Here is a 144,179-nt window from a genome sequence, read left to right as displayed (position 1 = left end):
ACATAACTATAACTGTGGTTTTGCTGTTCCACGGGTCAAATCTCTGTATTATCCTGTTTTTGGCATTTTTTGCCGTAAAAAAAAAACAGTAATAGTGTCTCCCTGACTGGTCAGACACTAATATATCTGTTTCAAAGAGTCTGGTGTACGCCAGAAAAATATAACTGTGGTTTTGCAGTTCCACGGGTCAAATCTCTGTATTATCCTGTTTTTGACATTTTTTGCCTTAAAAAAAACAGTAATAGTGTCTCCCTGACTGGTCAGACACCAGTATATCTGTTTAAAATAGTCTGGTGTACGCCACATAACTATAACTGTGGTTTTGCAGTTCCACTGGTCAAATCTCTATATTAGCCTGTTTTTGGCATTTTTTGCCATAAAAAACTGTAATAGTGTCTCCCTGACTGGTCAGACACCAAAATATCTGTTTAAAAGAGTCAAGTGTATGCCACATAACTATAACTGTGGTTTTGCAGTTCCACGGGTCAAATCTCTGTATTATCCTGTTTTTGTCATTTTTTGCCTTAGAAAAAACAGTAATAGTGTCTCCCTGACTGATCAGACACCAGTTTATCTGTTTAAAATAGTCTGGTGTACGCCACATAACTATAACTGTGGTTTTGCAGTTCCACGGGTCAAATCTCTGTATTATCCAGTTTTTGGCATTTTTTGCCTTAAAAAAAACAGTAATAGTGTCTCCCTGACTGGTCAGACACCAATATATCTGTTTAAAAGAGTCTGATGTAGGCCAGAAAAATATAACTGTGGTTTTGCAGTTCCACGAGTTAAATCTCTGTATTTTCCTGTTTTTGGCATTTTTTGCCGTAAAAAGAACAGTAATAGTGTCTCCCTGACTGGCCAGACACCAAAATATCTGTTTAAAAGTGTCTGGTATACGCCACATAACTATAACTGTGGTTTGGCAGTTCCATGGGTCAAATCTCTGTATTATCCTGTTTTTGGCATTTTTTGCCATAAAAAAAACTGTAATAGTGTCTCCCTGACTGGTCAGACACCAATATATCTGTTTAAAAGAGTCTTGTGTACGCAACACATATACAGTAATAGTGTCTCCCTGACTGGTCAGACACCAATATATCTGTTTCAAAGAGTCTGGTGTACGCCAGAAAAATATAACTGTGGTTTTGCAGTTCCACGGGTCAAATCTCTGCATTATCCTGTTTTGGCATTTTTTGCCATAAAAAAACAGTAATAGTGTCTCCCTGACTGGTCAGACACCAATATATGTGTTTTATAGAGTCTGGTGTAGGCCAGAAAAATATAACTGTGGTTTTTCAGTTCCACGGGTCGAATCTCAGTATTACCATGTTTTTGGCATTTTTTGCCGTAAAAAAACAGTATTAGTGTCTCCCTGACTGGTCACACAACAATATATCTGTTTAAAAGAATCTCGTGAAGGCCAGAAAAATATAACTGTGGTTTTGCAGTTCCACAGGTCAAATCTCTGTATTATCCTGTTTTTGGCATATTTTACAGTAAATAAAACAGTCATAGTGTCTCCCTGACTGGTCAGACACCAAAATAGCTATTTAAAAGAGCCTGGTGTACGACATCTAACTATTACTGTGGTATTGCAGTTCCACGGGTCAAATCTCTGTATTATCCATTTTTTGCCTTTTTTTGCCTTAAAAAAAAACAGAAATAGTGTCTCCCTGACTGGTCAGACAACAATATATCTGTTTAAAAGAGTCTGGTGTAGGCCAGAAAAATATAACTGTGGTTTTGCAGTTCCACGGGTCAAATCTCTATATTAGCCTGTTTTTGGCATTTTTTGCCATAAAAAACTGTAATAGTGTCTCCCTGACTGGTCAGACACCAAAATATCGGTTTAAAAGAGTCAAGTGTATGCCACATAACTATAACTGTGGTTTTGCAGTTCCACGGGTCAAATCTCTGTATTATCCTGTTTTTGTCATTTTTTGCCTTAGAAAAAACAGTAATAGTGTCTCCCTGACTGATCAGACACCAGTTTATCTGTTTAAAATAGTCTGGTGTACGCCACATAACTATAACTGTGGTTTTGCAGTTCCACGGGTCAAATCTCTGTATTATCCAGTTTTTGGCATTTTTTGCCTTAAAAAAAAACAGTAATAGTGTCTCCCTGACTGGTCAGACACCAATATATCTGTTTAAAAGAGTCTGGTGTAGGCCAGAAAAATATAACTGTGGTTTTGCAGTTCCACGAGTTAAATCTCTGTATTATCCTGTTTTTGGCATTTTTTGCCGTAAAAAGAACAGTAATAGTGTCTCCCTGACTGGCCAGACACCAAAATATCTGTTTAAAAGTGTCTGGTATACGCCACATAACTATAACTGTGGTTTGGCAGTTCCATGGGTCAAATCTCTGTATTATCCTGTTTTTGGCATTTTTTGCCATAAAAAAAACTGTAATAGTGTCTCCCTGACTGGTCAGACACCAATATATCTGTTTAATAGAGTCTTGTGTACGTCACATAACTATAACTGTGGTTTTGCAGTTCCCCGGGTCAAATCTCTGTTTTATCTTGTTTTTGGCATTTTTTGCCGTAAAAAATAATGTAGTAGTGTCTCCCTGACTGGTCAGACACCAATATATCTGTTTAAAAGAGTCTTGTGTACGCAACACATAACTATAACTGTGGTTTTGCTGTTCCACGGGTCAAATCTCTGTATTATCCTGTTTTTGGCATTTTTTGCCATAAAAAAAAGTGTAATAGTGTCTCCCTGACTGGTCAGACACCAATATATCTGTTTAAAAGAGTCTAGTGTACGCCACATAACTATAACTGTGGGTTTGCAGTTCCACGGGTCAAATCTCTGTATTATCTTGTTTTTGGCATTTTTTGCCGTAAAAAAATACTGTAATAGTGTCTCCCCGACTGGTCAGACACCAATATATCTGTTTAAAAGAGTCTTTTGTACGCCACATGACTATAACTGTGGTTTTGCAGTTCCACTGGTCAAATCTCTGTATTATCCTGTTTTTGGCATTTTTTGCCGTTAAAAAAACAGTAATAGTGTCTCCCTGTCTGGTCAGACACGAATATATCTGTTTCAAAGAGTCTGGTGTACGCCAGAAAATTATAACTGTGGTTTTGCAGTTCCACAGGTCAAATCTCTGCATTATCCTGTTTTTGGCATTTTTTGCCATAAAAAAACAGTAATAATATCTCTCTGACTGGTCAGACACCATAATATCTGTTTAAAAGAGTCAAGTGTAAGCCACATAACTATAACTGTGGTTTTGCAGTTCCACGGGTCAAATCTCTGTATTATCCTGTTTTTGGCATTTTTTGCCTTAAAAAAAACAGTAATAGTGTCTCCTGACTGGTCAGACACCAGTATATCTGTTTAAAATAGTCTGGTGTACGCCACATAACTATAACTGTGGTTTTGCAGTTCCACAGGTCAAATCTCTCTATTAGCCTGTTTTTGGCATTTTTTCCCATAAAAAACTGTAATAGTGTCTCCCTGACTGGTCAGACACCAAAATATCTGTTTAAAAGAGTCAAGTGTATGCCACATAACTATAACTGTGGTTTTGCAGTTCCATGGGTCAAATCTCTGTATTATCCTGTTTTTGTCATTTTTTGCCTTAAAAAAAACAGTAATAGTGTCTCCCACACTGTTCAGACACCAGTATATCTGTTTAAAATAGTCTGGTGTACGCCACATAACTATAACTGTGGTTTTGCAGTTCCACAGGTCAAATCTCTGTATTATCCAGTTTTTGGCATTTTTTGCCTTAAAAAAAAACAGTAATAGTGTCTCCCTGACTGGTCAGACAACAATATATCTGTTTAAAAGAGTCTGGTGTAGGCCAGAAAAATATAACTGTGGTTTTGCAGTACCACGGGTCAAATCTCTGTATTATCCATTTTTTGCCTTTTTTGCCTTAAAAAAAAACAGCAATAGTGTCTCCCTGACTGGTCAGACACCAAAATATCTGTTTAAAAGTGTCTGGTATACGGCACATAACTATAACTGTGGTTTTGCAGTTCCATGGGTCAAATCTCTGTATTATCCTGTTTTTGGCATTTTTTGCCATAAAAAAAACTGTAATAGTGTCTCCCTGACTGGTCAGACACCAATATATCTGTTTAAAAGAGTCTTGTGTACGCAACACATATACAGTAATAGTGTCTCCCTGACTGGTCAGACACCAATATATCTGTTTCAAAGAGTCTGGTGTACGCCAGAAAAATATAACTGTGGTTTTGCAGTTCCACAGGTCAAATCTCTGCATTATCCTGTTTTGGCATTTTTTGCCATAAAAAAACAGTAATAGTGTCTCCCTGACTGGTCAGACACCAATATATCTGTTTAAAAGAGTCTTGTGTACGCAACACATATACAGTAATAGTGTCTCCCTGACTGGTCACACAACAATATATCTGTTTAAAAGAATCTCGTGAAGGCCAGAAAAATATAACTGTGGTTTTGCAGTTCCACAGGTCAAATCTCTGTATTATCCTGTTTTTGGCATATTTTACAGTAAATAAAACAGTCATAGTGTCTCCCTGACTGGTCAGACACCAAAATAGCTATTTAAAAGAGCCTGGTGTACGACATCTAACTATTACTGTGGTATTGCAGTTCCACGGGTCAAATCTCTGTATTATCCTGTTTTTGGCATTTTTTACCGTAAAAAAAAAACAGTAATAGTGTCTCCTTGACTGGTCAGACACCAATATATATGTTTAAAAGAGTCTGGTGTAGGCCAGAAAAATAAAACTGTGGTTTTGCAGTTCCACGAGTTAAATCTCTGTATTATCCTGTTTTTTGGCATTTTTTGCCGTAAAAAAAAACAGTAATAGTGTCTCCCAGACTGGTCAGACACCAGTATATCTGTTTAAAATAGTCTGGTGTACGCCACATAACTATAACTGTGGTTTTGCAGTTCCACAGGTCAAATCTCTGTATTATCCAGTTTTTGGCATTTTTTGTCTTAAAAAAAAACAGTAATAGTGTCTCCCTGACTGGTCAGACACCAATATATCTGTTTAAAAGTGTCTGGTGTAGGCCAGAAAAATATAACTGTGGTTTCGCAGTTCCACGGGTCAAATCTCTGTATTATCCATTTTTTGCCTTTTTTTGCCTTAAAAAAAAACAGAAATAGTGTCTCCCTGACTGGTCAGACAACAATATATCTGTTTAAAAGAGTCTGGTGTAGGCCAGAAAAATATAACTGTGGTTTTGCAGTTCCACGGGTCAAATCTCTATATTAGCCTGTTTTTGGCATTTTTTGCCATAAAAAACTGTAATAGTGTCTCCCTGACTGGTCAGACACCAAAATATCTGTTTAAAAGAGTCAAGTGTATGCCACATAACTATAACTGTGGTTTTGCAGTTCCACGGGTCAAATCTCTGTATTATCCTGTTTTTGTCATTTTTTGCCTTAGAAAAAACAGTAATAGTGTCTCCCTGACTGATCAGACACCAGTTTATCTGTTTAAAATAGTCTGGTGTACGCCACATAACTATAACTGTGGTTTTGCAGTTCCACGGGTCAAATCTCTGTATTATCCAGTTTTTGGCATTTTTTGCCTTAAAAAAAAACAGTAATAGTGTCTCCCTGACTGGTCAGACACCAATATATCTGTTTAAAAGAGTCTGGTGTAGGCCAGAAAAATATAACTGTGGTTTTGCAGTTCCACGAGTTAAATCTCTGTATTATCCTGTTTTTGGCATTTTTTGCCGTAAAAAGAACAGTAATAGTGTCTCCCTGACTGGCCAGACACCAAAATATCTGTTTAAAAGTGTCTGGTATACGCCACATAACTATAACTGTGGTTTGGCAGTTCCATGGGTCAAATTTCTGTATTATCCTGTTTTTGGCATTTTTTGCCATAAAAAAAACTGTAATAGTGTCTCCCTGACTGGTCAGACACCAATATATCTGTTTAATAGAGTCTTGTGTACGTCACATAACTATAACTGTGGTTTTGCAGTTCCCCGGGTCAAATCTCTGTTTTATCTTGTTTTTGGCATTTTTTGCCGTAAAAAATAATGTAGTAGTGTCTCCCTGACTGGTCAGACACCAATATATCTGTTTAAAAGAGTCTTGTGTACGCAACACATAACTATAACTGTGGTTTTGCTGTTCCACGGGTCAAATCTCTGTATTATCCTGTTTTTGGCATTTTTTGCCATAAAAAAAAGTGTAATAGTGTCTCCCTGACTGGTCAGACACCAATATATCTGTAAAGAGTCTAGTGTACGCCACATAACTATAACTGTGGGTTTGCAGTTCCACGGGTCAAATCTCTGTATTATCTTGTTTTTGGCATTTTTTGCCGTAAAAAAATACTGTAATAGTGTCCTCTCCGACTGGTCAGACACCAATATATCTGTTTAAAAGAGTCTTTTGTACGCCACATGACTATAACTGTGGTTTTGCAGTTCCACTGGTCAAATCTCTGCATTATCCTGTTTTTGGCATTTTTTGCCGTAAAAAAACAGTAATAGTATCTCTCTGACTGGTCAGACACCAAAATATCTGTTTAAAAGAGTCAAGTGTAAGCCACATAACTATAACTGTGGTTTTGCAGTTCCACGGGTCAAATCTCTGTATTATCCTGTTTTTGGCATTTTTTGCCTTAAAAAAAACAGTAATAGTGTCTCCTGACTGGTCAGACACCAGTATATCTGTTTAAAATAGTCTGGTGTACGCCACATAACTATAACTGTGGTTTTGCAGTTCCACAGGTCAAATCTCTCTATTAGCCTGTTTTTGGCATTTTTTCCCATAAAAAACTGTAATAGTGTCTCCCTGACTGGTCAGACACCAAAATATCTGTTTAAAAGAGTCAAGTGTATGCCACATAACTATAACTGTGGTTTTGCAGTTCCACGGGTCAAATCTCTGTATTATCCTGTTTTTGTCATTTTTTGCCTTAAAAAAAACAGTAATAGTGTCTCCCACACTGTTCAGACACCAGTATATCTGTTTAAAATAGTCTGGTGTACGCCACATAACTATAACTGTGGTTTTGCAGTTCCACAGGTCAAATCTCTGTATTATCCAGTTTTTGGCATTTTTTGCCTTAAAAAAAAACAGTAATAGTGTCTCCCTGACTGGTCAGACAACAATATATCTGTTTAAAAGAGTCTGGTGTAGGCCAGAAAAATATAACTGTGGTTTTGCAGTACCACGGGTCAAATCTCTGTATTATCCATTTTTTGCCTTTTTTTGCCTTAAAAAAAAACAGTAATAGTGTCTCCCTGACTGGTCAGACACCAAAATATCTGTTTAAAAGTGTCTGGTATACGGCACATAACTATAACTGTGGTTTTGCAGTTCCATGGGTCAAATCTCTGTATTATCCTGTTTTTGGCATTTTTTGCCATAAAAATACTGTAATAGTGTCTACCTGACTGGTCAGACACCAATATATCTGTTTAAAAGAGTCTAATGTACGACACATAGCTATAGCTGTGGTTTTGCAGTTCCACGGGTCAAATCTCTGTATTATCCTGTTTTTGGCATTTTTGCCATAAAAAACTGTAATAGTGTCTCCCTGATTGGTCAGACACCAATATATCTGTTTAATAGAGTCTTGTGTACGCCACATAACTATGACTGTGGTTTTGCAGTTCCATGGGTCAAATCTCTGTATTATCCTGTTTTTGGCATTTTTTTGCTGTAAAAAAACAGTAATAGTGTATCCCTGACTGGTCAGACACCAATATATGTGTTTTAAAGAGTCTGGTGTACGCCAGAAAAATATAACTGTGGTTTTGCAGTTCCTCAGGTCAAATCTCTGCATTATCCTGTTTTGGCATTTTTTGCCGTAAAAAAACAGTAATAGTGTCTCCCCGACTGGTCAGACACCAATATATGTGTTTTAAAGAGTCTGGTGTAGGCCAGAAAAATATAACTGTGGTTTTTCAGTTCCACGGGTCAAATCTCAGTATTATCATGTTTTTGGCATTTTTTGCCATAAAAAATATAACAGTATTAGTGTCTCCCTGACTGGTCACACAACAATATATCTGCTTAAAAGAGTCTGGTGTAGGCCAGAAAAATATAACTGTGGTTTTGCAGTTCCCTAGGTCAAATCTCTGTATTATCCTGTTTTGGGCATTTTTGGCAGCAAAAAAAACAGTAATGGTGTCTCCCTCACAGGTCAGACACCAAAATATCTTTTTAAAAGAGTCTGGTATACGCCACATAACTATAACTGTGGTTTTGCAGTTCCACGGGTCAAATCACTGCATTATCCTGTTTTTGGCATGTTTTTGCCATAAAAAAACAGTAATAGTGTCTCCCTGATTGGTCAGACACCAATATATCTGTTTAAAAGAGTCTGGTGTAGGCCAGAAAAATATAACTGTGATTTTGAAGTTCCACGGGTCAAATCTCTGCATTATCCTGTTTTTGGCATGTTTTGCCGTAAAAAAAACAGTAATAGTGTCTCCCTGACTGGTCAGACACCAATATAACTGTTTAAAAGAATCTCGTGAAGGCCAGAAAAATATAACTGTGGTTTTGCAGTTCCACAGGTCAAATCTCTGTATTATCCTGTTTTTGGCATATTTTACAGTAAACAAAACAGTCATAGTGTCTCCCTGACTGGTCAGACACCAAAATGGCTATTTAAAAGAGCCTGTTGTACGACACCTAATCATAACTGTGGTATTGCAGTTCCACGGGTCAAATCTCTGTATTATAGTGTTTTTGGCATTTTTTGCCTTAAAAAAAACAGTAATAGTGTCTCCCAGACTGGTCAGACACCAGTGTATCTGTTTAAAATAGTCTGGTGTACGCCACATAACTATAACTGTGGTTTTGCAGTACCATGGGTCAAATCTCTGTATTATCCAGTTTTTGGCATTTTTTGCCTTAAAAAAAACAGTAATAGTGTCTCCCTGACTGGTCAGACACCAATATGTCTGTTTAAAAGAGTCTGGTGTAGGCCAGAAAAATATAACTGTGGTTTTGCAGTTCCACGGATCAAATCTCTGTATTATCCTGTTTTTGGCATTTTTTGCCGTAAAAAGAACAGTAATAGTGTCTCCATGACTGGTCAGACACCAAAATATCTGTTTAAAAGTGTCTGGTATATGCCACATAACTATAACTGTGGTTTTGCAGTTCCATGGGTCAAATCTCTGTATTGTCCTATTTTTGGTATTTTTTGCCATAAAAAAAACTGTAATAGTGTCTACCTGACTGGTCAGACACCAATATATCTGTTTAAAAGAGTCTAGTGTACGACACATAGCTATAACTGTGGTTTTGCAGTTTCACAGGTCAAATCTCTGTATTATCCTGTTTTTGGCATTTTTGCCATAAAAAACTGTAATAGTGTCTCCCTGACTGGTCAGACACCAATATATCTGTTTAATAGAGTCTTGTGTACGCCACATAACTATAACTGTGGTTTTGCAGTTCCACGGGTCAAATCTCTGTTTTATCTTGTTTTTGGCATTTTTTGCCATAAAAAATAATGTAATAGTGTCTCACTGACTGGTCAGACACCAATATATCTGTTTAAAAGAGTCTAGTGTATGCCAGAAAAATATAACTGTGGTTTTGCAGTTCCACAGCTCAAATCTCTGCATTATCCTGTTTTGGCATTTTTTGCCGTAAAAAAACAGTAATAGTGTCTCCCTGACTGGTCAGACACCAATATATGTGTTTAAAAGAGTCTGGTGTAGGCCAGAAAAATATAACTGTGGTTTTTCAGTTTCACGGGTCAAATCTCAGTATTATCATGTTTTTGGCATTTTTTGCCGTAAAAAATAAAACAGTATTAGAGTCTCCCTGACTGGTCACATAACAATATATCTGTTTAAAAGAGTCTGTGTAGGCCAGAAAAATATGACTGTGGTTTTGCAGTTCCACGGGTCAAATCTCTGTATTATCCTGTTTTTGGCATTTTTTACAGTAAAAAAAAAACTGTAATAGTGTCTCCCTGACTGGTCAGACACCAATATATCTGTTTTAAAGAGTATGGTGTAGGCCAGAAAAATATAACTGTGGTTTTGCAGTTCCTTAGGTCAAATCTCTGTATTATCCTGTTTCGGGTATTTTTGGCAGCAAACAAAAAACAGTAATAGTGTCTCCCTGACTGGTCAGACACCAAAATATCTGTTTAAAAGAGTCTGGTATACGCCACATAACTATAACTGTGGTTTTGCAGTTCCACAGGTCAAATCTCTGTATTATCCTGTTTTTGGCATTTTTTGCCTTAAAAAAAACAGTAATAGTGTCTCCCTGACTGGTCAGACACCAATATATCTGTTTAAACGAGTCTGGAGTAGGCCAGAAAAATATAACTGTGGTTTTGCAGTTCCTCGGGTCAAATCACTGCATTATCCTGTTTTTGGCATGTTTTGCCATAAAAAAAACAGAAATAGTGTCTCCCTGATGGGTCAGACACCATTATATCTGTTTAAAGAGTCTGGTGTAGGCCAGAAAAATATAACTGTGGTTTTACAGTTCCACGGGTCAAATCTCTGTATTATCCTGTTTTTGTCATTTTTACAGTAAAAAAAACAGTAATAGTGTCTCCCTGACTGGTCAGACACCAAAATATCTGTTTAAAAGAATCTGGTGTAGGCCAGAAAAATATAACTGTGGTTTTACAGTTCCACGGGTCAAATCTCTGTATAATCCTGTTTTTGGCATATTTTACAGTAAAAAAAACAGTAATAGTGTCTCCCTGACTGGTCAGACACCAAAATAGCTATTTAAAACAGTCTGGTGTACGACACATAACTATAACTGTGGTTTTGCAGTTCCACGGGTCAAATCTCTGTATTATCCTGTTTTTGGCATTTTTTGCCATAAAAAACAGTAATAGTGTCTCCCTGACTGGTCAGACACCAATATATCTGTTTAAAAGAATCTCGTGAAGGCCAGAAAAATATAACTGTGGTTTTGCAGTTCCACGGGTCAAATCTCTGTACTATCCTGTTATTTACATTTTATACAGTAAAAAAAACTGTAATAGTGTCTCCCTGACTGGTCAGACACCAATATATCTGTTTAAAAGAGTCTGGTGTAAGCCAGAAAAATATAACTATGGTTTTGCAGATCCACGGGTCAAATCTCTGTATTATCCTGTTTTTGGCATTTTTTACAGTAAAAGAAACAGTAATAGTGTCTCCCTGACTTGTCAGACACCAAAATATCTGTTTCAAAGAGTCTGGTGTACGACACATAACTATAACTATGGTTTTGTACTTCCACGGGTCAAATCTCTGTATTATCCTGTTTTTGGCATTTTTTGCCGTAAAAAAAAAACAATAATAGTGTCTCCCTGACTTGTCAGACACCAATATATCTGTTTAAAAGAGTCTGGTGTAGGCCAGATTAATATAACTGTGGTTTTGCAGTTCCACGGGTCAAATCTCTGTATTATCCTGTATTGGACATATTTTGCCTTAAAAAAAAGCTGTAATAGTGTCTCCCTGACTGGTTAGACACCAATATATCTGTTTAAAAGAGTCTGGTGTAGGCCAGAAAATTATAACTCTGGTTTTGCAGTTCCACGGGTCAAATCCCTGTATTATCCAGCTTTTTGGTATTTTTTCCGTTAAGAAAAACAGTAATAGTGTCTCCCTGACTGGTCAGATACTAATATATCTGTTTAAAAGAGTCTGGTGTACGCCACATAACTATAACTGTGGTTTTGCAGTTCCACAGATCAAATCTTTGTATTATCCTGTTTTTGGCATATTTTGCCGTTAAAAAAAAGCAGTAATAGTGTCTCCCTGTCTGGTCAGACTCCCATATATCTGTTTAAAAGAGTCTGGCAGAGGCCAGAAAAATATAACTGTGGTTTTGCAGTTCCATGGGTCAAATCTCTGTATTATTCAGCTTTTGGTATTTTTACCTTAAAGAAAAACAGCAATAGTGTCTCCCTGATTGTTCAGACACAAATATATCTGTTTAAAAGATTCTGGTGTATGCCACATAACTATAACTGTGGTTTTGCAGTTCCACGGTTCAAATCTCTGTTTTATGCACTTTTGGGCCATTTTTACATAAAAAAAAACAGTTTGAGTGTGTCGCTAACTGTTCAGCCCCAAATATATCTATTTAAAAAAGTCTGGTATACACCAGTAAAGTAGAACTGTGGTTTTGCAGTTCCACGGTTCAAATCTCTTTATTATCCACTTTTGGGCATTTTTTGCCATAAAAAAAAACTGTAATAGTGTCTCCCTGGCTGGTCAGACACCAATATATCTGTTTAAAAGAGTCTGGTGTAGGCCAGAAAAATATAACTATGGTTTTGCAGTTCCACGGGTCAAATCTCTGTATTATCCTGTTTTTGGCATTTTTTTGCCGTAAAATAAACAGTAATAGTGTCTCCCTGACTGGTCAGACACCAATATATCTGTTTAAAAGAGTCTAGTCTACGACACATAACTATAACTGTGGTTTTGCAGTTCCACGGGTCAAATCTCTGTATTATCCTGTTTTTGGCATTTTTTGCCGTAAAAAGCTGTAATAGTGTCTCCCTGACTGGTCAGACAGCAGTATATCTGTTTACAAGAGACTGGTGTACACCACATAACTATAACTGTGGTTTTGCAATTCCACGGGTCAAGTCTCTGTATTATCCTGTTTTTGGCATTTTTTGCCTTAAAAAAAAAAGTAATAGTGTCTCCCTGACTGGCCAGACACCAATATATCTGTTTAAAAGAGTCTGGTGTAGGCCAGAAGAATATAACTGTGGTTTTGCAGTTCCACGGGTCAAATCTCTGTATTATCCTGTTTTTGGCATTTTTTACAGTAAAAGAAACAGTAATAGTGTCTCCCTGACTTGTCAGACACCAAAATATCTGTTTCAAAGAGTCTGGTGTACGACACATAACTATAACTATGGTTTTGTACTTCCACGGGTCAAATCTCTGTATTATCCTGTTTTTGGCATTTTTTGCCGTAAAAAAAAAACAATAATAGTGTCTCCCTGACTTGTCAGACACCAATATATCTGTTTAAAAGAGTCTGGTGTAGGCCAGATTAATATAACTGTGGTTTTGCAGTTCCACGGGTCAAATCTCTGTATTATCCTGTATTGGACATATTTTGCCTTAAAAAAAAGCTGTAATAGTGTCTCCCTGACTGGTTAGACACCAATATATCTGTTTAAAAGAGTCTGGTGTAGGCCAGAAAATTATAACTCTGGTTTTGCAGTTCCACGGGTCAAATCCCTGTATTATCCAGCTTTTTGGTATTTTTTCCGTTTAGAAAAACAGTAATAGTGTCTCCCTGACTGGTCAGATACTAATATATCTGTTTAAAAGAGTCTGGTGTACGCCACATAACTATAACTGTGGTTTTGCAGTTCCACAGATCAAATCTTTGTATTATCCTGTTTTTGGCATATTTTTCCGTTAAAAAAAAGCAGTAATAGTGTCTCCCTGTCTGGTCAGACTCCCATATATCTGTTTAAAAGAGTCTGGCAGAGGCCAGAAAAATATAACTGTGGTTTTGCAGTTCCATGGGTCAAATCTCTGTATTATTCAGCTTTTGGTATTTTTACCTTAAAGAAAAACAGCAATAGTGTCTCCCTGATTGTTCAGACACAAATATATCTGTTTAAAAGATTCTGGTGTATGCCACATAACTATAACTGTGGTTTTGCAGTTCCACGGTTCAAATCTCTGTTTTATGCACTTTTGGGCCATTTTTACATAAAAAAAAACAGTTTGAGTGTGTCGCTAACTGTTCAGCCCCAAATATATCTATTTAAAAAAGTCTGGTATACACCAGTAAAGTAGAACTGTGGTTTTGCAGTTCCACGGTTCAAATCTCTTTATTATCCACTTTTGGGCATTTTTTTGCCATAAAAAAAAACTGTAATAGTGTCTCCCTGGCTGGTCAGACACCAATATATCTGTTTAAAAGAGTCTGGTGTAGGCCAGAAAAATATAACTATGGTTTTGCAGTTCCACGGGTCAAATCTCTGTATTATCCTGTTTTTGGCATTTTTTTGCCGTAAAATAAACAGTAATAGTGTCTCCCTGACTGGTCAGACACCAATATATCTGTTTAAAAGAGTCTAGTCTACGACACATAACTATAACTGTGGTTTTGCAGTTCCACGGGTCAAATCTCTGTATTATCCTGTTTTTGGCATTTTTTGCCGTAAAAAGCTGTAATAGTGTCTCCCTGACTGGTCAGACAGCAGTATATCTGTTTACAAGAGACTGGTGTACACCACATAACTATAACTGTGGTTTTGCAATTCCACGGGTCAAGTCTCTGTATTATCCTGTTTTTGGCATTTTTTGCCTTAAAAAAAAAAGTAATTGTGTCTCCCTGACTGGCCAGACACCAATATATCTGTTTAAAAGAGTCTGGTGTAGGCCAGAAGAATATAACTGTGGTTTTGCAGTTCCACGGGTCAAATCTCTGTATTATCCTGTTTTTGGCATTTTTTACAGTAAAAGAAACAGTAATAGTGTCTCCCTGACTTGTCAGACACCAAAATATCTGTTTCAAAGAGTCTGGTGTACGACACATAACTATAACTATGGTTTTGTACTTCCACGGGTCAAATCTCTGTATTATCCTGTTTTTGGCATTTTTTGCCGTAAAAAAAAAACAATAATAGTGTCTCCCTGACTTGTCAGACACCAATATATCTGTTTAAAAGAGTCTGGTGTAGGCCAGATTAATATAACTGTGGTTTTGCAGTTCCACGGGTCAAATCTCTGTATTATCCTGTATTGGACATATTTTGCCTTAAAAAAAAGCTGTAATAGTGTCTCCCTGACTGGTTAGACACCAATATATCTGTTTAAAAGAGTCTGGTGTAGGCCAGAAAATTATAACTCTGGTTTTGCAGTTCCACGGGTCAAATCCCTGTATTATCCAGCTTTTTGGTATTTTTTCCGTTAAGAAAAACAGTAATAGTGTCTCCCTGACTGGTCAGATACTAATATATCTGTTTAAAAGAGTCTGGTGTACGCCACATAACTATAACTGTGGTTTTGCAGTTCCACAGATCAAATCTTTGTATTATCCTGTTTTTGGCATATTTTTCCGTTAAAAAAAAGCAGTAATAGTGTCTCCCTGTCTGGTCAGACTCCCATATATCTGTTTAAAAGAGTCTGGCAGAGGCCAGAAAAATATAACTGTGGTTTTGCAGTTCCATGGGTCAAATCTCTGTATTATTCAGCTTTTGGTATTTTTACCTTAAAGAAAAACAGCAATAGTGTCTCCCTGATTGTTCAGACACAAATATATCTGTTTAAAAGATTCTGGTGTACGCCACATAACTATAACTGTGGTTTTGCAGTTCCACGGTTCAAATCTCTGTTTTATGCACTTTTGGGCCATTTTTACATAAAAAAAAACAGTTTGAGTGTGTCGCTAACTGTTCAGCCCCAAATATATCTATTTAAAAAAGTCTGGTATACACCAGTAAAGTAGAACTGTGGTTTTGCAGTTCCACGGTTCAAATCTCTTTATTATCCACTTTTGGGCATTTTTTGCCATAAAAAAAAACTGTAATAGTGTCTCCCTGGCTGGTCAGACACCAATATATCTGTTTAAAAGAGTCTGGTGTAGGCCAGAAAAATATAACTATGGTTTTGCAGTTCCACGGGTCAAATCTCTGTATTATCCTGTTTTTGGCATTTTTTTGCCGTAAAATAAACAGTAATAGTGTCTCCCTGACTGGTCAGACACCAATATATCTGTTTAAAAGAGTCTAGTCTACGACACATAACTATAACTGTGGTTTTGCAGTTCCACGGGTCAAATCTCTGTATTATCCTGTTTTTGGCATTTTTTGCCGTAAAAAGCTGTAATAGTGTCTCCCTGACTGGTCAGACAGCAGTATATCTGTTTACAAGAGACTGGTGTACACCACATAACTATAACAGTGGTTTTGCAATTCCACGGGTCAAGTCTCTGTATTATCCTGTTTTTGGCATTTTTTGCCTTAAAAAAAAAAGTAATAGTGTCTCCCTGACTGGCCAGACACCAATATATCTGTTTAAAAGAGTCTGGTGTAGGCCAGAAGAATATAACTGTGGTTTTGCAGTTCCACGGGTCAAATCTCTGTATTATCCTGTTTTTGGCATGTTTTTCCGTAAAAAAAACAGTAATAGTGTTTCCCTGACTGGTCAGACACCAATATATGTCTTTAAAAGTGTCTTGTGTAGGCCAGAAAAATATAACTGTGGTTTCGCAGTTCCACGGGTCAAATCTCTGTATTATCCTGTTTTTGGCATTTTTTGCCGTAAAAAAAAAACAGTAATAGAGTCTCCCTGACTGGTCAGACACCAATATATCTGTTTAAAAGAGTCTGGTGTAGGCCAGAAAAATATAACTGTGGTTTTGCAGCTCCACAGGTGAAATCTCTGTATTATCCTGTTTTTGGCATTTTTTACAGTAAAAAAAACAGTAATAGTGTTTCCCTGACTGGTCAGACACCAATATATCTCTTTAAAAGTGTCTTGTGTAGGCCAGAAAAATATAACTGTGGTTTTGCAGTTCCACGGGTCAAATCTCTGTATTTTCGTGTTTTTGGCATTTTTTGGCCGTAAAAAAAACCTGCAATAGTGTCTCCCTGACTGGTCAGACACCAATATATCTGTTTAAAAGAGTCTGGCGTAGGCCTGAAAAATCTAACTGTGGTTTTGCAGTTCCCCGTGTAAAATCTCTGTTTTATCCTGTTTTGGGCATTTATTGCAGTAAAAAAAACTGTAATAGTGTCTCCCTGACTGGTCAGACACCAATATATCTGTTTAAAAGAGTATAATGTATGACACATAATTATAATTGTGGTTTTGCAGTTCCATGGGTCAAATCTCTGTATTATCCTGATTTTGGCATTTTTTGCCATAAAAACTGTAATAATGTCTCCCTGACTGGTCAGACACCAATATATCTGTTTAAAAGAGTCTGGTGTACACCACATAACTATAACTGTGGTTTTGCAGTTCCATGGGTCAAATCTCTGTATTATCCTGTTTTTGGCATTTTTTGCCTTAAAAAAACATTAATATTGTTTCCCTGACTTATCAGACACCAATATATCTGTTTAAAAGAATCTGGTGTAGGCCAGAAAAATATAACTGTGGTTTTGCAGTTCCACGGGTCAAATCTCTGCATTATCCTGTTTTTGGCATGTTTTGCCATAGAAAAAACAGTAATAGTGTCTCCCTGACTGGTCAGACACCAATATATCTGTTTAAAAGAGTCTGGTGTAGGCCAGAAAAATATAACTGTGGTTTTGCAGTTCCACGGGTCAAATCTCTGTTCTTTCCTGTTTTTACATTTTATACAGTAAAAAAAACTGTAAAATAGTGTCTCCCTGACTGGTCAGACACCAATATATCTGTTTAAAAGAGTCTGGTGTAAGCCAGAAAAATATAACTATGGTTTTGCAGTTCCACGGGTCAAATCTCTGTATTATCCTGTTTTTGGCATTTTTTACAGTAAAAAAAACAGTAATAGTGTCTCCCTGACTGGTCAGACACCAATATATCTGTTTAAAAGAGTCTGGTGTAGGCCAGAAAAATATAACTGTGGTTTTGCAGTTCCTCGGGTCAAATCTCTGTATTTTCGTGTTTTTGGCATTTTTTGGCCGTAAAAAAAACCTGCAATAGTGTCTCCCTGACTGGTCAGACACCAATATATCTGTTTAAAAGAGTCTGGCGTAGGCCTGAAAAATCTAACTGTGGTTTTGCAGTTCCCCGTGTAAAATCTCTGTTTTATCCTGTTTTGGGCATTTTTTGCAATAAAAAACTGTAATAGTGTCTCCCTGACTGGTCAGACACCAATATATCTGTTTAAAAGAGTCTACTGTACAACACATAACTATAACTGTGGTTTTGCAGTTCCACGGGCCAAATCTGTGTATTATCCTGTTTTTGGCATTTTTTGCCGTAAAAAAACAATAATAGTGTCTCCCTGACTGGTCAGACACCAAAATATCTGTTTAAAAGAGTCTGGTATATGCCACATAACTATAACTGTCGTTTTGCAGTTCCACGGGTCAAATCTCGGTATTATCCTGTTTTTTACATTTTATACAGTAAAAAAAACTGTAATAGTGTCTCCCTGACTGGTCAGACACCAATATATCTGTGTAAAAGAGTCTGGCGTAGGCCAGAAAAATCTAACTGTGGTTTTGCAGTTCCCTGGGTCAAATCTCTGTATTATACTGTTTTTGGCATTTATTGCAGTAAAAAAAACTGTAATAGTGTCTCCCTGACTGGTCAGACACCAATATATCTGTTTAAAAGAGTATAATGTATGACACATAATTATAATTGTGGTTTTGCAGTTCCATGGGTCAAATCTCTGTATTATCCTGATTTTGGCATTTTTTGCCATAAAAACTGTAATAATGTCTCCCTGACTGGTCAGACACCAATATATCTGTTTAAAAGAGTCTGGTGTACACCACATAACTATAACTGTGGTTTTGCAGTTCCATGGGTCAAATCTCTGTATTATCCTGTTTTTGGCATTTTTTGCCTTAAAAAAACATTAATATTGTTTCCCTGACTTGTCAGACACCAATATATCTGTTTAAAAGAATCTGGTGTAGGCCAGAAAAATATAACTGTGGTTTTGCAGTTCCACGGGTCAAATCTCTGCATTATCCTGTTTTTGGCATGTTTTGCCATAGAAAAAACAGTAATAGTGTCTCCCTGACTGGTCAGACACCAATATATCTGTTTAAAAGAGTCTGGTGTAGGCCAGAAAAATATAACTGTGGTTTTGCAGTTCCACGGGTCAAATCTCTGTTCTTTCCTGTTTTTACATTTTATACAGTAAAAAAAACTGTAAAATAGTGTCTCCCTGACTGGTCAGACACCAATATATCTGTTTAAAAGAGTCTGGTGTAAGCCAGAAAAATATAACTATGGTTTTGCAGTTCCACGGGTCAAATCTCTGTATTATCCTGTTTTTGGCATTTTTTACAGTAAAAAAAAACAGTAATAGTGTCTCCCTGACTGGTCAGACACCAATATATCTGTTTAAAAGAGTCTGGTGTAGGCCAGAAAAATATAACTGTGGTTTTGCAGTTCCACGGGTCAAATCTCTGTATTATCCTGTTTTTTGCATTTTTTGCCGTAAAAAAAAAACAGTAATAGAGTCTCCCTGACTGGTCAGACACCAATATATCTGTTTAAAAGAGTCTGGTGTAGGCCAGAAAAATATAACTGTGGTTTTGCAGTTCCACAGGTGAAATCTCTGTATTATCCTGTTTTTGGCATTTTTTACAGTAAAAAAAACAGTAATAGTGTTTCCCTGACTGGTCAGACAACAATATATCTCTTTAAAAGTGTCTTGTGTAGGCCAGAAAAATATAACTGTGGTTTTGCAGTTCCACGGGTCAAATCTCTTTATTATCCTGTTTTTGGCATTTTTTGCCGTAAAAAAAAAACAGTAATAAAGTCTCCCTGACTGGTCAGACACCAATATATCTGTTTAAAAGAGTCTGGTGTAGGCCAAAAAAATATAACTGTGGTTTTGCAGTTCCACAGGTGAAATCTCTGTTTTATCCTGTTTTTGGCATTTTTAACAGTAAAAAAAACAGTAATAGTGTTTCCCTGACTGGTCAGACACCAATATATCTCTTTAAAACTGTCTTATGTAGGCCAGAAAAATATAACTGTGGTTTGGCAGTTCCACGGGTCAAATCTCTGTATTATCCTGTTTTTGGCATTTTTTGCCGTAAAAAAAAACAGTAATAGAGTCTCCCTGACTGGTCAGACACCAATATATCTGTTTAGAAGAGTCTGGTGTAGGCCAGAAAAATATAACTGTGGTTTTGCAGTTCCACAGGTGAAATCTCTGTATTATCCTGTTTTTGGCATTTTTTACAGTAAAAAAAACTGTAGTAGTGTCTCCCTGACTGGTCAGACACCAATATATCTGTTTAAAAGAGTCTGGTGTAGGCCAGAAAAATATAACTGTGTTTTTGCAATTCCACGGGTCAAATCTCTGTATTTTCGTGTTTTTGGCATTTTTTGGCCGTAAAAAAAACCTGCAATAGTGTCTCCCTGACTGGTCAGACACCAATATATCTGTTTAAAAGAGTCTGGCGTAGGCCTGAAAAATCTAACTGTGGTTTTGCAGTTCCCCGTGTAAAATCTCTGTTTTATCCTGTTTTGGGCATTTTTGCCGTAAAAAAAACAGTAATAGTGTCTCCCTGACTGGTCTGATACCAATATATTTGTTTAAAAGAGTCTAGTGTACAACACATAACTATAACTGTGGTTTTGCAGTTCCACGGGTCAAATCTCTGTATTATCCTGTTTTTGGCATTTTTTGCAATAAAAAACTGTAATAGTGTCTCCCTGACTGGTCAGACACCAATATATCTGTTTAAAAGAGTCTACTGTACAACACATAACTATAACTGTGGTTTTGCAGTTCCACGGGTCAAATCTGTGTATTATCCTGTTTTTGGCATTTTTTGCCGTAAAAAAACAATAATAGTGTCTCCCTGACTGGTCAGACACCAAAATATCTGTTTAAAAGAGTCTAGTATATGCCACATAACTATAACTGTCGTTTTGCAGTTCCACGGGTCAAATCTCGGTATTATCCTGTTTTTTACATTTTATACAGTAAAAAAAACTGTAATAGTGTCTCCCTGACTGGTCAGACACCAATATATCTGTTTACAAGAGTCTGGTGTAGGCCAGAAAAAGCTAACAGTGGTTTTGCAGTTCCCTGGGTCAAATCTCTGTATTATCCTGTTTTTGGCATTTATTGCATTAAAAAAAACATATTGGTGTCTGACCAGTCAGGGAGACACTATTACAGTTTTTTTTACTGCAATAAATGCCAAAAACAGGATAATACAGAGATTTGACCCAGGGAACTGCAAAACCACAGTTAGATTTTTCTGGCCTACACCAGACTCTTTTAAACAGATATATTGGTGTCTGACCAGTCAGGGAGACACTATTACAGTTTTTTTTACTGTATAAAATGTAAAAAACAGGATAATACCGAGATTTGACCCGTGGAACTGCAAAACGACAGTTATAGTTATGTGGCATATACCAGACTCTTTTAAACAGATATTTTGGTGTCTGACCAGTCAGGGAGACACTATTATTGTTTTTTTACGGCAAAAAATGCCAAAAACAGGATAATACACAGATTTGACCCGTGGAACTGCAAAACCACAGTTATAGTTATGTGTTGTACAGTAGACTCTTTTAAACAGATATATTGGTGTCTGACCAGTCAGGGAGACATTATTACAATCTGTTTAAAAGAGTATAGTGTATGACACATAATTATAATTGTGGTTTTGCAGTTCCATGGGTCAAATCTCTGTATTATCCTGATTTTGGCATTTTTTGCCATAAAAACTGTAATAATGTCTCCCTGACTGGTCAGACACCAATATATCTGTTTAAAAGAGTCTGGTGTACGCCACATAACTATAACTGTGGTTTTGCAGTTCCACAGGTCATATCTCTGTATTATCCTTTTTTTGGCATTTTTTGCCTTAAAAAAAACATTAATATTGTTTCCCTGACTTGTCAGACACCAATATATCTGTTTAAAAGAATCTGGTGTAGTCCAGAAAAATATAACTGTGGTTTTGCAGTTCCACGGGTCAAATCTCTGCATTATCCTGTTTTTGGCATGTTTTGCCATAGAAAAAACAGTAATAGTGTCTCCCTGACTGGTCAGACACCAATATATCTGTTTAAAAGAGTCTGGTGTAGGCCAGAAAAATATAACTGTGGTTCTGCAGTTCCACGGGTCAAATCTCTGTACTCTCCTGTTTTTACATTTTATACAGTAAAAAAAACTGTAAAATAGTGTCTCCCTGACTGGTCAGACACCAATATATCTGTTTAAAAGAGTGTGGTGTAAGCCAGAAAAATATAACTATGGTTTTGCAGTTCCACGGGTCAAATCTCTGTATTATCCTGTTTTTGGCATTTTTTACAGTAAAAAAAACAGTAATAGTGTCTCCCTGACTGGTCAGACACCAATATATCTGTTTAAAAGAGTCTGGTGTAGGCCAGAAAAATATAACTGTGGTTTTGCAGTTCCACGGGTCAAATTTCTGTATTAACCTGTTTTGGACATTTTTTGCCTTAAAAAAAAAAGCTGTAATAGTGTCTCCCTGACTGGTCAGACACCAATATATCTGTTTAAAAGAGTCTGGTGTAGGCCAGAAAATTATAACTGTGGTTTTGCAGTTCCACGGGTCAAATCTCTGTATTATCCAGCTTTTTGGTATTTTTTCCGTAAAGAAAACAGTAATAGTGTCTCCCTGACTGGTCAGATACCAATATATCTGGTTAAAAGAGTCTGGTGTACGCCACATAACTATAACTGTGGTTTTGCAGTTCCACAGGTGAAATCTCAGTATTATCCTGTTTTTGGCATATTTTGCCGTTAAAAAAAGCAGTAATAGTGTCTCCCTGTATGGTCAGACTCCAATATATCTGTTTAAAAGAGTCTGGCAGAGGCCAGAAAAATATAACTGTGGTTTTGCAGTTCCACGGGTCAAATCTCTTTATTATTCAGCTTTTGGTATTTTTTCCGTAAAGAAAAACAGCAATAGTGTCTCCCTGATTGTTCAGACACAAATATAACTGTTTAAAAGATTTTGGTGTACTCCACATAACTATAACTGTGGTTTTGCAGTTCCACGGGTCAAATCTCTGTATTATGCACTTTTGGGCCATTTTTACATAAAAAAAAACAGTTTGAGTGTGTCGCTAACTGTTCAGCCCCAAATCTATCTATTTAAAAAAGTCTGGTATACACCAGTAAATTAGAACTGTGGTTTTGCAGTTCCACGGTTCAAATCTCTGTATTATCCACTTTTGGGCCTTTTTTACATTAAAAAAAACAGTTTGAGTGTGTTGCTAACTGTAAAGCCCCAAATATATCTATTTTAAAAAGTCTGGTATACGCCAGTAAATTAGAACTGTGGTTTTGCTGTTCCACAGTTCAAATCTCTGTATTATCCAGTTTTTGTCCTATTTTGCTTAAAAAAAAATAAATAGCGTCTCCCGGTCTGTTCAATCACAAATATATCTGTTTATAAGATTCTGGTGTAGGCCAGAGAAATAGAATTGTCGGTTAACTCTTCCACGGTTCTAATCTGCTTTTTATTACCTTTTTTTCATTGATAGTGCGAGTGTAAGCTATTTTACTTCCTTTACAATGGGCAAGGCGCGTGGCAAGGGACGTGGAACTGGACGTTCTAGTGATGGTGCGTGCAGAGGACGGGGCCGTGCCCAAGGTGAAAATGTGCCACAACCAACAGCCACATCTTCTCAATCCCACTTCTTGACCAAATTACTAGGGAAGCACACTACAAGACCAGTATTGCGAACTGATCAGTGTGAACAGGTTATTAATTGGATAGCAGATAATGCTTCCAGTTACCTGGGCACCACCACCTAGGGGCTGTCTTCCACACGGTCAAGTTTTAGTAGCCGTGAGTCTCGACCGCATACTCCTCCTCACCCTGATGCTCCTTCCTCCCACCATGCCGAGTGTTGTCAGACAGCAACTGATCCCACACTTGGACACTCTGAAGAGCTGTTCACTGGTCCATTTCCATATTTGTGCCCCTTGCCTGCTCCTCTTGAAGTGGTGGAAGAGGAGATCCCATGTAGTGATGCCCAAATATTTGAACAGCCACGGCCAGAGGAAGTCGACGCTGGCAATTTGTCACAAGAGGTGGACGATGACGAGACACAATTGCCAGGAAGTGAGGAGGAGGATCGTTGTGAGCAAGTGGAAGAGGAGGAGGTGGTGGATGATCTAGTAACTGACCCAACATGGCAGGAGGACACGCAGAGCGAGGCCAGCAGCAGACAAGGGGAGGGAGGCAGAGTACCCCAACAGGCAGGAAGAAGCAGTGTGGTGGCCGCACACAGTAGTCGGGCAGCAGTTCCCCGTAACACCAACATGAGGGACGTTGCCAGTACAACCGGTAGGTCTTCCAGAGTCTGGAATTTTTTTAATGACTCTGCTGATAACCCCAAAAAGGCCATTTGTACCACCTGCCATGCCAGCATCAGCAGGGGTGACAAAACTACCAGCCTGACTGCCACCAGCATGATGAGGCACATGGCAGCAAAGCACCAGACTTTGTGGGGCGAACCCCAGGGTCCACGACCAGTGTCAGCGGGTGTCACCACTGCTTCTTCCGCTGTTGTGCGTGTGATAGAACCCCCTGTTGTGCGTGTAAGGCAATCCCCTGTCCATACTGCATGCAAATATGCCCCCTCCTCTCAGTCTTCACTTGTTATGGCAGTTTCTCAAGAAACAGCATCAACGTCCACGTCCACTTCCCACCGCAGCGTTCAATTGTCCATATCCCAGAGCATGGAACGAAAGCGCAAATTCGCAGCCAATGCCCCACAGGCCACTGTCCTAAATTCGCACACTTCATGACTGCTTGCGTTGGAAATGCTGCCTTATAGGCTGGTGGAGACGGAATCCTTCCGCAACGTTATGGCGGTGGCCATCCATCGGGACTCTGTCCCCAGCCGACACTATTTTGCCCGGTGTGCCATCCCCGCACTACACAACCACATGTCCCAAAACATCTGCCATGCCCTCAATAACGCAGTCACTGGGAGAGTCCACCTGACAAGGGACACGTGGACAAGTGCTTGTGGCCAGGGACGGTACATCTCCCTGATGGCACACTGGGTAAAAATAGTGGAAGCCGGGACCCAGTCAGACCTTGGGACGGAACACATCCTCCCCACACTGAGGATTGCGGGCCCTATGTCAGTCAGAGTTGCCCCCACAGTGTACAGCTCCTGCGCATCATCCTCCTCCTCCTCATGTTCAGCCTCCATCTCAGATATCACCACATCAGTTACAAGCTGGAAGCACTGCAGTACTGCCTCAGCCAAGCGGCAACAGGCTGTGCTGAAACTCATAGGCTTAGGTGAGAAACCTCACACTCCTTGTGAGTTGTGCACAGCTGTAAAAGAGCAGGCAGATCTGTGGCTGAGACCGCTGAACCTACATCCAGGCATGGTCGTGTGTGACAATGGTTGTAACCTGGTGGCGGATCTGAGGCGAGGCGAGATCACACACGTACCATGCCTGGCTCATGTGTAGTGTTGAGCCACCCCCGTAGTGTTCGGGTTCGGTTCGTCGAACACCGGTATGTTCGTGGAACTGTTCGTCGAACACCTTAGAACACCGTCGAACACCATTAAAACCAATGGCAGGCAAACAAAATCACATAGAAACACATAGAAAACATCTTCAAAGGTGTTCAAAAGCTGACAAACTGCTCAGAAGACATTCTCTTTAAAAAAGCCAGCCGGCAATTCAGCAGCGGCATACACCGGTACCCGACAATTTAGACAAGAAGGAATAGAGCATCACACATAGATTAGATAGATAGAAACATGTCAGTCACATATATAAGAAGTACAGTGACAGTGTTGCTTACTGTACTTGTCATTTAGTGTTAAAGGATTTATTAAAAAAAATAATAGTGTTTTCATGCACCGTCTCTTTTAAAAAGCCTGCCGGCAATTCAGCATCGGTACCTGACAATTTATAACAGAAAGAATAGAGCATCACACATAGATTAGATAGATAGAAACATGTCAGTCACATACAGTACAGACCAAAAGTTTGGACACACCTTCTCATTTAAAGATTTTTCTATATTTTCATGACTTTGAAAATTGTACATTCACACTAATGGCATCAAAACTATGAATTAACACATGTGGAATTATATAATTAACAAAAAAGTGTGAAACAACTGAAAATATGTCTTATATTCTAGGTTCTTCAAAGTAGCCACCTTTTGCTTAGATGACTGCTTTGCACACTCTTGGCATTCTCTTGATGAGCTTCAAGAGGTAGTCACTGGAAATGGTCTTCCAACAATCTTGAAGGAGTTCCCAGAAATGCTTAGCACTTGTTGGCTCTTTTGCCTTCACTCAGCGGTCCAGCTCACCTCAAACGATCTCGCTTGGGTTCAGGTCTGGTGACTCTGGAGGCCAGGTCATCTGGCGTAGCACCCCATCACTCTCCTTCTTGGTGAAATAGCCCTTACTCAGCCTGGAGGTGTGTTTGGGGTCATTGTCCTGTTGAAAAATAAATGATGGTCCAACTAAACGCAAACCGGATGAAATAGCATGCCGCTGCAAGATGCTGTGGTAGCCATGCTGGTTCAGTGTGCCTTCAATTTTGAATAAATCCCCAACAGTGTCACCAGCAAAGCACCCCCACACCATCACACCTCCTCCATGCTTCACAGTGGGAACCAGGCATGTAGAGTCCATCCGTTCACCTTTTCTGCGTCGCACAAAGACACGGTGGTTGGAACTAAAGATCTCAAATTTGGACTCATCAGACCAAAGCACAGATTTCCACTGGTCTGATGTCCATTTCTTGTGTTCTTTAGCCCAAGCAAGTCTCTTCTGCTTGTTGTCTGTCCTTTGCTATGGTTTCCTAGCAGCTATTTTACCATGAAGGCCTGCTGCACAAAGTCTCCTCTTAACAGTTGTTGAAGAGATGTGTCTGCTGCTAGAACTCTGTGTGGCATTGACCTGGTCTCTAATCTGAGCTGCTGTTAACCTGCGATTTCTGAGGCTGGTGACTCGGATAAACTTATCCTCAGAAGCAGAAGTGACTCTTGGTCTTCCTTTCCCCATGTGAGCCAGTTTCTTTGTAGCGCTTGATGGTTTTTCCAACTGCACTTGGGGACACTTTCAAAGTTTTCCCAATTTTTCTCACTGACTGACCTTCATTTCTTAAAGTAATGATGGTCACTCGTTTTTCTTTACTTAGCTGCTTTTTTCCTGCCATAATAAAAATTCTAACAGTCTGTTCAGTAGGACTATCAGCTGTGTATGCACCAGACTTCTGCACAACACAACTGATGGTCCCAACCCCATTTATAAGGCAAGAAATACCACTTATTAAACCTGACAGGGCACACCTGTGAAGTGAAAACCATTTCCAGTGACTACCTCTTGAAGCTCATCAAGAGAAAGCCAAGAGTGTGCAAAGCAGTCATCAAAGCAAAAGGTGGCTACTTTGAAGAACTTAAAATATAAGACATATTTTCAGTTGTTTCACACTTTTTTGTTAAGTATATAATTCCACATGTGTTAATTCATAGTTCTGATGCCTTCAGTATGAATGTACAATTTTCATAGTCATGAAACTACAGAAAAATCTTTAAATGAGAAGGTGTGTCCAAACTTTTGGTCTGTACTGTATATAAGAAGTACAGTGATAGTGTTGATTACTGTACTTGTCATTTAGTGTTAAAATAAAGGATTTATTAAAAAAAAAATTGGCATGGGGTTCCCCGTAATTTTATTCTCTAGTGGAGGTTAAGCAGCCCCCAGCTGAATACCTAGCCTTTACTAGCTATTAAAAAGGGGGGTTCCCAAAAAAATGACGTGGGGTCCCCCCTATTTTAATAGCTAGCAAAGGCTAGGCAGACAGCTGGGGGCTGATATTAATAGCCCAGGAAGGGTGTCATGAATATTGGCCCCCTCCCAGGCTAGAAACACCAGCCATCAGCCGCCCCAGAAATGGCGCATCCATAGGATGCGCCAATTCCGGCACTTAGCCTCGCTCTTCCCACTGCCCTGTAGCTGCGGCAGTGGGGTAATAGGGCTGGGGTTGATGTCAGCTTATAATGCCAGCTAACATCAAGCCCAGGTTAGTAATGGAGAGGCGTCTATAAGACACCCCCATTACTAACCCCATAGTCAAAGTAAAAAAAAAGCACAAATACCAAGAATGAAGTCCTTTAATTGAAATAAACACACAATTCTTTATTGTTCTAAATTAAACCATACTTACCATCACGCCCATTCCAGCTGAAGCCAATGTCTTCTGCAATAAAAGTAAAATAATAAAGCAGCATCATCCTTACCTTTCCATGGTTCCCACGACAGCTTCAGCTCTGCTACATTCACATGACAGGCTGGACCGCAGCATAACGCTGCCATCCAGCTTGCCATGCCGCAGAGACCAAGAGGCGCAGGCATGCTTGCGCTCCTCAGTGTCTCGCTGTGTCGGCATAAAGATGAGCCGAGGTCATGTCCAATGAACTCAGCTCACCTCATGCACGTCACTGACAGCGTGGGAAAATTCTCCTGCACATGCAGTGAGTGCAGGAGTATTTTCACACGCTGTCAGTGACGTGCATGAGGTGAGCTCACGTCCTATGAACTCAGCTCACCTCATGCATGACACTGACAGCGTGGGAAAATTCCCAGCACTCAGCGCTTCAGCAGGAGAATTCTCCCACGCTGCGATGGCATTGAGATGACAGGCTGGATCACAGCTGAGCACTGCCATCCAGCTTGTCATCCTTCAGAGACACTGCAGAGCGCAATCAGTATCTATTATGGGTATTACCCCCTTCCCAGGCTTCAAACATCTGCCCCAGCCATCTGCTTATCCTCCGCTAGAGACTAAAATTATGGGGAACCCCACGCCAATTTTTTTATTAATAAATCCTTTATTTTAATACTAAATGACAAGTACAGTAATCAACACTGTGACTGTACTTCTTATATATGTGACTGACATGTTTCTATCTATCTATCTATGTGTGATGCTCTATTCTTTCTGTTATAAATTGTTTGGTACCGATGCTGAATTGCCGGCCAGATTTTTTAAAGAGACGGTGCATGAAAACACTAATATTTTTTTTAATAAATCCTTTAACACTAAATGACAAGTACAGTAACCAACACTGTCATTGTACTTCTTATATATGTGACAGACATGTTTCTATCTATCTAATCAGTAGTAGTAAGAGCACCCACCTCTCGTCAACACGCCCACTTCCGGTTTTTGACAGGTATCCCGCCCCTTTTTGGCACCTGTCCCGCCTCCACTTCCGGTCTAAACCCCTCCCCTCTCCTCCCCATTCTCCGCCCACTCTCCGCTCCTATGTGTGTCAATACCTGTTACTTCAGTTCCGTCCCTGCCCCCGGAAGCCAACCCTTACCGCCCCTATGTGTGTCCAATATCTGTTATGTCAGTTCCGTCCCCGCCCCAGAAGCAGCCCATGTTCAGCCTCTGTTACGTGCCCCATGACCGCCCACATGCCCTTCACCCAAGGTTGTAGGTTAATGTGTAAGCACCTTATGTAAGAAAAACATGTCAAGACATGTTTTCGTGAGAAAAGGCAGCCCCAGGATCCCTAGGGTTAGCATTCTGTAGTGTTCATAATAATGATGTAATAAAAGTGTTTAAAAAAATATACATTTATTGCAGATTGACTTAGAGGTATACACAAATGAAGAAATGTAAAAAGGTGTAAATAGATTTCAAAATACAACATTATACAAGCAAATCTATAGGTTACAATACATTTCAATGCTAATATTTACAAAGATAACCATGCTCGTCGATAGCGTCTCTGTAAGGTTGTAGGATAATGTGTAAACTTGGCACATTACGCATAAACAACGGCTCGATTCTCTGTAAGGTAATAGGTAATGTGTAAGCTAGGCACATTCCCCATTAGCTTTGTCTAAACCGAATATTCTCCGCTTCCCGATACGAAAAATTCCAGGGGTGCGTTATCGGCTAGAGCGGCGATGGGTTGCACCTCGACAAAAAACGATTTTTCGACGCTAGTTTACGTGGGAGGCATGGTAAAGATATCCAGTTCGCTTTTAGCGCACTCTATCGATGCATCGTGAATAAACGCCATGACCTGTTATTAGAAGATGTCACTCATGAGGCGTCTTGCGGACTTCTGACGCGAAGTCGATTTACGTTGAGCGGTGTTATTCATGAGGCGCGGCCGGAATCGCGGTGAGCGGGGTCTTTTTGCTCGTGGTAAAGAGTTTTTTTCTCTTTTTATTTTACGCGATTTTGTGGTTACGTAGATTAGTCCGTCGCCCTCTTGATTGTTTTTAGAGGTGCGATTCAATCTGTCCACTACGGCCGTAGACATACTCGTGATAGCGTCTTTAGCAATGTTTCTTACGGCTGTTTTTACATGCGGTTTGACTAGTTCTAGGCCTTTTCAGAAAAGCGGTACTGCTCTTCTAAATAGACTTCTAAACAGACTACCGAGACCGGCGCCGTACATGTATTCATCACCGCGGAACCCCTCTAAGCCATGCCCTGCTTGAGCTACATAGTACCGGGCGTACAAGGCGTGATCGCCGTAAACTCTTTGAGACATCATTTTTACCGTGGCGTAGTCTTGCAAGGCCTAAAATGTAATCGCACTATACACTTTCCGTATCTGAATTTAACCGGCGTACCCTGGTCAGACATGACAGTAACAGTTACGGAGTCAAAGTGTTGTTTGCACAGCGGTATGTAATCTGGCCGCGAGTAGCGCACTGTGACAATATCGTTATCATTGCCGCTAACATCTATGGTCCGTAACAGTTGAACGTAGCTGTCGCCCACAAGCTGATGTTGAATTATATCAGTGTATACAAAAAGCGAATAAAAACCCGCCTTTGAATCGGGGTAAAAGCGGCGCTTCCACGGCATTAAAGCTGCAGGTGAATCATCGACGGTCTGTAGTCCGAAAATAAATTTAAGCTTAGTACCCAGAGCAAACTGTATAGGGGATGGGTCGGGTAGGATTACCTCTCGACGTAGATCATCATAACGTATCCTATAGGCAGGCGTGGATAAAGTCAGCGATTTTATTCGCGCATTGACTGTACCGACCAGCTTTTGAATGTTCGGGGAAAATCCTGATTTTACATGATAAACCTCTAATGGTTCGTTGTGTTTAGCAGCGTAGACGTTCCCTTCAAAAGCGTCGAACGTGTTCCACGTATGGGGGTACTGTATTTCCGTTAACGCCACTTCATAAGCTCCTGAACGGCCTTTGCTAGCTTGGTGGTGTAACTCGAAATAGTATTTTCGGGGTAGATTTTGGATGATGAATTGCTAGGTAGTGTAACATAAAACGAATCGTCTTCCATGCTTTATACGGTCGTTAATTGATTTTCTTCTATCCAACTATTGAATTTATCGGGATATCCGAGCCACTTCACAAAATAATGAGTTGCACTGCGACGCCTGCGTTTTTTCAACACTTTTTCAACTTTGTAGATCCTATTAGCGTCTTGCGGCACCTTTTGTAGTTCGTCTTCATAAAAAGACCCTTCTACGTTTTCACCGCTCAAATGGTTTAATGCGTAGAGAGGTTTTCTGAATCGTGTATTTACAGATGAGACCACGAAAATTTCACGCGTGTAGGTTTGCTCGTAGCCTTTTGAAAAGATATGCTTATGCCGTACAATCCGGACGTTATTCCCCGGTTTTAATAGAGGTTTAAATCTTTTCGCTGGAGAGACGTCTTGATAAGCGCTGCGCCATACGGTCATGGAGTTAGCTTTCGTGACAGAGGCAGGACTGCATCTTATAGTGCGATGATAAGCATTATTGTAAGAGTGAACTAAATCAGGTAATACGTCTATATATCTCAATGTGTTATGAGCCGTTAAATAGCGCCACATACGAGCTTTCAACGTGCGATTAAATCTTTCCACGACCGCAGCTTTCACCGTATTATTCGTAAAGAACTGATGTACATTATACTCTTTACAAAGCGTAGCGACGGGCTTATTCATAAATTCTTTCCCGCGATCCGTTTGTAGTTTTTGCGGGATACGTCGTTCGCTTTTAAAAATCATCTCAAAAGCTTTTGCAAGCTCCTTGCCGGTCTTGGTCCACAGGCCGATGACCCAGACCTATTTGGATAGAACATCTATGACCGTTAAAATATATTTTAAACCGTCGTTATCGTTAGCGTAGTCATTCATGCAGACGAGATCCGCCTGCCAGAGACTATCCACATCGCTAACTATGATCCGATTTCTGATAAACCGTCTTCTTACGGATTTGTGTAGAGAATACGCTTCTTGATCGCTAAGCCACTCTGCGACAGTCTTTCTACGTACGCCATATTTCTTAACGGCATTATAGAGCAGCTGTGACCCTCCGTAGAAACCGGGACTCTTTGCTGTATAATAATGCTTGTGTAACAGAGTTTCGACGTTAGGCATTTTGAAAACAAAATGGTGCCGGATTTAGATTCAATCCTTAATTAACTAGTTATTATAGTTATACAGGGTAAAACTGGTATGGATTGATTTTCCCATTCTAGGTAACATTTTTAGTATGACGCAGCAAAAAGAAAAACTATTCCCAGGCTATGAAGTAACATTAACTAGCCATATCAATCAATACAATAATGTTAATGATTATTGGTTTCTGACAAGATAATTAAGGGCAGTCCTTAATTAACTAGCTAATATAGTTTTAAATGGTAAAACTGGTATGGATTGATTTTTCCCAACCTACGGAACATTTTTTTAGTATACCGCAGCAAAAAACTGCTCACGTGACGTAGTCAACCGTGTATATATATCCGTGCGAATTGTTCATTCAGATTATCAGAACACTGAGTCTGAAGAGGTGACAAGATATTGAATACCGTCAATGTAAGTAATTATCTTTTAGCATATCATGGGTCTGTATAATGTTTATTTAATACTGAATGCCTGATTGTCACCATTATTATGTCTTGTATATTAATTTTTCATTGTAATTGTTGTAAGTATTTTATAGTTTATGCGCTTATTTTGTCGCTATATATTGTATGACGTTATGCGCTTGTTACAGATGAACCGTAATTTTAACGATCACGGCGCCGGCGAGGAGCAACTCACGGACAGCCAACTAAGTAAGTAAAGTTTTAGAGAGAATGTGTGAAAATGAAGTTATAGGATGGGGGATACCTACCACGCTTTTATTTTATTTTAAAAGCTAGATTCCTAGATGCCGATATGGAAGAGGAATGCCACGCAGCAACACAGTGTCTGATGGCTGAAGCGCAACGTGAAACGGTCTCTGGGGGCCGTCATGTTAATTTCGATCTAGCGGAAGATCCTCAATACCCAGACTCACAGGAACTACTGACCGAATCGCAGCAATTGGACGCTGAAGTAATGGCCGAGTGGTCCCAGGATAACTCCAGGACCTTGGATATACAAAGCCTACCTAGGTATGGTAAGTCCGGTAGCAAAAAGCTCTTAGACGTCGAATTACAACAAAACTTCACAAGATAATGTAGAGTACAATTTATTTCAGAGAGTTTCATAGATTGTACAGTCTCTGACGATGACCGTCCGTCTGCCAACACCAGCGACGATGAAGCTTGTACGCAGCAACCTGTATATTCAGTCACAGGCCATGATATATGGAGCCCTACGTACCCGTCAACATCTACGGAAGGTATTGTCAACTACAAATGTCGCCGTGCTCTACAATAGAACGGCCAGCTGTGTGGTAAATTACCGGTTATTTATTTCAGAGACCATCATCGATTTAACCGGATCAGACGATGAAACAGAAGACAAAAAAAATGCTTCACTACTCGGTACGGGTACAAGAACCGAAGAAAATTATACACACCCGTCAACGTCTTATTCATCCCCCACCCAACCGCTCTGGAGACCTATCAACCTGACGTGTAAGTTTTTTAAACCGTACTAATCCGTTACAACAATGTTTACTCTCATTTTCCTATTTTGCTAAGATGCGCCATAGATTAATTACGAGCTCTCCATTTTCTTACGCAGACGCGCCTAGAAAGACAGCACGTAGACAAGCCTTCAGAACTATTTTTGAGAAAAAAGAATTTGAACGCAGGTCGCCGCTGGAACATCTGTGGAATCAACCCACTCAACTTAAAGAAGTAAACCCTCCGTACCCTTCAGAGCAAAAAGCCACAAGTAACTCATTTCATCCAAGCCCTAAAACCAGATCTGTCAACAAAAGCAGCAATCTAAATGCAGGAACCTCGATATCCCATGATTCTGAAACAATCTCTGCAAGACCCTCACAGGTAGGTCAATAAGTATTGAACCAAATGTATTACGGGTTTGTGACACTATAGCTACACCACAGAAGCCTAAAGTTCAGAAACGGCTGCGTAACACCACAATACGGCCAATAAAACCTAAAAAACAGAAAACTCGAGACAGTATATCATCGTACAAACAATGGCCCCTAGATGTAAAAAGAGTATTTAACAACCTATACAGTCATACCATGACGCTTATCAACGCACACAATCATTTAGCTTACCTGTTGGATCGTTGTACAGAACTGTCAGCACAATGTCCGGATAGAGCCAGCATTTCAGAAATAATGGCTTTAGAACCGCTGTCCACAGAGGCTGTTGAAGCCGTTAAAAACCTACCGAGGGCTCGTACATTATGACTAGGCATGATGGGTCACGGTGTGAAACGCAGACCCCCGCGTAAAGGTTTTTTCAATAAACCACGTGTCATAAAACGTTGTATTAAAAAAGCAACAAACGCTACACGCGTGTTAAAGAGGCGAAAAAAACTAAAGAATAGGGTAAAGCGCACTGCTATTGACTCACCACACGTGACGCAAAGACGACCCCCACAGAACACTACAACACTTCAGCTTTCGCCGGCAGAACGCGAATCCTCGATAGATTCTCAATTCCTAGACACACCGCAGAATTCCGCGTCGGATACACCTACAGTCTCCGGCGTTGAAATCTCGAACGATGATCGACAAGATGCAGCGCCACAGTTTTCACCTCCTCATACACCGGCCATAAGCGAACATTCACGCTTTTTGGAACACTTATTTCATGTTCGTAGGGAGATGAGTAACCTCAACGCCTATCAGTATATCGATCATTTTAGATTTGTGAATTTAGACCGTATACACTTCTTTGAAGAAAGTTTGGAGATCATACACGGTTCTATTCAAACGTTACTGAATAGGATCGTGAGGGATATCGAGCCGGGCGACTTTATACAATTAAGATTAGAAGGGGACGGAAGACTAAATCCAGTCTATGGTTTTAAACAATGTAGAGAACAATTTGACGCGACTGCTTTCCTAAATGCCGTGGGCAACGCGTTGCAAAGCAACGCCGAGTGCATAGCCGGCGACTGCTTGAAATTGATAGTAAGCGTCGTTAGGAATAGACGGGGAAGTATAAAACGCAGACGACTGAGATCTATAGTTTATACACGAATTATTCATCAGAAACGTCAAATTTTGTTTGATTTTAACAATTACGGCTCTAATCAGTGTTTGGCCGCGTCTCTCTACGCCTTACTGGCTGAAGACGACCCGCCTGACGATGATATAATGAAACGTGCGGCGGAGCTGCACAGAAATTTGAAACTACCCGACGATCAACTAGTGAGCTTAAGCGACATTAGAGCGTTTGAGACGTATTTGAACGTTACTATTAAAGTTCTATACTTTAGTCAGGGAGACTGGCGCTATTTTCACATGGATAAAGAACCCACAGACAAAATATTATATATTCTACATCATGATAATCATTATTACGGTATAAAAAATATAAAAGGATTCATAGGAGCTAAATTCTTTTGTGAAAAGTGCAGTTCTGCATTTCATCACAAAAATAATCACTCTTGTCAATACTTTTGCTCCGCGTGTCAGAGGTCGGATTGCTCTGATACAGCTGCAGAGCATCTGCAATGCCCACGCTGCTGTGTATTTTGTCGTTCAGCGAGCTGCTTAGAACTCCACAGAAGTCTCGCTGAGACTGACTGGTCATTTTGTAAACTTAAATTTTTCTGCGAGCGATGCTATCGCTATGTGCCCCAAATCGTAGATGATGAACACCGATGCGTCGGTGTACGATGCTCCATTTGCGGTGTTCCGGTGAGCAGATTCGATAATCATCTATGTTACATGCAGCGCTATACAACGAAGAAATCTACGGAACAATACATCTTTTACGATTTTGAATGTACGCAAGAGACGGGAACGCACCATCCCAATTACGTTTTTGCCACAGATTTGCACGGGATATCTAGCTGGGAGTTTGTGGGTAAAACATGTACTACCGACTTTGTACATTTTTTTACAAAGGGTGGGTATGTAGGTTACACTTTTATAGCTCACAATGCTGCTCAATACGATTCCTACTTTATCGTTAAAGAGCTGATCCGTGAGAAGCTGCGCGTCAACATGATAGCACAAGGCGGTCATTATCATTATTATTATCATTACCCGATTTAGACATGAGATTCATCGACTCTTTAAATTTCATTCCCATGAAGCTCAGTAAGTTGCCGCAAGCTATGGGATTTTCAGGCGCTAAGGGTCACTTTCCACATTTTTTTAACACTGATGAAAATCAGTCCTATGTAAGGCCTATGCCAGATGCTAACTATTATGGCGTAGAGTACATGACGCATAGTGAGAAAAAGGAATTCACAACATGGTACGAATCGGTGAAAAACAATACGTTTGATTTGCAAGCAGAACTCAAAGCATACTGTCAACAGGATGTAGAAGTCTTGAGACGCGCCTGCGTAGTGTATCGCGAGCGCGTCGTAGAAATGACAGCCAAAAAACAAATACAGTTCTGTAAGTGCAAAAATTAATTTACTGAAAATCTCATCAGTATAGATCCATTTCAGCTCACGACACTAGCATCTGTTTGTCTGGCCATGTACCGCTTTAAATTTCTCCCCGAAGACAAAATAGAAATTTTGCCTGGGGATAATTATCACAAAAAGCACAAACGTTACTCGTCCCCGGCTATTCAATGGCTAATGTACGTAGCGCATACAGAGAACCTAGATCTGCAGCACGCTTTGAAAGGTGGTGAGAAAAGAGTAGGAAACTTTTTTCTAGATGGCTTTGTGAGAGTCAGCGGTCGCCCTACGGCTTTTGAATTTCAGGGGTGTTTTTACCACGGGTGTCCCGTTTGCTATAACGATAATGACATGAACAAACTCACAAAGACCACTTACGGGCAATTGTATCGAATGTTTGAGGTGAAGAAACGTTTCTTGCTTCAACAGGGGTTCGACGTCCGGTTGAAAAAAGCTCTGACCTACAAGCGTTTCTGCGCCACATGCAGTTCCCTGAGCCTTTAGAGCCTCGTGACGCTCTGTACGGTGGTCGTACTAACGCTATCAAACTCTATCACAAACAAGAACCCGGTGAAACTATAGAGTGCTATGATTTCACCAGTTTATACCCGTACGTCAATAAAACAAAAGTGTACCCCGTAGGACATCCTAAAATAATCTATGACCACTTTGGTTATATCAAGCAGTACTTTGGCATCGCCAAAGTGAAAGTCTACCCGCCCAGGGATTTGTTTTTCCCTGTGCTCCCTGTTAAAATGAACAAAAAATTGATCTTCCCCCTCTGTCACACATGCGCGTTGCAGTCAGAAGCGGATCCAGATACAGATGTATCCGAGGAACTCGCGTTTCTTCTTAGAAGCTTTCGAAGACGCTACACGAGAGCCTTACGGATTCTTGCTCGTAGATTTGAGAGGTGATACGCCCGAGGAATATCGCTTAAGAACTGGTTTGTTTCCACCAGCTTTACCAGCAGTGTACGTTCAAAAAGGTAAAACTCGTTCTAAAAAGTGAATTTTTTACACTGCTGTGATTATTCATACCTGTAACCTTCATTCTGTCAACATGTCTGAGAGAGTGAGGCGTAACTGGGCTGTCTTGAAAAAGCTGGTGAAAGCAAATGCGTCGGAGAGAAAGCTTATTCTGAAGACCGCCGGCAGAGATTTAATCGCTGCCATCGCGGAAATAGCTCTCAATATTCTGAAAGGGCGGCTTCCTCTCAAAGAGCGCCAAAGAAAAATATTACAAAAATGGCGTAGAGCTATAAGAAATCTGAGTGACAAAAAAGTGTCCATTCGGAGAAAACAGTATCTATTGAATCAGTCTGGAGGCTTCATAGGGCCGCTTCTAGCTAATGCTATACCGCTAATAACGAGTTTAATAACCGGTAGATGATGGAACGTGCTGAGAAAATGTACTTGGTTCCGGCGCATGAGATTAACAGACTAAAAAACGACGGTCTGACGGTGCCTACCGTGCGTCAGACGACACTCCAAAGGTTAGATGTAGAAATCGGCGACATTCTACGCCGCACTGATTTGCCTGTCGACGTAAAGATTAAAAGATACACCGAAATACTACAGAGAAGTTTGTTGCATGCTAAGCGCGAAGGTTCTGAACTTACACGTTTAAACCTTGTGATCCCTCCTGACGGTGAACAAGCACCATCACCAGCGGGTGAAATAGAGATACGCCCCTCTGCCCCTCAGTTTGTAGATCACCTCAACCCCCGTTTCTGAAAAAATGCAGATATACTACTCAATAGTTTCTTGAAACACAAAGACATTGCTACATGGACTGAGAAAGGTGAATTTGTCTACAAAGGGACCGTCATTCCCGGCACCCATATGTTGGACCTTGTACGGAGCACTCTGCAAAGTCACGGATAGTGCTGAGCCACCCCCGTAGTGTTCGAGTTCGGTTCGGTTCGTCGAACACCCGTGTGTTCGCCAAACTGTTCGTCGAACTGTTCGTCGAATATCTTCGAACACCGTTAAAACCAATGGCAGGCAAACAGAAACACATAGAAACACATAGAAAACACCTTCAAAGGTGTCCAAAAGCTGACAAACTGCTCAGTAGACACAACTAACACATGGAAAAGTGACAAGTACATATAGTCATGCGAAAAGAAAAGAGGTGGAGGAGTAAAAGGAGGGGGAGACACAGATATAGGCATGTCATGCCCTTCTAAAATCCAAAAAGAGAGAAGCCGACACGGCCAGTCCGCTCCTGCCCGTGCCACCTCCGCCGGGTTTGTGCCAGAGCCGTGGTGAACCCTGACGGCGAGCCCCCCTCTCCCAATACTGGTGCCTGTCCGCTGGTGGGTCGAGCGAGCCCCCCTGTGGTGGAGGCAGCTCTAAGCTTTATAATTTAAATTGTCTCTCTAATTTGAATGAATACACTTTAAATCCATTTACAAGGATCTATTGGAGGGCAAGTCTCATGCCAGCAGCCGCGTAATTCCAGCTCCAGTAGCGTCCACTAAAGCTGCTGCAGTTAAAAAGCTTTTATAAGGATCGAGCTCGGCTGTCCACCGCAAGGCATCCTACTGCCTGTCCCAGCCCCTATGCCTTGGGGTGCCTCCTGATGCTCTTCACTGAGTATCCCGTGGTCCCGAAGCATTTCCTTTGAAAAAATTAAGTGTCCAAACTACAGGTGGTGTAGCTTGCTTAACAGCCGGGATAATCCGCTGACTAGCAGACACTGCTACTAGGCACAAAGTATTTCCTGGGCTAGATGCAGTTAAAAATTTGTAATTATATACTCTCGTTGGATGCTGAGAAAGCATTCCATAGAGTCTCCTGGCACGCCATATATGATTCTCTTAAAAAGCTTGGGGTAGGGGTCTAGGGGACCCTTTTATAGCCAAAATCACGGCCCTGTATCGCAATACGTCACCTAGGCTGAAGATAAATGGAACTGGAGCACCCTGAGGGCTCGGTTGCTACAGAGGTATTGCACCTCACCCAGAGGTGTGATATCTCACTCTCAGGTAAGGATGGAGTGTGGATCAGGACCCGACACCTGCATGCATTACACCACATTGCCGTGGGGCAGGGCGACCAATATGCCCCTGAGATGGGCACGACTGTCCCTGACCCTGGCTGGATTGGGGGGAGGGAACACTGAGGAAGGGGAACCCTGTAGTGCAGGAGCAGGGAGGAAGCAGTTCCTGGGTGCATTGAGAAGGGAGTATAAAAGGTGGGCACCATCTTAGTTCAGTGCAGAAAAGTCTGAGCAGAAGTGACAGGGAGCAGGGGCTCTGCATGAGCTCTGCTCCGGAGGCGGGCCTAGTAACAGATGCCCAGGCCTGGAAGAGGGAGAAGGAAGGAAGAGGAGCAGAGAAGGCTCCAGGAATGAGGAATGAAGGCATCCCAGGGGTGCGGACGGGCGAGTCGCCACCGCACGCCGAATCCACCTGCGTGGAGGGGTCAGGCCAAAGGGGGAGTCCGGTCCCCGAAACTAGTGGAGGCAGGAAATGACCCTCAGCTAGAAACCGGAGGCTGTGGAATTTTATGTGGCGCAGCCCTTCGCTACACCCGCTAGGAAGCCACCACATAGGGTCAGGGAAACTGGCGCCAAGTTTACCAAGAGGAGGCCCGAGGCAGCCGGACAGAAGGGTTGGTAAGAAAGGCCAGACAAAAGACACACAAAGGGGGTCCTGTGAAGCGCTCCAAAGTTATTTGGGAGTTGTCTGAGCCCCTCACCTGGTGAGCACAGTACGACGTGGGCAGCTGTTACCTGCAGACGTGGTCTGGATAATAAGAACTGTGAGTAAAGGCCCTGGACTGCATCACTGACTCCGTGTCATTACTGTTGCTGCCCTGCACCATCACCCCCATCCTCCGCATACACTGCCCTGAGGCTATACTCCTTCCGTGGGGAGTTATGCTACGCTCTGCTGCACCCACAACACCAACCTCAGCGGTCTGCCCTGCAGCGGCGGTTCACTCTGACCGCAATCCAAGGGGGGCGTAGTCGGACATTTAAACATCAAAACCACATAAATAGTTCCGCCACTGGTTTGACCGCCCTGAGCCACGGAACCGGGTCGCCGCCACGGAGACTACAGCCACCAGCATCCACCAAAAAGGGTCCGGCTCCCGGTGTCCCAAGGCCCAGGGGGTGCATCAGAACATTTTCATCACCTTTCACAATCACCAATGGGACAAGGCAGGGATGTTCTCTGTCCCCTCTCTTATACATCCTAGTGACGGAGCACCTGCTCTCATCAATTCACCATAACCCCAATATTAGGTGGATTGAGGTGGGAGGCACCGAGTACAAGTGCTCTCTATTTGCTGATGATGTCCTAGTATATATCACTCAATCACATATATCCATCCATGCTGTTATGGCTGAAATAGATCACTTTGTTACTAGAGATGAGCGGTGTTCGACTAGAACTGTTCGCCAATCTCAAATTCGAGCTGTTTTGGGCGGTGTTCGAGTTGTTCGACGAACCCGAACGATTTGCAAAAAATTCGGCTGTTCGAGGTTATGTTCGATAACTGTTCGTGCACCAAAAGCGTGTCCTGCATGTCTGGCGCTATTTAGAGCACCAATCATGCAGGGATTGTCTGCCACTCACTGTAATGCCACAGCCATGGTGGTTGTGGCATTACAGTGATTGCCCAAATCGATGGGAACAGTGCTCACAGTGAAACATGGAAAGCCGGCTATTCAGCAGCGGCATACACCTGTACCCGACAATTTATAACCGAAAGAATAGAGCTTCACACATAGATTAGATAGATAGAAACATGTCAGTCACATATATAATAAGTACAGTGAAAGTGCTGCTTACTGTACTTGTCATTTAGCGTAAAGGATTTATCAAAAAAAATAATAGTGTTTTCATGCACCGTTTCTTTAAAAAAGCCGGCCGGCAATTCAGCAGCGGTACCCGACAATTTATAACAGACAGAATAGAGCTTCACACATAGATTAGATAGATAGAAACATGTCAGCCACATATATACGAAGTACAGTGACAGTGTTGCTTACTGTACTTGTCATTTAGCGTAAAGGATTTATCAAAAAAAATAATAGTGTTTTCATGCACCGTCTCTTTAAAAAAGCCGGCCGGCAATTCAGCATCTGTACCCGACAATTTATAACAGACAGAATAGAGCTTCACACATAGATTAGATAGATAGAAACATGTCAGTCACATATATATGAAGTACAGTGATAGTGTTGGTTACTGTACTTGTCATTTAGTATTAAAATAAAGGATTTATTATTAAAAAAATTGGCGTGGGGTTCCCCTTAATTTTAGGCTCTAGCGGAGGTTAAGCAGACGGCTGGGGCAGATGTTTGAAGCCTGGGAAGGGGGTAATACCCACGGAGCTTCCCAGGCTACTAATGTCAGCCCCCAGCTGAATACATAGCCTTTACTAGCTATTAAAATGGGGACCCCCCAAAAAAAATGACGTGGGGTCCCCCCTAATTTAATAGCTAGCAAAGGCTAGGCAGACAGCTGGGGGCTGATATTAATAGCCCAGGAAGGGAGCCATGAATATTGGCCCCCTCCCAGGCTAGAAACACCAGCCGTCAGCCGCCCCAGAAATGGCGCATTCATAGGATGCGCCAATTCTGGCACTTAGCCTCGCTCTTCCACGCTGCCCTGGTGCGGTGGCAGGGGGTAATAGGGTTGGGGTTGATGTCAGCTTATAATGCCAGCTGACATCAAGCCCAGGTTAGTAATGGAGAGGCGTCTATAAGACACCCCCATTACTAACCCCATAGTCAAAGTTAAAAAAAACACAAACACCCAGAATAAAGTCCTTTAATTGAAATAAAGACACAATCCTTTATTGTTCTAAATTAAACCATACTTACCGTCACGCCCATTCCAGCTGAAGCCAACGATCTCCTGCAATAAAAGAAAAATAATAAAGCAACCTCATCTTTACCTTTCCATGGTTCCCACGACAGCTTCAGCTCTGCTACATCGAGATGACAGGCTGGACCGCAGCAGAACGCTGCCATCCAGCCTCTCATCCCGCAGACACTGAGAAGCGCAGGTTTGCTTGCGCTGCTCAGCGTCTCTCTGTGACCACATCCAGATGAGCCGAGTTCATGTCCAATGAACTCGGCTCACCTCATGCACGTCACTGACAGCGTGGGAAAATTCTCACGCTGAAGCGGTGAGTGCAGGAGAATTCTCCCACGCTGTCAGTGACTTGCATAAGGTGAGCTCATGTCCAATGAACTCAGCTCACCTCCTGCACGTCACTGACAGCGTGGGAGAATTCTCCTGCACTCAGCGCTTCAGCGTGAGAATTCTCCCAAGCTGAAGCGCTGAGTGCAGGAGAATTTTCCCACGCTGTCAGTGACGTGCATAAGGTGAGCTCATGTCCAATGAACTCAGCTCACCTCCTGCACGTCACTGACAGCGTGGGAGAATTCTCCTGCACTCAGCGCTTCAGTGTGAGAATTCTCCCACGCTGAAGCGCTGAGTGCAGGAGAATTTTCCCACGCTGTCAGTGACGTGCATGAGGTGAGCCGAGTTCATTGGACATTAACTCGGCTCATCTGGATGCCCTCACAGAGAGACACTGTGGAGCGCAAGCAAGCCTGCGCTTCTCAGTGTCTGCGGGATGACAGGCTGGACGGCTCACCTCATGCACGTCACTGACAGCGTGGGAAAATTCTCACGCTGAAGTGCTGAGTGCAGGAGAATTCTCCCACGCTGTCAGTGATGTGCATGAGGTGAGCTCATGTCCAATGAACTCAGCTCACCTCCTGCACGTCACTGACAGCGTGGGAAAATTCTCACGCTGAAGCGCTGATTGCAGGAGAATTTTCCCACGCTGTCAGTGACGTGCAGGAGGTGAGCTGAGTTCATTGGACATGAGCTCACCTCATGCACATCACTGACAGCGTGGGAGAATTCTCCTGCACTCAGCACTTCAGCGTGAGAATTTTCCCACGCTGTCAGTGACGTGCATGAAGTGAGCCGAGTTCATTGGACATGACCTCGGCTCATCTGGATGCCGTCACAGCGAGACAGTGAGGAGCGCAAGCATGCCTGCGCTTCTCAGTGTCTGCGGGATGACAGACTGGATGGCAGCGTTCTGCTGCGGTCCAGCCAGTCATCTCGATGTAGCAGAGCTGAAGCTGTCTTGGGAACCATGGAAAGGTAAGGATGAGGTTGGTTTATTATTTTTCTTTTATTGCAGGAGATCGTTGGCTTCAGCTGGAATGGGTGTGATGGTAAGTATGGTTTAATTTAGAACAATAAAGAATTGTGCCTTTATTTCAATTAAAGGACTTTATTCTGGGTGTTGTGTTTTTTTTAAATACTTTACTAGAAATTCATGGCGGTCATGTCTAATACTGGCGTGACCCCATGAATTTTGGGCTTGGGGCCAGCTGATAATACCAAGCTGGCCCTAACCCCTTTATTACCCAGTGAGCCACCGCACCAGGGCCCTGGATGAGTTGGGTACAGCGCCAGAAGATGGCGCTTCTATGAACGCGCCATTTTCCGGGGTGGCTGCGGACTGCAATTTGTAGCGGGGGGGGGCCCAGAAAGCTTGGGCCTCCCTGCGCTGCAGATTCCAGCCCCCAGCTGCCTAGTTGTACCTGTCTGGACACAAAAATAGGGCGAAGCCCCACGTACTTTTTTTTTAATTATTTCATGAAATTCATGAAATAATTAAGAAAAAAAGGCCTTCCCTATATTGTTGTGTCCGGCCAGGTACAAATAGGCAGCTGGTGGTTGGGGGCAGCCCGTTCCTGCCTGCTGTACCTGGCTGGACACAAATATAGTGCGAAGCCCCACTTCAATTTTTTTAAATTATTTCATGAAATTCATGAAATAATTAAGAAAAAAAGGGCTTCCCTATATTGTTGTGTCCGGCCAGGTACAAATAGGCAGCTGGTGGATGGGGGCAGCCCGTTCCTGCCTGCTGTACCTGGCTGGACACAAATATAGTGCGAAGCCCCACTTCAATTTTTTTTAATTATTTCATGAAATAATTAAGAAAAAAAGGGCTTCCCTATATTGTTGTGTCCGGCCAGGTACAAATAGGCAGCTGGTGGATGGGGGCAGCCCGTTCCTGCCTGCTGTACCTGGCTGGACACAAATATAGTGCGAAGCCCCACTTCAATTTTTTTAAATTATTTCAGGAAATTCATGAAATAATTTAAAAAAAATTGACGTGGGGCTTCGCACTATATTTGTGTCCAGCCAGGTACAACTAGGCAGCTGGGGGCTGGAATCCGCAGCGCAGGGAGGCCCAAGCTTTCTGGGCCACCCCCGCTGCAAATTGCAGTCCGCAGCCACCCCGGAAAATGGCGCGTTCATAGAAGCGCCATCTTCTGGCGCTGTACCCAACTCATCCAGGGCCCTGATGCGGTGGCTCACTGGGTAATAAAGGGGTTAGGGCCAGCTTGGCATTATCAGCTGGCCCTAAGCCCGAAATTCATGGGGTCACGCCAATATTAGACATGACCACCATGAATTTCTAGTAAAGTATTTAAAAAAAACACAACACCCAGAAAAAAGTCCTTTAATTGAAATAAACACACAATTCTTTATTGTTCTAAATTAAACCATACTTACCATCACGCCCATTCCAGCTGAAGCCAACGATCTCCTGAAATAAAAGAAAAATATTGAACAACTCCATACAGACAACGGTTGGCAAGTTAGAACTGTAAGATTCACTACGTGAACCACTGGTGTTTTGTGGAAAAGCACATGTACACTGTGTTCCAAATTATTATGCAAAAAGTGTTTAGGAGTGATAAGGGAAGAATTTGTTTGTTTGTCAGTTAAACTCATTGTTGGTGATGTGTGTCAGGGCTCTTTATATCACTGTAAGCAATTGCAGACACCTGTGCTAATTAGTTTGGCAGGTGTGTCCAATGAAAGGCAAGACTACTTAAGAAGGCTGTCCCACATTATTAAGCAGCCTACATTTTCTGCCAAAATGGGAAAGAAAAAGGATGTGTCGGCTGCTGAGAAGCAACAAATTGTGGAGTGTTTAGGTCAAGGCATGACTACAATCAACATTGTGCGATGATCAGGATGAAGTGTCTTGGCAATCAAGAAGTATGTAGCTGATTCACAGTACACACGTGTGCGTGCTGATAAGGGCAAATTGAGGACTCTTTCCTACAGGCAATTACGTCAGGTTAAAAGAGCAGCGGCAAAAAAGCCTTGTCATAGCAGCAGACAAGTTTTTGAAGCTGCTGGTGCCTCCAACGTCCCCCGAACAACAAGATGCAGGGTCCTTCAGAGGTTTGCAGCTGTGCATACGCCATCCTGTCGACCTCCTCTATCCACTTCACACAAGCAGAAACGGCTCCAGTGGGCCAAACAATACATGAAGACTGATTTCCAAACTGTTTTGTTCACGGATGAGTGCCGTGCAACGCTCGATTGTCCAGATGGATGGAGTGGAGGATGGCTGGTTGATGGACTGCCCGCGCAAACACGGCTACAGCGCCAACATGGAGGAGGTGGAGTAATGTTTTGGGCTGGAATCATGGGGAGAGAGATTGTTGGCCCCTTTTGGATCGCTGAAGGGGTAAAGATGAACTCCATAATGTATGTGGAGTTTCTCAAACAGCACTTCCTGCCATGGTTCAAGAAGAAGAACCGTGTATTCCACAGCAAGATCATTTTTATGCATGATAATGCACCATCTCATGCTGCACATAAAACATCTGCATCTCTGGCTGATATGGGCATAAAAGGGGACAAACTTATGGTGTGACCCCCATACTCCCCTGACCTCTACCCCATTCAGAAACTCTGGAGCATCATCAAAAGGAGTGTCTATGATGGCGGGAGGCAGTTCACATCTAAGCAACAGCTCTGGGAGGGTATTCTGTCCTCATGCAAAACAATTGAAGCAGAAACCATCCAAAACCTGACAAATTCAATGGACGAGAGAGTTCAGAAGCTCCTTTCGAACAAGGGGTCCTATGTGAAAATGTAACATCACCTAGAATAAAGTTTTGAGTTGAAAACTGTTTGATTTCAGTTTCTAATAACCTGCTAATGCTTATAATTTCAAAAATGACCATTTTTTTGGTCTTTATTAAAATGAAAAGGTTGATCGAAGAGTTTGGGGGATCTAAGAGTGTGGCAACCAGGTAGTCAGGATTACTTCGAATTCTGACAATATGAGGGTCATGTTGCAGGTAGTGCAGCAAGAAGGCACTTATGTGTCTTGCGCATCTCGGAGTCCCAAAATTATTTTCCGGGCTAGATGCAGCTAAAAATTATTATTAATTTTAAATCTGGTGGAGCTTAGTATAGATGGCCTAATAGAATCAGTACTGCACACTGCTACAAAGCCCAAATTATTTTCCAGCCAAGGTACAGATAAACATGATTAGTAATTTTAAATCTGGTGGAGCTTAGTATAGATGGCCTAATAGAATCAGTACTGCACACTGCTACAAAGCCCAAATTATTTTCCAGCCAAGATACAGATAAACATGATTAGTAATTTTAAATCTGGTGGAGCTTATTATAGATGGCCTAATAGAATCAGTGCTGCACACTGCTACAAAGCCCAAATTATTTTCCAGCCAAGATACAGATAAACATGATTAGTAATTTGAAAGCTTAAAACGGTTGGTGAGGTGATTTTAACCAATCATCAAGCTTTTACTCTCCCCAGGATGACACAGGGGTAGAAAAGTCGTTTCGGATCCATGATTTGTTCATCTTTATGAACGTGAGTCTGTCTACATTATCAGTGGAGAGCCGCGTGCGCTTATCTGTCAGCACACCACCAGCAGCACTGAACACACGTTCAGACAGAATGCTGGCTGCGGGGCATGACAAGATCTCCAAGGCATAAGTGGCTAGCTCCGACCATTTATCCAGATTGGAAGCCCAAAAAGAGCAAGGGTCCAGTGACACAGTCATGGCTTCAATGTTTACTTGGAGATACTCCTGTACCATCGTCTCTAGGCGTTGACTATGTGTCAGACTTCTTGTCTCCTGCGGCCTTGCAAAGGATGAGCTAAAAAAGTGGTGAAATGATTCCGCAAAATTGATGTTACCAGCAGATACTGTGGTTCTGTTACGGTTTGAGTGCTGAACACTCGACGGTCCCACGGTTGGCAAGTTGGAACTGTTAGATTCGCTACGTGCACCACTGGTGTTTTGTGGAAAAGCACATGTAAGATTCTGCAACAGTCTCTGCTGATACTCCTGCATGTGTGCATCCCTTTCTATGGCAGGAATAATTTCTGCAAATTTACTTTTGTACCGGGGATCTAACAGTGTGGCAACCCAGTAGTCAGGATTATTTCTAATTCTCACAATTCGAGGGTCATATTGCAGGTAGTGCAGCAAGAAGGCACTCATGTGTGTTGCGCATCCAGGAGCACCAAGTCCCTGTTGTGTTGGTGGCGAGGTAACAATCATGCTTCCTTCCTCTGTCCTCTCCCCCCAACCTCGCACAACAGAAATGTGATCAAGGTCTCCCTCATCTGATGAGTCTTCCATCAGTTCGTCCTCCACTTCTTCCTGGGCTCCTGCACCTTCCTCACTAGTTTGGCTGCTACCATGCGCCCTGGTAAAACCATCTCCCCCACCCTCACATGCCTGCCGCCTTGGTGCTGTCGACCGTCTGGACCTTGCAGATGTTAGCCCTTCCGCATACAACTCCTCCTCCTCTACTTCCTCCACCTCCTCTTGTGCCACCACCTGACTCCGAATTCTGTTTAACATGTGCTCCAGCATGTAAATCACCGGAATAGTCATGCTGATAATGGCATCGTCAGCACTAAACATCTTCGTCGCCATTTCAAAACTGTGCAGAAGGGTGCATAGGTCCCTGATCTGAGACCACTCCTCCAGCGTGATTTGCCCCACCTCTGGATCTCGTTGGCCCAGGCTATACGTCAGAACGTATTGCACCAGGGCTTGTCGGTGCTGCCACAGTCGCTGCAACATGTGCAGAGTTGAATTCCACCAGGTAGGCACATCACATTTTAGCCGGTGAAGTGGCAGGCCCAACGACTTCTGTAGAGATGTAAGTCGCTGAGCTGCGGGATGCGAACGGCGGAAGTGAGCACACAGCGACCGTGCCCTCTGCAGAAGGCCATCTAGTCCGGGATAGTGGGCTAAAAATTGCTGGACAACCAGGTTCAACACGTGAGCCATACAAGGCAAGTGTGTGACATTGCCCCGGCGAAGGGCCGCACCCAGGTTTGCAGCATTGTCTCACACGACCTTCCCTGGTTTCACGTCCAGTGGAGACAATCATTCATGAAATTGGTTCTCCAGAGCTGACCACAACTCCTCAGCTGTGTGACTCACATTTCCCAGACATTTCAAAGTAAAAACTGCTTGATGACGTTGAGCCCTACTGCCAGCATAGTAAGGAGGTGTGCAAGATCCCTTCTGCGCAGTTAGAAAGCTTGTGGCATGACCAGACAGGCTTTGGGTGCAGGTGGAGGACCGAGAGGAGGTTGAGGAGGCAGAAGCAGTGGAGGAACTTTGAGATAAAGAGGATTGACGCACAACTCGTGGGGACGGCAAGACTTGGACAGCAGCCCCTTGTCCTGCTGTCACCATAGTTACCCAGTGCCCAGTCAGCGACATGTAACGCCCCTGTCCATGCCTACTCGTCCAAGTGTCTGTGGTGAAATGCACCCTGTCACACACAGAGTTTCTCAAAGAAGCGGTGATGTTGTGTGCGACATGCTGGTGGAGCGCAGGCACACCTTTCTTTGAGAAGTAGTGCCGACTGGGCATCTGGTACTGGGGCACTGCGATGGACATAAGGTCTCAAAAATCCTCTGTGTCCACCAGGCGGAAAGGCAGCATTTCTGTAGCCAAGAGCTTGCAGATGGTGAAATTCAACCTCTTAGCTTTCTCATGGCTAGGAGGAAATGGTCTTTTACTTGTCCACATCTGAGGGACCGATGGCTGGCTATTGTGCCTAGACGGGTTTGATAAGGGTGTCCCCGGCAAACTGCCGGTCTGTGAGGAAGATGCAGGCGGACATGATAGGTTGCCTTGATCCAAAGGTGGTGCTATCGATGTCGGACAGCGCTCAACACCAGCTGGTGTTACCACCTCCAAAGAAAATGATGACCTGCCAATCACGCTGGCTGTTGCGGGTAAAGAGGTGGCAGGTCTGCGCCCCAAAACAGGTGTGACTGCTGTCCCCCCAGTCACAGAGGATGAAGAGGCCGCGGATGCACAAGATATGGCAGACGGTGGATGGCCCGGCCGGCTAGGCCGCATTGTAGCACAGTGAGCTTCCCACTGCAACTTATGCTTTATGTCCATGTGCCGGTTCATGCATGAAGTACTCAAACTATGTATTTTTTGGCCCCTACTTAGCTTTTGCTGACAAATGTTACAGATAACACGAGTTGGGTCATCTTTATCGATCTGAAAAAATGCCCTGGCTATGCAAGGCTTAGCACCCATGCGACCTGAAGAGCCACCACGACTTGTGGTGAGAGGCAGAGTTGTGTTTGAGGATGCAGCTGTTGACGTGCTTCCAGTACTACGTCTCTGTCCAGGAAGGCGCAACCTGACCTCGTCGTCACTAGCATCCTCCTCCACCTCCTCTGCTGACCTCATCTCTTGGCTGACTGTGGGTTGACAGTAAGTGGGATCTCCAACCTCATCATCATCACCCTGTGCGTTATCACACCCATCGTCCTCAGAGCCAACCTGTTCCTGCCCTGACAAAAAACTAAAGTTGTCGCTCCAATCAGGTATTTGAGTCTCATCATCGTCTTCCTCATTGTCTCCACCAACAGGAGTTACAGTTTGGGAATGAGGGTCTACATTATGGTCAGAACCTTCTGCGTCTGGTCCTGGACCTGACTCATAAAGATTCTGGGCATCAGTGCAGATCATTAGCTCGTCTGGATTCACAGAAGCGCTGGAGTCAACCTCTGATTCCCAGGCTATAGTATGAGTAAACAGCTCTGCAGACTCAACCATCTGTTCTACCTCATACTCAGACGGGCAGCTGGAGATTTGGGAGCTGTGAGGAAGCAAGTGCGATTGGGGTGACACTTTTGAGGACTGGAGTATTTGTGATGTCGAAGTTGATGTGGAGGATAGCCCACTTAAAGGAACACTTGATATCCGTTGTAGCACCTGCTGTTTTTGTGCCTCATCTGGAATTTGTAGCGATTGACGTGGCCGTAAGAAAGGGATCTTATCACATTGTCCGCTAAAAGAAGTAGACATTTTAGTTTGGCTGGAAGATGGTCTTTCTTCTGCAGATGCTACTGTTACTTTAACACCTACCCCACAGACACAACCTTTTTTCCCCTTCCCAACACGCCTATTCCCCTTTCCACCAGCAGAAGGCCTTTTTCCACTCATTTTGGTGGTTAACTAATTCACAACTCTGGAGTTGTTTGCACAAAAAAACAATGGATGGGAACCGAGCAGAGCTGAGTGGCCAAACTGTGGTATTAGGCCAAAACTATTGGCTGGGTTAGATGCAGAAAAAAATTATATTCAATTTGCAACCTGATGGAGGTCAGTATAGATAGACTAATAGAACAAGTCCCACACAAAGCTAGAAGCCCAAATATTTTTTCAGAGGTAGATGCAGAAAAAAATTGTATTCAGTTTGCAACCTGATGGAGGTCAGTATAGATGGACTAATAGAACAAGTCCCACACACTGCTAGAAGGCCAAATATTTTTTCAGAGGTAGATGCAGAAAAAAATTATATTCAGTTTGCAACCTGATGGAGGTCAGTATAGATGGACTAATAGAACAAGTCCCACACACTGTTAGAAGGCCAAATATTTTTTCAGAGCTAGATGCTGAAAAAAATTATATTCAGTTTGCAACCTCATGGAGGTCAGTATAGATGGACTAATAGAACAAATCCCACACACTGCTAGAAGGCCAAATATTTTTTCAGAGCTAGATGCAGAAAAAAAATATATTCAGTTTGCAACCTGATGGAGGTCAGTATAGATCGACTAATAGAGAAAGTCCCACACACTGCTAGAAGGCCAAATATTTTTTCAGAGCTAGATGCAGACAAAAAAATATTTTTAATTTGCAACCTGATGGAGGTCAGTATAGATGGACTAATAGAACAAGTCCCACACACAGCTATACAGACCTCAATCAGGTTGCAAATTAAAAATAATTTTTATCTGCATCTAGCTCTGAAAAAATATTTGGCCTTCTAGCAGTGTGTAGGATTTTCTAGAGAAAGTCCCACACACTGCTAGAAGGCCAAATATTTTTCTATAGCTAGATGCAGAAAAAAATTATATTCAGTTTGCAACCTGATGGAGGTCAGTATAGATGGACTAATAGAACAAGTCCCACACACAGCTAGAAGCCCAAATATTTTTTCAGAGGTAGATGCAGATAAAAATTATTTTTAATTTGCAACCTGATGGAGGTCAGTATAGATGGACTAATAGAGAAAGTCCCACACACTACTAGAAGGCCAAATATTTTTTCAGAGCTAGATGCAGACAAAAAATTATTTTGAATTTGCAACCTGATGGAGGTCAGTATAGATGGACTATTAGAACAAGTCCCACACACAGCTAGAAGCCCAAATATTTTTTCAGAGGTAGATGCAGAAAAAAAATATATTCAGTTTGCAACCTGATAGAGGTCTGTATAGATGGACTAATAGAGAATGTCCCACACACTGCTAGAAGGCCAAATATTTTTTCAGAGCTAGATGCAGATAAAAATTATTTTTAATTTGCAACCTGATGGAGGTTGGTATAGATGGACTAATAGAGAAAGTCCCACACACTGCTAGAAGGCCAAATATTTTTTCAGAGGTAGATGCAGAAAAAAATTATATTCAATTTGCAACCTGATGGAGATCAGTATAGATGGACTAATAGAGAAAGTCCCACACGCTGCTAGAAGGCCAAATATTTTTTCAGAGGTAGATGCAGAAAAAAATTGTATTCAGTTTGCAACCTGATGGAGGTCAGTATAGATGGACTAATAGAGAAAGTCCCAAACACTGCTAGAAGGCCAAATATTTTTTCAGAGCTAGATGCAGATAAAAATTATTTTTAATTTGCAACCTAATGGAGGTCTGTATAGATGGAGTAATAGAGAAAGTCCCACACACTGCTAGAAGGCCAAATATTTTTTCAGAGCTAGATGCAGATAAAAATTATTTTTAATTTGCAACCTGATGGAGGTCAGTATAGATGGACTAATAGAGAAAGTCCCACACACTGCTAGAAGGCGAAATATTTTTTCAGAGCGAGATGCAGACAAAAAAATATTTTGAATTTGCAACGTGATGGAGGTCAGTATAGATGGACTAATAGAACAAGTCCCACACACTGCTAGAAGCCCAAATATTTTTTCAGAGCTAGATGCAGAAAAAAAATATATTCAGTTTGCAACCTGATGGAGGTTAGTATAGATGGACTAATAGAGAAAGTCCCACACACTGCTAGAAGGCCAAATATTTTTTCAGAGCTAGATGCAGAAAAAAATTATATTCAGTTTGCAACCTGATGGAGGTCAGTATAGATGGACTAATAAAGAAAGTCCCACACACTGCTAGAAGGCCAAATATTTTTTCAGAGCTAGATGCAGATAAAAATTATTTTTAATTTGCAACCTGATGGAGGTCAGTATACAGTAGATGGACTAATAGAGAAAGTCCCACACACTGCTAGAAGACCAAATATTTTTTCAGAGCTAGATGCAGATAAAAATTATTTTTAATTTGCAACCTGATGGAGGTCAGTATAGATGGACTAATAGAGAAAGTCCCACACACTGCTAGAAGGCCAAATATTTTTTCAGAGCTAGATGCAGACAAAAAATTATTTTGAATTTGCAACCTGATGGAGGTCAGTATAGGTGGACTAATAGAACAAGTCCCACACACTGCTAGAAGGCCAAATATTTTTTCAGAGGTAGATGCAGAAAAAAATTATATTCAGTTTGCAACCTGATGGAGGTCAGTATAGATGGACTAATAGAACAAGTCCCACACACAGCTAGAAGCCCAAATATTTTTTCAGAGGTAGATGCAGATAAAAATTATTTTTAATTTGCAACCTGATGGAGGTCAGTATAGATGGACTAATAGAGAAAGTCCCACACACTGCTAGAAGGCGAAATATTTTTTCAGAGCTAGATGCAGACAACAAATTATTTTGAATTTGCAACCTGATGGAGGTCAATATAGATGGACTAATAGAACAAATCCCACACACTGCTAGAAGGCCAAATATTTTTTCAGAGCTAGATGCAGAAAAAAATTATATTCAGTTTGCAACCTGATGGAGGTCAGTATAGATGGACTAATAGAATGATGCTATGCCCAAAAGATTTTACTTCACTAGGTGCAGTAAAAAAATTGGTATTCTATACACAGGTGGTATATCTTGCAACACAGATAGGCTACTCCACTGACTAACACACTCTGCAATAGGCCAAAAAGGATTAGCTCTGCTAGATTCAGCCAAATGCTGTGAAGAAAACTTGCACAGCACTGGCACAGACCTGCCTGGCAAAAACTGATAGGAACTGATGTAACCTAGTCCTGAAAAGGACTGCAATTACAATTAGTATTCACTCCCACAACCTATCTATTTAAGAGCACAGACCTGCCTGATAAAAGTCGTAGGAAATGCTGTAACCTAGTCCTTAAAAGGACTGCAATCACAACTATTCCCTACTCCCAAGCTATCTGTAGATTTGTGCGAAAATTGGCTTGAAATTAACAAGGTATAGCGCACACAGCATCAGCGGTGCCGTCTAAGACGCAGCTGCAGCAGTGAGAAAATGGTGCCAACGGGGAAAATGGCTTGGTCTTATAGGGCAAGGACATGTGACATACACTGCCAATGACACATGCCCTTGCTTGTGTGAAAAAAAGCACTTCGCTCCGTGTGTGCGCTGCTGATAGGCTGACAGATTGCACCTCCCAACTGTAAATGCGGGAAAGAGAAAAAAAAATGGAGAACTTCATTATTCCTGCAGAGATCCATCCCCTGCCCCTCCCCCCACCCCGCTGTACACTCAAACTGCGTATTAACATTAATTTTCATCATTACTGAGAAAAAATCCAGTTATGATTTTGGTGCACGAACAGTTATCGAACATAACCTCGAACTGCCGAATTTTTCTTAAATCGTTCGTGTTCGCCGAACGGCTCGAACACCGCCCAAAACAGCTTGAATTTGAGATTGGCGAACAGTTAGAGTCGAACAACACTCATCTCTAGTCACGGACTAACCAAAAGGAACACTCCACAAGGATGGGACGTTTTTATGAGGGCTATGGCCGAGTTAAACATACCTTCGACCGTGATCAGTCACCATACGACCAGAGACGCTCTGAACGAATTAAAAATGATGTTGAGTGCGCCGTCAAATCCCTTCAAAACACCATCACAAGTACTCGCTACCTCAACGCCGGCCGCTAGAGGACGTTTGCTGTCGAAACAGAGAATCGAGCCGCTGTCGCCGAGCGCCTGGTTAACTTTGTAAATATTAGCATTGAAATGTATTGTAACCTATAGATTTGCTTGTATGATGTATTTTGAAATCTATTTACACCTTTTTACATTTCTTCATTTGTGTATACCTCTAAGTGAATCTACAATAAATGTATATTTTTTTAAACACTTTTATTACGTCATTATTATGAACACTACAGAATGCTAACCCTAGTGATCCTGGGGCTGCCTTTTCTCACAAAAACATGTCTTGACATGTTTTTCTTACATAAGGCGCTTACACATTAACCTACAACCTTGGGTGAAGGGCATGTGGGCGGTCAAGGGGGACGTAACAGAGGCTGAACATGGGCTGCTTCCGGGGCGGTGACGGAACTGACGTAACAGATATTGGACACACATAGGGGCGGTAAGGGTTGGCTTCCGGGGGCGGGGACGGAACTGACGTAACAGGTGTTGACACACATAGGGGTGGAGAGTGGGTGGAGAATGGGGAGGAGAGGGGAGGGGTTTAGACCAGAAGTGGAGGCGGGATAGGTGCCAAAAAGGGGCGGGGCACCTGTCAAAAACCGGAAGTGGGCGTGTTGACAAGAGGTGGGTGCTCTTACTACTACTCTAATCTATATGTGATACTCTATTCTTTCTGTTCTAAATTGTCGGGTACCGGTGTATGCCGCTGCTGAATTTCCGGCTTTTCATGTTTCACTGTGAGCACTGTTCCCATCGATTTGGGAAACCACTGTAATGCCACAACCACCATGGCTGTGGCATTACAGTGAGTGGCAGACAATCCCTGCATGATTAGTGCTCTAAATAGCGCCAGACATACAGGACACGCTTTTGGTGCACGAACAGTTATTGAACATAACCTCGAACAGCCGAATTTTTTGCAAATCGTTCGCGTTCGTCGAACGACTCGAACACCGCCCAAAACAGCTCGAATTTGAGATTGGCGAACAGTTCTAGTTGAACACCGCTCATCTCTACTCATGTGCTTAACCTCATGGTTCAGCGGTTTCTTAAATTGTACCCCTAGTTGCCAGATCTGCTCTTCAAAGTACGCCGCCTGTCAGCTCATTTTCGCAAGTCGGCTACAGCTTCCGCCGCCCTTGCTGTGTTGCAACAGCGTTTGCAGCTTCCAGCACACCTACTGGTGTGTGATGTCCCCACACGTTGGAACTCTACCCTCCACATGTTGCAAAGGATTTGTGAGCAGAAGAGAGCAGTAGTGGAGTACCAGCTGCAACAAGGCTGTCGATATTCAGGTCAGACTCCACATATAAGACCTCAGGAGTGGACCTGGATGTCTGACATATGTACCATCCTGACAAACTTTGAGGAGTCCACCAAGATGGTGAGCGGCGATGACGCCATCATTAGCGTCAGCATCCCACTTGTCTGTCTTTTGCAATGTTCTCTGCAGAGGATTAAAGAGGAGACATTGCAGCCAGAGTATGATGAGATGGATCAAGAAGCCGTAGCGGGCAATTACACAGAGCCCAGCCTCATCTCATCACAAAGTGCATTGGGGGACAATGAGGGAGAGGAGGAGGAGGAGGAAGAACAGAAGCTGGTATCATGTGCTGTAAATGGTAGTACCTGTACAACTGTCATACCGTCAGTTCAGCGTGGGTGGCCTCAAGACAGGGGGAGGAGGAGGAGGAGAGCATGGTCAGTCGTCATCTTGGTGAGGACACGGAAGTCTTGCCCGTTACCAGTCTGGCACGCATGGCTGACTTTATGTTACGCTGCCTTAACCGTGACCCTCGCATTGTCAAATTGTTGGGTGACAGTCATTACTGGTTGGTGACACTTTTAGACACTCTCTTATTAATGAGGTGGAGAGGTCTACAAAAATGGGGCAGTACCAGAAGGCCCTTGCTGCAGAACTGTTAAAAAAATTCCCATCTGAACACGCTAGCAGCAGAGGTCACAGTTCATTGCCCAAGCAAGGCGTACAGGCGAGAGAGACGCAACTCCAATCCAGCAGAGGCAGGTGAACACTAGAGATGAGCGTTGTTCGACTCGAACTGTTCGCCAATCTCAAATTCGAGCTGTTTTGGGCGGTGTTCGAGCCGTTCGGCGAACACGAACGATTTGAGAAAAATTCGGCTGTTCGAGGTTATGTTCGATAACTGTTCGTGCACCAAAATCATAACTGGATTTTTTCTCAGTAATGATGAAAATTAATGTTAATACGCAGTTTGAGTGTACAGCGGGGTGGGGGGAGGGGCAGGGGATGGATCTCTGCAGGAATAATGAAGATCTCCATTTTTTTTTCTCTTTCCCGCATTTACAGTGGGGAGGTGCAATCTGTCAGCCTATCAGCAGCGCACACACGGAGCGAAGTGCTTTTTTTCACACAAGCAAGGGCATGTGTCATTGGCAGTGTATGTCACATGTCCTTGCCCTATAAGACCAAGCCATTTTCCCCGTCGCCACCATTTTCTCACTGCTGCAGCTGCGTGTTAGACGGCACCGCTGTTGCTGTGTGCGCTATACCTTGTTAATTTCAAGCCAATTTTCGCACAAATCTACAGATAGCTTGGGAGTAGGGAATAGTTGTGATTGCAGTCATTTTAAGGACTAGGTTACAGCATTTCCTACGACTTTTATCAGGCAGGTCTGTGCTCTTAAATAGATAGGTTGTGGGAGTAAAGACAAATTGTAATTGCAGTCCTTTTCAGGACTAGGTTACATCAGTTCCTATCAGTTTTTGCCAGGCAGGTCTGTGCCAGTGCTGTGCAAGTTTTCTTCACAGCATTTGGCTGAATCTAGCAAAGCTAATCCTTTTTGGCCTACTGCAGAGTGTGTTAGTCAGTGGAGTAGTCTATCTGTGTGGCAAGATATACCACCTGTGTATAGAATACCAATTTTTTTACTGCACCTAGTGAAGTAAAATCTTTTGGGCATAGCATCATTCTATTAGTCCATCTATACTGACCTCCATCAGGTTGCAAATTGATTATAATTTTTTTCTGCATCTAGCTCTGAAAAAATATTTGGGCTTCTAGCAGTGTGTGGGACTTGTTCTATTAGTCCATCTATACTGACCTCCATCAGGTTGCAAATTAAAAATAATTTTTATCTGCATCTAGCTCTGAAAAAATATTTGGCCTTCTAGCAGAGTGTGGGACTTTCTCTATTAGTCCATCTATACTGACCTCCATCAGGTTGCAAATTAAAAATAATTTTTTGTCTGCATCTAGCTCTGAAAAAATATTTGGCCTTCTAGCAGTGTGTGGGACTTTCTCTATTAGTCCATCTATACTGACCTCCATCAGGTTACAAACTGAATATATTTTTTTTCTGCATCTACCTCTGAAAAATTATTTGGGCTTCTAGCTGTGTGTGGGACTTGTTCTATTAGTCCATCTATACTGACCTCCATCAGGTTGCAAATTGAATATAATTTTTTTCTGCATCTAACCCAGCCAATAGTTTTGGCCTAATACCACAATTTGGCCACTCAGCTCTGCTCGGTTCCCATCCATTGTTTTTTTGTGCAAACAACTCCAGAGTTGTGAATTAGTTAACCACCAAAATGAGTGGAAAAAGGCCTGCTGCTGGTGGAAAGGGGAATAGGCATGTTGGGAAGGAGAAAAAAGGTTGTGTCCGTGAGGTAGGTGTTAAAGCAACAGTAACATCTGCAGAAGAAAGACCATCTTCCAGCCAAACTAAAATGTCTACTTCTTTTAGCGGACAATGTGATAAGATCCCTTTCTTACGGCCACGCCAATCGCTACAAATTCCAGATGAGGCACAAAAACAGCAGGTGCTTCAACGGATATCAAGTGTTCCTTTAAGTGGGCTCTCCTCCACATCAACTTCAACATCACAAATACTCCAGTCCTCAAAGGTGTCACCCCAATCGCACTTGCTTCCTCACAGCTCCCAAATCTCCAGCTGCCCGTCTGAGTATGAGGTAGAACAGATGGTTGAGTCTGCAGAGCTGTTTACTCATACTATAGCCTGGGAATCAGAGGTCGACTCCAGCGCTTCTGTGAATCCAGACGAGGAAATAATCTGCACTGATGCCCAGAATCTTTATGAGTCGGATCCAGGACCAGACGCAGAAGGTTCTGACCATAATGTAGACCCTCATTCCCAAACTGTAACTCCTGTTGGTGGAGACTATGAGGAAGACGATGATGAGACTCAAATACCTGATTGGAGCGACAACTTTAGTTTTTTGTCAGGGCAGGAACAGGTTGGCTCTGAGGACGACGGGTGTGATATCGCACAGGGTGATGATGATGAGGTTGGAGATCCCACTTACTGTCAAGCCACAGTCAGCCAAGAGATGAGGTCAGCAGAGGAGGTGGAGGAGGATGCTAGTGACGACGAGGTCAGGTTGCGACATCCTGGACAGAGACGTAGTACTGGAAGCACGTCAACAACTGCATCCTCAAACACAACTCTGCCTCTCACCACAAGTCGTGGTGGCTCTTCAGGTCGCATGGGTGCTAAGCCTTGCATAGCCTGGGCATTTTTTCAGATCGATAAAGATTACCCAACTCGTGTTATCTGTAACATTTGTCAGCAAAAGCTAAGTAGAGGCCAAAAAATATATAGTTTGAGTACTTCATGCATGAACTGGCACATGGACATGAAGCATAAGTTGCAGTGGGAAGCTCACTGTGCTACAATGCGGCCTAGCCGGCCGGGCCAACCACCGTCTGCCATATCTTGTGCATCCGCGGCCTCTTCATCCTCTGTGACTGGGGGGACAGCAGTCACACCTGTTTTGGGGCGCAGACCTGCCACCTCTTTACCCGCAACAGCCAGCGTGATTGGCAGGTCATCATTTTCTTTGGAGGTGGTAACACCAGCTGGTGTTGAGCGCTGTCCGACATCGATAGCACCACCTTTGGATCGAGGCAACCTAACATGTCCGCCTGCATCTTCCTCACAGACCGGCAGTTTGCCGGGGACACCCTTATCAACCCCGTCTAAGCACAATAGCCAGCCCTCGGTCCCTCAGATGTGGACAAGTTAAAGACCATTTCCTCCTAGCCATGAGAAAGCTAAGAGGTTGAATTTCACCATCTGCAAGCTCTTGGCTACAGAAATTCTGCCATTCCGTCTGGTGGACACAGAGGATTTTTGAGACCTTATGTCCATCGCAGTGCCCCAGTACCAGATGCCCAGTCGGCACTACTTCTCAAAGAAAGGTGTGCCTGCGCTCCACCAGCATGTCGCACACAACATCACCGCTTCTTTGAGAAACTCTGTGTGTGACAGGGTGCATTTCACCACAGACACTTGGACGAGTAGGCATTGACAGGGGCGTTACATGTCGCTGACTGGGCACTGGGTAACTATGGTGACAGCAGGACAAGGGGCTGCTGTCCAAGTCTTGCCATCCCCACGAGTTGTGCGTCAATCCTCTTTATCTCAAAGTTCCTCCACTGCTTCTGCCTCCTCAACCTCCTCTCGGTCCTCCACCTGCACCCAAAGCCTGTCTGGTCATGCCACAGGCTTTCTAACTGCGCAGAAGGGATCCTGCACACCTCTTTACTATGCTGGCAGTAGGGCTCAACGTCATCAGGCGGTTTTTACTTTGAAATGTCTGGGAAATTTGAGTCACACAGCTGAGGAGTTGTGGTCAGTTCTGGAGAACCAATTTCATGAAAGGTTGTCTCCACTGGACCTGAAACCATGGAAGGCCGTGTGCGACAATGCTGCAAACCTGGGTGCGGCCCTTCGCCGGGGCAATGTCACACACGTGCCTTGTATGGCTCATGTGTTGAACCTGATTGTCCAGCAATTTTTAGCCCACTATCCCGGACTAGATGGCCTTCTGCAGAGGGCACGGTCACTGTGTGCTCACTTCCGCCGTTCGCATCCCGCAGCTCAGCGACTTACATCTCTACAGAAGTTTTTGGGCCTGCCACTTCACCGGCTAAAATGCGATGTGCCTACCCGGTGGAATTCAACTCTGCACATGTTGCAGCGACTGTGGCAGCACCGACAAGCCCTGGTGCAATACATTCTGACGTATAGCCTGGGCCAACGAGATCCAAAGGTGGGACAAATCACACTGGAGGAGTGGTCTCAGATCAGGGACCTATGCACCCTTCTGCACAGATTTGAAATGGCGACGAAGATGTTTAGTGCTGACGATGCCATTATAAGCATGACTATTCCGGTCATTTACATGCTGGAGCACATGTTAAACAGAATTCGGAGTCAGGTGGTGGCACAAGAGGAGGTGGAGGAAGTAGAGGAGGAGGAGTTGTATGCAGAAGGGCTAACATCTGCAAGGTCCAGACGGTCGGCAGCACCAAGGCGGCAGGCATGTGAGGGTGGGGGAGATGGTTTTACCAGGGCGCATGGTAGCAGCCAAACTAGTGAGGAAGGTGCAGGAGCCCAGGAAGAAGTGGAGGACGAACTGATGGAAGACTCATCAGATGAGGGAGACCTTGATCACATTTCTGTTGTGCGAGGTTGGGGGGAGAGCACAGAGGAAGGAAGCATGATTGTTACCTCGCCACCAACACAACAGGGACTTGGTGCTCCTGGATGCTCAACACACATGAGTGCCTTCTTGCTGCACTTACTGCAACATGACCCTCGAATTGGGAGAATTAGAAATAATCCTGACTACTGGGTTGCCACACTGTTAGATCCCCGGTACAAAAGTAAATTTGCAGAAATTATTCCTGCCATAGAAAGGGATGCACACATGCAGGAGTATCAGCAGAGACTGTTGCAGAATCTTACATGTGCTTTTCCACAAAACACCAGTGGTGCACGTAGTGAATCTCACAGTTCCAACTTGCCAACCGTGGGACCGTCGAGTGTTCAGCACTCAAAGCGTAACAGAACCACAGTATCTGCTGGTAACATCAATTTTGCGGAATCATTTCACCACTTTTTTAGCCCATCCTTTGCAAGGCCACAGGAGACAAGAAGTCTGACACATAGTCAACGCCTAGAGACGATGGTACAGGAGTATCTCCAAGTAAACATTGAAGCCATGATTGTGTCACTGGACCCTTGCTCTTTTTGGGCTTCCAATCTGGATAAATGGCCGGAGCTCGCCACTTACGCCTTGGAGATCTTGTCATGCCCCGCAGCCAGCGTTCTGTCTGAACGTGTGTTCAGTGCTGCTGGTGGTGTGCTGACAGATAAGCGCACGCGGCTCTCCACTGATAATGTAGACAGACTCACGTTCATAAAAATGAACAAATCATGGATCCGAAACGACTTTTCTACCCCTGTGTCATCCTGGGGAGAGTAAAAGCTTGATGATTGGTTAAAATCACCTCACCAACCGTTTTAAGCTTTCAAATTACTAATCATGTTTATCTGTATCTTGGCTGGAAAATAATTTGGGCTTTGTAGAAGTGTGCAGCACTGATTCTATTAGGTCATCTATAATAAGCTCCAGCAGATTTAAAATTACTAATCATGTTTATCTGTATCTTGGCTGGAAAATAATTTGGGCTTTGTAGCAGTGTGCAGTACTGATTCTATTAGGCCATCTATGCTAAGCTCCACCAGATTTAAAATTACTAATCATGTTTATCTGTACCTTGGCTGGAAAATAATTTGGGCTTTGTAGCAGTGTGCAGCACTGATTCTATTAGGCCATCTATACTAAGCTCCACCAGATTTAAAATTATAATAATTTTTAGCTGCATCTAGCCCGGAAAATAATTTTGGGGCTCCGAGATGCGCAAGACACATAAGTGCCTTCTTGCTGCACTACATGCAACATGACCCTCATATTGTCATAATTCGAAGTAATCCTGACTACTGGGTTGCCACACTCTTAGATCCCCCAAACTTTTCGATCAACCTTTTCATTTTAATAAAGACCAAAGAAATGGTCATTTTTGAAATTATAAGCATTAGCAGGTTATTAGAAACTGAAATCAAACAGTTTTCAACTCAAAACTTTATTCTAGGTGATGTTACATTTTCAAATAGGACCCCTTGTTCGAAAGGAGCTTCTGAACTCTCTCGTCCATTGAATTTGTCAGGTTTTGGATGGTTTCTGCTTCAATTGTTTTGCATGAGGACAGAATACCCTCCCAGAGCTGTTGCTTAGATGTGAACTGCCTCCCGCCATCATAGACACTCCTTTTGATGATGCTCCAGAGGTTCTGAATGGGGTAGAGGTCAGGGAAGCATGGGGGTCACACCATAAGTTTGTCCCCTTTTATGCCCATATCAGCCAGAGATGCAGATGTTTTATGTGCAGCATGAGATGGTGCATTATCATGCATAAAAATGATCTTGCTGTGGAATACACGGTTCTTCTTCTTGAACCATGGCAGGAAGTGCTGTTTGAGAAACTCCACATACATTATGGAGTTCATCTTTACCCCTTCAGGGATCCTAAAGGGGCCGACAATCTCTCTCCCCATGATTCCAGCCCAAAACATTACTCCACCTCCTCCTTGTTGGCGCTGTAGCCGTGTTTGCGTGCGGTGTCCATCAACCAGCCATCCTCCACTCCATCCACCTGGACCATCGAGCGTTGCACGGCACTCATCCGTGAACAAAACAGTTTGGAAATCAGTCTTCATGTAATGTTTGGCCCACTGGAGCCATTTCTGCTTGTGTGAAGTGGATAGAGGAGGTCGACAGGATGGCGTATGCACAGCTGCAAACCTCTGAAGGACCCTGCATCTTGTTGTTCGGGGGACGTTGGAGGAACCAGCAGCTTCAAAAACTTGTCTGCTGCTATGACAAGGCTTTTTTGCCGCTGCTCTTTTAACCTGATGTAATTGCCTGTAGGAAAGAGTCCTCAATTTGCCCTTATCAGCACGCACACGTGTGTACTGTGAATCAGCTACATACTTCTTGATTGCCAAGACACTTCATCCTGATCATCGCACAATGTTGATTGTAGTCATGCCTTGACCTAAATACTCCACAATTTGTTGCTTCTCAGCAGCCGACACATCCTTTTTCTTTCCCATTTTGGCAGAAAATGTAGGCTGCTTAATAATGTGGGACAGCCTTCTTAAGTAGTCTTGCCTTTCATTGGACACACCTGCCAAACTAATTAGCACAGGTGTCTGCAATTGCTTACAGTGATATAAAGATCCCTGACACACATCACCAACAATGAGTTTAACTGACAAACAAACAAATTCTTCCCTTATCACTCCTAAACACTTTTTGCATAATAATTTGGAACACAGTGTACATGTGCTTTTCCACAAAACACCAGTGGTTCACGTAGTGAATCTTACAGTTCTAACTTGCCAACCGTGGTCTGTATGGAGTTGTTCAATAAAGGGCCCAAAATTAAGATAACATAGACGGGAGAGGTCTCTATGAATAGGAATTCCTAAGTATTTGATACCCTGTGAGGGCCAGGCAAAGGGAAAGTTGGACTGGATGGAATCCTGTATGGATTTGGGGAGGGAGACATCGAGGGCCTTAGACTTCGCTGCATTGATTTTAAAATTTGACCATGTAACAAAGTGATCTATTTCAGCCATAACAGCATGGATGGATATATGTGATTGAGTGATATATACTAGGACATCATCAGCAAATAGAGAGCACTTGTACTCGGTGCCTCCCACCTCAATCCACCTAATATTGGGGTTATGGCGAATTGATGAGAGCAGGTGCTCCGTCACTAGAATGTATAAGAGAGGGGACAGAGGACATCCCTGCCTTGTCCCATTGGTGATTGTGAAAGGTGATGAAAATGTTCTGATGCACCCCCTGGGCCTTGGGACACCCGAAGCCGGACCCTTTTTGGTGGATGCTGGTGGTTGTAGTCTCCGTGGCTGCGACCCGGTTCCGTGGCTCAGGGCGGTCAAACCAGTGGCGGAACTATTTATGTGGTTTTGATGTTTAAATGTCCGACTACGCCACCCGTGGATTGCGGTCAGAGTGAACCGCCGCTGCAGGGCAGACCGCTGAGGCTGGTGTTGTGGGTGCAGCAGAGCGTAGCATACCTCCCCACGGGAGGAGTATAGCCTCAGGCAGTGTATGCGGAGGATGGGGGTGATGGTGCAGGGCAGCAGCAGTAACGACACGGAGTCAGTGATGCAGTCCAGGGCCTTTACTCACAGTTCTTATTATCCAGACCACGTCTGCAGGTAACAGCTGCCCACGTCGTACTGTGCTCACCAGGTGAGTGGCTCAGACAACTCCCAGATAACTTTGGAGCGCTTCACAGGACCCCCTTTGTGTGTCCTTTGTCTGGCCTTTCTTACCAACCCTTCTGTCCGGCTGCCTCGGGCCTCCTCTTGGTAAACTTGGCGCCAGTTTCCCTGACCCTATGTGGTGCCTTCCTAGCGGGTGTAGCGAGGGGCTGCGCCACATAAAATTTCACAGCCTCCGGTTTCTAGCTGAGGGTCGTTTCCTGCCTCCACTAGTTTCGGGAACCGGTCTCCCCCTTTGGCCTGACCCCTCCACGCAGGTGGATTCGGGCGTGCTGTGGCGACTCGCCCGTCCGCACCCCTGGGATCCCTTCGTTCCTCGTTCCTGGAGCCTTCTCCGCTCCTCTTCCTTCCTTCTCCCTCTTCCAGGCCTGGGCCTCTGTTACTAGGCCCGCCTCCGGAGCAGAGCTCATGCAGAGCCCCTGCTCCCTGTCACTTCTGCTCAGACTTCTCTGCACTGAACTAAGATGGTGCCCACCTTTTATACTCCCTTCTCAATGCACCCAGGAACTGCTTCCTCCCTGCTCCTGCACTACAGGGTTCCCAATCCACAGTGTTCCCTCCCCCCACTCCAGCCAGGGACAGGGACTGTCGTGCCCATCTCAGGGGCATATTGGTCGCCCTGCCCCACGGCAATGTGGTGTAATGCATGCAGGTGTCGGGTCCTGATCCACACTCCATCCTTACCTGAGAGTGAGATATCACACCTCTGGGTGAGGTGCAATACCTCTGTAGCAACCGAGCCCTCAGGGTGCTACAGTTCCATTTATCTTCAGCCTAGGTGATGTATTGCGATACAGGGCCGTGATTTTGGCTATAAAAGGGTCCCCTAGACCCCTACCCCAAGCTTTTTAAGAGAATCATATATGGCGTGCCAGGAGACTCTATGGAATGCTTTCTCAGCATCCAACGAGAGTATATAATTACAAATTTTTAACTGCATCTATCCCAGGAAATACTTTGCGCCTAGTAGCAGTGTCTGCTAGTCAGCGGATTATCCCGGCTGTTAAGCAACCTACACCACCTGTAGTTTGGACACTTAATTTTTTCAAAGGAAATGCTTCGGGACCACGGGATACTCAGCGAAGAGCATCAGGAGGCACCCCAAGGCATAGGGGCTGGGAATGGCAGTAGGATGCCTTGCGGTGGACAGCAGAGCTCGATTCTTATAAAAGCTTTTTAACTGCAGCAGCTTTAGTGGACACTACTGGAGCTGGAATTACGCAGCTGCTGGCATGAGACTTGCCCTCCAATAGATCCTTGTAAATGGATTTAAAGTGTATTCATTCAAATTAGAGAGAAAATTTAAATTAAAAAGCTTAGAGCTGCCTCCACCACAGGGGGGCTCGCTCGACCCACCAGCGGACAGGCACCAGTATTGGGAGAGGGGGGCTGGCCGTCAGGGTTCACCGTGGCTCTGGCACAAACCCGGCGACACGGAGGTGGCACGGGCAGGAGCGGACTGGCCATGTCGGCTTCTCACTTTTTGGATTTTAGAAGGGCATGACATGCCTACATCTGTGTCTCCCCCTCCTTTTACTCCTCCACCTCTTTTCTTTTCGCATGACTATATGTACTTGTCACTTTTCCATGTGTTAGTTGTGTCTTCTGAGCAGTTTGTCAGCTTTTGGACACCTTTGAAGGTGTTTTCTATGTGTTTCTATGTGTTTTTGTTTGCCTGCCATTGGTTTTAACGGTGTTCGAAGGTGTTCGACGAACAGTTCGGCGAACACACGGGTGTTCGACGAACCGAACCGAACTCGAACACTACGGGGGTGGCTCAACACTAGTGAACACTGTCAACGTTCTGGGACAGTTTTCTGAGACCCGCCCAGCTTACAGGCCCTGAGGTGCGGGGTACTTTCACAAGGTGTGGAAAGTTTCAAAAGATGGTGAGGGAGTACCTTGCCGACCGTACCAGCGTCCTCCGTGATTCCTCTGTCCCTTTTAATTATTGGGTATCCAAGCTGAAAACTTGGAATGAACTCGCTCTATACGCCTTGGAGGTCCTGGCTGCCCTGCTGCTAGCGTGTTATCGGAGCGTGTTTTTAGTGCCGCTGGGGGAATTATAACAGATAAGCGCACTCACCTGTCAACTGACAATACTGACAAGCTGACCCTTATCAAAATGAACAAGGGCTGGATTGGGCCAGACTTCTCATCACCACCAAATGACAGCAGAGTAACATAAAGTCAAATCCACTGTGTTATTTCGGGAGGTGTATTCCCATGCACCGCTTCACACCCACATATGGGTATACGCTTCCTCATTTCGGCTGTATTTTGCTCTTCTCCTTATCCTCAGCCTCCACCACCACTATACTACCAGGGTGACCTTGGTCCGTGTTGCCAGCATTGCAAGTTCCTCCGTCCTAATTTTTGGCAGCTTTTGTTTGGAAGGCATAGACAAAGACTATGGGAGACCCACTCCCCAATTGTGGGAATAATGTTTTTAAGATGCTGTACTGCATAGCTCTTGTTTGCCAGCATTGCCAGTTCCTCCCTCCTAATTTTTGGCAGCTTTTGCATGGAAGGCATAGGCAAAGACTATCAGAGACCCATCCACAATAATGGGAATAATGTTTTTAAGATGCTGTACATCTTGGCTCTTCCAAGGGGTATTTAAACCATCTTGTTAAGCTACTGCAACCTCCACGTCTCTTCCAAGGGGCATTAAAACTGTCTTTTTAACCTACTGCGACCTCCACCACTTTTCCCAGGTGCATTGATATTGTCTTTTTATTCCACTGCGACCTCCATGTCTCTTCCAAGGGGCATTAAAACCGTCTTGCTAAGCTAGTGCGACCTCAACCACTTTCCCCAGAGGCATTAAAACCATCTTCTTAAGCTACTGCGACCTCCACCAATCTTCCAAGGGGCATTGATATTGTCTTTTTACTCCACTGCGACCTCCACCACTCTTCCAAGGAGCATTGATATTGTCTTTTTATTCCACTGTGACATCCACGTTTCTTCCAAGGGGCATTTAAACCATCTTTTTAAGCTACTGTGAACTCCACCACTCTTCCAAAGGGCATTAAAACCGTCTTGTTAAGCTACTGCGACCTCCACCACTTTTCCCAGGGGCATTGATATTGTCTTTTTATTCCACTGCGACCTCCACGTCTCTTCCAACGGGCATTAAAACCGTCTTGTTAAGCTACTGCGACCTCCACCACTCTCCTCAGGGGCATTAAAACCGTCTTGTTAAGCTACTGCGACCTCCACCATTCTTCCAAGGGGCATTAAAACCGTCTTGATAAGCTACTGCGACCTCCACCACTTTCTTCAAGGGCATTAAAACTGTCTTGTTAAGCTATTGCGACCTCCACCATTCTTCCAAGGGGCAATAAAACCGTCTTGTTAAGCTACTGCGACCTCCACCATTCTTCCAAGGGGCATTAAAACCATCTTGTTAAGCTACTGCTACCTCCACGTCTCTTCCAAGGGGCATTAAAACCATCTTGTTAAGCTACTGCATCCTCTACCACTTTCCACAGGGGCATTAAAACCGTCTTGTTAAGCTGCTGCGACCTCCACCATTCTTCCAAGGGGCATTAAAACCGTCTTGTTAAGCTACTGTGACCTCCACCACTTTTCCCAGGGGCATTGATATTGTCTTTTTATTCCACTGCTACCTCCACGTCTCTTCCAAGGGTCATTAAAACTGTCTTGTTAAGCTACTGCAACCTCCACGTCTCTACCAAGGGGCATTAAAACCTTCTTGTTAAGCTACTGCGACCTCCAATACTTTCCTCAGGGGTATTAAAACCGTCTTGTTAAGCTACTGCGACCTCCACCATTCTTCCAAGGGGCATTAAAACCATCTTGTTAAGCTACTGCGACCTCCACCACTTTTCCCAGGGGCATTAATATTGCCTTTAAATTCCACTGCGACCTCCACGACTCTTCCAAGGGGCATTAAAAACATCTTTTTAAGTTACTGCAACCTCCACGTCTCTTCCAAGGGGCATTAAAACAGTTTTGTTAAGCTACTGCGACCTCCACCACTTTCCTCAAGGGCATTAAAACCGTCTTGATAAGCTACTGCGACCTCCACCACTTTCTTCAAGGGCATTAAAACCGTCTTGTTAAGCTACTGCAACCTCCACCATTCTTCCAAGGGGCATTAAAACCGTCTTGTTAAGCTACTGCGACCTCCACCATTCTTCCAAGGGGCATTAAAACCATCTTGTTAAGCTACTGCGACCTCCACCACTTTTCCCAGGGGCATTAATATTGTCTTTTTATTCCACTGCGACCTCCACGACTCTTCCAAGGGGCATTAAAAACGTCTTTTTAAGTTACTGCAACCTCCACGTCTCTTCCAAGGGGCATTAAAACAGTTTTGTTAAGCTACTGCGACCTCCACCACTTTCCTCAAGGGCATTAAAACCGTCTTGTTAAGCTACTGCAACCTCCACCATTCTACCAAGGGGCGTTAAAACCGTCTTGTTAAGCTACTGCGACCTCCACCACTTTTCCCAGGGGCATTAAAATCGTCTTGTTAAGCTACTGCGACCTCCACTACATTTTCAAGGTGCATTGATATTGTCTTTTTATTCCACTGCGACCTCCACGTCTCTTCCAAGGGGCATTAAAACCGTCTTGTTAAGCTACTGCGAACTCCACCACTTCTCTAAGGGGCATTGTAACTGTCTTGTTAAGCTACTGCGACCTCCACTACTTCTCTAAGGGGCATTAAAACCGTCTTGTTAAGCTACTGCGACCTCCACCACTTTTCCAAGGGGCATTGATATTGTCTATTTATTCCACTGCGACCTCCACCATTCTTCCAATAGGCATTGCATTTCCTCCTAATTTTAGTCAGCTTTTGCTTTTTAATGCATAGACGAACACTAAGGTAGACCCACTTCACAATAATGGGTAGAAGGTTTTTAGTTTGCTGTAATCTACATCTGTTTCAAGGGGCATTGCAGTTCCTCATAATTTTTGGAAAGCCTTCCATTCACTGCTTAGGCCAACAGTGCACACGAGACCCAGTTGCTATAAATGGAAAAAATGGTTTAGTTAAGGCCCTCTGACCTCCATGTCACTTCCAAGGGGCATTGGAGTGCCTCGAAATTTTTGTTAGGCATTGCACTCACTGCATGCCCTTTACCTGTGTAGCCGAACCGCTCCTTTTGGTACAGAAACATATCCTACAAGACATGTGTGGTTGACTGGCCTGAAATTGATGTGAATGATCCCTGTTCCTCCTGCTATTTCTCCTTTGCCACCACCTCATCCATCATTCATCACATGAAGCTTTGTTTTAACAGGATTCATAGAACTGGGATAGTAGCAGGAAAACATCCAGCAATCCTCAGAGGAGGTAGGATATGCACCAAAACGTTGAACACCTCAGGCCTAGCCGCTACTACATACATGCGCTTGCATTCCAAGAAAACAAAGCAGACGCTAACTTCTATCATCATCATCATGCTCCTCATCTTGACACTCTCAACTCCCCTGATGGAGAAGCCAAGGCCCACCGGAGGAGTCTGGTTCTCTGGTGGGCTCGTCCAATGCTGCCCTAAAGCAGGCCGGGCTAATAAAAGTGTGTGGGGGGATGTTCCAAGGAGAAATAGGGGCGGCTGAGGGCCGTTCATGGACAACCGCTGCCCCCAGGCTGCTGGGGAGCATGTATGGACACCCGGCCACGGGGCAGCTGGGGACCGAGTATGGACACCCGGCCCCCCCAGGCAGCTGGGACCGAGTATGGACACCCGGCCGCCACCTGGCGGCTGGGGACCGAACGTGGACACCCGGCCGTCAGGCGGCTCGGGACTGAGTATGGATACCTGACCGCCGACTCAGCCATGACATGGTGGCCAGCGTCTGCCTCCACATGCCTAAAAGGCCCAATTTCAAGTGCAAGCAAGCTAGCAGTATGGTATTACAGCATGGGGGTGGGTGGATGTTTGGTTGCACACTTACGCTAGCATTCCAAGAAAACAAAGCAGATGCTAACTTCTATCATCATCATCATGCTCATCACCTTGGCACTCTCAACTCCCCTCATGGAGAAGACAGGGCCCACCGGAGGAGTCTGGTTCTCTGGTGGGCTCGTCCAATGTTGCCCTAAAGCAGGCCGGGCTAAGAAAAGTGTGAGGGGGGATGTTCCAAGGAGAAATGGGGGCAGATGGGGACCGTTTATGGACACCCGGCCCCCCCAGGCGGCTGGGGAGCGTGTGTGGACACCCAGCCGCGGGGCGGCTGGGGACCGAGTATGGACACCCGGCCGCCGTGAGGCTGGGGACTGAGTATGGATACCTCGCTGCCAAAGCAGCCATGAGGTAGTTGCCAGCTTTGGCCTCCTCCAAACTAAAAGGCCCCATTTCAAGTGCAAGCTAGCAGTATGGTATTGCAGTCTGTGGATGAATGGGTGTTTGGTTGCACACTTACGCTTGCATTCCAAGAAAACAAAGCAGATGCTAACTTCTATCATCATCATCATGCTCCTCACCTTGGCACTCTCAACTCCCCTCATGGAGAAGCCAGGGCCCACCGGAGGAGTCTTTTTCTCTGCTGGGCTCTTCCAATGCTGCCCTAAAGCAGGTCGTGCTAAGAAAAGTGTGTGGGGGGATGTTCCAAGGAGAAATGGGGGTGGCTGGGGACCGTTTATGGACACCCGGCCGCCTCCAGGCGGCTGGGGAGCGTGTGTGGACACCCGGCCGCGGGGCGACTGGGGACCGAGTATGGACACCCGGCTGCCCCCTGGAGGTAGTGGCCAGCTTCGGCCTCCTCCAAACTAAAAGTCCCCATTTCAAGTGCAAGCTATCAGATTGGTATTGCAGCCTGGGGATGGGTGGGTGTTTGGTTGCACACTTACGCTTGCATTCCAAGAAAACAAAGCAGATGCTATCTTCTATCATCATCATCATGCTCCTCACCTTGGCACTCTCAACTCCCCTGATGGAGAAGCCAGGGCCCACCGGAGGAGTCTGGTTCTCCCGTGGGCTCGTCCAATGCTGCCCTAAAGCAGGCCAGGCTAAGAAATGTGTGTGGGGGATGTTCCAAGGAGAAATGGGGGCAGCTGGGCACTGTTTATGGACACCCGGCCGCCCCCAGGCAGCTGGGGTGCGTGTGTGGACACCCGGCCGCGGGGCGGCTGGGGACCGAGTATGGATACATCGCTGCCGAAGCAGCCATGACGTAGTGGCCAGCTTCGGCCTCCTCCAAACTAAAAGGGCCAATTTCAAGTGCAAGCAAGCTAGCAGTATGGTATTGCAGCCTGGGGGTGGGTGGGTGGCAGGCTGCATACTTGCGCTTGCATTGCAAGGATTGGGGGAGGTACAATTGAACACTGCCCTGAGACAAGGACTTGCACGGGGATAGGTGCAAGTCTGCATCTTCTGATGCAGAAAGGATCACTTCTGATGGGCACACTTTTAGGCAGTGACCTGGGTGTCAGAGATGCTTCCAGGGGTCTTCCCCATGCTGTTCCCATGTCTTTTCAGCACTGTATGCATGTGTCACACAGCACATGGCCAGATAAGATTGTAAAATGTTAAAATGACATTTCCCAGTGAATGCATTTGTCACGGTTGAAAGCAATACAAAGTGCAAAAACGCATAAAAAATGCTACTTGTGAACATAGCCCAAGGTGTGGAGTAGTATTTTTGTTTTTGGGTATTTATTTTACCTCATACACAAGTCTTTACCCTGGAAAGGAAGTTCCTTAACATATTTCACAGGAAAACCATTTCAGTTTCGTTTTTGAACGTTTTATTGTGAGCCCGTTAAAGTGGCTTAATGCCTCTGACCACATTGTTGACAGCAGTGACCTGGGGGTCAAAAATGCTTCCTTGGGCGATGCCCATGCTGTCCCCATGTCTTCTGAGCACTGTCACTATCGTTTTGGGCACTTTTTAGGCTTTCTACAGACTGCCGGGGGTGCCGCAGCAAAAATGCTCGGGTCTCCCATAGACATTGGGCTCGTTGCTCGGGTCGAGCACACGAGTATCACGGTGAGCTCGGACCGAGCTTCGAGCACTCGAGCATTTTAGTGCTCGCTCAACAATAGTAAATAGCGTAACGAGAAAAAAAATCAGAACGCCAGAATTATGTTTTTTTGTTCGCTGTAACTTTGCAATAAAATACAATAACAGACGATCAAAACATCTTATCTACCCCAAAATTGTATCAATAAAAACGTCAGCTCAGCGCGCAAAAAATAAGCCCTCACCCTGCCCCAGATCACAAAAAGTGGAGACGCTGCGGGTCTTGGTAAATGGCGCAATTTTATTTATTTTTTATAAATTTTGGACTTTTTTTCACTACTTAAATTAAAAACAACCTATACATGTTTGGCATCTACGAACTCGTACTGACCTGGAAAATAACATGGTAAAAAAATATATATATATTGTAGGATTATACTTATTTTGCAATTTCACTGCACTTGGAATTTTTTTCCTAATTTCCAGTACAATATATGGTAAAGCCAGTGCTGTCGTTTAGTGATGAGCAAGCACTAAAATGCTCCGGTGCTCGATGCTCGGGTCGAGCACATTGGAATACTCAGGTGCTCGGTGACAAATGCATTCACCGGGAAATATAATTTTAACATTTTACAACCTTATCTGGCCATGTGGTTTGTGAGACATGATCAGACACATCGTGTTTCATTTATGAAGGAGGGACTCTGAAAGTCACAAAGCCTATTTTTATAGGGCCATCAGGCGGCCTTTACTATTCTTAAAGGGCTAGCAATTGGCCCTCGCTTTTCTTAGAGAGCCATCAGCTGGCTATGCTTTGTTGTTCCCATTACTAAAGAGTGGGTCTCCTATACTGTTATTGCGTATGCAGTGAGTGGCAGGTCTGTCCAAAATTTGGATGCACCCCAATACCCCTTTTAAAATACGATGTTCCTGTTATTAAGAAGTGGGTCTCCCATACTGTTTGCCTATGCAGTGAATGCAAGGGCTGCCAAAAATTTGGACCTACTCCAATGCCCCTTGGAAGAGATGTAGAGGAGGGCCTCCAGAAAAAAAATATTCCACTTATTAGGAAGTGGGTCTCCCATAGTGTTTGTCTATGCAGTGAATGCAAGGGTTGCCAAAAATTTGTAGGCACTCCAATGTCCCTTGGAAGAGACGTGGAGGTTAGAGGGCCTCCTAAAAACAATGTTACCATTATTAGGAAGTGGGTCTCCCATTATGTTTGCCTATGCAGTGAATGCAAGGGTTGCCAAAAATTTGGAGGCACTCCAATGCCCCTTGGAAGAGACTTAGAGGGCCTCCTGAAAAAATGTTACCATTAGAAAGGAACAGGTCTCCTATACATGTAATGCCCATGCACTAAGCGTATGGGCTGACAAACATTTACCCCTGGGGGGTATACATGAACATACTGTATAAAAAATTTTTTACAGGCATCTTAAACACCCTTTAAAAAAATATGTGGGTGTTGCATCACGGACCGCGGTCACCCAGGTGATATGGTGGTGGAGGATGAGGATGAGGAGAAGGAGGAGGACAAGAGCAAATAGCCAATATCAGGAAGCATATACCCATGTGTGGGTGTGAAAAGGTACGCGGGAATACACCTCCCAAAAAAAGACATTGGATTTGAGTTTATGTTGCGCTGCTATCATTCGGTGGTGTTGAGAAGTCTGGCCCAATCCAGCCCTTGTTCATTTTTATAAGAGTCAGCCTGTCAGCATTTTCAGTTGACAGGCGGATGCGCTTATCAGTTATATTTCCACCAGCGGCAGTAAAAACCCGCTCTGATAAAACGCTAGCGGAAGGGCATGCCGGGACCTCCAAGGTGTAGAGAGCCAATTCATTCCACGTATCCAGCTTGGATACCCAATAATTATAAGGCACAGAGGAATCACGGAGGACTTTGGTACGGTCGGAAAAGTGCTCTCTCAGCATCTTCCCAAACTTTGCACTCCTTGTGAGAGTACCCCGCACCTCAGGGCTTGTGTGATAGGAGGGGCTGAGAAAACTCTCCCAGGACTTTGACAGTGTTCTCCTGCCTCTGCTGGATTGGAGTTGTGTCTCTCTCGCCTGTACTCTTTGGTTGTCCAACGAACTGTGACCTCAGCCTCCTCCAGCGTTTTCAGATTGGAATTTTTTTAATAGTTCCGCAACAAGGGCCTTCTGGTACTGCCCCATTTATGTAGATCTGTCCGCCTCAGGAATAAGAGATATGAAGTTCTCCTTGTAGCGGGGGTCTAGAAGTGTCACCCAAAATTTGGTGAACGCGAGGGTCACGGGAAAGGCAGCGTAACATAAACTCAGCCATGCATCCAGACTGCTAACAGGCAAGACTTCGGTGTCCTCACCAAGAGGATGACTGACCATGCTCTCCTCCTCCTCCTCCATCCTGTCCTCAGGCCATACATGCTGAACAGATAGCATGACAGTTGTGCAGGTAGTACCATCTATAGCGCATGAAACTAGCTCCTGTTCTTCCTCCTCCTCCTCCTCTTCCTCATTGTCACCCAATCCATGTTGGGATGAGATGAGGCTGGGCTGTGTGTAATCACCCTGTATGGTTCCTTGCTCCATCTCATCGTGCTCCGCCTGCAATACATCCTCTTTGATTGTGAGCAGAGAGCACTTCAGAAGATAGAGAAGCGGGATGGTAATGCTAATTATGGTGTCATCGCCGCTCACTATCTTGGTGGAGTCCTCAAAGTTTTGGAGGATGGTACATCCATGTCCACTCCAGTCCTGAGGTCTTATGTGTGGAGTCTGAACTGATTGCCGATGGCCTTGTTGACGCTGATAGTCAAAAAGTGCCCTCTTCTGCTCACAAATCCTTCCCAATATCTGCAGTGTAGAGTTCCAACGCTTGGGGACATCACACACCAGACAGTGAGTCGGAAGCTGCAAACGCTGCTGAAGCACGGCAAGGGCTGCGGAAGCTGTAGTTGACTTTCTAAAATGGACACAAAGGCGGCGTACTTTGACAAGCAGATCCGGCAGCTCCGGGTAGGTTTTGTGAAACCGCTGAACCACGAGCTTAAGCACATGGGCCAGGCATGGTACGTGTGTGAGCTTGCCTCGCTTCAGAGCTGCCACCAGGTTCCGGCCATTGTCACACCCAACTACGCCGGGCTGTAGGTTCAGTGGTGTCAGCCACAGATCTGACTGCTCTTTCAGAGCTGTCCACAACTCTTCAGCATTGTGCGGTTTGTCACCTAAGCATATTAGCTTCAGCACAGCCTGTTGCCGCTTGGCTGAGGCAGTGCTTCAGTGCTTCCAGCTTGTGACTGATGTGGTCATCTCTGAGATGGAGGCTGAAGAGGAGGAGGAGGCTGAGGAGGATGAGGTGCAGGAGCTCTAGACTGTGGGGACAATCCTGATTGACCCAGGGCCCGCAATCCTCGGCGTCGGGAGAATGTGCTCCATCCCAAGGTCAGACTGGGTCCTGGCTTCCACTATGTTAACCGAGTGTGCCGTCAGCGAGATGTACCGTCCCTGCCCACAAGCACTTATCCACGTGTCCGTGGTTAGGTGGACTTCCCAGTAACTGCATTGTTGAGGGCACGGCTAATGTTGTGGGACATGTATTTGTGTAATGCGGGGATGGCACACTGGGAGAAATAGTGGCGGTTGGGGACCGAGTACCGAGGGACGGCCGCCATCAGGTTGCGGAAAGTTTCCATCTCCAGGAGCTTAAAAGGCAGCATTTCGAGTGCAAGCAGTCACGAAATGTGGGAATTTAGTAGTGTGTCCTCTGGCGGGTGTTGGCTGCGCTTTTCCACTTGTGTTCCAACGACTGGGATATCGACAACTGAACGCTGCGCTGGGACAAGGATGTGCTTGCTGATGGTTCTAGTGGAGAGTGCGCAATGACAGGTGCAGGGCAGGAGGCATCTTTGCATGCACCATGGACAGGGGATTGGCTTGCACGCACTACAGCGGAAGAAGCAGTGGGTCACCCGCAGACACTGTTCCTGGACCCTGGGGTTCGGCCCACAAAGTCAAGTGCTTTGCTACCATATGCCTGATCATGCTGGTTGTGGTCAGGCTGGTAGTTTTGCTACTCCTGCTGATGCTGGCCTTTGGGGTTATTGGCAGAGTCTTTAAAAAACAACCGGGAAGACCTAACAGTTGTACTGGCAACTTCCTTCGTGTTGGTGTTACGGGGAACGATTGCCTGTCTTCTGTCTGCGGCCACCACACTGCTTCTTCTTGCCTGTTGGGGTGCTCTGCCTCCCTTCCCCTGTGTGTTGCTGTCCTCGCTCTGCATGTCCTCTTGCCAGGTTGGGTCAGTTACTATATCATCCACCACCTCATCTTCCACTATCGCACCCTGGTCCTCCTCCTGACTTTCTGGCAATTGTGTCTCATAATCGTCCACCTCTTGTGACACTTTCCCACCGTCGCCTTCGTATGACTGTGGCTGCTTAAATATTTGGGCATCGCTACATGCGATCTCCTTTTGCCCCGCTTCAAGTGGACCAGGCGAGACGCCCGAATCTATAAGTGGAAAAGTGAACAGCTCTTCGGAGTGTCCAAGTGTGGGATCAGTTGTCTCTGGGCACAAGGCATGGTGGGAGGAAGGATAATCAGGGTGAGGAATATGCGGTTCAGACTCAAGGCTACTAAGACTTGACTGTGTGGAAGATAGGGTGGTGGTGGCTAAGTGACTGGAAGCATTATCTGCTATCTAACCAATAACCTTTTCACACTGCTCTGTGTTCAATAGTGGTCCCCTATTAATTGAGACAGGAAGGTCGAGCGAGAAGATGTGGGTGTTTGTTGTGGCACAATTTCAGCCTGCCCACTGCCTCGGTCTATGCATGCACCATTACCATCACGTCCAGTTCCCCGTCCCTTGCCACATGCCTTGCCCATTTTAAATTGAGGACAATTTCTTACACGCTCACTACAAATGGCTGAATTTGGAGTGAACTTATAGGTGATCCATGTGACGGACAAACCACAGTTTTAAATAGCTGGCCTGTAGGTAACTATTTTTAACAGCAACCTCGTGTCAATAAGTTCACTGACACACTGCAACAAAACTTCAATGGAGGCCAGAAATGGCAATATTTTCAGCCCAATTATATGTGATCCATGTGACGGACAAGTCACAGTTTTAAATAGATGGATTTTTAGCGCTGTAATATGGAAAGGACCTGGCTGTATTCTGCACTGCCAACAAGCAAATGGCACAGAAAAATGGTGTTCTCTGGATTGCTTTTAAAGCAAATTATCAGGATTAAGATAAAAAAAAATGTCCCTGGCCCCTGATACCTGAGGCTATTTCTACAAATATCTGTAAAAGCACCAGCAGACAGAACTGGAATAGACCCTCTTGCTATGTGCGCTGCAGTCTGCTATATACCCTGCCTGCCTGCCTGCCCAGCACTGATATCTCTGTTGCTGGATTAGTCCGCAGTAGGACTGTTAGTTGAGATGGATATGTGTAGAATATGTTGTGGTATACCTACACTAACTAATAAACAAGCGAATCTCTCCCTAGCTCAGCAGCACCTCTCCCTACAGTGTCTGATCCGAAGGGACTGTGACGAGCATGGCGGAGCCAGGTCTGATATAGACCTGATGATGCTGTGCGGCCAGCCAATCACTGTAATGCCACAACCAACATGGCTATGGCTTTACAGTGTGTGGCAGACAGATCCTGCATGTACATTGGCTCTGTAAAGAGCGCTAAACATGCAGGGAGGGGACCCGAGCTCCCGCCGAGCAACCCCGGAAATACTCGGTGAGCGCCAAGCATCTCGTTCATCACTAGTGTTGTTCAAAAGTACAACTCGTCCCACAAAATAACAAGCCCTCACACGGCCATATTGATGGAAAAATAAAAAAGTTATGGCTCTGTGAAGAAGGGGGAGCAAAATGCGAAAATGCAAAAATGGAAAAACTCAAGGCGGTGAAGGGGTTAATAAGCTTAGTGTAATTCACCAAAAATGTAGCAAAAATGCATGGATGTGTTTTCTGCAGCATTTTTTCATTTTCTCTCTGCTTTGTATGGTGAAAAAACTATACAAAAACGCTAAAAGAATTGACATGCTGCAGTTTTAAAAAATAAGGCAATTTTCCAATTCAGTCAGAATAAAAACAAGTGTGTGCATGAGATTTCTGAAATCTTGTAGATTTTACTTTTTTGTAATGAGCAGTTTTAATTTACATAAAAAATGCAACAAAAACGCAAAATGGGAACACAGCCTTAAAGAGGTAGAACAAGGTTAGGAACACATGTCTGCTTTCTTTATAAAACAGAGCTACTTTTGGCTAAGTGGAAGAGACTAAGTTATATTACCACAAGAAAAAAGGACCCAAAATAATTATATACTACTGAAAATACCCTTTTTATAACTACAAAGCAACTTTAATAGCATTGACATAATGCAAACTCTCTGCAGTATATGCACAACTAAGGATATCACCTTCGTCTTGCAAAGTCTAAACCTTAATATAACGTTTTTACAGTATTAAGAAATAAATCATGACTTAAAAAAGAAAAAAACTCTCCAAACAGAATCAATAAAATCCATATATAATCTGCATAGTAAAAAGAAAAACGCAATAAAGAAATATATAAAATAGTCATTGAAACTGACTGTGGTAATTACAGGTGCCAGAGGTAATATAAAGTATCCACAATGCTACAATTTTTTTTGAAGGATACTAAATAATAACTTGCAGAAGGCATGTGCAAATGCAACGTGTGTGCACAATTACCAAAAAGTACTAAAATAACGGAAAAAAAAACCTGAATAACAAAGATTTTCTCTTCAGTGTTTGGTAAAGAAGTATTCTGGGAAGACACGGACAGGGTTGACCTCAAATGCCTTGCAGTACCATCTTTTCTCTCCCACCCAAAAGTGGTGTACTACCCTTCAATGTATATATAGCAATGCCATCAAGTGCATTAATACAGTATGGTGCCTGCATGTATTGCCTAAGCAAGACTTTCACACTGGCTAAATAACTGTAATGTTATAATGTGTCTGAAACACCGCAGACTGCAAAAATAATATAACACCATACACCAACCAAATAACATACCCATACCTAAAGAAATTGCATGACCATGCACTTCACGGTCTTAATATTATGGCTATATATTTTATATTAATCTGTGTCATGACCATATGTCCTGATCTGGGCATGTCAGATTTTCTTCGAGAGCTACTTTTAATCCCTCTTCACTCCCTTAAAGGGAATTTGCCACCAGGTTTTTGACACCTAATCTGAAAGCAGCACAAGGTAGAGACCAAGACTCTGATTTCAATGATGTATTACTTACTGGGCTGCTTGCTGTAGTTTTGATAAAATCACAGTTTTATTAGCAGGAAATTAGGACTAGACGACTAGTAACCTGCTGCCAAATAGTTCTCCTTATTCATGAGCTCTTTATAAACCCGCCTCCACCACTGATTGGCAGCTTTCTGCCAATCAGTGGTGTGGGTGGAGTTATACAGAGCTCAGCATTCAAAGAACTAGTATAGCTGTAGCAGAGAAAACTGCAAAAAGCAGCCCAGTAAGTGACACATTGCTGGAACCAGGTGCACCAACATCAAGCTGCTTTCAGATAGGGAAGCAATAACCTGGTGTCAGATTCCCTTTAAATCCTGTACTATACATATCACATTGTATAAATTCTGTATGGAGTTATAGACATTCTATCTGCTGCTGCGTCTTAGTGTCCGCCTCTTGTGGGCGTACACTTACGAAAAAAATGCGCGACAGAGCGCGCGTTAGGTCTGCGTTCACTCTGCCGTCACCATTGCTGTCTATGGCCCTGTCAGAGCATACGTCCGGACCCTGTTTTGCGGGGAATTTTAGGATGTATGCCCCGACGGGGACATAGAATGCTATGTGAAAGCACCCTAAGGCTACGTTCACACATCCGTGTGACATGTCTTATCCTCGTGCTGTCCATTTTTTTTCTCTGACAGCACACTAGCGGCTTGATTACATGACTATTTTTTGGTCCGAGTGCTGTCTGTAAAAAAACAAGGACAGCACTAGGACCAATGTTGTTCAATAGAGCAATGGAGAAAAGAGTTTTTTTTATTTCCATGTGAAAAAAAATCATAGCATGCGCTAGTTTCTTCCGTGTGTCGGATGTGACTTGCCTATTCAAGTTTATGGGTGCGCAAATAAAACACATTGAGACAAATGGACTCTGGAGGTGCTCCCGTGGAAGAGAGAGTAACCAAAAAATTGTTGAATCTTCCAACTTCCATGCAATCACATGGAGGATATTGCACAAGGGATTAACACTAGTAGATTTATTAAAAAATCATAAAACCGTAAATATACATAAGGGACATGAATATACAAAAAAGTGGAGGGAGAAGGGGGTTTTAAAAAAGATCACACAATACGTTTCTGCTCATAGAACCTTCATAAGGTGTGTGTGAGGCCTTAGGTTTGACTTAACTCTTTTACCCAGCATCTTTACTTGTGGGTGGGGTCACCCTCAAAAGTAACACCCAACTCAAATCTACTCGTTGTCTCTGTTGTTGAGTGTCTAGTCTAATTGATGAATATAAGTGGACTTCTATATACATATATTTCTTACCATTATTGTGAGATGCCATTGTTCAAATCTTAAAAATCATCACCTAGATGTGAGCTGAAAGCCTATGTTCACAAAATGACTATTTTGTCTAATCTGTGATTATCTACTGTGTGGAGTTTCTATAAGAAATCTAAAAATTGATTTTAGGAGGCATTTAATTGATGTGATAGGGAGTAGAGATGAGCGGTGTTCGAATCGAACTGTTCGCCAATCTCAAATTCGAGCTGTTTTGGGCGGTGTTCGAGCCGTTCGGCGAACACGAACAATTTGAAAAAAATTCGGCTGTTCGAGGTTATGTTCGATAACTGTTCATGCACCAAAATCTTAACTAGATTTTTTCTCAGTAATGCTGAAAATTAATGTTAATCCGCAGTTTGAGTGTACAGCGGGGCGGGGGGAGGGGTAGGGGATGGATCTCTGCAGAAATAATGAAGATCTCCATTTTTTTTTCTCTTTCCCGCATTTACAGTGGGGAGGTGCAATCTGTCAGCCTATCAGCAGCGCACACATGGAGCGAACTGCTTTTTTTCACACAAGCAAGGGCATGTGTCATTGGCAGTGCATGTCACATGTCCTTGCCCTATAAGACCCAGCCATTTTCCCCGTCGCCACCATTTTCTCACTGCTGCAGCTGCGTGTAACACGGCACCAATGTTGCTGTGTGCGCTTTAATTTCAAGCCAATTTTCGCACAAATCTACATATAGCTTTGGAGTAGGGAATAGCTGTGATTGCAGTCCTTTTAAGGACTAGGTTACATCATTTCCTACGACTTTTATCAGGCAGGTCTGTGCTCTTAAATAGATAGGTTGGGAGTAAAGACTAATTGTAATTGAAGTCCTTTTCAGGGCTAGGTTACATCAGTTCCTATCACTTTTATCAGGCAGGTCTGTGCTCTTAAATAGATAGGTTGGGAGTAAAGACTAATTGTAATTGCAGTCCTTTTGAGGACTAGGTTACATCATTTCCTACGACTTTTATCAGGCAGGTCTGTGCTCTTAAATAGATAGGTTGGGAGTATAGACTAATTGTAATTGCAGTCCTTTTGAAGGCTAAGTTACATCAGTTCCTATCACTTTTTGTCAGGCAGGTCTGTGCCAGTGCTGTGCAAGTTTTTTTCACAGCATTTGGCTAAATCTAGCAAAGCAAATCCTTTTTGGCCTCTTGCAGTGTGTGTTAGTCAGTGGAGTAGCATATCTGTGTTGCAAGCTACACCACCTGTGTATAGAATGCAATTTTTTTTACTACACCTAGTGAAGTAAAACATTTGGGCATAGCATCATTCTATTAGTCCATCTATACTAACCTCCACCAGGTTGCAAATTCAAAATAATTTTTATCTGCATCTAGCTCTGAAAAAATATTTGGACTTGGGCTTGTAGCGGTGTGTGGGACTTGTTCTATTAGTCCATCTATACTAACCTCCATTAGGTTGCAAATTCAAAATAATTTTTATCTGCATCTAGCTCTGAAAAAATATTTGGGCTTGGGCTTGTAGCGGTGTGTGGGACTTGTTCTATTAGTCCATCTATACTAACCTCCACCAGGTTGCAAATTCAAAATAATTTTTTTCTGCATCTAGCTCTGAAAAAATGTTTCGGCTTGTAGCAGTGTGTGGGACTTGTTCTATTAGTCCATCTATACTAACCTCCACCAGGTTACAAATTCAAAATAATTTTTATCTGCATCTAGCTCCGAAAAAATATTTCGGCTTGTAGCAGTGTGTGGTACTTGTTCTATTAGTCCATCTATACTAAACTCCACCAGGTTGCAAATTCAATATAATTTTTTTCTGCATCTAGCTCTGAAAAAATATTTCGGCTTATAGCAGTGTGTGGGACTTGTTCTATTAGTCCATCAATACTAACCTCCACCAGGTTGCAAATTCAAAATAATTTTTATCTCCATCTAGCACTGAAAAAATATATCGGCTTGTAGCAGTGTGTGGGACTTGTTCTATTAGTCCATCTATACTAACCTCCACCAGGTTGCAAATTTAATATAATTTTTTTCTGCATCTAGCTCTGAAAAAATATTTCGGCTTGTAGCAGTGTGTGGGACTTGTTCTATTAGTCCATCTATACTAACCTCCCCCAGGTTGAAAATTCAAAATAATTTTTATCAGCATCTAGCTCTGAAAAAATATTTCGGCTTGTAGCAGTGTGTGGTACTTGTTCTATTAGTCCATCTATACTAACCTCTACCAGGTTGCAAATTCAAAATAATTTTTATCTGCATCTAGCTCTGAAATAATATTTGGGCTTGGGCTTGTAGCGGTGTGTGGGACTTGTTCTATTAGTCCATCTATACTAACCTCCATCAGGTTGCAAATTCAAAATAATTTTTAACTGCATCTAGCTCTGAAAAAATATTTCGGCTTGTAGCAGTGTGTGGGACGTGTTCTGTTAGTCCATCTATACTAACCTCCACCAGGTTGCAAATTCAAAATAATTTTTATCTGCATCTAGCTCTGAAAAAATATTTTGGCTTGTAGCAGTGTGTGGGACTTGTTCTATTAGTCCATCTACACTAACCTCCACCAGGTTGCAAATTCAAAATAATTTTTATCTGCATCTAGCTCTGAAAAAATATTTCGGCTTGTAGTAGTGTGTGGGACTTGTTCTATTAGTCCATCTATACTAACCTCCACCAGGTTGCAAATTCAATACAATTTTTTTCTGCATCTACCTCTGAAAAAATATTTTGGCTTGTAGCAGTGTGTGGGACTTGTTCTATTAGTCCATCTATACTAACCTCCACCAGGTTGCAAATTCAATATAATTTTTTTCTGCATCTAGCTCTGAAAAAATATTTCGGCTTGTAGCAGTGTGTGGGACTTGCTCTGTTTGTCCATCTATACTAACCTCCACCAGGTTGCAAATTCAAAATAATTTTTTTCTGCATCTATCTCTGAAAAAATATTTGGGCTTGGGCTTGTAGCAGTGTGTGGGACTTGTTCTATTAGTCCATCTATACTAACCTCCACCAGGTTGCAAATTCAAAATATTTTTTATCTGCATCTAACCCAGCCAATACTTTTGGTCTAATACCACAGTTTTGCCACTCAGCTCTGCTCGGTTCCCATCCATTGTTTTTTGTGCAAACAACTCCAGAGTTGTGAATTAGTTAACCACCAAAATGAGTGGAAAGGGGCCTGCTGCTGGTGGAAAGGGGAATAGGCATGTTGGGAAGGGAAAAAAGGTTGTGTCCGTGGGGTAGGTGTTAAAGCACAAGTAACATCTGCAGAAGAAAGACCATCTTCCAGCCAAACTAAGATGTCTACTTCTTTTAGCGGACAATGTGGTAAGATCCCTTTCTTACGGCCACGCCAATCGCTACAAATTCCAGATGAGGCACAAAAACAGCAGGTGCTTCAACGGATATCAAGTGCTCCTTTAAGTGTGCTCTCCTCCACCTCAACTTCAACATCACAAATACTCCAATCCTCAGAGGTGTCACCCCAATCGCATTTGCTTCCTCACAGATCCCAAGTCTCCAGCTGCCCGTCTGAGTATGGGGTAGAACAGATGGTTGAGTCTGCAGAGCTGTTTACTCATACTATAGCCTGGGAGTCAGAGGTCGGCTCCAGAGCTTCTGTGAATCCAGACGAGGAAATGATCTGCACTAATGCCCAGAATCTTTATGAGTCAGATCCAGGACCAGACGCAGAAGGTTCTGACCATAATGTAGACCCTCGTTCCCAAACTGTAACTCCTATTGGTGGAGACAATGAGGAAGACGATGATGAGACTCAAATACCTGATTGGAGCGACATCTTGAGTTTTTTGTCAGGGCAGGAAGAGGATGGCTCTGAGGACGACGGGTGTGATAACACACAGGGTGATGATGACGAGGTTGGAGATCCCACTTACTGTCAACCCACAGTCAGCCAGTCGATGAGGTCAGCAGAGGAGGTGGAGGAGGATGCTAGTGACGACGAGGTCAGGTTGCGCCTTCCTGGACAGAGACGTAGTACTGGAAGCACGTCAACAACTGCATCCTCAAGCACAACTCTGCCTCTGACCACAAGTCATGGTGGCTCTTCAGGTCGCATGGGTGCTAAGCCTTGCATAGCCTGGGCATTTTTTCAGATCGATAAAGATGACCCAACTCCTGTTATCTGTAACATTTGTCAGCAAAAGCTAAGTAGAGGCCAAAAAATACATAGTTTGAGTACTTCATGCATGGACCGGCACATGGATATGAAGCATAAGTTGCAGTGGGAAGCTCAGTGTGCTACAATGCGGCCTAGCCGGCCGGGCCAACCACCGTCTGCCACATCTTGTGCATCCGCGGCCTCTTCATCCTCTGTGACTGGGGGGACAGCAGTCACACCTGTTTTGGGATGCAGACCTGCCACCTCTTTACCAGCAACAGCCAGTGTGATTGGCAGGACATCATTTTCTTTGGAGGTGGAAACACCAGCTGGTGTTCAGCGCTGTCCGACATTGATAGCACCACCTTTGGATCAAGGCAACCTAACATGTCCACCTGCATCTTCCTCAGAGACCGGCAGTTTGCCGGGGACACCCTTCTCAACCCTGTCTAAGCACAACAGCCAGCCCTCGGTCCCTTAGATGTGGACAAGTAAAAGACCATTTCCTCCTAGCCATGAGAAAGCTAAGAGGTTGAATTTCACCATCTGCAAGCTCTTGGCTGCCTTTCCGCTTGGTGGACACAGAGGATTTTCGAGACCTTATGTCCGTCGCAGTGCCTCAGTACCAGATGCCCAGTCGGCACTACTTCTCAAAGAAAGGTGTGCCTTCGCTCCACCAGAATGTCGCACACAACATCACCGCTTCTTTGAGAAACTCGGTGTGTGACAGGGTGCATTTCACCACAGACACTTGGACAAGTAGGCATGGACAGGGGCGTTACATGTCGCTGACTGGGCACTGGGTAACTATGGTGACAGCAGGACAAGGGGCTGCTGTCCAAGTCTTGATGTCCCCACGTGTTGTGCGTCAATCCTCTATATCTCGAAGTTCCTCCACTGCTTCTGCCTCCTCAACCTCCTCTCGGTCCTCCACCTGCACCCAAAGCCTGTCTGGTCATGCCACAAGATTTCTAACTGCGCAGAAGGGATCCTGCACACCTCCTTACTATGCTGGCAGCAGGGCTCAACGTCATCAGGCAGTTTTTACTTTGAAATGTCTGGGAAATGTGAGTCACACAGCTGAGGAGTTGTGGTCAGCTCTGGAGAACCAGTTTCATGAATGGTTGTCTCCACTGGACCTGAAACCAGGGAAGGCCATGTGCGACAATGCTGCAAACCTGGGTGCGGCCCTTCGCCGGGGCAATATCACACACGTGCCTTTTAAGGCTCACGTCTTGAACCTGGTTGTCCAGCAATTTTTAGCCCACTATCCCGGACTAGATGGCCTTCTGCAGAGGGCACGGTCGCTGTGTGCTTACTTCCGCCGTTCACATCCCGCAGCTCAGCGACTTACATCTCTACAGACGTCGCTGGGCCTGCCACTTCACCGGCTAAAATGCGATGTGCCTACCCGGTGGAATTCAACTCTGTACATGTTGCAGCGACTGTGGCAGCACCGATAAGCCCTGGTGCAATACGTTCTGACGTATAGCCTGGGCCAACGAGATCCAGAGGTGTGGAAAATCGCGCTGGAGGAGTGGTCTCAGATCAGGGACCTATGCACCCTTCTGCACAGTTTTGAAATGGCGACGAAGATGTTTAGTGCTGACGATGCCATTATCAGCATGACTATTCCGGTGATTTACATGCTGGAGCACGTTAAACAGAATTCGGAGTCAGGTGGTGGCACAAGAGGAGGTGGAGGAAGTAGAGGAGGAGGAGTTGTATGAAGAAAGGCTAACATCTGCAAGGTCCTGACAGTCGGCAGCACCAAGGCGGCAGGCATGTGAGGGTGGGGGAGATGGTTTTACCAGGGCACATAGTAGCAGACAAACTAGTGAGGAATGTGCAGGAGCCCAGGAAGAAGTGGAGGACAAACTGCTGGAAGATTCATCAGATGAGGGAGACCTTGATCACATTTCTGTTGTGCGAGGTTGGGGGGAGAGGGCAGAAGAAGGAAGCATGATTGTTACCTCGCCACCAACAGAACAGGGACTTGGTGCTCCTGGATGCGCAAGACACATGAGTGCCTTCTTGCTGCACTACCTGCAACATGACCCTCGAATTGTGAGAATTAGAAATAATCCTGACTACTGGGTTGCACACTGTTAGATCCCCGGTACAAAAGTAAATTTGCAGAAATTATTCCTGCCATAGAAAGAGATGCACGCATGCAGGAGTATAAGCAGAGACTGTTGCAGAATCTTACATGTGCTTTTCCACAAAACACTAGTGGTGCACGTAGTGAATCTCACAGTTCCAACTTGCCAACCGTGGGACCGTCAAGTGTTCAGCACTCAAAACGTAACAAACACAGTATCTGCTGGTAACATCAATTTTGCGGAATCATTTCACCACTTTTTTAGCCCATCCTTTGCAATGCCACAGGAGACAAGAAGTCTGACACATAGTCAACGCCTAGAGACGATGGTACAGGAGTATTTCCAAGTAAACATTGAAGCCATGACTGTGTCACTGGACCCTTGCTCATTTTGGGCTTCCAATCTGGATAAATGGCCAGAGCTCGCCACTTACGCCTTGGAGATCTTGTCATGCCCCGCAGCCAGCTTTCTGTCTGAACATGTGTTCAGCGCTGCTGGTGGTGTGCTGACAGATAAGCGCACGCGGTACTCCACTGATAATGTTGACAGACTCACGTTCATAAAGATGAACAAATCATGGATCCGAAACGACATTTCTTCCCCTGTGTCATCCTGGGGAGAGTAAAACCTTGATGATTTGTTAAAATCACCTCACCAACCATTTTAAGCTTTCAAATTACTAATCATGTTTATCTGTATCTTGGCTGGAAAATAATTTGGGCCTTGTAGCAGTGTGCAGTACTGATTCTATTAAGCCATCTATACTAAACTCCACCAGATTTAAAATTACTAATCATGTTTATCTGCATCTTGGCTGGAAAATAATTTGGGCCTTGTAGCAGTGTGCAGTACTGATTCTATTAGGCCATCTATACTAAACTCCACCAGATTTAAAATTACTAATCATGTTTATCTGTATCTTGGCTGGAAAATAATTTGGGCCTTGTAGCAGTTTGCAGTACTAATTCTATTAGGCCATCTATACTAAGCTCCACCAGCTTTCAAATTAATAATAATTTTTAGCTGCATCTAGCCCGGAAAATAATTTTGGGGCTCCTAGAGTGCCTTCTTGCTGCACTACCTGCAACATGACCCTCAGATTGTCAGAATTCAAAACAATCCTGACTACTGGGTTGCCACACTCTTAGATCCCCCACACTCTTCGATCAACCTTTTCATTTTAATAAAGAACCAAAAAATGGTCATTTTTGAAATTATAAGCATTAGCAGGTTATTAGAAACTGAAATCAAACAGTTTTCAACTCAAAACTTTATTCTAGGTGATGTTACATTTGCACATAGGACCCCTTGTTCGAAAGGAGCTTCTGAATTCTCTCATCCATTGAATTTGTCAGGTTTTGGATGGTTTCTGCTTCAATTGTTTTGCATGAGGACAGAATACCCTCCCAGAGCTGATGCTTAGATGTGAACTGCCTCCTGCCATCATAGACACTCCTTTTGATGATGCTCCAGAGGTTTTCAATGGGGTTGAGGTCAGGGGAGCATGGGATTCACACCATAAGTTTGTCCCTTTTTATGCCCATATCAGCCAGAGATGCAGATGTGTTATGTGTAGCATGAGACGATGCATTATCATGCATGAAAATGATCTTGCTGTGGAATACACGGTTCTTCTTCTTGAACCATGGCAGGAAGTGCTGTTTGAGAAACTCCACATACATTATGGAGTTCATCTTTACCCCTTCAGGGATCCTAAAGGGGCCGACAATCTCTCTCCCCATGATTCCAGCCCAAAACATTACTCCACCTCCTCCTTGTTGGTGCCGTAGCCGTGTTTGCATGGGGTGTCCATCAACCAGCCATCCTCCACTCCATCCATCTGGACCATCGAGCGTTGCATGGCACTCATCGGTGAACAAAACAGTTTTGAAGTCAGTCTTCATGTATTGTTTGGCCCACTGGAGCCTTTTCTGCTTGTGTACAGTGGATAGAGGAGGTCGACAGGATGGCTTCCGCACAGCTGCAAACCTCTGAAGGACCCTGCATCTTTTTGTTCGGGGGACGTCGGAGGCACCAGCAGCTGCAAAAGCTTGTCTGCTGCTATGACAAGGATTTTTTGCCGCTGCTCTTTTAACCTGATGTAATTGCCTGTAGGAAAGAGTCCTCAATTTTCCCTTATCAGCATGCACACGTGTGTACTGTGAATCAGCTACATACTTCTTGATTGTGCGATGATCAGGATGAAGAGTCTTGGCAATGTTGATTGTTGTCATGCCTTGACCTAAACACTCCACAATTTGTTGCTTCTCAGCAGCCGACACATTCTTTTTCTTTCCCATTTTGGCAGAAAATGTAGGCTGCTTTATAATGTGGCACAGCCTTCTTAAGTAGTCTTGCCTTTCATTGGACACACCTGCCAAACTAATTAGCACAGGTGTCTGCAATTGCTTACAGTGATATAAAGAGCCCTGACGCACATCACCATCAATGAGTTTAACTGACAAACAAAAAAATTCTTACCTTATCACTTCTAAACACTTTTTGCATAATAATTTGGAACACAGCGTACATGTGCTTTTCCACAAAACACCAGGGGTTCACGTAGTGAATCTTACAGTTCTAACTTGCCAACCGTGGTCTGTATGGAGTTGTTCAATAAAGGGCCCAAAATTAAGATAATATAGACGGGAGAGGTCTCTATGAGTATGAATTCCTAAGTATTTGATACCCTGTGAGGGCCAGGCAAAGGGAAAGTTGGACTGGATGGAATCCTGTATGGATTTGGGGAGGGAGACATCGAGGGCCTCAGACTTTGCTGCATTGATTTTAAAATTTGACCATGTAACAAAGTGATCTATTTCAGCCATAACAGCAGGGATGGATATATGTGATTGAGTGATGTATACTAGGACATCATTAGCAAATGCAGAGCACTTGTACTCGGTGCCTCCCACCTCAATCCACCTAATATTGGGGTTATGGCGAATTGATGAGAGCAGGTGCTCCATCACTAGGATGTATAAGAGAGGGGACAGAGGACATCCCTGCCTTGTCCCATTGGTGATTATGAAAGGTGATGAAAATGTTCCATTTATCTTCAGCCTAGGTGACGTATTGCGATACAGGGCCGTGATTTTGCCTATAAAAGGGTCCCCTAGACCCCTTCCCCAAGCTTTTTAAGAGAATAATATATGGCGTGCCAGGAGACTCTATGGAATGCTTTCTCAGCATCCAACGAGAGTATCTAATTACAAATTTTTAACTGCATCTAGCCCAGGAAATACTTTGTGCCTAGTAGCACTGTCTGCTAGTCAGCAGATTATCCCAGCTGTTAAGCTAGCTACACCACCTGTAGTTTGGACACTTAATTTTTTCAAAGGAAATGGTTCGGTCCCCCGGGACACTCAGTGAAGAGCATCGGGGAGGCACCCCAAGGCACAGGGGCTGGGACTGGCGGTAGGACGCCTTGCGGTGGACCACCAAGCTCGATCCTTATAAAAGCTTTATAACTGCAGCAGCTTTAGTGGACGCTACTGGAGCTGGAATTACGCGGCTGCTGGCATGAGACTTGCCCCTCAATAGATCCTTGAAAAAGGATTTAAAGTGTACTCATTCAAATTAGAGAGACAATTTATATTAAAAAGATCAGACCTGTCTCCACCGCAGGGGGGCTCGCTCGACCCACCAGCGGACAGGCACCAGTATTGGGAGAGGGGGGCCGGCCATCAGGGTCCACCGCAGCTCTGGCACAAACCCAGCGACACGGAGGTCGCACGGGCAGGAACGGACTGGCCGTGTCGGCTTCGCACTTCTTTGGTTTTAGAAGGGCATGACATGCCTGTATCTGTGTCTCCCCCTCCTTTTACTCCTCCACCTCTTTTCTTTTCGCATGACTATATGAACTTGTCACTTTTCCATGTGTTAGTTGTGTCTTCTGAGCAGTTTGTCTGCTTTTGGACACATTTGAAGGTGTTTTCTATGTGTTTCTATGTGTTTTTGTTTGCCTGCCATTGGTTTTAACGGTGTTCGAAGGTGTTCAACGAACAGTTCGGCGAACATACGGGTGTTCAACAAACCGAACTCGAACACTACGGGGGTGGCTCAACACTAATAGGGAGCAACAAAATATTTTTTTGAAAAAAATCAAAATTTCAGAAAAAAAAAAACAGCGACATTTGTAGCCACAGTATTAACATCCATTCGTTTTACGGATTCATTGCAATTCTGTGACATAGGAAACTGTAAATTGTCTTGTAAATAAATAATAGCTGCTGCTGTAAAAACACATTGTCAATGTTTTAAGCGTTACTGTGAATCTGGAATAACCCATAGAGTTTCACTGATCCATACATAAATCAATATTAAAAACTAGTCCATGTCTGTTGTGCATGAGACTCAGATCATGTGATATTCTGATAAGATCACACTCGGCTGTTAAAGTGTATGGAGATTCACGAGACACGGATGAAGCTATGGAGACACACTTTTGTACTTCGAAGTTACATCCTAGTTTCATCCGATTTTAACTGATACATGGTAAAAATTTAATTATAAAATACAAAGTCTACAGTGATCCATGAAATACGGATAAAACTAGAAAGACGTACTTTGTGTAGTTTCAGATTTCTTTAAAAGTTTCATCCATTTTTAATTGATACATTGTTAAGAGTCAATGAATTAAAAAAAGTTCAGATAGTCTACCTACTTCAGCGTTAAAAAAGGGGTAAGAAAAAAAAACTAATGCAACTAGGATGACACCTGAGAAAAAAATAGTTTCGTCACTCTCTGATGGTAACACCGGTGTGTGAATCTAGCCTGATTTGTGTGCACAAAGCCCACTCCAGCCCGGCATGTACACAAAATAAGAAAGTAAACCCTTATCCGGCGCCAGAAAGGATTACTTTCAAAATTTTACTTTGGACATTATTATCCAAACCAATATCATATTTTCAGTATACGCTTACTTTCTTAAAATTGCTAATGCAACCATAGTTATGGTGTATGTGTTACAAACCGAGTGCAATAGTCTAATTAGCAATTTGGTAAAAAATGCATTTAGTAAGTCAAAGATTATATCTTTAGATTCATTAGAAAATAAAATTTGTCATGATTTTAAATATTTGTTTTCAGGTCATATAAATCATTGTAACTAGAGATTAGCAATGCTTTTGAAATTGAATCTCAATACTGCAAAGCTTGTATTTGCGTGGAAAAATATCTTTATAACACTTTAAGGTCTCGTAGAACTGTACTGTGAAATTTTTTTGAACCCTTTAACACAAACACAACGTCCGCAATGTCCAAGCAACCTCAACAAATCAGAGAAAAATGTATGGTGAACAACAGACCATTTAACACTGCAGTAACAACATTTTTTGCCTACTTGAATTACAGAAACGGTCCAAAAATTATCCCTTTTGTGAGCAAGGGCATCCGTTGCTCATGTTTTTACACAGATGGTGTAATTGGAAGAATATATGGCTTTATTTTTTGCAAAATGAAAAAGCAATACAATCCACTCAAAAGTTATCCCTCTATATAGTAAGTGAAAGACAATTGGCACTGATACATGTCTGATGAATTTTGAATAATGGAAGGTTTTTCATGCTTATGGAGGATTAACTGGTCCACTTGGATGTGACCAAGCTACATGCAGCAATGAATATCCTCCTACAATAGAGGCTGGACATGACAGTATCCCCATAGCAAACTGAGACTGTTCTTGCCACTGGTCCAATATGATAATCCAGGAGTCCTAATATCAGAAATGACAAATAAAGGTATGAATGTCATAAAAAATGCCCCATTTTGCTTTCATGAGAAGGGTCTAAAAACACTAGCTTCCAATAGTCACCCGTATGTTAGATGATAATGATATACATTATCCCACCATGATTACAGCATATAGCTTGCCATGCCCTCCAGCGTGACTGTGAGCCTAGTTAATTCAATTCCCACACCCTGCTATGACAGTTGAAAATTATGGTCAGCGCAGGTCCAGCAACATAGCTATAGTGGGGAAAATAACCATTTGAGACTCTGCCGATTTTGCAAGTTTTCCCTCCTAAAAAGAATGGAGAGGTCTGTAATTTTTATTGTAGGTACAGTTCAACTGTGAGAGACAGAATCTAAAAATAAAAACCAGAAAATCACATTGTATGATTTTTCAATAATTAAATTGCAGTTTATTGCATGAAATAAGTATTTGATCACTTATCAACAAGTAAGAAATCTGACTTTCACAGACCTGTTTGTTTTTCTTTAAGAAGCCTCCTACTCTGCACTCATTACTAGTGTTGAGCGATACCTTCCGATATCAGGAAATATCGGATCGGATTGGATCGGGCTGATACCCAAAAAGTATCGGATATCGCCGATTCCGATACCGGAAACCAATGCAAGTCAATGGGACACAAATATCGGAATGAAAATAAACCCTTTCTTTCCTTGTAGGTTATTTCTACATGAAGGAAAACAACTAACAATAATGTAGAATGTATTGGGAGAGGTGGTTGCCCAAATCGATGTGAACAGTGCTCACAGTGAAACATGAAAAGCCGGCAATTCAGCAGCGGCATACACCGGTACCCGACAATTTATAACAGAAAGAATAGAGCTTCACACATAGATTACATAGATAGAAACATGTCAGTCACATATATATGAAGTACAGTGACGGTGTTGCTTACTGTACTTGTCATTTAGTGTAAAGGATTTATTAAAAAAAATATTAGTGTTTTCATGCACCGTCTCTTTAAAAAAGCCGGCCGGCAATGCAGCATCTGTACCCGACAATTTAGAAGAGAAAGAATACAGAATCACACATAGATTAGATAGATAGAAACATGTCAATCACATATATATGAAGTACAGTAACAGTGTTGATTACTGTACTTGTCATTTAGTGTTAAAATAAAGGATTTATTAAAAAAAAAATTGGCATGGGGTTCCCCGTAATTTTAGTCTCTAGCGGAGGTTAAGCAGACAGCTGGGGCAGATGTTTGAAGCCTGGGAAGGGGGTAATACCCACGGAGCTCCCCAGGCTACTAATATCAGCCCCCAGCTGAATACCTAGCCTTTACTAGCTATTAAAATGGGGGACCCCCCCAAAAAATGACGTGGGGTCCCCCCTATTTTAATAGCTAGCAAAGGCTAGGCAGACAGCTGGGGGCTGATATTAATAGCCCAGGAAGGGTGCCATGAATATTGGCCCCCTCCCAGGCTAGAAACACCAGCCGTCAGGAGCCCCAGAAATGGCGCATCCATAGGATGCGCCAATTCTGGCACTTAGCCTCGCTCTTCCCACTGCCCTGTAGCGGTGGCAGTGGGGTAATAGGGTTGGGGTTGATGTCAGCTTATAATGCCAGCTGACATCAAGCCCAGGTTAGTAATGGAGAGGCGTCTATAAGACACCCCCATTACTAACCCCATAGTCAAAGTTAAAAAAACACAAACACCCAGAATAAAGTCCTTTAATTGAAATAAAGACACAATTCTTTAATGTTCTAAATTAAACCATACTTACCATCACGCCCATTCCAGCTGAAGCTAACGATCTCCTGCAATAAAAGAAAAATAATAAAGCAACATCATCCTTACCTTCCCATGGTTCCCAGGACAGCTTCAGCTCTGCTACATCGAGATGACAGGCTGGACCGCAGCAGAACGCAGGCATGCTTGCGCTCCTCAGTGTCTGGCTGTGACGGCATCCAGATGAGCCGACAATGAACTCAGCTCACCTCATGCACGTCACTGACAGCGTGAGAGAATTCTCCTGCGCATGCGGTGAGCGTGAGAGACTCGGCTCATCTGGATGCCGTCACAGCCAGACACTGAGGAGCGCAAGCATGCCTGTGCTTCTCAGTGTCTGCGGGATGACAGGCTGGATGGCAGCTTTCTGCTGCGATCCAGCCTGTCATCTCGATGTAGCAGAGCTGAAGCTGTCCTGGGAACAATGGAAAGGTAAGGATGATGTTGCTTTATTATTTTACTTTTATTGCAGGAGATCGTTGGCTTCAGCTGGAATGGGCGTGACGGTAAGTATGGTATAATTTAGAACATTAAAGAATTGTGTGTTTATTTCAATTAAAGGACTTTATTCTGGGTGTTGTGTTTTTTTTAAATACTTCACTAGAAATTCATGGCGGTCATGTCTAATATTGGCGTGACCCCATGAATTTCGGGCTTAGGGCCAGCGGATAATACAAAGCTGGCCCTAATCCCTTTATTACCCAGTGAGCCACCGCACCAGGGCCCTGGATGAGTTGGATACAGCGCCAGAAGATGGCGCTTCTATGAACGCGCCATTTTCTGGGGTGGCTACGGACTGCAGTTTGCAGCAGGGTGGACCCACAAAGCTTGGGCCTCCCTGCGCTGTGGATTCCAGCCCCCAGCTGCTTTGTTGTACCTGGCTGGACACAAAAATAGGGCGAAGCCCCACGTAATTTTTTTTTTTACTTATTTCATGAAATTCATGAAATAATAATAAAAAAAGGGCTTCCCTATATTGTTGTGTCCGGCCAGGTACAATTAGGCAGCTGGGAGTTGGGGGCAGCCCGTTCCTGGATGCTGTACCTGGCTGGCATCCAAAAATATGGCAAAGTCCACGTCAAAATTTTTGGAAAAAATTAATTAAAAAATAAATAATAATTTAGGGACTGCATCTTTATTAACTCCTCAAGTGTCATTTAGTGTTAAAATAAAGGATTTATTAAAAAAAAAATTGGCGTGGGATCCCCCATAATTTTAGTCTCTAGCGGAGGTTAGGCAGACGTCTGGGGCAGATGTTTAAAGCCTGGGAAGGGGGTAATACCCACGGAGCTTCCCAGGCTGCTAATATCAGCCCCTAGCTTAATACCTAGTCTTTACCAGCTATTAAAATGGGGGACCCCACCAAAGAAATGACGTGTGGTCCCCCCTATTTTAATAGCTAGTAAAGGCTAGGCAGACAGCTGGGGGCTGATATTAATAGCCCAGGAAGGGTGCCATGAATATTGGCCCCCTCCCAAGCTAGAAACACCAGCCGTCAGCCGCCCCAGAAATGGCGCATCCGTAGGCCTATGTCTGCCTGCACGCACACACCCGCAGACATCGCACAGACACCGCGCACACCCGCACACACTCGCAGACATCGCACAGACACCGCGCACACCCCCACAGACATCGCACAGACACCCCGCACACACCCGCAGACATCGCACAGACACCCCGCACACACCCGCAGACATAGCACAGACACCCAGCGCACACCGGCAGACATCGCACAGACACCGCGCACACACTAATCATGATGGGTCTGATGGTCTGGGAGGTGAGGCTGACCTGTGCGGCCGTGGGAAAGTTCATGTGAGTTCATGCAGTGCAGTCAAGCATGAACTCACATGAACCCTCTGAGGGCACCGCGGCGACTTCAAATGAACAGCTGATTGGCATCACCTGATACCTCAGCTGTTCATTTGAAATAACCGGCGGGAAAGCGCAGCACAGAACGGTAAAGTCAGCGGTGAAGTCTTTTCACTGCCGGCTTCCCCGCCCGGGTCCTTCGCTCCTCGCTCCTTGGTGCTGTGCTCCCCGCCTGGTCCTAACTTACGATCGGGATGTGAGGTGGCGGGGGGAGCGCAGGATCAGGGTGGGAGGCTGCGGGGAAGCAGTATGGGGCTGTGTGATTGTTTAAAAGCCGGCGGCTTTTTACCGCCCGCCGGCTTTTAAACAATCAGGAGAATTCTTTCAAGCTGGGTGAGAAGGCAACAACTGTTGGAGCAATTATTAGAATATGGAAGAAACACAAGATGACTATCAATCTTCTTTGGTCGGGGGCTCCATGCAAGACCTTGCCTCAAGGGGTAAGGATTAGTGATGAGCGAGCACTAAATTGCTCGGGTACTCGTTGCTCGGGTCGAGCAAATTGGAATACTCAGGTGCTCGACCCGCGCAACGAGTCCAATGTAAGTCTATGGGAAACTCGAGCATTTTTCTGGCGGCTCCCCCCGGCGGTCTGCAGATGGCCTAAAAATTGCCCAAATCGATGGGAACAGTGCTCAAATGACATGGGAACAGCATGAGGAAGACCCCTGGAAGCATTTCTGACTCCCAGGTCACTGCTGTCAACAATGTTGTCAGAGTATTACGCCACTTTTACGGACTCACAATAAAACATACAAAAACAAAACAAAAATGGATTTTCCTGGGAACTATATTAAGGAACATCCTTTCCAGGGTAATGACTTGTATATAAGGCAAAATAAATAACCAAAACCAAAAATACTCCTCCACACCTTGGGCTATGTTCACACATAGCGTTTTTGATGCATTTTTTCACTTTTGCATTGCTTTCAACTGTGACAAATGCATTCACTGGGAAAAGTCATTTTTACAACCTTATGTGGCCATGTGGTGTGTGACACATCATCAGACACATGCATACAGTGCTGAAAAGACAGGGGAACAGCATGGGGAAACCTCTGGAAGCATTTCTGACTCCCTCATCACTGCCTAAAAGTGTGCCCATCCTTGGCTCATGCGAAGATGCCTCCCACCATGCGAAGATGCCTCCCGCCATGCACCTGTCGCTGCAGACTTGCAACAATCACCGTCCACGTCCTTGTCTCAGTGCAGCGTTCAGTTGTCCCTACCCCATTCCTTGGAATGCAAGCGCAAGTATGCAACCAGTCACCCACACACCCACAGGCTGCAATACTATACTGACAATTTTTGACAGCTGCTTGCACTTGAAATGTGGCCTTTCAGGCTCGTGGAGGCAGAAGCTTTTCATAACCTCATGCCGGCGGCGGCCGGGTGTCGATACTTGGTTCACAGCCACCACTATTTCTCCCAGTATCGTCTCCACCTTCTACAAGCACGGGTCCCACAACATTACCCGTGCCCTCCCCAGTGCACTTACTGGGAAGGACCGACTAACCAGAAAGACGTGGACAGGTGAATGTGGCCAGGGACGGTACGGAGTCAGTCCACAGCTTTTTTCGCTGAGAGTTGTATTTAGCTCGGTGAAAGGACTGGCATAGAGGGAAACCGTATCTATCCTGGGTGTTATTTCTCCCAGGAAGTACTCTAATGCAGCTTGTTGCAGAAGCAATGGCAGCCTGTCCAACTTCAACTCACACTTGTCGGTGGTGCTTTGACACACAAACATCTTTCTTTGCGCATTTAATTTCATGAATACAAAGTTGGACAATGGCCTGATCTGCAATGCGGTTTAAGAAATAACATGCATAAGCATGTCCAATCCACATTAAAAAAGCAGCCATAGAGTGTCCGGGAACCTTACCCCACACTTTTCTTAGCCTCGGCAGCTTCTCGGCAGGGTTGGACGGGCCCACTGGACAACCGGAGACTCCTCCGGTGAGCCCTGGCTTCTCCTTCAGGAGAGTTCATAGTTCCGAGGTGAAGCCATGATGATTATAGAGGCCACCATCTGCTTAATTTTCTGTTACTTGGAATGCAAGCGCAAGTACGCAGCCAGCCACCACCCACCCACAGGCCGCAACAGTAAACTGCCTGAATTCTGGGCAGCTGCTTGCACTTGAAATATGGCCTCCTAGGCTCGTGGAGGTGGAAGCTTTTCACAACCTCATGCCGGCGGCGGCCGGGTGTCCATACTCGGTCCCCAGCCGCCACTGTTTCTCCCGGTGTCGTCTCCGGCTCCCAAAAGCACGGGTCCCACAACATTACCCATGCCCTCCCCTGTGCACTTACTGGGAAGGACCGCCTAACCACAAACTCGTGGACAGGTGAATGTGGCCAGGGACAGTACGGAGCCAGTCCACAGCTTTTTTTGCTGAGTTGTATTTCACCACAGCCATATTCTTTAGCTTGGTGAAAGGACTTGGGAAACAATATCTACCCAGCTGTCATTTCTCCCAGGAAGTCCTCTAAAGCTGCTTTCACTTGAAATGTGGCCTTTTAGGCTCGTGGAGGCAGAAGCTTTTCACAACTTCATGCCGGCGGCGGCCTAGTATCCATACTCGGTCCCCAGCCGCCATTATTTTTCCCAGTATCGTCTCCACCTTCCACAAGCACGGGTCCCACAACATTACCCGTGCCCTCCCCAGTGCACTTACTGGGAAGGATCACCTACCCACAAACACGTGCTCAGGTGAATGTGGCTAGGGACGGTACGGAGCCAGTCCACAGCTTTTTTTGATGAGAGTTGTATTTAGCTCAGTGAAAGGACTGGCATAGAGGGAAACCGTATCTACTCTAGGTATCAATTCTTCGTCACCAGGTTCCGCCCATTGTCACACACAACCATGCCTGACTGTATGCTCAGTGGTGGGAGCCACAGATCAGGCTGCTGTGTTACAGCTTTCAACAACTCTGCAGCGCTGGGCGGTTTGTCAGTTAAGCATTAAGCATGTTATCTTCAGCACAGTCTGTTGCCGCTTGGCCAAGGCAGTGCTGCAGTGCTGTCAGCTTGTGACTGATGTGGTCATTTCGGAGATGGAGGAGGAGGTGTAGGAGCTGATCAATGTGATTACATTGAGGTTAAATTGGTGATGCTGTTTTTTATACTAAAGAAAGATCCTATTGTTTTGTTTTTTTACGTTATTTTTTAAGACAAATGCATTCACCGGGAAATGTCATTTTAACATTTTACAACCTTATCTGGCAATGTGGTGTGTGACACATCATCAGACACATTGTGTTTTATTTATGATGGAGGGACTCTGAAAGTCATAAAGTCTATTTTTATAGGGCCATCAGACAGCCTTTACTATTCTTAAAAGGCCAGCGGTCGGCCCTCGCTATTGTTAGAGAGCCATCAGCCGGCTATGCTTTGTTGCTCCCATTATTAACTAGTGGGTCTCCTATACTGTTATTGCGTATCCAGTGACTGCAAGGGCTACCAAAAATTTGGACGCAACCCAATACCCCTTTGAAGAGACATAGAGGAGGGTCTCAGTAAAAAAAATGTTCCCATTATAAAGGAGCGGGTATTCTATAGTGGTAATGCCCATGCTGTGACTGCAAGGGCTGCCAAAATTTGGGAAAAACTCCACTAAGAATTTAAAGACACATAGAGCAGGACTACAGTAACAACAAATTCCCATTAGAAAGGAGAGAGTCTGCTATACAGTTATAGGGTATGCAGTGAGTCCAACGGCTGACCAATTTTAGGAAAAACCCCACTTAAAACTTAAAGACACATAGAGCAGGGCCACAGTAATGACAAATTCCCATTAGAAAGGAGAGAGTCTGCTATACAGTTATAGGGTATGCACTGAGTCCAACGGCTGACCAATTTTAGGAAAAACCCCACTAAGAATTTAAAGACACATAGAGCAGGGCCACAGTAACGACAAATTCGCATTAGAAAGGAGAGAGTCTGCTATATAGTTATAGGGTATGCAGTAAGTCCAAAGGCTGACCAATTTTAGGAAAAACCCCACTAAGAATTTAAAGACACATAGAGCAGGGCCACAGTAACGAAAAATTCCCTTAAGAAAGGAGAGAGTCTGCTATACTGTTAGAGGTTATGCAGTGAGTCCGAAGGCTGACCAATTTTAGGAAAAACCCCACTAAGAGTTTAAAGATACACAGAGCAGGGCCACAGTAACAAGTAAGACATGTTCCAATTAGAAATGAGAGGGTCTACTATACAGTTATAGGGTATGCAGTGAGTCCAACGGTTGAGCAATTTTAGGAAAAGCCCCACTAAGACACATAGAGCAGGGCCACAGTAACGACAAATTCCCATTAGAAAGGAGAGAGTCTCCCATAGTGTTGGCCTATGCAGTGAATGCAAGGGCTGCAAAAAAATTGGAGGAGGGCCTCATAAAAAAATGTTCCCATTAGAAAGGAGCAGGCCTCCTATACTTGTAATGCCCATGTACTAAGTGTATGGGCTGACAAACATTTGCCCCTGGGGGGTGTACATGAACATACTGTATAAAAAATTTTTTTACAGGCATAATAAACACCCTTTAAAAAAATGATTTGGGTGTTGCATCACGGACCACGGTCATCCTGGTGATATGGTGGTGGAGGATGAGGAGATGGAGGAGGACAAGAGCAAATAGACAAAATCAGGAAGCTTACACCCATGTCTGGGTGTGAAAAGGTGCATGGGAATACACTTCCAAGAAAAGACACTGGATTTGAGCTTATGTTATGCTGCTATCATTCGGTCGTGTTGAGAAGTCTGGCCCAATCCAGCCTTTGTTCATTTTTATAAGAATCAGCCTGTCAGCATTTTCAGTTGACAGGCGGATGCTCTTATCAGTTATAATTACACCAGCGGCACTAAAAACCAGCTCTGATAAAACGTTAGCTGCAGGGCAGGCTGGGACCTCCAAGGCATAGAGAGCCAGTTCATTCCATGTATCCTGCTTGGATACCCAATAATTATAAGGCACAGAGGAATAACGGAGGACGTTGGTACGGTCGGCAAGGTACTCCCTCAGCATCTTTAAAAACTTTGCACTCCTTGTGAGAGTACCCCGCACCTCAGGGCCTGTGCGATGGAAGGGTCTGAGAAAACTCTCCCAGAACTTTGACAGTGTTCCCCTGCCTCTGCTGGATTGGAGTTGTGTCTCTCTCACGTGTACTCCTTGGTTGTCCAACGAAGTGTGCCCTCTGCCACCATCTTTTTCAGATGGGAATTTTTTTAATAGTTCCGCAACAAGGGCCTTCTGATACCTGTCCGCCTCAGGAATAAGAGATATAAAGTTCTCCTTGTAGCATGGGTCTAGAAGTGTCACCAACCAGTAATGACTGTCACCCAAAATTTTGAGAACGCGAGGGTCATAAACTCAGCCATGCATGCCAGACTACTAACAGGCAAGACTTCCGTGTCCTCACCAAGAGGATGACTGATCATGCTCTCCTCCTCCTCTCTGTCCTCTGGCCATCCACGCTGAACAGACGGTATGACAGCTGTGCAGGTAGTACCGTCTATAGTGCATGAAACTAGCTCCTGTCCTTCCTGCTACTCCTCTCTTCCTCATTGTCACCCAATCCACATTGGGATGAGATGAGGCTTGGCTGTGTGTAATCACCCTGTATAGTTCCTTGCTCCATCTCATTATGCTCTGCCTGCAATACATCCTCTTTGATTGTGAGCAGAGAGTGTTTCATAAGACAGAGAAGCAGGATGGTGACGCTAATTATGGCGTCATCGCCGCTCACCATCTTGGTGGAGTCCTCAAAGTTTTGGAGGATGATACATATGTCGACATCCATGTCCACTCCTGAGGTCTTATGTGTGGAGTCTGAACTGAATACCGACGGCCTTGTTGATGCTGGTACTCAACAACTGCCCTCTTCTGCTCACAAATCCTTCCCAACATCTGCAGTGTAGAGTTTCAACACGTGGGGACTAGAGATGAGCGGTGTTTGACTAGAACTGTTCGCCAATCTCAAATTCGAGTTGTTTTTGGGCGGTGTTCAAGTCGTTCGACGAACGCAAACAATTTGCAAAAAATTTGGCTGTTCGATATTATGTTCGATAACGGTTCGTGCACCAAAAGCGTAACTGGATTTTTTCACATCATGCAAGGATTGTCTGCCACTCACTGTAATGTCACAGCCATGGTGGTTTTGGCATTACAGTGATTGCCCAAATCGATGGGAACAGTGCTCACAGTGAAACATGAAAAGCCGGCAATTCAGCAGCGGCATACACTGGTACCCGACAATTTAGGACAGAAAGAATAGAGCATCACACATAGATTAGATAGATAGAAACATGTCAGTCACATATATAAGAAGTACAGTGACAGTGTTGGTTACTGTACTTGTCATTTAGTGTTAAAGGATTTATTAAAAAAAATAATAGTGTTTTCATGCACCGTCTCTATAAAAAAGCCTGATGCAAAATAGAGAAACTACCGCACTCCTGGAGTAGTGAGGTGCTCAGGTAGGGTTGCAAGCCCGACGTAATATTAAACCAAAAACCTGGCACTCAAATAGACTTGAAGATTTTTTAAGAAATAATTGTTTAATGATAATGTAGTACAGTAAGAAGACATTTCGGTCCCAAGGACCTTCATCGGTGTACTACGACAGAAAATAACACAAAATATAAATGTCACATAGACAATTGTAAACATGCAACATTTTGCATAAATAACATAAACATGGTGAAAAATCAAAGTAGAAAATCAAAATAAATGGTCATGGATATACAGCATAGGGTTAACAAAAAGAGGAAACGGATGGGAGAGAGGGAGAGGATGGGGTAGGGAATGAGAGGAAATGGAAATGTAATGGAACCTACCAGAAGATGTAGATCTAATGGATAAGGCAGAAGCCTGGATGGGGTGAACTGAGGAAAGAAAAGAGTGTGAGCCCCTGTGGAAATAATGTAGGAAGGGAAAGGAGGGAGAGAGAAAGAAACTTTACCTGTGGGGTATAGTGGCTGTAATGGAGGGAGAACGCGGTGTCCACCGCTTGTCCAAAGCTGTGGGTATATGAGGAGATAGAGGGGTATATATGTGGCAAGAGGGTGGGTGTTAAGGGACCAAGAACCAATCATTGGTGACAGTGGAGTGAATGAGAACAATAGGAGCCGCGCCGCAGGACCTGAAGACCGGAAATGACGTCAGTCAGGTCCTGGAGCCTGCTTGCCGGTCACGTGACCGGAAGTGACGCGTAGTTGTGTTCCACTGTGCGGTTCAGTGTGTTCAGGGAGAGATGCAGAGAGGAGATCCAGCTAGAGGATGTAGGAGGGGTGGGAGCAGGAATAGGAACATCATTGGTATGGTATCTAGGGAAACAAAAACAAGTTTAAGTATATTGTAAGGTTAGGTTCAACAATGTATACATTAGAATAGGAACCATTAAGTCTCCAGACATGAAATCACAAAGGACTTGTAACATCATGAATCTTGGCAAAATACATATGAAGGTGGTCAAAAAGTGACCAGCCTGTACATAATGACACAGTGAAAAAAAGAAGAGTATATAATGAAATAAACATTTGGCTATTGAATCAGCAACAAAAATTTTATATATAATATAATAACGGTACAAGCACAAAAACAGGGTATTCAAATGAATGAACAGAGATCATATTCTCTGTTAAGACCTTTCGGGGACAGGGACTGTAGCTCATGTATCCAGTATGCTTCTCTGAATTTCAATAAACGAACACGATCCACCTCACGTCTTGGGGGGGCAACTTGTTCTATGACCTGGAATTTGAGCTGCGATACTGAGTGTCCTGCTGATGTAAAATGTGCCGGGATGGGTAGGAGCAGATTTTTACAGCGTATAGTGGACTTATGTTTTGAGATTCTGTCTTTGATGGATTGGGTCGTTTCGCCAACGTATATAAGGCCACAGGGACATTTGATAACGTAAATGACGTAAGAAGAGTTGCAGGTGAAGTAATCTTTGATCCTGTATTGTTTCCCTGATTGTGGATGACAAAAAGTGCTGCCTCTGATGATGTTATTACATTGGTAACACTGGAGACATGGAAAAGTCCCCATTCTTGGTGTGGATAAAAATCTTTGTCGAGGTCTGGTGTTTGTAGTGCCAATATCGGCATGTACCAGTCGATCACGGATGTTGGGTGCCCTTTTATAGCAGGGTAAGAAGGGGACCGTGAAACCGGGGACGGAGGGGTATGCAGTTTGGAGTATGTTCCAGTGTTGCTTGATTTTCCTGTGTAGTATGAAAGCCATGGGGTGGTAGGTATGTACAAATGGGTTGCGGTTATTGGAGGGGTAGCGGGGCGGAGTGGTTCCCTCCAATGCTTTAGATAGAGTGTCTATCGGGTACCCTCTATCCACAAATTTATTCTGCATCTCATGTAGTCTCTGGCTTTGGATGGCCGGGTTGCTGACTATACGCTGAACACGACGAAATTGTGACTTGGGAACCGAAGAGAACATGGATCTGGGGTGTGAGCTAGAGAAATGTAGAAGACCATTTCTGTCAGTGGGTTTCACGTAAAGGGCAGATGAGAGATAGCCAGACTCATCTTTGATGATGGTTGTGTCTAGGAAATTGATAGATTCTTTATTAGACGTGATGGTAAACCGAAGGCCCTCCCAGGCAGAATTGAGTGATTCAAAGAATTCTGTAAGGGTTTCAGGGGGCCCCCTCCATATGCAAAAAATATCGTCGATGTAGCGTTTCCAGGCCACAGAATGGGTCTGGAAGAGTGGATGGGTGTATATCACCTCCTCCTCAAATGCAGCCATGTAGCAATTTGCATATGGGGGGGCCACGTTAGATCCCATAGCGGTACCCTGTTTTTGTAAAAAGAATGTGTCTTGGAAGATGAAATAGTTCTTTGTTAAGACCAAGTTTTGGAGATCAAGACTAAGGTGGCTGACTTCAGCTGGTGTCTCTGAATTTGCTAATAATTTTTTAACACATTGGATCCCTTTTACAAGTGGTATAGAGGTATATAAATTCTTATCGTCCAGTGTGACCAGTAAGGAATCAGGATTCGTCTGTTTAATGTCTCGAATGATAGTGAGAAAAGCACTAGTGTCCAGAATGAAGGATTTTGTTTTCTTGACTAACGGGGTCAGAATTTTTTCCAGAAAAATGGATAAAGGAGACAAGATCGATTCTGTGGAGGCGACGATGCACAGGCCTGGGGGATTTTCCAGGCTCTTATGAATTTTGGGCAATGTATAAAAGACCGGGATGATAGGGAATTTTTTTGTTAGATATTCACAGGTCTTGGAATCAATCGTCCCTTTAAGGGAATGAAATTTCAGGATCTGTGAAATGGAGTCTCTAGTCGTGGATGTAGGATCTTGTGTCAGTTTTTCATAAACTGAACTATCTTCCAGTTGTCTTAAAATCTCTTTGAGAAAGGAGGTTTTGTCCATAACGACAATTGCTCCGTCCTTAACTGCCGGTTTAATAATGATGGAGGGATCAGATTCGAGACTTTTTAATGCCTGTATGTCCAAAGGAGACAGGTTGTGGTGGTAATGTATTCGACCCAAATTAATGTCAGACCGTAATTTTTGAAACGTTTGATCAATGAATTGAATGAAAGTCTCTGCTGCATGATAGTATTGTGGTGGTCGGTAAGTACTTTTATTTTTTAATCCGAGACTAGCCGCTGTGATTTTGGCTGGGTCTGTAGTAAGGGTAGTGGTGTTAACAGTATTCTCCTGAGAGAAATGTGCCTTTAATCTAATGGACCGGTAAAACCTCTGTAGTTCCATGTCAAGTCCAAACGTGTTACATTTATTAGACGGGCAAAAAGATAGACCTTTCTGTAACACTGATAGTTCAGCTATGCTGAGTGACCGAGAGGAAATGTTGACTACCAATGGGGTCCTACCTGGGAGCGTGTGACCCTGATAAAGTTCCTGTCGTTTCCGGTTGGTGCCGCCTGCTTACTGTACTACATTATCATTAAACAATTATTTGTTAAAAAATCTATGAAAAAGCCGGCCGGCAATTCAGCATCGGTACCAGACAATTTAGAACAGAAAGAATAGAGCATCACACATAGATTAGATAGATAGAAACATGTCAGTCATTTATATATAATAAGTACAGTGATAGTGTTGATTACTGTACTTGTCATTTAGTGTTAAAATAAAGGATTTATTTTAAAAAAATTGGCGTGGCGTTCCCCATAATTTTAGTCTCTAGCGAAGGTTAAGCAGACGGCTGGGGCAGATGTTTGAAGCCTGGAAAGGGGGTAATACCCACGGAGCTTCCGAGGCTACTAATATCAGCTGGTGTTTCTAGCCTGGGAGGGGTCAATATTCATGGCACCCTTCCTGGGCTATTAATATCAGCCCCCAGCTGTCTGCCCAGCCTTTGCTAGCTATTAAAATAGGGGGGACCCCACGTCATTTTTTGGGGGGGTCCCCCATTTTAATAGCTAGTAAAGGCTAGGTATTCAGCTGGGGGCTGATATTAGTAGCCTGGGAAGCACCGTGGGTATTATTCCCTTCCCGGCTTCAAACATCTGCCCCAGCCGTCTGCTTAACCTCCGCTAGAGACTAAAATTACGGGGAACCCCACTATCACTGTACTTCTTATATATGTGACTGACATGTTTCTATCTATCTAATCTATGTGTGATGCTCTATTCTTTCTGTTCTAAATTGTCGGGTACGATGCTGAATTGCCGGCCAGCTTTTTTAAAGAGAGTGTCTTCTGAGCAGTTTGTCAGCTTTTGGACACCTTTGAAGGTGTTTTCTATGTGTTTTTGTTTGCCTGCCATTGGTTTTAACGGTGTTCGACGGTGTTCGACAGTGTTCTAAGGTGTTCGATGAACAGTTCGACGAACCAAACCAAACCCGAACACTAGGGGGGTGGCTCAACACTAGTGGGGACATCACACACCAGTCTGTGAGCCGGAAGCTGCAAAAGCTGCTGAAACACGGCAAGGGTGGCGAAATCTGTAGCTGACTTTCTAAAATGGGCACACAGGCGGCTTACTTTAACAAGCAGATCCGGCAGCTATGGGTAGGATTTGAGAAACTGCTGAACCACGAAGTTAAGCACATGGGCCAAGCATGGTACTTGTGTGAGCTTGCCTCGCCTCAGAGCCACCACCAGGTTCCGGCCATTGTCACACACGACCATGCCTGGCTGTAGGTTCAGCTGTGTGAGCCACAGATCTGCCTGCCCTTTCAGAGCTGTCCACAACTCTTCAGCATTGTGTGGTTTGTCACCTAAGCATATTAGCTTCAGCACAGCCTGTTGCCGCTTGGCCGAGGCAGTGCTGCAGTTATTCCAGCTTGTGACTGATTTGGTCATTTCGGAGATGGAGGTAGAAGAGGAGGAGGAGGCTGAGGAGGATGAGGTGCAGGAACTGTAGACCGTGGGGACAACCCTGATTGACCTAGGGCCCGCAATCCTTGGCGCCGGGAGAACGTGTTCCGTCCCAAGGTCTGACTGGGTCCCAGCTTCCACTATGTTAACCCAGTTTGCCGCCAGCGAGATGTTCCATCCCTGCCCACAAGCACTTGTCCACGTCTCCATGGTTAGGTGGATTTTCCGGTAACTGGGTTGTTGAGGGCACGGCTAATGTTTTTGGACATGTGCTTCTGTAATACGAGGAAGGCACACTGGGAGAAATAGTGGCAGCTGGGGACAGAGTACCGAGGGATGGCCGCCGCCATCAGGTTGCGGAATGCTTCCGTCTCCACGAACCTAAAAGGCAACATTTCGAGCGCAAGCAGTCGTGAAATTTAGTAGTGTTGCCTGTGGGGCATTGGCTGCATATTTGCGCTTGCGTTCCAAGGACTGGGGTATGGACAACTGAACGCTGCGCTGGGACAAGGACATGGACGTGCTTCCTGATGCTGCTACTTGAGAGTGTGAACGATACGTGCAGGGCAGGAGGCATCTTCACATGCACCATGGACAGGGGATTGGCTTGCATGCACAACAGCGGAAGAAGCAATTGTGCCACCCGCAGACACTGTTCCTGGACCCTGGGGTTCATCCCACAAAGTCCGGTGCTTTGCTGCCATGTGCCTGATCATGCTGGTGGTGGTCAGGCTGGTCGTTTTGCGACCACTGCTGATGCTGGCCTGGCAGGTGGTGCAAATGGCCTTTTTGGGGTTATCGGCAGAGTCTTTAAAAAACAACCAGACTCGGAAAGACCTAAAAGTTGTACTGGCAACTTCCTTCGTGTTGGTGTTACGGGGAACGGTTGCCTGCTTTCTGTCTGCGGCCACCACACTGCTTCTTCCTTCCTGTTGGGGTGCTCTACCTCCCTCCCCCTGTGTGCTGCTGTCCTCTCTACACTGTGTGCAGAATTATTAGGCAAGTTGTATTTTAGAGGATTATTTTTATTATTGATGAACAACTATGTTTTCAATCAACCCAAAAGACTCATAAATATCCAAGCTTAATATTTTTGGAAGTTGGAGTGTTTTTTTTTAGATTTGGCTATCTTAGGAGGATATCTGTTTGGGCGGGTAACTATTACTGTGCAGAATTATTAGGCAACTTAATAAAAACCAAATATAATCCCATCTCACTTGTTTATTTTCACCAGGTAAACCAATATCAGTGCACAAAATTTAGAAATAAACATTTCTGACATGCAAAAACAAAACCCCAAAAAAATTGTGATCAATATAGCCACCTTTCTTTATGATGACACTCATCAGCCTTCCATCCATAGATTCTGTCAGTTGCTTTATCTGTTTTCGATCAACATTGCGCGCAGCAGCCACCACAGCCTCCCAGACACTGTTCCGAGAGGTGTACTGTTTTCCCTCCCTGTAGATCTCACATTTTATGATGGACCACAGGTTCTCTATGGGGTCCAGATCAGATGAACAAGGGGGCCATGTCATTATACTTTTCTTCTTTTAGACCTTTACTGGCCAGCCACACTGTGGAGTAGTTGGATGCATGTGATGGAGCATTGTCCTGCATGAAAATCATGTTTTTCTTGAACGATACCGACTTCTTCCTGTACCACTGCTTGAAGAAGTTGTCTTCCAGAAACTGGCAGTAGGTCTGGGAGTTGAGCTTCACTCCATCCTCAACCCGAAAAGGTCCCACAAGTTCATCTTTGATGATACCAGCCCATACCAGTACCCCACCTCCACCTTGCTGGCGTCTGAGTCGGAGTGGAGCTCTCTGACCTTTATTGATCCAGCCTCTGGCTATCCATCTGGCCCATCAAGAGTCACTCTCATTTTATCAGTCCATAAAACCTTTGAAAAATCAGTCTTAAGATATTTCTTGGCCCATTCTTGACATTTTATCTTATGTTTCTTGTTCAAAGGTGGTTGTTTTTCAGCCTTCCTTACCTTGGCCCTGTCCCTGAGTATCGCACACCTTGTGCTATTTGATACTCCAGTAACGTTGCATCTCTGAAATATGGTAAAACTGGTGGCGATTGGCATCTTGGCAGCTTCACTCTTGATTTTCCTCAATTCATGGGCAGTTATTTTGCGCCTTATTTGGCCAGCACGCTTCTTGTAACCCTGTTGGCTGTTTGCCATGAAACGCTTGATTGTTCGGTGATCACGCTTCAAAAGTTTGGAAATTTCAAGACTGCTGCATCCCTCTGCAAGACATCTCACAATTTTGGACTTTTCAGAGCCCGTCAAATTTCTCTTCTGACCCATTTTGCCAAAGGAAAGGAAGTTGCCTAATAATTAAGTACACCTTATATAGAGTGTTGAGGTCATTAGACAACACCCCTCCTCATTACAGAGATGCACTTCACCAGATTTACTTAATTGGTAGTTGGCTCTCAAGCCTATGCAGCTTGGAGTTGGACAACATGTATAAAAAGTATCAAAGTGATCAAAATACACATTTGCCTAATAATTCTGCAAGCGGTGTATGCATGTCCGCCTGCCAGGTTGGGTCAGTTACTATATCATCCACCACCTCGTCTTCCACTTTCACACCCTAGTCCTCCTCCTGACTTTCTGGCAATTGTGTCTCATCATCGTCCACCTCTTGTGACACTTTCCCACCATTGCCTTCGTGTGACCGTGGCTGCTCAAATATTTGGACATCGCTACACGCAATCTCCTCTTGCCCCGCTTCAAGTGGACCGGGCGAGAAGCCCGAATCTATAAATGGAAAAGTGAACAGCTCTTCGTAGTGTCCAAGTGTGGGATCAGTTGTCTCTGGGCACTCGGCATGGTGGGAGGAAGGAGGATCAGGGTAAGGAATATGCAGTCCAGACTCACGTCTACTGAGACTTGACTGTGTGGAAGACAGGGTGGTGGTGGTGGTGGTGGCTAAGTGACTGGAAGCATTATCCTCTATCCAACCAACAACCTTTTGACACTGCTCTTGGTTCAATAGTGGTGTGCTGCGGTCCCCTAGAAATTGGGACAGGAAGGTCAGGTGAGAAGATGTGGGTGTTTGTTGTGGCACAATTTCAGCTTGCCCACGGCCTTGTCCTCGGCCTCTGCAAGCACCATTACCATCACGTCCAGTTCCCCTTCCCTTGCCACGTGCCTTGCCCATTTAAAATGGAGGACAGTATCTTCCACGCTCACTACAAATGACTGAGTTTGGAGCAAACTTATATGTGATCCGTGTGATGGAGAAAACAGAGTTTTAAATACCTGGCCTGTAGGATTGTAGTTTGAACAGCAAACTGCTGTGAATTGCTTCACTGACACACTAAAGGAAATTTTTAATGGAGGCCAGAAATGGCAGTATTTTCTGACAACGTATATGAGATCCGTGTGACGGAGAAAACATAGTTTTAAATACCTGGCCTGTAGGTAAGTAGTTTGAACAGGAAACTGGTGTGAATTGCTTCACTGCCACACTAAAAGAAATTTTTAATGGAGGCCAGAAATGGCAGTATTTTTTGACAACGTATATGTGATCTGTTTGACGGAGAAAGCACAGTTTTCAATAGCTGGATTTCTGTAATATGGAAAGGACCTGGCTGTATTCTGCAGTGCCAACAAGCAAATGGCGCTGAAAAACGATGTTCTCTGGATTGCTTTTTAAGCAAATAATGAGGATTAAGATCCAAAGAAAAGTATTCCTGGCCCCTGAGACCTGGGCCTTTGTATAGAAATATCTAACAGCAGCAGAAGGCAGAATTGGAATGGAGTCTTTCGTGCTATATGCACTGCAGTCTGCTATATACCCTGCCTGCCTGCCTATATACACTGCTTGCCTGATATCTCTACAGATGGATTAGTTAGTCCTCAAAAGGACTGTTTGTTAAGATGGATATGTGTAATGTACAGTTTTTCTCATTACACTTCCTAATACACAAGCAAATCTCTCCCTAGCTCAGCAGCACCTCTCCCTACACGGTCTAATTCTAGAGTGACTGTGACGAACATGGCGGCGCCAGGTCTGATATAGACCCGATGACGCTATACGGCCTGCCAATCACTGTAATGCCACAACCAACATGGCTACTGCATTACAGTGAGTGGCAGGCAATCCCTGCATGTTGATTGGCTCTCTAAAGAGCGCCAAACATGCAGGGACGGGACCCCAGCTCCCGCCGAGCAACCCCGGAAATACTCGGCGAGCGCCGAGCATCTAGAGTAGTGAGATGCTCGGGCGAGCACCGAGCAGTAGCGAGCATGCTCGCTCATCACTAGTAAGGATGATTCTGAGAAAGGTCAGGAATCAGCCAAGAACTATAGGGGAGGACCTCGTCAATGATCTGAAGAGAGCTGGGACCGCGGTCTCAAACACTACTGTTAGTAGCACACTTCGCCGTCATGGACTAAAATCATGGACTAAAATCATGGACTAAATCAAGGACTAAAATCCGCAAGGTCCCAAAACTCACGACAACACATGTCCAGGCCCAGTTGAAGTTCACCAATGACCATCTGGATGATCCAGAGGAGGCATGGGAGAAGGTCATGTGGTCAGATGAGACAAAATAGAACTTTTGGTATTAACTCCACTCGCCATGTTTGGAGGAAGAACTAGAAATATGAGTACAACCCCAAGAACACCGTCCCAACCATGTAGGATGGTGGGGGAAACGTCATACTTTGGGAGTTCTTTTCTGCAAAGGGGACAAGGCGACTGTACCGCACTGAAGAGAGGATGGATGGGGTCATGTATCACGAGATTCTGGCCAACAACCTCTTTTCCTCAGTAAGAGCATTGAAGATTGGTTGTGCCTGTGTCTTCCAGCATGACAATGATCTGAAACATTCAGCCAGAGCAACTAAGGAGTGGTTCTGTAAGAAGCATTTCAAGTGGCCTAGCCAGTCTCCATACCTGAACCCAATAAAAATCTTTGGAGAGTGCTTAAACTCAATGTTGCCTAGTGACAGCCCTGAAAACTGAAAGATCTGGAGAAGATCTTTATAGAGGAGAGGGCCAAAATTAATGCTGCAGTGTGTGAAAACTTGGTCAAAAACTACATGAAAAGTCTGACCTCTATAATTGCAAATATTATGTTTTGTTTTTATATTGTATCAATAATAAAAATTACAGACCTCTCCATTCTTTGTAGGTGGGAAAACATGCAAAATCGGCAGTGAATCAAATAGTTATTTGCCCCACTGTAGGTATTTGAATTGTGTCCTCCATTTCCTCTTGCCCCATGCTATCTGAGTACAAAGGCTCATTGTCCAATTCATCCAATAAATCAAGTGAAAGAAGTTGTTCTAGTGAAGTCTTCCTTTGCCTCCATTGTGCTATGGGTTAGGGGACTAAGGAGAGGAATGGATATATAGCTCATTAACTGAATTGAAAGACTGATATGTAAAAGATTAGGTGTTTGACAGCTGAGGAGGTTGACGGTATAGAACATTGACTCAAACTAACTGTGTCAATGACAGAGGTAACATCATCCTGCTGTGACTGAGATAAGTGTCAGTAGTCTGTGGCCACTGGACAGGAGCCCTACAAACTGCCTCCTAACTGCCAGCATCCCTGGCTCCTTGTCTAATTTACCAATCTACTGACCCAGCATAAAGTCATGTCACATTATCCCACAATGCCAATGTCATCCAAGGCCTACAAATAAGAGAAAGAACTGGTGATCTTCACAGTTAGGAGGTGGTTCACAATGGCTCTAGTATGGTGGCCACTATCTACTGATGTGGCCGCTGGACCAGGGTCCTGTGACTTGATTTGCTCATCTTTTCAAAACATACTACAGTAGCATAAAATTCATTGTAAAGAGAACAACACTATTTTCCACATTACATATAAAAGCAGAAAAGAAAATCCTCACTCAACAGACTACAGTAGGGATGTGCTGCAACTCAATGGGGAGGGAGTAGTTGTGCTTGGGTAAAAAATAGACTGATGGCAGAACTTTTAAACTAGGATCTGGGGAGACAAGGTGGTTGAATAAAATAGGGGATGAAAAAAACAGAGAAAAAATGAGAGACAGTATGGGACAATGAAGATTTAGAGGGGGCTGTGATTAGCCAAAAAAATAGGGAGATGGTTAGGAGTAATACATGTACTGATAGTATTAAATGTCTGCTGACAAATAAAATAAGTCTTGCAAATGAATGAAGTGGAGACTATTATGTCAGATACACATTATCATGTGGTGGGCATTACAGAAATTTGGCTGGACGAGAGCCATGACTGGGTGACAAACGTAGAGGGTTACACCACATTAATAACAGACAGAAATTACAAAAAAAGTGTAAGGGGTGTTTCATTAAATCCAACTTAATTAATGATTACATTTGGGGGGGGCTGTGGCATTGTAGCATCAGTATGGGCAAATATACATCGGAATGATAAGATACAAATTTGAGTTTGCGATAATCCTCCTAATATAGCTGAAAGGTATAAGATAAAATGCAGCAACAAATGGAAAATTAAGCAAATAATAATAGAGTCCTTGTTATGGGGAATTTTAACTATCCAAACATTCAATGGGACATAGAATTTTCTGGTTGTGATAAAGTTGTAAGTTTATGTCCACAATCAAGGACAACATCCTCTCTCAGGTGGGTTGATGATCCAACCAGTGGAGAAAATTTACTGAATTCAACCCTGTCAAATAGACCAGATACAATATCAGATCTACAGAGAACATTTGGGAAGCAGCGATCACAATATGGTAAGCTTCAATGTAATATTGAACAAAACATTTCAAAGGGTAAATGTAAAAACCTGGAACTTTAGGAAAGCGAAATTCACTTGATTAAGGGAAGTACTTAGTCTTGTAGATTGGGATCATGTCCGGGTAACTGGAGATCCCAAAAATAAATGGGGCATGTTTAAGGATATACTACTAGAATCCTGTAGATACTTTATACCGTCTGGTAATAAAATGTCCAGGAATAAAAAGAAACCATTATGGACAAATAAGATGGTACAAAGTATAATAAGACAAAAACAAAGGGCATTCAAAATCTTGCAGCTGAGAAGTCAGAAATAGCATTTCAGAAGCATAAAGATCTCAATAGAAAATCTAAAAAATAAATCAAGCTAGTAACATTAGCTACTACTGTTGAGCGAGCACTAAAATGCTCGGGTGCTCGAAGCTCGGGCCGAGCTCGCCGTGATACTCGGGTGCTCGACCCGAGCAACGGGCCCAATGTTAGTCTATGGGAGACCTGAGCAGTTTTGCGGCGGCACCCCCGGCAGTCTTTTAAAAGCCTAACAAGTGCCCAAAACGATAGTGGCAGTGCTCAAATGACATGGGGACATCATGGGGATCTCCCCAGGAAGCATTTCTGACCCCCAGGTCACTGCTGTCAACAACGTGGTCAGAGGTATTAAGCCACTTTTACGGGCTCACAATAAAACTTTCAAAAACGAAACTGAAACTGCTTTCCTGTGAAATATGTTAACGAACATCCTTTCCAGGATAATGACTTGTGTATAAGGTAAAATAAATAACCAAAAAAAAAAAACTCCTCCACACCTTGGGCTATGTTCACAAGTAGCATTTTTTATGCGTTTTTGCACTTTTGTATTGTTTTCAACCGTGACAAATGCATTCACCGGGAAATGTCATTTTAACATTTTACAACCTTATCTGGCCATGTGCTGTGTGACACATTCATACAGTGCTAAAAAGACATAGTAACAGCATGGGGAAGACCCCTGTAAGCATCTCTGACACCCAGGTCACTGCCTAAAAGTGTGCCCATCAGAAGTGATCCTTGCCGCATCAGAAGATGCAGACTTGCAACTATCCCCGTGCAAGTTCTTGTCCCAGGGCACTGTTCAATTATGCCTCCCCCATTCCTTGCAATGCAAGCGCAAATATGCAGCCAACCACCCACCCACCCGCAGGCTGCAATACTATACTGCTAACTTGCACTTGAAATGGGGCCTTTTAGTTTGGAGGAGGCCGAAGCTGGCCACTGCCTCATGGCTGCTTCGGCAGCGAGGTATCCATACTCAGTCCCCAGCTGCCCGGCGGCCGGGTGTCCACGCTTGGTCCCCAGCCGCCAGGGGGCGACCGGGTGTCCATACTCTGTCCCCAGCCATCCCGCGGCTGGGTGTCCCTATTTCTCCTGTCACCTTCCCACACACTTTTCCTAGCCTGGCCTGCTTTAGGGCAGCATTGGACGAGCCCACCAGAGAACCAGACTCCTCCGGTGGGCCCTGGCTTCTCCATCAGGGGAGTTGAGAGTGCCAAGGTGAGGAGCATGATGATGATGATAGAATTTAGCATCTGCTTTGCTTTCTTTTAATGCAAGCGTAAGTGTGCAGCCTGCCACACACCCACCCCCCGGCTGCAATGCCATACTGCTAGCTTGCACTTGAAATGGGGCCTTTTAGTTTGGACGAGGTCGAAGCTGGCCACTACCTCATGGCTGCTTCGGCAGCGAGATATCCATACTCGGTCCCCAGCCGCCCGGCAGCCGGGTGTCCACGCTCGGTCCCCAGCCGCCAGGAGGCGGCCGGGTGTCCATACTCTGTCCCCAGCCGCCATGCGGCCGGGTGTCCACACACGCTCCCCAGCCGCCTGGGGGCGGCCGGGTGTCCATAAACGGTCCCCATCCGCCCCTCTTTCTCCTGTCATCTTCCCACACACGTTTCTTAGCCTGGCCTGCTTTAGGGCAGCATTGGAGAGCCTGCCAGAGAACCAGACTCCTCCGGTGGGCCCTGGATTCTCCATGAGGGGAGTTGAGAGTGCCAAGGTGAGGAGCATGATGATGATGATAGAAGTTAGCATCTGCTTTGCTTTCTTTTAATGCAAGCGTAAGTGTGCAGCCTGCTACCCACCCACCCCCAGGCTGCAATACCATACTGCTAGCATGCACTTGAAATGGGAAATTTTAGTTTGGAGGAGGCCGAAGCTGGCCACTACCTCATGGCTGCTTCGGCAGCGAGGTATCCATAGTCAGTCCCCAGCCGCCCTTATTTGTCCCAGTGTGCCTTATACATAAGATTAAGTGCCATACCAAAACATTACCTGTGCCCTCCCCAGTGCATTTAGTGGGAAGGACAGTCTATTCTGCTGTAGTGTGTGCATGCCAAACCCCTTTTCATGGTGAAGGCAAAGATGCCTCCCACCCCGCACCTGTCGTTGCAGACTTGCAACTATCCCCGTTCAAGTCCTTGTCCCAGAGCAGTGTCCAATAGTACCTCTCCCATTCCATGCAATGCAAGCGCAAGTATGCAGCCTGCCACCCACCCACCCCCAGGCTGTAATACCATACTGCTTGCACTTTAAATTGGGTCTTTTAGGCATGTGGAGGCGGAATCTGGCCACCACGTCATGGCTGCGTTGGCGGCCTGGTATCCATACTCAGTCCCCAGCCGAGGGGTGACCGGGTGTCCACACTCGGTCCCCAGCCACGAGGGGGTGGCCGGGTGTACATACTCGGTCCCCAGCCGCCCCGCGGCCGGGTGTCCACACACGCTCCCCAGCCGCCTGGGGGCAGCGGGGTGTCCATAAACGGTCCCCAGCCGCCCCTATTTCTCCTGTCACCTTCCCACACACTTTTCTTAGCCTGGCCTGCTTTAGGGCAGCATTGGACGAGCCCACCAGAGAACCAGACTCCTCCGGTGGGCCCTGGCTTCTCCTTCAGGGGAGTTGAGAGTGCCAAGGAGAGGGGCATGATGATGATGATAGAAGTTAGCATCTGCTTTGTTTTCTTGGAATGCAAGCGCATGTATGTAGTAGCGACTAGGCCTGAGGTGGTCAGCACTTTGGCGCATATCCTACCTCCTCCGAGGATTGCTGGATGTTTTCCTGCTACTATCCCAGTTCTATGACTCCCGTTAAAACAAAGCTTCAGGTGATAAATGATGGATGAGGTGGTGGCAAAGGAGAAAGATCAGGAGGAACAGGGACCATTCACATCAACATCAGGCGAGTCAACCACACATGTCTTGTAGGATATGTTTCTGTAACAAAAGGAGCGGTTCGGCTACACAGTTATAGGGCATACAGTGAGTGCAATGCCTACCAAAAATTTCGAGGCACTCCAATTCCCCTTGGAAATGACATGGAAGTCAGAGGGCCTTAACTAAACCGTTTTTTCCATTTATAGCAACTGGGTCTCCTGTACACTGTTGGCCTAACCAAAAATTATGAGGAACTGCAATGCCCCTTGAAACAGATGTGGATTACAGCATACTAAAAACCTTCTACCCATTATTGGGGAGTGGGTCTCCCTTTGTTTTCGCCTTTGCATTGAAAAGCAAAAGCTGACTAAAATTAGGAGGAAATGCAATAACCGTTGGAAGAGTCGTGGAGGTTAGAGGTAATTAAAAAAACATTTCAATGCCCCTTGGAAGAGCTGTGGAGTTCAGAGTTGTTTAAGAAGACGCTTTTAATGCCCCTTTGAAGAGACGTGGAGGTCACAGAAGCTTAACAAGATGGTTTTAATGCCCCTCGGAAGAGACGTGGAGGTCCCAGTAGCTTAACAAGATGGTTTTAATGCCCCTCGGAAGAGACGTGGAGGTCACAGTAGCTTAACAAGACGGTTTTAATGCCTCTTGGAAAAGTGGTGGAGGTCGCAGTAGCTTAACAAGACGGTTTTAATGCCCCTCGAAAGAGACGTGGAGGTCACAGTAGCTTAACAAGATGGTTTTAATGCCCCTTGGAAGAGACATGGAGGTTCCAGTAGCTTAGCAAGACGTTTTTAATGCCCCTCACAAGAGCCATACAGTACAGCATTTTAAAAACATTATTCCTAATATTGGGGAGTGGGTCTCCCATAGTCTTTGCTTATGCCTTCCAAGCAAAAGCTGCAAAAATTAGGACGGTGGAACTTGCAATGCCCCTTACAAGAGCCATGCAGTACAGCATATTACAAACGTAATTCCCATTATTGTGGAGTTGGTCTCCCATAGTCTTTGCTTATGCCTTACAAGCAAAAGCTGCCAAAAATTAGGACGGAGGAACTTGCAATGCCCCTTACAAGAGCCATGCAGTACAGCATATTGCAAACATTATTCCCATTATTGGGGAGTGGGTCTCCCATAGTCTTTGCTTATGCCTTCCAAGCAAAAGCTGCCAAAAATTAGGAGGAAATGCAATGCCCGTTCGAAGAGTTAGAGGTTAGAGTTAATTGAAAACAACATTTCAATGCCCCTTGGAAGAGCTGCGGAGTTCAGAGTGTTTTAACAAGACGCTTTTAATGCCCGTCGGAAGAGACGTGGAGGTCCCAGTAGCTTAACAAGATGGTTTTAATGTCCCTTGGAAAAGTGGTGGAGGTCGCAGTAGCTTAACAAGACTGTTTTAATGCCCCTTGGAAAAGTGGTCGAGGTCGCAGTAGCTTAACAAGATGGTTTTAATGCCCCTCGGAAGAGACGTGGAGGTCACAGTAGCTTAACAAGATGGTTTTAATGCCCCTTGGAAGAGACGTGGAGGTTCCAGTAGCTTAGCAAGACGTTTTTAATGCCCCTCACAAGAGCCATACAGTACAGCATTTTAAAAACATTATTCCCATTATTGGGGAGTGGGTCTCCCATAGTCTTTGCTTATGCCTTCCAAGCAAAAGCTGCAAAAATTAGGACAGTGGAACTTGCAATGCCCCTTACAAGAGCCATGCAGTACAGCATATTACAAACGTAATTCCCATTATTGTGGAGTTGGTCTCCCATAGTCTTTGCTTATGCCTTACAAGCAAAAGCTGCCAAAAATTAGGACGGAGGAACTTGCAATGCCCCTTACAAGAGCCATGCAGTACAGCATATTGCAAACATTATTCCCATTATTGGGGAGTGGGTCTCCCATAGTCTTTGCTTATGCCTTCCAAGCAAAAGCTGCCAAAAATTAGGAGGAAATGCAATGCCCGTTCGAAGAGTTAGAGGTTAGAGTTAATTGAAAACAACATTTCAATGCCCCTTGGAAGAGCTGCGGAGTTCAGAGTGTTTTAACAAGACGCTTTTAATGCCCGTCGGAAGAGACGTGGAGGTCCCAGTAGCTTAACAAGATGGTTTTAATGTCCCTTGGAAAAGTGGTGGAGGTCGCAGTAGCTTAACAAGACTGTTTTAATGCCCCTTGGAAAAGTGGTGGAGGTCCCAGTAGCTTAGCAAGACGGTTTTAATGCACCTTGGAAAAGTGGTGGAGGTCACAGTAGCTTAAAAAGACAGTTTTATTGCCCCTCGGAAGAGACGTGGAGGTCCCAGTAGCTTACCAAGACGGTTTTAATGCCCCTCGGAAGAGACGTCAAGGTCGAAGTAGCTTGACAAGACGGTTTTAATGCCCTTCCGAAGAGACGTGGAGGTCCCAGTAGCTTAACAAGACGGTTTTAATGCCCCTCGGAAGAGACGTGGAGGTCCCAGTAGCTTAACAAGATGGTTTTAATGCCCCTTGTAAAAGTGGTGGAGGTCGCAGTAGCTTAACAAGATGGTTTTATTGCCCCTTGAAAGAGACGTGGAGGTCCCAGTAGCTTAACAATACACTTTTAATGCCCCTCGGAAGAGACGTGGAGGTCGCAGTAGCCTAACAAGACGGTTTTAATGCCCTTTGTAAAAGTGGTGGAGGTCGCACTAGCTTAACAAGACGGTTTTAATGCCCCTTACAAGAGCCATACAGTACAGCATCTTAAAAATATTATTCCTATTAATGGGGAGTAGGTCAACCACAGTCTTTGCTTATGCCTTCCAAGCAAAAGCTGACAAAAATAAGGACGGATGAACTTTCAATAATGGCAACACGGACCACGGTCACCCTGGTGGTATGGTGGTGGTGGAGGCTGAGGATAAGTAGAAGAACATAAATCAGCCGAAATGAGGAAGTGTATACCCATGTGTGGGTGTGAAGCGGTGCATGTGAATGCACCTCCCGAAATAACACAGTGGATTTGACTTTATGTTACTCTGCTGTCATTTGTTGGTGATGAGAAGTCTGGCCCAATCCAGCCCTTGTTCATTTTGATAAGGGTCAGCTTGTCAGCATTGTCAGTTGACAGGCGAGTGCGCTTATCAGTTATAATTCCCCCAGTGGCACTAAAAATACGCTCCGATAACACGCTAGCGGCAGAGCAGGCTAGGACCTCCAAGTCGTACAGAGCGAGTTCATTCCAAGTGTCCAGCTTGGATACCCAATAATTAAAAGGCAAAGAGGAATCACGGAGGATGCTAGTACGGTCGGCAAGGTACTCCCTCACCATCTTTTGAAACTTTCCACTCCTTGTGAGAGTACCCCACGCCTCAGGGTCTGTCAGAAGGGAGGGTCTGAGAAAACTGTCCCAGAACGTTGAGAGTATTCCCCTGCCTCTGCTGGATTGGAGTTGCATCTCTCTCGCATGTACGCCTTGGTTGGGAAACGAACTGTGACCTCTGCAGCTAGCGTGTTCAGATGGGAATTTTTTTAACAGTTCTGCAGCAAGGGCCTTCTGGTACTGCCCCATTTTTGTAGACCACCTCAGGAATAAGAGAGTGAAAGTTCTCCATGTAGCGGGGGTCTAAAAGTGTCACCAACCAGTAATGACTGTCACCCAACATTTTGACAACGCGAGGGTCACGGTTAAGGCAGCGTAACATAAAGTCAGCCATGCGTCGCAGACTGGTAACGGGCAAGACTTCCGTGTCCTCACCAAGATGACGACTGACCATGCTCTCCTCCTCCTCCTCCTCCCCCCTGTCCTCAGGCCACCCACGCTGAACCAACGATATGACAGTTGTACAGGTACTACTGTCTACAGTGCATGATACAAGCTCCTGTTCTTACTCCTCCTCCTCCTCCTCCTCCTCCTCCTCTCCCTCATTGTCCCCTTGTGCACGTTGGGATGAGATGATCCTGGGCTGTGTGTAATCGCTCGCTACGGCTTCTTGATCCATCTCATCATACTCTGGCTGCAATGCCTCCTCTTTAATTCTCTGCAGAGAGCATTGCAAAAGTGGAATGCTGACGCTAATGATGGCGTCATTCTCACTCACCATCTTGGTGGACTCCTCAAAGTTTGTCAAGATGGTACATATGTCAGACATCCAGGTCCACTCCTGAGGTCTTATGTGTGGAGTCTGACCTGAATATCAACGGCCTTGTTGCAGCTGGTACTCCACAACTGCTCTCTTCTGCTCAAAAATCCTTTGCAACATGTGGAGGGTAGAGTTCCAATGTGTGGGGACATCACACACCAGTCGATGTGACGGAAGCTGCAAATGCTGCTGCAACACAGCAAGGGCGGCGGAAGCTGTAGCCGACTTGCGAAAATGAGCTGACAGGCGACGTACTTTGACGAGCAGATCTGGCAACTCGGGGTACGATTTAAGAAACCGCTGAACCACGAGGTTAAGCACATGAGCCAGGCATGGTACGTATGTCATCTCGCCTCACCTCAGAGCCGCCACCAGGTTACGGCCATTGTCACACATGACCATGCCTGGATATAGGTTCAGCGGTCTCAGCCACAGATCTGCTTGCTCTTTCACAGCTGTCCACAACTCACAAGCAGTGTGAGGTTTCTCACCTAATCTTATGAGTTTCAGCACAGCCTGTTGCCACTTGGCGGAGGCAGTACTGCAGTGCTTCCAGCTTGTAACTGATGTGGTGATATCTGAGATGGAGGCTGAACATGAGGAGGAGGATGAGGAGCATGATGCGCAGGAGCTGTACACTGTGGGGGCAACTCTGACTGACATAGGGCCCGCAATCCTCGGTGTGGGGAGGATGTGTTCCGTCCCAAGGTCCGACTGGGTCCCGGCTTCCACTATGTTTACCCAGTGTGGCATCAGGGAGTTGTACCGTCCATGGCCACAAGCACTTGTCCACGTGTCCGTTGTCAGGTGGAATCTCCCAGTAACTGCATTGTTGAGGACACGGCAGATGTTTTGGAACACGTGCTTGTGTAGTGCGGGGATGGCACACGAGGCAAAATAGTGTCGGCTGGGGACCAAGCACCAAGGGATGGCCACTGCCATAAGGTTGCGGAAGTATTCAGTCTCCAACAGCCTAAAAGGCAGCATTTCCAACGAAAGCAGTCGTGAAATGTGCGAATTTAGGACTGTGGCCTGTGGGGCGTTAGCTGCGAATTTCCGCTTTCGTTCGAAGGTCTGGGATATGGACAATTGAACGCTGCCGTGGGACGTGGACGTTGATACTGTTTCTTGAGAAACTGCCATATCAAGAGAAGACTGAGAGGAGGGGGCATCTTTGCATGCAGTATGGACAGGGGATTGCCTTGCACACACAACAGGGAGTTCTATTGCACGCACAACAGTAGAAGAAGCAGTGGTGACACCCGCTGACACTGGTCGTGGACCCTGGGGTTCGCCCCACAAAGTTGGGTGCTTTGCTGCCATGTGCCTGATCATGATTGTAGTGGTCAGGCTGGTTGTTTGGTCACCCCTGCTGATGCTGGCATGGCAGGTGGTACAAATGGCCTTTTTGGGGTTATCAGCAGAGTCTTTAAAAAAATTCCAGACTCTGGAAGACCTACAGGTTGTACTGGCAACGTCCCTCGTGTTGGTGTTACGGGGAACTGTTGCCTGCCTATGTGTGGCCACCACACTGCTTCTTCCTGCCTTTTGGGGTACTCTGCCTCTCTCACCCTGTGTGCTGCTGGCCTCACTCTGCATGTCCTCCTACCACGTTGGGTCAGTTACTAGATAATCCACCACCTCCTCCTCTTCCACTTGCGCATCACGATCCTCCTCCTCACTTCCTGGCAATTGTGTCTCGCCATCGTCCACCTCTTGTGACAAATTGCCAGCGTCGACTTCCTGTGGCCGTGGCTGGTCAAATATTTGGGCATCGCTACATGGGATCTCCTCTTCCACCACTTCAAGCGGAGCAGGCGAGGGGCACAAATCTGGAAATGGACCAGTGAACAGCTCTTCAGAGTGTCCAAGTGTGGGATCACTTGCTGTCTGACGACACTCGGCATGGTGGGAGGAAGGAGCATCAGGGTGAGGAGGAGTATGCGGTCGAGACTCACGGCTACTAAGATTTGACCGTGTGGAAGACAGACCAGAGGTGGTGATGCCCAGGTAACTGGAGGTACTATCTGCTATCCAATTAATAACCTGTTCACACTAATCAGTTCGCAATACTGGTGTTGTTCTGTGCTTCCCTAGTAATTTGGTCAAGAAATGGGAGTGAGAAGATGTGGCTGTTGGTTGTGGCACATTTTCACCTTGGCCACGGCCCCGTCCTCTACACGGACCATCACCAGAACGTCTAGTTCCACGTCCCTTGCCACGCGCCTTGCCCATTGTAAAGGAAGTAAAATAGCTTACACTCGCACTATCAATGGATAAAGGGTAATAGAAAGTAGATTAGAACCATGGAAGAGGAAAACCACAGTTCTATTTCTCTGGCCTACACCAGAATCTTTTAAACAATCTGAACAATCAGGGAGAAACTATTACTGTTTTTCTTTACGGAAAAAATAACAAAAGCAGGATAATAGAGATTTTTTACCGTGGAACAGCAAAACCACAGTTATAATTTACTGGTGTGTACCAGACTTTTTTAAATATATATATTTGCGGCTGAACAGTGAGCGACACACTCAAACTGTATTTTTAGATACAAATGGCCCAAAAGTGGATAATACAGAGGTTTGAACCGTGGAACTGCAAAACCACACTTCTGTTTCTCTGGTCTACACCAGACTATTTTCAACAGATATATTTGTGTCTGAAAAATCAGGGAGACACTATATTTTAACTAGCTCTACCAGCCCATACATTGTAGGTTAAAAGCCCAAGCAGAGACATATTGTCCATACAGGCTTACAGCCCAAGAGTGGCATATCCAGTGGTAGCGTAGCATAGTTTCCCATCATACGAAGCTGACCTTGTCGTGGTTGATGGGCACACATAAATTTTCCAAATTATGCGCAAAAAAACTTCATTTTTCAAAGTGACATTAGTCTAGATATAATATTTCTTATATATTCATGCATGGAGTGCCGAAGTTCTTTTTGCAATTGAGATTACTTTTTTCTTCAGAGCACCCGAATAGACCAGTGAGCGACCCCTCTCTTTTTTCTATTAATCATTTTTGGGATCCCGCTCCTGGAGCATTGCAACAGGTACGTGTTTACACTATTAGAAGTTTGACAGCTTTTTTCTGACCATGTGTCCCTCCCATTCAGTCACAGGTGGTTTTAACTAGCTCTACCAGCCCATACATTGTAGGTTAAAAGCCCAAGCAGAGACATATTGTCCATACAGGCTTACAGCCCAAAAGTGGCATATCCAGTGGTAGCGTAGCGTAGTTTCCCATCATACGAAGGTGACCTTGTCATGGTTGATGGGCACACATAAATTGGCCAAATTATGCGCAAAAAACCTTCATTTTTTAAAAGTGACATTAGTCTAGATATAATATTTCTTATATATTCATGTATGGAGTGCCGAAGTTCTTTTTGCAATTGAGATTGCTTTTTTCTTCAGAGCACCCGAATAGACCAGTGAGCGACCCCTCTCTTTTTTCTATTAATTATTTTTGGGATCCCGCTCCTGGAGCATTGCAGCAGGTACGTGTTCACACTATTAGAAGTTTGACAGCTTTTTTTCTGACCATGTGTCCCTCCCATTCAGTCACAGGTGGTTTTAACTAGCTCTACCTGCCCATACATTGTAGGTTAAAAGCCCAAGCAGAGACATATTGTCCATACAGGCTTACAGCCCAAGAGTGGCATATCCAGTGGTAGCGTAGCGTAGTTTCCCATCATACGAAGGTGACCTTGTCGTGGTTGATGGGCACACATAAATTGGCCAAATTATGCGCAAAAAACCTTCATTTTTCAAAGTGACATTAGTCTAGATATAATATTTCTTATATATTCATGTATGGAGTGCCGAAGATCTTTTTGCAATTGAAAAATCAGGGAGACACTATTATTTTTTTTTTACGGCAAAAAATGGCAAAAGCAGGATAATAGAGATTTTTTACTGTGGAACAGCAAAACCACAGTTATAATTTACTGATGTATACCAGACTTTTTTAAATATATATATTTGCGGCTGAACAGTGAGCAACACACTCAAACTGTTTTTTTTTAGATACAAATGGCCCAAATGTGGATAATACAGAGGTTTGAACCGTGGAACGGCAAAACCACACTTCTATTTCTCTGGCCTACACCAGACTATTTTCAACAGATATATTTGTGTCTGAAAAATCAGGGAGACACTATTAGTTTTTTTTTACGGCAAAAAATGCCAAAAGCAGGATAATAGAGATTTTTTACCGTGGAACAGCAAAACCACAGTTATAATTTACTGGTGTATACCAGACTTTTTTAAATATATATATTTGCGAATGAACAGGGAGCGACACATTCAAACTGTTTTTTTTTAGATACAAATGGCTCAAAAGTGGATAATACAGAGGTTTGAACCGTGGAACTGCAAAACCACACTCCTGTTTCTCTGGCCTGCACGAGACTATTTTCAACAGATATATTTGTGTCTGAAAAATCAGGGAGACACTATTAGTTTTTTTTTTACAGCAAAAAATGCCAAAAGCAGGATAATAGAGATTTTTTACCGTGGAATAGCAAAACCACAGTTATAATTTACTGGTATATACCAGACTTTTTTAAATATATATATTTGCGGCTGAACAGTGAGCGACACACTCAAACTGTTTTTTTTTAGATACAAATGGCCCAAAAGTGGATAATACAGAGGTCTGAACTGTGGAACTGCAAAACCACACTTCTGTATCTCTGGCCTACACCAGACTATTTTCAACAGATATATTTGTGTCTGAACTGTCACAGACACACTTTTTTTTTGGGGGGGGCACCAAAAGGTTAATAAGACGGGTATTTGTACAGTGTGAAGGAGGAAAAAAAAAAGAGGATTTAGATGAAAAAAAAGGATTTTTCCTGGCCCCCGAGACCTGGAGCTAAGTCCAGCAATTTCAGCAACAGGAGCACACAGGACTGTAATGCAGCGTTTGCTGGTATAATCACTGCGTCTCCTATGCAGCCTGCCTGCCTGCCTGATATCTGGGATGGATATTAGTCATGAGAAGGACTGTTTGTTTGATCTGGCAGCCTTTACAGACCCTACACTAACTATTTTGCAGTATATATCTCTCCCTAAATCAGCAGCGCTGTCCCTACACTGTCTGATCCCAGCCGTCTGTGTCCAAGATGGCGGCACCCGGTTTTAAATACTTGAGATGATGCTGTGCGGCCAGCCTATCAATGTAATGCCCACAACCAACATGGCTGCGGCATTACAGTGACTGGCTAGCAATCCCTGCATGTTCATTGGCTCTGTAAAGAGCGCCAAACATGCAGGGCGGAGACCCGAGCTCCCGCACGAGTAACCCGGAAATGCTCGGTGCTCGCCGAACATCCCGAGTAGCGTGATGCTCAGGCAAGTACCGAGCAGTGTCGAGCATGTTCGCTCAACACTATTAGCTACAGAGAAACAAATTGGCAGTGACATTAAAATAAATCCAACTTTTTTTTATAAATATATTAGTGCCAAACAGAAAAAAAATCTGGCGGCATCGGCCCCTTAAAAGATCATCATAGCAATGTGACTATGAGAACAAAGAGAAGGCTGAGGTATTAAACATGTACTGTATTTTTTGGACTATAAGACGCACCGGACCATAAGACACACCTAGGTTTTAGAGGAGGAAAATAAAAAAATAAAAATTTAAGCAAAAAATGTGGTCATGATGCACTTTTAAGGGGGAGTGGGTCTTCTGCTGACTCTGGTATAGGGGTAATGTCCCCCAATTACAACAATATCCCCCATCTTGGTATATATGCCGCCCCCCTTCCTTTTATATGTTGTCCCCATCCCCATCCTGGTATGCCTGGCATCCCTTCATCCTGGTATGAATGGCACCCCTCATCCTTATCCTGGTATGCATGGCACCCCTCATACCTATCCTGATATGCATGGCACCCCTCATCCCTGTCCTAATATGCATGGTACCCCTCATCCCTGTCCTGGTATCAATGGCACCCCTCATCCCTGTCCTGGTATGCATGGCACCCCTAATCCCTATTGTGGTATGCATGGCACCACTCATCCCTGTCCTGGTATGCATGGCACCCCTCATCCCTGTCCTGGTATTCATGGCACCCCTAATCTCTATCCTGGTATGCATGGCACCCCTAATCCCTGTCCTGGTAAGCATGGCACACCTAATCCCTGTCCTGGTATGCATGGTCCCCCTAATCCCCATCATGCTGCACATTAAAAAAAATAAACACTCCTACTCACCTTTCTTCTCTCCTCCAGTGCTGCGTCCGGTCAGCCTGCACTGATCTCTCCATGTGGAGAGAGAGATCAGCTGCCGGAAGTCACTGCTCCCCACGCCGGGTCTGTGAGCGCGGGGAGCAGTGACTTCGCTCTCCTCATAGCCGGCACACAGCGGAGCTGCGCTGCGGCTGCTGCTGCTGACTATCTCCTGTGCCCGATCATTAAATGGCATGAATATTCACCCCCTCCCCATGCCCATTGGCTTGGAGAGAGGTTGAATATTCATGCCCTTTAACAGCGGGCACAGGAGATAGCCAGCAGCAGGAGCCGCAGCGCGGCTACACTGTATACTGCTATTAAGGAGCATGAATATTCAGTGCTCCCCACGCCCCATGGGCGTGGGGAGCAGTGAATATTCATTTTTTTAAGCAGCGGGGGCAGTGTAGGCTGCAGTAGGCGGCTGCTGCCTCCTGTGCCCCGCCCCTCCACTGTTACCGCTCCCCCCACACCACACATAAATATACACCCCCCCCCAACATTCGGACTATAAGACGCACCCCCCATTTTCCTCCAAAATTTTGGAGGAAAAAAGTGCGTCTTATAGTCCGAAAAATACTGTACTTTTCATCCAAGTTCACCAATGAATTGACTATGCCAATTATCATCCAACAAGACAGAAATCAAAGTACAACATACAATATAACTGATTTAATGTACTTAATGACTAAGCCAATTTTTACAAATCTGACTAGTGTCACTTTATGAGGTAGTAACTCTGGAACGCTTCAATGGATCCCACTGATTCTGGGAGATTTTTTTTTCCGTGACACATTGTACTTCATGATAGTGTTAAAATTTCTTCGATATCACTTGCGTTTACTTGTGAAAAAAATGGAAATTTGGAGAAAATGTAGAAAATGTTGCAATTTTCAAACTTTAAATTTTCATGTCTTTAACTCAGAAAGATATGTCTCACAAAATAGCTAATAAACAACATTTCCCACATGTCTACTTTACATCAGAACAATTTTGGAACCAAATTTTTATTTTGTTCAGAAGCTATAAGGGTTAAAAGTTGACCAGCTATTTCTCATTTTTCCAACAAAATTTACAAAACCATTTTTTTAGGGATCACATCAAATGTGAAGTGACTTTGAGGGGCCTTTATGACAGAAAATACCCAAAAGTGAGACCATTCTAAAAACTGCACCCCTCAAGGTGCTCAAAACCAAATACAAGAAGTTTAATAACCCTTCACGTGGTTCACAAGAACTGAAGCAACGTGGAAGGAAAAAATGAACATTTCACTTTTTTTCACAAAATGTTTACTTCAGACCCAATTTTTTTATTTTCACAAGGGTAACAAGAGACAATGGACCACAAGATTTATTGTGTAATTCCTCCTGAGTAAGCTGATACCCCATATGTGGGGGGAAAACCACTGTTTGGGCACACGGCAGGGTTTGGAAGTGAAGGAGCGCCATTTGACTTTTTGAATATAAAATTTGCTTGAATAATGTCATGTTTGGGGAGTCCCTGATATGCCTAAAGAGTGGAAAACCCCCCATGTGACACAATTTTGGAAACTAGACCCCTCAGGGAACTTATCTAGATGTGTGGTGAGCACCTTGAACCCCCAGGAGCTTCACAGAAGTTTATAACATTGAGCTGTTAAGATAAAATTTTCACATTTTTCCCACAAAAATTATTTTCAGACCCCAATTTTGCACTTTCATAAGGGTAACAGGAGAAATTGCCCCATACAATTTGTTGTGCAATTCCTCCTGAGTATGCCAATACCCCATATGTGGGGAAAAACCACTGTATGAAAACACGGCAGGGAGAAAGGAAGGAGAGCCATTTAACTTTTTGAATGTAAAATTTGCTTGAATAATTAGCAGATGCCATGTCGTGTTTGGGGAGCCCCTGATGTGCCTAAACATTGGAAACCCCTAACAAGTGACCCCATTTTAGAAACTAGACCCCTCAAGGAACCTATCTAGATGTGAGGTGAGCACCTTGAACCACCAGGTGCTTCACAGAAGTTTATAACGTAGAGCCGTGAAATAAAATAAATCGAACTTTTTTTCCACAAAAATACATTTTTAACCCCAATTTTTTTATTTTCACAAGGGTAACGGTAGAAAATGGACCCCAAAATTTGTTGTGTAATTGCTCCAGAGTACGGACATACCCTATATGTATGGGAAAACTATTGTTTGGGCGCACGGCAGGGCGTGACATTTGGAATGCAGACTTTGATGGAAAGGTCTACGGGTGTCGTGTCGCGTTTGAAGAGCCCCTGATGTGCCTAAACAGTGGAAAACCCCAACAAATTGCCCCATTTTGGAAACTATACCCCTCAAGGATTTTATTCAGGGGTATAGTGAGCATTTTGAACCCACAGGTACTACACAGAATTTGATAACATTAGGTGGTCATACTGAAAATTTTCATTTTTTCACGAAAATGTAGATTTAGCCCCAAATTTGTAATTTTTGCAATGGATAATAGATGAAAACAGACCCCATAATTTGTTATGCTATTGCTCCCGAATGCGATGATGCCCCTTATGTCATCAGAAATTACTGTTAGGCCACATGTTAGGGCTGAGAAGGAAGAAGCACTATTTGGATTTTGAAGCATAGATTTTGGTAGAATAGTTTGTGGGCGACATTTGCGGAGCCCCCCTAAGGAGCCAGAAAAGCCGAAAACCCCCAAAAGTGACCCCATTGTAGAAATTGCACATTTCAATGAATTCATCTACTGCTGCAGTGACTATTTTGTAACATCCACGCCAGACTATATTCTTATGCTAATTTAGTGCACATGCATTGTGCCCCCATAAAGTGTAGCGCCCCCATACATTTCTCCTGGTGACACATACCCTGTAAATGAAGTTCTCCCCCCACTACAATAATGCCAAACTTGAGGCCGCTTACTGCGGTTTAGGCACAGTTGGGCTCAGAAGTAGGGGGCATTCGGATTTGGGAGCGCAGAATTCACTGGATTTTATTTGAGGGGGTGGGAGCCATGTCACTTTTCCAGAGTATTTGTTCTACCAGTAATGTGGGACCCCCTATAGTACCAGTGACAGCTAACAATCCTGAGAGGGGGATGGTTTTGTGTGGTATAAATTAGGGGTTTTAGTGGTAACATTTTGGGGTACATAATTTTCGATTGCTTCCAGAATAAGGCTGGATCACATTCTTGTGTTTTACGCTGAGTAATTACGTCAGGGTTTCCGTGTAAATCCCTCAAAAATGTGATTCACACAGAACCACCCACCACAAAGAGGCAGATGGAGACTCTTTGGAGTTCGTTTGACGTCTGCTCCGGTGGTCTCCATCTTTTTAGGCGCACACAGATGTGTGCTAAAAAAATGCCTAAAATGATGGTACTTTGCTGGAACAGAGACCAGTCCAAAGGGACTGCATCGGCCTCATAAGTGAGTGGCTCCATCTGGGGTTTTTATCTGAATTGCGGTTTTGGTGAATTTACATGGAAACCCCAATGTAAGCTCTCAGCAGAGAGCGCAGGATAAACGTGAGCCGAGCCTTATTCCGATTTTTTTGGAGGCAGAATGAAAAAATGACAACAGTACCAGAATAGTTCTTATTTTTATTTTTTTTGCGGTTCACCATGCGGTATAAATGATAAGGTGGATTTATTCTTTGGGTTGTTGCGATTACAGCGATACCACATTTATATGTTTTTTTGGGGGGGATTTTCTGCTATCACACAGTAAAAATGCTTTGTTTTAGAAAAAGCAGTTATTTTCGTTGCCATATTCTGAGAGCTGTAACTTTTTTATTTTTTGGTGACCAGTGCTGCATTATGGCTTATTTTTTGCGGGACGAGTTGCAGATTTTTTTGGAACCATTTTGGAGCACATAGTAATTTTTGATCGCTGTTTATCCAGATTTTTTCAGACACAGAATGAAGAAAAAACAGCAATTCAGTTATTGTTTTTATTTTTTATTTTTTGTGCCGTTCACCGTGCGGTAAAAGTCATAAGACCAATTTGTTCTTCGGGTTGGTACGATTACAGTGATACCAGATTTATATATTTTTTTATGCTTTGATATTTTTACGCACTAAAAACAGTATTTTACAAAAAAGAACTTGATTTTGCATCATCACATTCTGAGAGCTTTTTTATATTTTTGGCGAATGAGCCATATTATGGCTTGTTTTTTGGGGGACGGTTTGATGTTTTTACTTATATAATTTTTTTTACATGTAACTTTTTGATCACTTTTTATTCACTTTTTCATGAGTCAGTATGATGAAAAAGTGTCATCTTCGGAAGGTTTTTAATTTTTATTTTTTATGGCGTTTGCTAAATGGACTAAATAACCCAACAGTTTTGTAGAGTGGGTCATTCTGGATGTGGCGATACCAATTATGTGTACTTTTTTGTTTATTTTTATTTTATCACAAGCGCTGCGTTGTAAGCAGCGAAACGGATTTTAGTGATTTGTGTGAACTTTTTGAGTGTTTTTTTTACTTTTTTACATATTTTATTTAACTTTTTTTTACTTTTTCACTAAGTCCCACTGTGGGACATGTGTGATTTTCACTTTTATTGTTGATCTCATACTCTACAGTACCTCTGTACTGCAGTGCATGAGATCTGTCAGTGAGTCATGTCTGACTCGCTGACTGTGCCTGTGAAAGCGAGCTTACTGCTGGCTCTCACAGGCCACCATACCCTGGGATCATCACAGGGTCCAATGGTTACTAAGGGGGTCGCAAGACCCCCTTATAACAACTTAAATACCGGTGTCACGATTGAAAGCGGTATTTAACAGGTTAATCGACCCCGATAGGTATAGTGACCAGCCGGGACTGATACTGCAGGGTGTCAGCTGTCACACACAGCTGACACCCGCAGGAATCACCGCCGCCAGGTGGCGCTATAGACTTATTCTGCAGCTGCGCATTTTCACGGCGTTGTGGAATAAGTACCCTTAATGACCGACATTAAAATGCGTTAGGGCGGTCGTTAAGGGGTTAACAAGAAAAATCTTTCTTCTATAACGAACACCAGAAATAAGAAAAAAAAACAAATATTTAAAAATGCCCCTATTATGACAGAGCATGCTTTTAAGGCCAAAATCTGCCATTGGGAAACAAGCTATATGACCTGTATGATAACAATAGAACCATTTAAATATGCTGCATATCTGAAATACTTAATGTAAAGATCCGAGGTTGTGGGTTGTAAGTAATCACCTAGGCAGATTAACGACGCAACAATATTTTATTGATCACAGCCATGGTAATAAGCAATTCCAGGTAAATGGCCAAAAACAGTTCTCTCAGTCCTCAAATTCCCGATCTGGTTTCAGCAGTTCCACTGGCTTTGTATAAGGCCATACTCACTGTCTCCATCCTCTTCCTTCAATCCTTCCACCCAACTCTCCTCAAACATGTCTGTCCTTTCTTCCACTGGGCTCAGTCCCCTCCCAGGTCAGAAGTGATCACACCCCCCTCCCTTAAACATTCACTATTCACTCAACAATGAAGAATATTTTAGAAGCCTTCATCTGACACTGCATGTAAGACCCCCTGTGGTGACGGCTCCACTGTGTCTACAATCTACACACACATAACAAGATTATTGGTTATTGGAACAATGGTTAGATACTCCTGAGATACAGATTAGTGGAATGCTGGACATTTTACAAGTGAATCTAGTGCACATACTGACAAGTTAGCAGAACTATATAAAACATAACAAGTAAATCACTAATAAAACACAATAATAGTTATAACAAAAATGGTAGTCCGTTGCTGGAAAAGTAACATAGTCTTTAGAAAATGGGCAGCTCCTCACGCTTATTAATAGACACATGTATAGACAATAATATTCAATACACCTTACAACAGTTTGGAAAGCCTTTCAATGTAATGCTTGTGCCCCCCAATTTATAGTTCTATATATAGATGTTTTCTGAAAAGAAATAATCCAATGATCTGGAATAATTCTTACTATTACTGGATTTCCTGATTTTCGCAAATTCTTCTTAGTTTAGCAGTTTCTTAATATGTTGAAATTGACCTTTAGAAATATTTTTCAAACAAGGTCTATGATGACAGCTTTTGCGCTCTGAATTGCTGTTCCAGTCTATCTTCTTAAAGTTTTTCCTCATTTTATATTCCTCTCCTCTAAAAACATGTCTAATTCTGAAAAATAAATTACTTTCTATTCTAAATAACGCATCCATACTTATATACACACTTACGCAGTTGAAATCAATGTAATCCAACCCCCATTGCACATTTGATTTTTTTACAAACTTTACAATCTTTATGCTGTTTGCAATAAGCCACTGTAACAAGAACACTGTAATTAGCTCAACACAACTAATAAAATAAGTGGTTTCACTAAATTGATAACAAAATGCCACTTTTCAAAACTACTGCAGTCTCAGAATTGTTTGACTCTTTCATGACGTGTCTTTAGTACAAGTGGAACACATTTGACTGTTATAACATACTGGACAAGTGATACATAGCCAGACACCAGCTTCAGGCATTGTTCCTGAGGGATCTTAGCTAACTTCTCATGGGCAATCACCTCCAGTTCACTAATATTCTTGGGTCTGTATGCCTCAACTGCCTTCTTCAAAATCCACCAAACATTTTTCATCGGGTTTAAGTAAGGCAACTGCAATGGCCACTCCAGCATATTTCGCGACTTTTTCTGACACATAACCCTGGTGGACTGTGAGGTTTGTTTGGGATCATTTTCCTGTTGGAAGTTATCCAATGACGACCAAGCTTCAGGTTCCTCACAAAAGGCATGACATTTTTTCCTAGCAATACTTGATTGAATACACACTGCAAATTTCCAGTGCTTGAGGAATCAAAGCAACCTCAGAGCATCACTGAGTCACTATCATGCTTCACTGTAAGCAGAGTATTCGTTTTAGCACATGCTTCCTTTTTTCTCCTTCTGACATAACACTGATACATAGGTCTAAAAAATTCCAGTTTAGCTTCATTGCTCAACAGAAACAGAATCCCTAAACCTCTGTGGCTTATTTATACGGTTTTGAGCATATTGGAGTTGACTTTACTGGTGCTTTTGGGTAAGTAGAAATATACATCCTGGAAAGCAGGCATGGAGACTTTAGATGTTTAGTATGTGCCTTAGATTATGTTCATATTGTTCACCTATCCTGCTATTGCAGGTCCCCACCTAGTCATCTCCATTTAATGTGACCTTCTGTTTCTTGTTTTTCTTCATTCTGCACAGGCAATTTCTGCATTACGTCGGCCTCGGCCAACACATCATCAAATCCTGAAATCATGACGTGCATTGCCTGAGGCATTGACTAGCACCTTATGTATTTACGATAAGCTGTGCATGACAGGTGAGACAACATGTAGGTAGATGCTAATGTTAAAGTAACTTCTTCAGGAAACCTTAGTCCCTTGTCTTACTGCAAAAAAATTTAACAGCATATCACACTACCTCTCCCAACATCCTTGTGCCATTTTTCAATGCATCCAGGTGCCATTTTCTATTGCCCATGTGCCTATTGTAGACACTTTTGATAGTTGACTGAAAGCCAAATAGTCACTCTGATTGTTGTGTGTTGCTTTTTTAATGGTCTTTGGCTTGATCTTGAGCCATAGCAAATTGATGGATGAACAATCTGTAGGAAGATCGATCTTGTGCAAGATTAGATAGGCCCACCAGTGTCTTCTCCACCGTTATCTTGATAGTATCAAGATAGGCAAGACATAGCTTGATGATCCTTGCTTCAAATGACATGTCTGGCTTGATTTGTTCCAAAATTGATTTGCTTACTCTTCTTGCAATCCATGGTATTGATAACATCCTTCTCCAGAACCACATTTCGGAGACGTTGATTCCTCTTCCGTCCTGTTTCTTTATTGTTCAGGTTTCGCATCCGTATGTTGTACACAAAAGATCAAACTATGTACGAGCTTGGTGGAATTCTTGACGGAGTGTTGTGTGGCTACACACCCAATATGCAGCAAGCATTGTACTTTGTTCTAAAACTTTTGTGTCATGGCCAACATAAACTGTTTCAATAATTTGTTGCACATTAGCCCTTCTGATGGATCTAACCAGATTATATGGTTGCAATGGTTAACTTGTATCATTTTAAAAACACTGAAAACTTTGCTTTATGGTAGACAGACAACACTCTTCTTAAGCATATGCAAAATAAATTAAATGCAGGTTTCTAAAAGGTTAATTTTATCTCAATAAAGAGCAGCAACCCACCATATTTCATTTCGTATTTGCTGCATAGATAGAGATTCCTGGCTATGATGTATTAAGAACTAAACATCACAAACCCAAAACTCTACAGACAATCACTCAAATAATTACAAAAAATATATATTTGATTAGGTTCCAATATTTAATATAGCTATTGGCTAATTTTATCATTAAACTGATCCTGTGCACTCTCTCTTATCTGAAATTCTGCCACATCTTCAGCTAAAAGTGCATTTTATAAATTAGGTTTATTTACTTTTTCCACCTGTCTACATTCTTCATCGCTAAGGGGGAAAAAGCTGAACAGGATTCTCAGGGCACCAAAATTTCATAACCACAAATTAATGCTGTAAAAGGTACAGATCAATCAATGCTTTCCCATAAGACCTAAAAATGATTTTTTCGTTTATTGCAAAAGAGAAATCAAAATGTAATATTGTCTGCACCTGGCTTGGAATAGATACATATATATGGTCTGCACTGTCTATAATGCTGTGTATCTCATGAGGTATCCTGTTGTACATATAAAAATAAATCTTTAAGGTCTTCAATGATGAAGATTACATGACTGGATATCACATATTTGAATATTTCCCTTAGTCATTTGTCAGATCACTTATTTAGTGTAACAGCTTATTAACGTAAAGCATAAGCATATACTTTAGAGCAGGGTTGCACAATCTGTGGAACAGGGACCACAAACGACAAGCAAATCTATCTTGTGTGGCCCCCAACCATCTAGTCACAGACAGGCTTGTTTGTCTCTGTTGGCTTCTGACACGTACATTCCTTGCCAGAGAATAGAGGTGTGGCGTATTGTAGACCAAGGAAAGAGCACATATCAATGGATTATTATACCGATAGTATAGGTTAATAGCGAACGTTTACATGATCGGTTCCCTTTGTCGTCGCCACATAATGTGGGACGTTATGAGACGTTTTTGCCTGTTCCAAATTAAATTGTAAAATTCAAATACGTGCACAGAAGAACCATGTCTGATACATTGAGCATCAGAGCAGATCTGACTTTATTACATCATTGGTCAGGGTTTTATAGCTTGCGTTAGGTAGCTAATGGTCGCATAATCGATGGGAGGTATGTATCACAGACATGGCTGTCCTCTGTGATGTTGCCAGGAGTGTTTTTTTAGTGCACGTAAGCACTAAGAGGATCGTTTGATGCACCTGGGATTGGGTTACGGGTAGTTTAGAGGGATAGGTGTGTCTAGCTACCCACATACCTCACCTCTGGGTGTGGTTAACAACCTATATAATGGAGAATGTTGCTTGGCACAGGGTCTATTTGTCTGGAGGGAGAAGGCCTCCTGTGTGTGGTTGTCTCCAGACTGGGCTGTGTACTGGATGCCTACCAGCCTGTGTGACCCCAGCGCTGGCTAACCAGAGACTTTGCTAATAGAAGTGTTTTCTTTGTTTTTGCCTGCACTAAAGGCTGTTTGTTTGCATCTACTGGTTTAGGAAGCAAATAAACCGTTATGGACATCTAAAGGAACATGCCTCCTGTTTGCCTCCCATCGCACCCAAGTGAGTCCGATCCCTACAATTGGTGTTAGACGTGTGGGCAGCGTTCCCAGCATATACCCGTGACTGCTACAAAAAGCAATGCATGTCCTGGGTAAAGTCTGCAACAAACCACAAAGCATTGCCAGACAAGATGGAGGATCTGTTGAAACACCTCGTTCAGTCGCAGCAGCATCAACAGTAGTGTTGAGCCACCCCCGTAGTGTTTGGGTTCGGTTCCTCGAACACCCGTGTGTTCGCCGAACTGTTCGTCGAACTGTTCGTCGAACACCTTCGAAAAAAACCAATGGCAGGCAAACAAAAACACATAGAAACACATAGAAAACACCTTCAAAGGTGTGCAAAAGCTGACAAACTGCTCAGAAGACACAACTAACACATGGAAAAGTGACAAGTACATATAGTCATGCGAAAAGAAAAGAGGTGGAGGAGTAAAAGGAGGGGGAGACACAGATATAGGCATGTCATGCCCTTCTAAAATCCAAAAAGTGAGAAGCCGACACGGCCAGTCCGTTCCTGCCTGTGCCACCTCTGTGTCGCCGGGTTTGTGCCAGAGCATCGGTGGACCCTGACGGCCAGCCCCCCTATCCCAATACTGGTGCCTGTCCGCCGGTGGGTAGAGGCCCCCCACGGTGGGGGGGGAGTAACATCTGCAGAAGAAAGACCATCTTCCAGCCAAACTAAGATGTCGACTTCTTTTCGTGGACAATGTGATACGATCCCATTCTTACGGACACGCCCATTGCTACAAATTCTAGATGAGGCACAAAAACAGCAGGTGCTTCAACGGATATCAAGTGCTCCTTCAAGTGGGCTCTCCATCACCTCAATTTCAACATCACAAATACTCCAGTCCTCAGAGGTGTCACCCCAATCGCACTTGCTTCCTCACAGCTCCCAAGTCTCCAGCTGCCCGTCTGAGTATGGGGTAACACAGATGGCTGAGTCTGCCCAGCTGTTTACTCATACTATAGCCTGGGAAACGGAGGTCTGCTCCAGAGCTTCTGTTAATCCAGATGAGGAAATGATCTGATCCGATGCCCAGAATCTTTATAAGTTGGATCCAGGACCAGATGAAGAAGGTTCTGAGCATAATGTAGACCCTTGTTCCCAAACTGTAACTCCTGTTGGTGGAGACAATGATGAAGACGATGATGAGACTCAAATACCTGATTGGAGCGACAACTTGACTTTTCGGTCAGGGCAGGAAGAGGTTGGCTCTGAGGGCGACGGGTGTGATAACACACAGGGTGATGATGACGAGGTTGGAGATCCCACTTACTGTCAACCCACAGTCAGACAGTCGATGAGGTCAGCAGAGGAGGTGGAGGAGGATGTGACTAGCCCTGGGGATGGGGATGACTCAGTACCCGGGCATTTGCCTGGCCTTGGGGATGTCGCGGTGGTCGGCTCCCTGGCCCGTACCCTGGGGTCTCTCTTTAAAAGGGTGGATAATTGTTAATTTTATAAGAGTTCATGACGCCACCTGTGGTATCTGGTGACAAGCACCAGCGCTGCAGCAGTCCACTGAGGCCGGTGATAAGGCAGCTCGATGGTATAGCTCCCCACAGGTGGAGCTAGGTCTCAGGGCAGCGTATGCAGGGGGAATGCAGGACAGGCGAGACCCAGCTGGGTCAGAGCAAGAACGGGAACGGACACGGTAGTCACTTCAGTACCTTTTACTGGTGGAAATTCAGGCACATCCCGGAGCACTGTAGGGTGAAGGGTGCATATCAGGATCCTCCCCAATGAGCGGGTGTAGGGCCTCCTGTTTCTCGCCTCTGCGTAGTAAGTTTCTGACCTGCCTGGAGCTCGGCCTAACTTTGTCTCTGTCCTGCGCTGGCTGACCTTGTGGTAGGGCCTTCTCTTTGAGTTCACGCTCCCAGTATGCGGGGCCTAAGCGTCTCCTGGCTCTGTTACATATCAGCACCTTAGCGATCCTGGGACTTGTAGTTCTCCAGGGATTCCGGTTATGCCTTACTGGGTCATAGAGATACCGGTAAGCTCGGATCATGTGTCCGGTAAATGCTTCGGGGTGAGCTGGTTAAGCTCCTCTGCCCCTTATGTACTAACTCGCCACTCGCCTTCGGCCTACTCGGGCCCTTACTAGGCTATACACACTAACGGCAGCTTGCCTCGCTTCACTGATCTTACGGCACCGGCACACCTTAAGCTCTATCTGGGCTCCCTGAATCTAGCAAGCAGGAGCCTCGTGCTCCACTGCTGAACTATTAACTGCGTTCTCTAGACTAGACTGAGCTCCACTGCAGACTGACCTCTCTTAGGCTTCTCTACTGCAGGAACTCTTCAGAGGAACTGAACTGCCTAGCTCCACCTTCCCTATTTATATCCCTAACGGGCTCCCTCTGCTGGTCTGAGGTGGAAGGTGGAGATGTGTGAATGTTTATGGGGGCTTCTTGTGGAGGATTCCATCAATGCACTCTTGTAGGATCTGTGATACCAAGCGCAGCGGGGCATCACAGATGCTAATGACGACGAGGTTAGGTTGCGCCTTCCTGAACAGAGACGGAGTACTGGAAGCACGTCAACAACTGCATCCTCAACCACAACTCTGCCTCTGATCACAAGTCGTAGTGGCTCTTCAGGTCACATGGGCTCTAAGCCTTGCATAGCCTGGGCATTTATTCAGATCGATAAGGATGACCCAACTCGTGTTATCTGTAATATTTGTCAGCAAAAGCTAAGTAGAGGCCAAAATATACATAGTTTGAGTACTTCATGCATGTACCGTCACATGGATATGAAGCATAAGTTGCAGTGGGAAGCTCACTGTGCTACAATGCGGCCTAGCCGGCTGGGCCAACCACCGTCTGCCCCATCTTGTGCATCCGCAGCCTCTTCATCCTCTGTGACTGGGGGGACAGCAGTCACACATGTTTTTGGACGCAGACCTGCCACCTCTTTACCCGCAACAGCCAGTGTGATTGGCAGGTCGTCAGTTCATTTGGAAGTGGAAACACCTGCTAGTGTTGAGTGCTCTCCGACATCGAGAGCACCACCTTTGGATCAAGGCAACCTAACATGTCCGCCTGCATCTTCCTCACAGACCGGCAGTTGCCGGGGACACCCTACTCAACACCGTCTAAGCACAACAGCCAGCCCTCGGTCCCTCAGATGTGGAAAAGTAAAAGACCATTTCCTCCTAGCCATGAGAAAGCTAAGAGGTTGAATTTCACCATCTGCAAGCTGTTGGCTACAGAAATGCTGCCTTTCCACCTGGAGGACACAGAGGATTTTCAAGACCTTATGTCCGTCACAGTGCCCCAGTACCAGATGCCCAGTCGGCACTACTTCTCAAAGAAAGGTGTGCCTGCGCTCCACTAGCATGTCGCACACAACATCACCGCTTCTTTGAGAAACTCTGTGTGTGACAGGGTGCACTTCACCACAGACACTTGGACGAGAAGGCATGGACAGGGGCGTTACATGTCGCTGACTGGGCACTGGGTAACTATGGTGACAGCAGGACAAGGGGCTGCTGTCCAAGTCTTACCGTCCCCACGAGTTGTGTGTTAATCCTCTTTATCTCGAACTTCCTCCACTGCTTCTGCCTCCTCAACCTCCTCTCGGTCCTCCACCTGCACCCAAAGCCTGTCTGGTAATACCACCTGCTTTCTAACTGCGCAGAAGGAATCCTGCACACCTCCTTACTATGCTGGCAGCAGGGCTCAATGCATCAGTGTTTACTTTGAAATGTCTGGGAAATGTGAGTCACACAGCTGAGGAGTTTTGGTCAGCTCTGGAGACCCAGTTTCATGAAAGGTTGTCTCCACTGGACCTGCAACCAGGGAAGGCCATGTGCGACAATGCTGCAAACCTGGGTGCGGCACTTCGCCGGGGCAATGTCACACACGTGCCTTGTATGGCTCACGTGTTGAACTTGGTTGTCCAGCAATTTTTAGCCCACTATCCCGGACTAGATGGCCTTCTGCAGAGTGCACGGTCGCTGTGTGCTCACTTCCGCCGTTCGCATCCCGCAGTTCAACGACTTACATCTCTACTGAAGTCGTTGGGCCTGCCAGTTCACCGGCTGAAATGCGATGTGCCGACACGGTGGAATTCAACTCTGCACATGTTGCAGTGACTGTGGCAGCACCGACAAGCCCTGGTGCAATACGTTCTGACGTATAGCCTGGGCCAACGAGATCCAGATGTGGGGCAAATCACGCTGGAGGAGTGGTCTCAGATCAGGGACCTATGCACCCTTCTGCACAGTCTGGAAATGGCGACGAAGATGTTTAGTGCTGACGATGCCATTATCAGCATGACTATTACGGTGATTTACATGCTGGAGCACATGTTAAACAGAATTCGGAGTCAGGTGGTGGGACAAGAGGAGGTGGAGGAAGTAGAGGAGGAGTCGTATGCGGAAGGGATAACATCTCCAAGGTCCAGACGGTTGGCAGCACCAAGGCGGCAGGCATGGGAGGGTGGGGGAGAGGGATTAACCAGGGCGCATGGTAGCAGCCAAACTGTTGAGGAAGGTGCAGGAGCCGAGGAAGAAGTGGAGGACGAACTGGCAATGGGCATGGAAGACTCATCAGATGAGGGAGACCTTGATCACATTTCTGTTGTGCGAGGTTGGAGGGAGAGGGCAGAGGAAGGAAGCATGATTTTTACCTCGCTACCAACACAACAAGGACTTGGTCCTTCTGGATGCGCAAGACACATGAGTGCCTTCTTGCTGCACTACCTGCAACATGACCCCCGGATTGTCAGAATTCGAAGTAATCCCGACTACTGGGTTGCCACACTCGTAGATTCCCGGTACAAAAGTATATTTGCCGAAATAATTCCTGCCATAAAAAGGTATTGACGAATGCAGGAGTATCTGTTGCAGAATCTTTCATGTGCTTTTCCACAAAACACCAGTGGTGCACGTAGTGAATCTCACAGTTCTAACTTGCCAACGGTGGGACTGTCGAGTCTTCATCACTCAAACAGTAACAGTAACACAGTATCTGCTGGTAACAGCAATTTTGTGGAATCGTTTCACCACTTTTTTAGACCATCCTTTGCAAGGCCACAGGAGACAAGAAGTCTGACACATAGTCAATGCCTAGAGAGGATGGTACAGGAGAATCTCCAAGTGAACATCGAAGCCATGACTGTGTCACTGGACCCTTGCTCATTTTGGTATTCCAATCTTGAAAAATCGCCGGAGCTCGCCACTCACGCCTTGGAGATCTTGTCATGCCATGCAGCCAGCTTTCTCTCGGAACGTGTGTTCAGCGCTGCTGGTGGTGTGCTGACAGATAAGCGCACGTGGCTGTCCACTGAGAATGTAGACAGACTCACGTTCATAAAGATGATCAAATCATGGATTCGCAAGGACATTTCTACCCCTGTGTCATCCTTGGGAGACTAAAAGCTTGGGGATTTGGTAAAATCACCTCACCAACCGTTTTAAGCAACAGTCGGTCAATTGATGCCACTTAACCCTAGAACGCATGACCATAAAAATCTACACTTTCACATACCTGGGGCCCTTTAGGCCCGTGTGCAAATAACATGGAATAACTCAAACTCAAATGACAAACAACTATATACATGAAGAATACCTAGATTTTCAAAATTCTAACTAAAGCAATCTTGCAGAAAATAGAAAACAATTAACTGGGCGGGCCTGCAAGGCCACAGGTATGCGTTCTAGGGTTAAGTGGTGTCTGTGCCACAATTTTGGGAGTCCCCTTGCTGTGTCTTACGTGACGTTGGCATCGTCAATTCCAGGTGGGTTGGGTCGCACCCCCC

This window comes from Phyllobates terribilis, unplaced genomic scaffold (genome assembly GCF_046119375.1).
Source record: "Phyllobates terribilis strain yellow unplaced genomic scaffold, ASM4611937v1 Scaffold_13__5_contigs__length_258822181, whole genome shotgun sequence".
NCBI lineage: Eukaryota > Metazoa > Chordata > Amphibia > Anura > Dendrobatidae > Phyllobates > Phyllobates terribilis.
Note: the sequence above shows the minus strand (reverse complement) of the source record.